The following is a 144,179-nucleotide window of genomic DNA, read 5'->3' on the forward strand; positions in this document are numbered from 1 at the left end:
GTGGGAATAAAGGGGACACGCTTTATTCATCATACAAGGAAACAGAACCATAATCTAGAACAAAAAGCATCTGGTGAGAAATAATAAACTCTACCTTCCAGCCAAATCCCACAGCAAGTCCTTTGATCCACATAAGAACTATGTTAAGCAGGAAAGCTTGATCCCCTTGAGCTAAATGCCTGCATCTCAAGTCCACAAACTGACCAGACTTACCTGTCATCACATGGATATGGCTCGGGGTCAACCAGTTAGCTACTATTCTGTTTTAAACTTCTGAGGGGTGAATGCTTACCATCTGTTTCTGCTGGACCTTATCTGCTACTGGTTCTTCTGGACCCGGGAAAGTAATAGGTAGACACCTAGGAAAGTCATGACCTCCTTGATGACAGTCCCTTTGTTCTTGCTAAGGTCCTCAAACCAACTAATGGGAAAGGCAGTAGTAATTCAGCTGGGAAAAGCTCTGGTCCATCTCACCTAGGAAAGAACTGAAAAGAAACTTACATGGGAAATCCTCTAAGTGACATCATTTTAGAGAAACATATAATGCATTACTGCAGTTGCAGTTTAAGCTACTGAACAGGGATTTCCAAGTCACTTTTTATTCCAAAACTTCTAGGATTACATTATTATAATTCCTACACAGAATAAGCTAAATTTATCACTGTTCCTTAATATTGTGTTGTCTTTCACAATGAAAATGGAACATTCATTTATTTTCCAGGCTTCTTCTCTAAAATATGCCATTTTCCCATAATTTTTTTTTTAAATCTTCATTTACAAGTCAATAATATCTTAATTTCCAAATTCAAAATTGCATTTTATTTTTCTGTTATATTATATCCCATGAGGAAAAAAATGCATTTAAGTTGGAGCGCAAGGTATCTTCATTTCTAATACTAGATGCACTTGTTACTACTTAAAAAGTAAAGAACAAGTGCAAACTCATAAATTAACCTAGCAAAATTATATATTCTCCTATATACTATAAGTGGCACATACTGTAACATGTAGCATAACTAACATATAGCAAAATATTCTGTACTAACCACCAAAGGCTTCATGCCCAGTACAACAGTGGAATATCCCACCTGAAAGGTAATGAAGACTGAGCAAATAACTGATACCCAAGGTCTGTCTGACATGACAAAGTGATGCCTCTCAGCCAAACATACAGTAAAAACCAATTTAATGCTTAGCCTTCAAATGGGTTTAAAAATTTTGAGTTCATATTACAGTCATGGCTGCAACCTCTGTGTGTATATTTATATATACACTTGTATTTACATACATATATGTAGCACTTTCTGTCCATCAGCCTCACTTCTCCCTGCATCAAGTTCAGTGCTGCTTATGGTGTTAGCAGAACTTGTACAAGATGAACAGTAGAGAGGGACGTGTACCTCTGCATAATGCTGACACTCAAAGTTCATACCAATTGACTGGTTCTGCTAGTGGCTACAAAGATCAAAGGAACAGGTCTTTTTGCAACTCTAAGAGACCTGTGGAAAGCACATGTTGCTTTGTTTTTAAATAATGACTTGACCACAGTCATACCTACCGCAAGCCTTGATCTGCAGGTAACCAATGAGTTAGATGTTCATCTGTTAATCTGTAGGTGAGCTCACTGACCCAGGAAAAGTCATCAGATTGGCTTTTAGATATTACCCTTGTCTCAGAGACAGTACACTACTGAACGGTGGTGATTAACTTCAGTTATGCCTCTCATGTTACCCTGAAATCTCTAAAGAACCCGTTGACTGTTTATTAAAAAAAAAAAAAAAAACAACCAAAACCCCACATACATTTAAAAAAAAAAAGCCCACACACAACAGGCAGACCCATCCTTTGCTATGGCAATCAAGATCATCTTTGTTTTTGTGGGAATAGCAGAAATCCCCCAATAGAATTCATCTGCACATTTAATCTTGACCTCTGAACAATTACTTAAAGGCTGAATTTCTTGTAGACATGAAATAGACTATTCTGCTTGAAGAAAGACTTTCAGAAAATGGATGGTTAATATTAATTGACTGGCTAGGAAGACTACACTGAATGAAGAAATTCTTGTCATATACATACTTCCTATTTGCAGCTCTTCTGTAAACAAATTCAACACTATACATGAGAACATCACATCCACGTCTCATTAATACGGTCATCACCCTTTAAAATTTATTAAAGATTACACCTGCTTTGGGGTCTTTACTATTTAGCCCATAGTATTATATGAAAAACAATCTAAATAAAATGAATACCATAGAGAGTTTTACAAAATATTTATTTTGAAAAAAATCACTCTGTGCAAATTTAACATTCTCAACACCGAAGTTTTATAAAAATGCTAAGACAACAGAAAGACAAGTGAAACATTAAACTGATCTTTTCTTAAATTACAAAGAAACAGATTCATTCTAAAGAAGCTATTGTAATTCTAAACATTAAAAAGAGAACTTTTTAAGATTTTACTTTTTTTATCTATTACAGCCAAATCCATGTATCAAAGGATGACTTTTTCCATCCTTTTTAAAAACTTCCCCCCAAACACTGTCCACAACTAAACCAAATACCCAAATGGTTTACACTTTTACTGTACATAGCCTGTGCTCCAAGAAAAGCTAGCACGATTTGATCATCATTTTCTCAGTGCCTAACAAAAAGTCACCTCTATACATTTGGTACAAAATTCTCTGTACAAACCAACTTCGCTCATGTAAATTTGAAGCAAACTTAAAGGAAGCGTATTTATTTGTGCCTTCAATTTGGTATAATGAAGGGACAGTGATTAAGCAAAATTTCACAAAGTAAAATTCAGTAACTGGGAATACTGTCCCTTTTTTTTTTTTTAATAATTACTATTGTATAAAAAAATTATATACTGCAGGTTATTAGGAATGGCAGACCCTAAATCTAACAGTGCTAGTTTTATAGTCCTCATCATAAAATAAGATTTTTCTGTACATTATTTAAGTTTCCTTTCTTCACTTTAAGCTATTTGTGAAAGCAGTTGTTGCATATTAAACAACCTTTTTTAAACAGGAGGAAACGTCCCATTATGAAATTAAAAACAGTAAAATTGTCATATTACTGTAAACACGATTAAAATGAAGACTGACAAAATGCAGTGTGACAGATAAGCCATGGTCTGGAAAGCTTTTTTCACATTTTCTTAACACAATATATGGCTCACACCACAAACAGCAGCAAAAAAAAAAAATTTAAAAAAAAGCTATTGAAAAATTTCAAGTTACAGCCAGGGGTGCCAGGCAGGATCCATACGACAGAGATTATCCAAGCTATTTGCAGCTGCTACCAGAGTGTTGACTTTGCTTTCTCCTCCTTCAAACTGAGCAAGATTATGAAGTCGAGTCATGATAGCAGTAACAGCTTTTTGAACTAGTGAAACCAGCTGCTGGCTGTCCATATTTTCAGGTTGCCCAGCTGCTGAGAGTGGAGAGGAAGTATCTTCTTGTGTTTTTTTGTGCCATGCAATTATTTCATCCCGTAGCACAGTTTTTAGGATGCCATCAACCTATATGAAGGAGAAAAATAAGACTATTATATTTAATCCAAAGAACCATCAGGGATTACAGATTTGCAACTAGATTTTAGTCAACAGTATTTTGACACTCTTGTTCCCACTTCACAATCTCAGCCTTTTCAAGATGAGTATGGCTTCCAACTGTCTTTACTTTCCTCTCAAGGTTTTTCTTTTCATAAAAAGCTTTCATTATGAAAACACAACACAATGACTCCTACAGAAATGACAAAAATCCCATAAACTGTAACATATATTAAGATCTTCATACACACATACAGTCATGTATATTCTATTTTTAAATGACTCCACTAAATTTATGACTTTTCCCACACACATGCACACATACACAAAAGTCCTATGCAAAGATAAAGAGTGCTTTGCAAAGCTGGGGGTTTTTTTTGCACAATGATTACGCTCTCAGAGAATACTGTTTTCTGCCAAACAGGGAAAGAACATACATACATATGTATATAATACATATTTGTACATACATACGTATATATAGGCCAGTTCTATCCTTGGATGAAAAAGAAATGCCTGCAACAAATATTTTCTTGTTTTTTCTCATCACCGAGTTGAGTTACTGACATTTATCCGTCAACTCCAACAGTCTTGAGCTTCTAAAACAAACTTTTAGGTATCTAGTCTAAGCCAAACTCACTGTTTGCACATAAATAATAAAACATTTTATAACACATAGGCCAACATATACAAACACATATTAAATATATTTTATGGACATTTGTAAAAAAGATAAATGCAAAAAATGTTAAAAGTATTCCTCTTAAATCCAAAAGATAAACAACCTAAAGCAATAATCACCACATGCCTGAACTGAGCTGGGCACCCTTCGCTCCAAAAAGAATAAATGGGCACCTGCGCTCTGATCTTCAAGGAATCATAGAATCACAGAATATCTCAAGTTGGAAGGGACCCATAAGGATCTTCGAGTCCAATTCCCTGCTCCTAGCAGGACTACATAAAACTAAGCCGTATGACTAAAAGCATCATCCAGATGCGTCTTGAACTCTTGACAGGCTTGGTGCCATGACCATTTCCCCAGGGAGCCTGTTCCAGTGACCGACCACCCTCTCAGTGAATAATTTTTTTCCTAATGTCCAGTCTGAACTTCCCCGACACAGCTTCATTCCCTTTCCTTGTGTCCTATTGCTTGTCACCAGAGAGAGGAGACCAGTGCCTCCCCCTCCACTGCCCTCCTTGAGGAAGTTGTAGACAGCGATGCGGGCACCCCTCAGCCTTCTCTTCTCCAAGCTGAACAAGCCAAGTGACCTCAGCCGCTCCTCATAAGTCTTGCCCTAGGGAACTTTCACCATCTTGGTCACCCTCCTCTGGAGACACTCTAATAGTTTGATGTCCTTCTTACATTGAGGTGCCCAAAACCGCACACAGTACTCGAGGTGGGGCCACACCAAATTGATGTGGCAAGTCTAAATGGGCATACATCATTCAGATGTTGAAATTAGAGGCTATGTCTGCAAATTCGTTTGCATGTATAGGCATAGCTTTGCAAAGATGAAGAATTATCAAAAATATTCTAACACAGCTTTCTGTACTATAAAGAAAAAAATCACTTTAGGATATTTTCCATTTTTTAAAATGTAACTAGCTCACACCATAGCTACAGCACGTTACATGCAATGTCTTTCTGGTGTAAATTGCTTGCCTAAGTGCAAGATGCCTCATTTTTGGAAAGCATTAGAATTTAAAAGGAAGTTAGACAATGTCTCTAGTAAACTACACCCTGCTAAGAGCTAGAATCCATCAAAGTAACAGTGTATCTTCATCATTCTACTCCACTAACAAAGGGCCAAGACAGATTTCTATTCACAGATTATTATGAAGATTCTAAATGATGTTGCATTTGTCATTTTACTATTTACCACTGCCAGAATTTGTAAGGATTGATGAGGCTAGAGCACTGAAACAATCAGCCTAAATTAATATGTGTGGACAAAAAAATTAAATTAAGGGTAGAATTACACCTATCTTCCTCATATTCTTTCCAAAAAGGTGAATTGCAAACCTTTCAGCTGGCTTTTATGATGACCTTAGGGTAAGGTTTAAAAACAAATACTGACTGTTCAGTTTCTACCTTAACCAAGAAAGTGCTGTTAATTTATAAACTGCCAAATATAACATGCCTGCAAACAACCTTTCAGAAGGTATACAAACCTTAAAGTTTGGCTGTGCAAAGCAGCGAGCTACTGCAATCATAGATGCAGTCAGTGGACCAGACACCCCAATGGTCGTAAGAAATTCAGAAATGTTTGGCGTAAGCCGGAATGGAACTGGACGATTGGCATCCAAATCTCCAGTAGCATCGTTAATGTCAAAGCGAAAGTAAGCTACATTTAGCTTGCCAGTATCCTGGATTTAAAAGCAAGATGCACAAAAGTAATTAAAGGAACAGATTTTCATTAATGAAACCAAAAGACATTGGATTTTTGTTTACTGTTAATACTCCGAGTACAAATAGTACTCCAATAGCTTTTTACTCTTTCAGTCAAACAGTCTTTGAGCAAAAAAGTTAAAATCAAAGGCATGCACAAAGTCAGGTATGTATTGCTCTCAAAACGTCCCCTTACTAAATACACGTTATTGTAACATCAAACTTGAGTAATAGGTTCTTCTGTAGTATGGTCTATAAGGAGTCATGCAGATAGACAGATCTCCATTCTCTATGCATCCCAGCTCTGGGTAAGCATTCTCTATGCATTGTTCACTCTGGGTAAGCATCTGAATGCTTCTCTAGAGGGATTAAAGAATCTTAATTGTTAGACAGAGTATAGCACTCTATGCATTAAAATGGCATTAAGGCTTTAATATATACCACCCTTGCCCTACTAAGGTTGCAAGCCTCATTTTCAATGTTGGGTTAAAACAGAAAAATCACTACTAATAGGAGCTGTAGCTTGACATGATGGCAATGCTTAAAAGAGAACAGTATTTGAGAAAGGGCATTCCCCTTTAAGAAAATTAAGCTCTAATTTTTTTATTTTTTTTTAAATCTGTTTGACACAAGAGATATATTCAAACCATTATATTTGAAGGAGGGCTAAAAAGAGACTTATCAGTTACTTACATGAACAGTTCCAATATCTAAGAACAATTTCACAGACAAAGTTCTAAATTCTTACCACAGAAAGTAGAGTTGATGTCCACAGGGACTGCAGTTTAAATTACTACCTACATGATGTGCAATCACATATAAATGAAAAGCCTACTGAAATGCACTGTTAATTATATATGTCAAATTACTGTTTTGACTCATTTCAAAAGTATAGTCCAAATTTCCATTTGATCAAAGATGACAGCATGCATCTAGAACAAACTAAAGCATACCTGGGCAATCTGCAGCATTTCAGGGTTGAGTCTATTTAAATGAAAGATGAATTCTGCAAAGCCAATTAGGGCTAACTGAATAGTGAACATCTTTCGAAAAGTCCAGTAATCCGTAGCATTGGGGAATGTATGTAAAGCCCACTCCTTAAGCATACTGCGTGGCACCATGTTACTCTGTACTTCTTTAAGTATATCTCTGAGAACCTACATAGGAAAAATATTAGTTGAAAGCTACCATTTTTAACACGCTTCTTAGCAACAGACAAACATGCCAAAAGCAACTACCAAACTTCTCTCAACTGCTGAACTTGAACTTGCTGAATCCTGAACTTGGACACTTTAAATCCAACACTGTTTCCTGACTTCTTTGTCAAAACACGCATAATACTTTGTTAGCCCATCCTCTGCACAGCTAGAAAATATTCTTTATCTGAAAAGACTAAATTTTTCAATAAAAATCAGATAAGCATAAGAACTGCAAACAGGCATGTCAGAAAACCTGAAACTGAAAAGTTATATGACCTGATTTGAAGTATCTTCTGTTCGAGACTTTCAACTCACGATGCTGCACTTCCTTATGGGAAACTAACGGAACATACTCACCATTTTCTAGGTTCAGTGCAAGCTAGATACGCATTTTGCAGCAATAAAATAAAATCCTGTATTTTAAGCATAATAGCAAAATTTGAAATTATACATGGGACCTACAAAGCATGCAACCTAAAGATGGCTCTCTGCATGGTTTCTTCATATGCAGGGTAAAAGGTAAAGGATTTTTATTACACAAAATAAGGAAAAACACTGGAAAAGTAATTTGTATCATGTATTATTACAACAAAATTACCTCAAAAATACAAAAAGATAAAAGCTGAGAGGTCTATTCACCTGGTTCTGTCAGTGAACATTGTGCAATAGTTTTTTCCCCTAGATGGAAACATTTGCAATCTACCAAAATATTTAATCACTGTAGCATATACTAGCCTAATTAATTAGAAAAAGAAATAAAGTTAGGATCTGTTCTATTACACCAAAAAGCATGATAGTCATACTGACTTCAATTAAATGGCTGTTAAAGAGTTTCATAACCTGAAGGAAAAATTCTCAAAATAGAAACAGATGTTACGTAACACTTCATTTTATTTTGTAACAAAGAAAGCCTGAAAAGATAGTTTCTCTAAATTATGTCTGTGATACATTTATATTATGTATTTTCTAATAGCTGTATTTGAAATGGGACTTGCATTTTATGTAAGAATTTGCATTAACCTTATGATAAAAAAAACATAAAATAACCTTATTTATCACAATTGGATGTTTGATGGAGGTTACAGAGAGACGGAGCTTTGTTCTTTCCAAGTACTAGCATTTATTAGGGTAAGATTACTCAACTGTTTATATTTGACTTAGATGAAATGAATCCACTGGTAATTTTAGAAGATACATTAGAATAACATAGGGAAGTCTGCATCGAATACCATGCTGCAACTGCTTATGTAAATTAGGAATGCTGTTTCCCATGTTATCAATTAATTATTTTCAAAGCACTATATGAAAGGGCCAAAAAGCAATCAACACCTTGTCTGTTTTCAGTTGCAGTTACCCAAAACAACCTAGAGTAAAACAAATACAGTTTTTTTGAAGCTTTCCAAGATAATCTAAAACACTAAAGAGTAACGTATTCTTGGGAATGCATATAACAAAAACAAAATAAACCCCCCCAAAATCAAAACACTACCTCTGCAAAATATATCTAATGAGAGGTGAATGGTCAGGGCAGGGGCGGATTGGACACAGTATCGTAGAGTCCTCAGGAAAAGCCCTTGATTAAAATTCATTATATATTCTAATACCTGATGGCTAGCTTGAGTCCCCCGTGCTTGGACCGTTGCCAGTCTGTCATAGTAACGAGAAATAGGGTTGTCGTGCTCAATGCCTTTCTTGGCACAGCGTTGCTTATAGATCTCCACCAAGGAAAGAGAAGAGGGATTGTCTTCAACCAAACGCATCTGTGGAGAAACTGCTACAACACGGGGGACTAGGAGTAATTTCAGAAAGGTGAGAGAGGATGGTGGTAGGGGAGTGGGCAGAGAGAGCAAAACAAAACAAAACAGTTAATCCATAACCCAAATACTAAGAGAAGAATTAGCATTCAAGTATCAGCCCTTAAAACACAACTGTGCTAATCAACTGAAGTATACCAAGAGAAAACTTTTATTACTACACTCATAACTAATTCACAAGCTCAGTTAAAAACAAAGCATGTATGATAGCAGATTTTTTTTTTTAATCTTAACAGAAACATCTCAACTATATTAGCAAAAAAAATTGAGCACTCATTATTCTTCCTACTTTTCTTTATCTGCAGAAAAGAGGGTAATATTTTGTTCAGATGCAAATGGGTTTGTAGTATCTGATTACATGACACTGGCATTATGTCAATAAAAATGACTCTGAACAACAAAACTACTAAACTCAATAGGGTATTTAAAGTGATTCAGAAGAACAGGAGGAAAAAAATCTGAACATAGTTGAGGAACAGATGTTTAAATGATACTATTTGAAAATAACATAGGGAAGACATAAGGAAATATTCAATAATAAGAAAACTTAAGCCACTGAGCTTTCCCTTGATGAGCAGTAAACTTGCAAAAACCCTATTTGCACTTTCATGGAGCTCAGCAGATGTATCATCCTTCTGAGTCTTATGTGCATCCCCACCTACATCAAGACAGACAAGGCCTCTTCCATAGATAGCTTTTCCAGTGAGACTGCTTGTACTGTTTGACAGCAACCTCCAGTTACCCCCAAAACTGTTCTCTCATCATTTGTCTCAGAAGCTGTAATAATTAACCTCAGAAATATAGGGAAAAGTTGTTTAAATGCATTTAAATTGTTTGATGTAATTTCTTCAATCTTAAAGAAGAAAATGCATTCTGCAGAAGGGAGGGGTGTTAATGAGCTATTTCTTCTGGCCTGCTTCCATTAACCTCTGGCAGCAGAGAAATGAATGTTCTTTAGGTTCTTTCAAATAGTATCAAACACAAGGTACAGAATTATTTCCAAAAACACTATAGTTTAAAAACAGCTCTTTGAAGGAAAACATGTTACTTCACTAATCATGTTATATAGGGGATATATTTCTGTATCAATGGCCTTGTTTACCGTATTTTTCAAGGCTTTATCTACTGCATTTCTGTTATTTTGGCCTCAGAGCGATGCAAAATTGTCCTCATATATGTAGAGGTACTATATTTACCTTTTGTTATAACAAATCCCTTGGCTTGTACATTTTGGTCTTTTTCAAGTTAGAACTCAAATACGCATTTCTAACTCTGTAAGTGCAACTTGCATTATCTAGCCACCCAAGCTCATGACAGCAACTACATGTCAATAGATACTATTAGCCCAAATAGGAGGACTGATAAAGCCATACCTTTTTTAAAATCAGATCTCAGCACTTTTTAATAGGACAACAGCAAAGGAGCAGCTTTGCCTTAGCGTCTTTGATAAAAGTTTCTCTTATCCATAATATATTTCCTCCTCACCAACCAAGGATTATTAGAACTGACTAATGCAAGGTACAGAACTCATTTATATGAATTTAATAAGTGATTCATTGGCCTTCTGAAATGAAAAGCATTTATATATTAATATGAAGTAACTACACAGCTGTAAGCTGGTACTTGCCAACAGCCTTAGTATCTGGAAAACACAAGAGCTTAACTATTTTAAAGCATTTACATTAGTATTTGAACCACAAGCAGATCAAGTATGTCGCCAGGTGAGACTTGGATATTCTCTGTTCCTCAATTCATGAATAAATTATTTATAATCAACACATGAAAAAGCCAAGATACACAAGGAAAGAGAAAGAATTAAGACTGTGTGTTCAACCTTCATTCACTGTTCCTGTTTTGAAATGCTTATCTATGTGACCTTTTTATTACATGAGCATTTTGGCCATTTATACACATAAATCATATTGCAACCCTCCTTAACTGTCCTCATTAAGGCCTCCTTACCATTATGTTTGTTAATTCTGTAATGTTTAAGCATTGCCAGGTGGTGCTGTTGGCAAAGTGCACTCTCCAAACCAAGTAACCTTTTACGGGATCATAGAAGTACGCCCAACAGAAGTCCTGCATCCAGTATCTAGATTATGAATGGATTTTATCTGGCAACAACTAACCAGTCAGTATATATTCCTGAAAGTAAACATCACCATGGATATACAAAGTTACTTCAAAAATTACAAAGATATGTTCTCATATCAGAGAATTCAGAAAGTATATATAAAATTCAAAGCTCTACAAAAAAATTGTTTCTTCTTCTGTGTTATGTGGAAGAGGTAAAAGAAATTCAATATTTATATATTGCAACTGGAGGAGAAAAAGTTTTGTCCTGTCCCTCCCCAGCTGTGTCTAAACACTTCTTCTGAAGTACATGTATCTATTTCCATAGCAACAAATGGGCATGACTCTGCCTTATATAAGTTACTCAAAACTGAACTTTATACCATAAATGATGCGTGTAAACTCTTCTAAAAACACCCTAGATTGCCTGCAATCAACTCTATTTCTTCAGAGGGGTGCTACAATGCCAGAAAAGACTAATCACCTAGACAGATGTGAATTTACCTTCTGAATATTCAAAAACTTCAGTATCAGTGATTAGTAGCTGTCAAAAACTTTAGCAATTATAATCTTTGCACATGACATATATTTAAAAATAATATAAAAATCCCTCTTTTCAGTACCTGTAAAAAACAAATGTCTTTTTGTGGTTTCCTTCCTTTTCTCTAAGCAAGGGTTCAAAAGGCGAAGAAGTTGTAATACCCGCTCTTCTCTACGAGACTCTGTCAGGCAAGCATCATTCATTACCAGATACGGGTAAATCTTTCCATTATGGCCTCGGATATAGAGTCTTCTAGCTGCAGTATTGTGTTTCTGAACTATCTCCACTCTGGGCATAAACCTATCAGGAAAAAAGGGATATTAAAGCATCTGAGCCAATCTCCTCTGATATTAAATCATGACATAAAAAAAACAAAAACCAAAAACAAACGCCCAAAACTCCCCAAAAACAACCAACCAAAAAAACCCAACAAACCACCGAAGAAATAAGGCAGTGCAACTATATTACAAGGTACAATTCTATTATCTAGCTAGCCCATGGTTTCTATTTTGTAGTCAGAAAGCTCTTCTGTTTGATTTTATTTGTTTTTACGAAAACACAGTTCTCGAGCAAAATTAATCATTAGATCAGACCTTTATCACTATTTTGAAGAGTAGTACCTCTATTGACATCAAATATTCTCAACTAAAATCAACATAAAAGAAAACCAAATATACTCTTCATATAACAGTACAGTTGCTTAGTGAGACAATGTTAAATTACCAATGGAGCATAAAATAAAAAAATAAAGGTGTTATACCAAAGTATGACTCTATATATGGAATTTAAATATATGAAATATACACAACATCTACTTTTACAAAGTGGACGGTTGGAGGAGGTTTCCATTTTCGTCTCTGTTTTCAGATTTACAAAAAGGGTAAATTTACCAAAGGGTATTTTTAGGTTACCTTGCTATCTTGATGTAGTAATGTGTTGGCTTTGGCATAAGGAATTCTCCAGGTATCTCTACTTCTGCAGTTTGAGCTGAAAAATTACTTAGAAAGCGGCACTTTTCCTCTATGAGGAAGAACTTTGGAAGCTGTTTAGTTTTTGCCTCCAGAATTTTGATCCATTTCTTCAGTTTAGAGATAAGATTGTGAAGTTTCATTGACCCTGGCACACTGAAGTCAAAGTCTGAAAGAAAAAAAAAAATATATATATACACGTCCCCGGTATTTCAAATTCTATATAGGGTATTTAACTATAAAGTGTCAAAAGTTTGCATTTGCAAAGAGGTTCTTTCACCACATGCCTTCAAGCAAAATACTTTAAGGAGTTCCACATACAGCACACACACTTGTTACATAGAAAGGCATCACACCAGTTTCGAATACTATAGTATAACAGAAAGGTACTACAATCAGCAACTCACACAAAATAAGGAAAGCATACTACCAAGCAAGTCCAGCAGAGAAACACGGCTACCTATGAACCCTAAAACGCAAAGAAAAACTAGCAGGTTCAGACAAACACAGAAGAGACATAAGAATCATTAAGGAAGTGTCAGAGTGTAATTGGTATAGGATCATACAACAGCAACAACACTACAACAGAAGATGCTAGAGGAGAACAAATCGTACAGTTCAATAGTGCAAATCTAACACACACATAGACCTGTACTGCCTTTAAAAGACAGGTTCTGTTGAATATTTCATCTCTATGGAAAATCTTTTAGTAAAGTCCTAAAATTATATATAACTTAAAATTGTCAGCATCTGCTGCCTCTCTTCGGTACACAGCTTGAAAATACTATTATTTAGTTAATAGTGATCTTCCCAAGATTTTCCTGTTTTACAGTCATGTAAACCTTAGAAAAATACACTGTGAAAATTTCAAATACTGCTACTGTATTTAACTGTCTATATACTGCAACCAGCCAGACTGCATAGAAAAAAAGGAGCAACAAACCAATAGACTAGATGAGATCAGATCATTTAGTGAAAGAGGAAAAGTAAGCTTATTTTATAGTCTAGCACTATAATTTTCTGCCTGTTTCATTAAAAGTGATTTATTTATTTAAAATCAATGGAGGCTTTTTACTTTCAAAAGGGATGAAAGAGCCTCAACTGCAGGACAAGTAGTAAAACTGCTATTACTATTATTCTCCTATACTGAGCTGCAAGAAAATTCTCTTTATTCTTTCCTGGCTTAGAGAACAACTGCATGCCACCACAGGAAGAACAGATATGACAGCCTAAGCAAAAATGACAATATTATGCAAACAGCCTGCTCTTTCCTTTGCAACACAACAGTACTGCAGTGTGGAACTATCTCCTCTAGCCCATGTGCAAGTGAAGTAAGAACTTTCTCAAGGTCAATATGTGGTCTTCAATACACTTTGCAAATAATTCTGTAACAGAAATCACTGCAATATCAACAATTTTCTGGGCCAACACCAATGCCATCTTCTCAACACTGCTTTCGCTACAGTTTCAGAACACATACACAAATTAAATTATGGTTCAGCACTTCAGTACCACAACAGTGAGAGATTAAAGACAATCGGATAAGAAAATAAACTGCTCTTTCTGTAACCTCATTAGTTATGGCATCCCAAATTGTGCAAGTTAACAAACAGTTGAATTTTTAAAAACCACTTCTCTACCAGAGTCTAAAAGATGCCACTTTAAGTTCAATATGTTACAAGTGAAAAAGCAACAGCACAAAAGAAACATGAGAATGTCGATTCAGTATTTCTGAGATTTACAGCTAAAGCAGAGCAAACAGAAACTTCATTATGGTTCAATACAACAGAAAATTAACACAGTCTCAAAAATTAGTTTGAATCCTATTGCAGAACCTACGTTTCAGTATGTTACACACACAATATCTTCCTAAGTTGACAAAAAAACCAACCAACCCAAAACAAAACAATCACGAGTGCTGCTCAGAGGGGAAATTAATTTGACCACACAAATATACTACAAGCATCTATCTATCTGCAAGTACGCTAATCGTGAATTAAGTACATGCGCGCAGTAATTACTGCATATAGAAGTTTTTTTCAACCACAATTAAAACCACTCAAAACTCTGATTATCCACAAGGCTTACTCCTAAAAACAAGCTTACTATATATGTTCTTTTAGCCAGATAATTCTATACATACGCTCTTCTTCAAGTTCTCTTCTTTACATGTACAGGAACTATTACCAAATAAAATAATGCAACCTAGGATTGCTTTAATTTTGCCATTCTGTTACTTAGAGTATCAGAGAACACATAGCTCAACATATTTCATTGTGTATCCACAACATACTGATATGCTAAAAGCTTTCAGTGAAAATCTTAAGTCCACTAGCCCAAAACAGAGCAAAAAACCAGCACACAAAAAATCCTTTCCATTTCTATAAGAAAACAAGTCTATAATGAAAAATACAGTTTCATATTTACAAATGTTAGAAATTAGTAAAAGTCTGTAATATTCCCTTTTCTTTTTCTACCTGGTATGGGCAAAGCATCTATTGCAATATCACTGTAAAACGCTCTTATTATAATCCCAAGCCTACCCTCTAGTGAGCAGTGAGAGTAAATCATTTCATGAAAGTGGCAAAATTATTGAATCATTTATCTCCTGAATCCCTGAAGTGCAGGAAAGTATCCCCAAATTGCAACTAGTTTTTGTGCTAATGTGAATCACCAAAGTAGTAAAAATATGCATCAATATATATTCCTTACAAAAAAAGTTAGTCAGTTTACCACAAGAATAGCTCTAGTTTATTGAAATGCCTATTTTAGGATTTTTCTGTTGTTCTGTTTCCCAGTGGCAGATGGGAAAAACAGAGAGTTCAATTAGTCTTTTTGCTCATGTCACAGAGAACCCATCTGAGAAGAAAAATCACTTCAGTTGGAAGAAAGGGAAATACAAGACCAGCCATTACTTGTGTACAAAGTCTCTTTGCTTTGCAGACATCTTAATCTATATAAATAGTATTTCTGTTTAAAACAAATCCACTTTTTCCAGTACTTACTACTGGAGAACATCTTCTCAAGCTAACACATGCTGGTCTAAAATACCTTATTGCTTATACCATCTTTTCCTAAACGGAATAGGAAGTTTACCTCCTCATCTTTAATGGAGATATTCACAGAAGACCATGATACTTTACAGACTGCATTTCAACTGAGGAAGCTTGCTCTCTGTTCTCAATGCTGCTAAAGATTTTACAGTGCAATATATGTATTTCAAACAAATACGGTCATTCAAAGTCCTGAACACCTCAAAAATTGTTACCTGAATCCATCCAATCCAGCATAATTGGCAAGTTCTTGCCACTCTCACTGAGAGGACAAACAGGGGGCACAATCTTCCTTGCCAGTGAGACAGATTTAAAAATTCCTGATGGTTCTTAACATTCGAACTAGATAAAGCTTAATACTTTCTGAATGAGAGCTATACCATCATTTCTCATGAAGCTACACAAAAATAGAATACACTTGAGTTAGCAAAACTAGAATGCCAAACCCTCTGTCCCCTCAAAGCCCTCGACCTACAGAACATTAACATACCATTAAAAAACAAAGAAAGAAAACACCTCCAAACAAAGCCTTAAAAAACTAAAACCAACCCTTTCTGCTAAATTGGTAGAAAACCGTTCTAATCAGTTCATGCTTTTCACACAAGAATAGCTCATTTGCAAGGTTTTAAAGATTATTCTGACCATAGACAAAGCTGCTTAAGAAAGTTCATGACCCAAGGATCTTCAACTAAAGAGCCAGGACACCCATCACGTAAGATGCCACTTTATGACTGAAATGTAAGCTTAGCTTTGCAGAGAAGTTCAAATCCTTTATAAATATGATACTGAAGAAGATCCAAGCATTCTCCAAGAGAGAGGAGATGTCTTGCTTTTGAAGTATTATTCAGACATTTACATACTCTGTACTTTCCCAAAAATTCTTTTTAATCTCACAAGAACTTTTGGAGAGCACCAACAAACATGAAAAATCTCAGTGACAGTTAAAGCAGAAATACAAAGCAGGACTTCTGGTTTATCAGTCACCTCCAGAAAACCAAGACTGCAAAGACCAGACCAAGGTCAAATACAATGCTAACTCCAATCTCTTCACATGGATTTTCTGGATAACGTCCTGTTATCTAAAAATTAGAAGGGAAGTAAAGAAAGAGTTACCCAAGTGATGCTATGCTCACTCTTGAGAAAAAAAAAAAAAAAATCCTTAAAAAAAGCTGAAAATTACTAGTAGAGCTCTTTCCCCTGACCTCTCCCCACACTTCAGAGACACACCAGGACTTCAAGCAGCTTCCTTCTGATTACAGAGTTTCCATTAGCAGTAAATAATTCATTGTGCTGGGTGCCAAAACTCTCAAGAAAATTATCATGCCCTTTAAGGGTATACTTTGGAATTTTCCATTCGTATTCAGCGTGAGTGGAGAGATGGTTGCAGAAAGAAGCCAATCCAAACGCTAAACTATCATCTGCCCACAAATGAACAATTGAGGCATTTTTTTCTCTTTTCTTTGCTGAGAGAGGTCTCAAAGGGAACATTTCTCAGCATTTGCCTGTTCTTTGATGTCAAAGGTTCAGCAGAAAAGGAGAGAAGGAACAAAGAACAGATGGTCAAAGAACTATGCATTTGAAGTTCCAGAAAAAAAATTTCAAAGTAAAATCTGGTTTTAAAATACATAACGTTCGGATGGAAAAAGATGACCTATCAAAGCTCCAACAGTCCAGACTACTGCAGACAAAGTATTTAGAATATAAGAAAAGGTGTGAGAGTCCCCAGTGGCTCCAAACAGAATCAAGATGCAACTCAGATGTTGATGGAAATGATTATGCAACCAAACATAGTTGACAGTGTCTATAAAACATAGCTGCCAACATTAATCTAGAAATAAATGAAGAAAAGAGTTTACTCCAAGACAGCTCCTCAGCTTGGATACTTTTGAAATGGAAGACAACCATTGTAATTATCTGTCCATCATCTAAATGCAATTGGTACTGAGAATCAGAAAAACAAACAAACAATAACATTCTAGTGAGACAAAAGGACACAGTAGGCATGATTTACAAATGATTTCTCATAATGTTAAGACAGCCTTTGTTATCTTCAGCACAGTAATTACAATCCTATTTGTTTATTTATGTGCATTTTACTGTTATTACAAAATTAATAAAAAACTTATTTTCATTTTCTGCATAATGAATTGAATTACAAAAATGCATAAGTATATCGATCAGTTTAATTTCTTCTGTTTTCCCACACTTCATTTGTGAATTAAAACACTGAATTTATTAGATTAAAATAAAATCAAACCTAGCACTAAGCAAAATAATTATTTTAATCCTGTAGACATTCACATTTAATCATACTTGAAAAATAAAACATGAACTCTTCAACACAAAAATATACAGAAAGTAATTACTTATTATTAAACTAAAGTTTACTGAGAAACACACCGCATTTGATGACTTTACACAATTTTTATGTCCAGGCCTATGTTGTTGTTCTTTGTTTTATATGTTGTTCCATATAAAACTTTATAAAAGCTGTGATTAGACAGCAAACCTGAAAACCTTAACTGCTGTTTATATATCATAAAGACATGCAAAAGATACACAACAGCATATAAAAACCGAAAATCCTTTCTATTTTTTGTTTTAACTAAAAATGGTAACTGAATTGTAACTAAACTTTCTTAATTGTTTCTGAAACGTTACTTTAGGTTTTGCAGACTTGAGCGTGGTGTTGCACTTAGTTTTCCTTTATACTTTCTGAAACCCCAGATCTCTCTAACACTCAAAGGAAAGAAACTAAGAGATACTATGACACACCAAAAATAACTCAAATCCAACAAAAACTGAGCATATCAACAACACTTAACAATCATAAAAAAGTAACTATACTGCTACTGCAATGGAAAGACATATAAACCATTATTAAAAATGAAAAGCGAGTCCAAACTTGTATTAAATGTAGAGTTTTTCAGTTGGAAGGGACCTACAACGATCATCTAGTCCAACTGCCAGACCAATTCAGGGCTGACCAAAAGTTAAAGCATGTTATTAAGGACATTGTCCAAATGTCTCTTAAACATTGACAGGCTTGGGGCATCGACCAACTCTCCAGGAAGCCTGTTCCAGTGTCTGACCATGCTCTCGGTAAAGAAATGCTTCCTCAGGTCCAGTCTAAACCTCCCCTGGTGCAGCTTTGAACCATTCCCACACATCCTATCACGGGTTACCAAGGAGAAGAGATCAGCACCTCCCTCTCTACGTCCCCTTCTCAGGAAGCTGCAGAGAGTGATGAGGTCACCCCTTGGCCTCCTTTTCTCCAAACTAGACAAGCCCAAAGTCCTTAGCCGCTCCTCACAGGACATTCCTTCCAGTCCTGTCACCAGCTCTGTTGCCCTCCTCTGGACACATTCAAGTACCTTCCTTCACATCCTTAAACCGTGGGGCCTAGAACTGCACACAGTACTCCAGGTGAGGCCACAACAATGCTGAATACAGGGGAATAATCCCCTCTTTTGACCGGCTGGTTATGCTGTGGTTGATGCCCCCCAGGATGCAGTTTGCCCTCTTGGCTGCCAGGGCACTCTGCTGACTCCTATTGAGTCTGCTGTCAACCTGCACCACCAGATCCCTTTCTGCAGGGCTGCTCTGCAGCCACTCCTCTCCCAATTTATACCTGTGCTCAGCGTTACTCCACCCTAGGCAGAGAATCCAGCATTTGGATTTGTTATATTCTATTCCATTAATCATTGCCCAATGATTCCACCCCCCCACCCTGTATGCTTCCATTAAAGACACATAAAATGTTTCTACTTCCACTTCCCTCCCTAGTACACTTCATCCATTAAAAATCTAATCATATGGTTCAGGACTTTCATTATCTGCTGTCATGCAACTGTTGTGCCTCAGAAAGGACATCATGCGACACATAGCGTGCACAAGATATGTAGGGCATATCTACAACTGGGTTACTTTCACAAGATTCCCATCAGTTCACTTATTTTCACAACATTATCAGTAAAATGCTTGAAAAAAACACCGCAAGTGTATTTGTCAAACTCTGTAAATGCTCATAGCTGTGTAGACCTCAAATAATTTTAAGTTAAGGCAACTTTATGCAACTTAGAATTCTATCAACAATAACTTCTCAATGCAAGATTCACTTTTGCGGAGGAACCAGCTTGATGTGGAAAGGCGATTTTTTCAAATCACTATAAAACTAACATGATAGAGTTTTAACTCATGCCAGAATCATCTAAGTCTGAGTCCCAGTAGGGTAAAGAGAAAAGTAGATTTAGAAAAAGATGAAAACCCAGATCTTCACAAAAATTCTAACTTTCCAGTTCTGAACAACTACTAAGTTTGAATTCTTCTGTTAAAAAAATAAACACCTATATTTAACTAATCATTTTCATCTAATTCTACAGTTACCTTTAAGGAAAACCTGATGTAGTTTAGATAGAGAGATGCAAAATTCAAAATCCTGGCAATCCAAAACACTGATGCCAATCAGTGTCACCTTCTGTCATATACAGCTGCATGGCCTTAACACTTTTCATCAAATATATCAAAGCCACACTCTACTGTCTATAAGCTTTGCTTAGAATTTTAAATCAGCATCAGGTACTCAAACATGTAACTCCACTGATAAAGAGAAAACGAATGAAACAAAAAAGCTACTTTCCTTAAGTATGTTTGTTATTAGATCTGATCAATTTACCTAACGATGTAAATTTGTTTAATAGGATTTTTATAATCTAGTTATCCAAAACACTAAAGTAATCTTACTCATCAGAAGCAGGCTGTTTTGAAAGACTTCACAAAATATTGTCAGTTTGGAGTTTTGGGGTGAAAAATTCATTAAATTCTGGCATCACCATAAAATAGAGATCATTACTGCCCCTGATCTATAGCAGGCAGTTCTAAGTGAGTTGCAAAAATATTGTAGTGAAGTAATCTAATTTATCTTTAAACACATATATGATTTGACCACAGTTTTAGATAATAAAAATACAACAGTATACTCATTCTCTATGTTGAGGTCTGTTTTTCACTTGAATTATCTTTATTACTCCACAGAAGACTGGAACAAACTATTTCAGGTTTGGTGAATGACAGAAAGGTGCTGTTTTCTATATTTTCTCTCAAGAAAAACATTGGAAGAAGAATAGAAAAGCAGAAGGCCTTCACAATTGAACTTTGGAGGGGAAATTTCTCTGGAGATTAAAAGTAACATTTAAAAAAACATTTTAAACATTTACCTGTTGTAAATTGCCCTTTTAACTTCTGGAACACAGGATCTTGAGCTGTTGCCTGTGCTCTCCTAGCTAGTGACTCTGAGGCTGCACTAGAAAACATGGTGGACACATTAGAGACATTCTCAAGACCTACTCCAAAAGTGCTGACTAACTTCTTGACAAAATTTAGTGTATGGGGAGTGATTTTGGCATCTGAAACGGCTCCACTTTTCTCAAAGGCAACTGAATAGCACTTTGCCAAGCCCTGCTGCAGTTGTCTAAGAACCTAAGGATTGGGAAAAAAAAAAAAAAAGACAAAATAGTCAGGAAGATTAGGCCTTCTGATTTGACACCAAGTATTTATTTCCACACTACATTTTATATAGTAAAGTTATCCTCTCAGAAACATTTATTTAAAACTGTATTTTTAAATTGCATCAGATGGTCAGTCAGAATGACACAGCACTGATTCTTATTAGCACTGCAATTGAACAAACTGAGCAGTGGAAATGCTGCATCACAAAGTATACCTTGCTCTTTCAACAGCAGCTAAGTTTTAGATTTCCTATGTTGTGATATATTAGAAAATGATGTGATATAAGGAATCCTTCAAACAAACACTGTGCTAGGTAGACAGAACAGAATAGCCTGACACTCTGAGAGGCAAATAATAGAAGTGGAGTGGCATGTCCATCTGCAATCTGTTGTAATTCAAACTTCGGACAATAATCATCACCTGTCACAGACAACCAGATCAAGAAGAAAACTGGTATCTGTGAAACTTAGTGCAAAAATATAAATTTTCAGTTAACACAAGCAACAGCTTAAGTCCTAGAAGCATTTATCAAATTAGATAGTTTGGGGAAACCTCTGTATTGCTTCCAGAAGTAACCAAGATCCTTAAAATTCCAAACAGAACAATCAGTTCTACAAATCCATCAGTTTACTAATCAAAACAAATAGTTATGTTTTAATGTTTAAAAATAACTCTAGATAAATATTTTGCAGTTAACTTTTCCTTAGAGGATACACATGTATGAAGGTGTATTAAAGCCAAATACCTCTTCATGCCAATTCTCTCTGAACCAGACCATCTGATCTACAATGCCTTCCAGAGAAGACAAAAGTGTTGGATGTAATTCTCGCTGCATATGCATAATTCTGCTGCATCGCCACATTGGTGCAGTGGCTCTGATTGGCCCAGGATCTGAAGCAGAGTGGGACTGATTTCCAACTGAACTTGGCTGTTGTTGCCCGGAATCTGGAAAGTGGAAAATGTAAAAAAAAAAAAAAAAAAAAAAAGTAAAAATTACCTTTCATAAACTTGACATAAGCCTGCATGACATAAAATAAAATGTTCCAAGAATTTGCTTTAGCTTTGCATTAAGTATTAGTGTATTACCTAGTGAATTTCAGAAAATCTGAGAAAAAAAGTGGTTTTTTTTTTTAGAAAGTAAATTTGGTTTTTAGAAAGAAAATTCTGCTCCAATGCCTGTTCAGTGGTACAGACTTCCTAAAGTTAAAGCAATATAAACACTCTTCAAAAACTCACAGGAGGTATAGCCTTAGCTTTCACACTACCTAACCATGCTCTTGAAGTAACTGACATTGTTTCACATAGGATCAAATTATTTAAATTATGGGGGGTTTGCTTCCTTCCCTTTTGGGGATATCTCTCACATGTAACTGAAGAATAAACATGCTGGTGCCAATAACACACAAATTGTTGTAGAGCATATCTTTTAGTACAATTGACCTCTTGCATTACAACTATATCAGTCAGTGATTAAGCACAGAGTCTTGCTTTATCAGATGACCCCCCACTACTTCACACAACCCACCAACAGAGCAGTAAGTTTGTGGCAGAACCTCTATGAAAATATTTTATTGGTTATCACTAATTGGGCACGTAGCAATACCAAGAATTTGGCAGAGAAACCTCTGTCGCTGGATATGAATGTAGTGAAGTATTAGGGTATGCAGGCATCTCCTCCTCCTCCAAAGGAGGACCCAAAGAAAAGTAAGACATTATTTAATTACTGCACTTCAAAATTTTATGCAGAAATTTAATGAATCAATTCCCAAGTGAAAAGGGCAATTAAATAAACAATGCACTTTGTAACAAAGAATACACAACAGAAAGGAGAGTTCTTCAAGTAGCTCTCCTGGGATTCCCAGGAGATTATATGGGACAAAAGAACAACTAAACTCTGTGGCATCATTTGACATAACAATTCTAAATAGGATTTGTTCTTGGAAAGAAAGGTGTTGTGCAAGTTGCCCCACCTCCCAAACATTTCTTCAAAGCCAAAACTAGTATTATTTTGTGTGAACTTAGATGCTTATTTTATTTGAAAATTCACCATAAGAAGTTATTATGGAGACGTTAAAGTACAGATTATTCAAAGCAGTTTACCTCACTTGAGTTACATAAACTCATCTTTTATAAAATTATTTTTAAAGGTTTGAGTCATTTGAAAAGAAAACGAATGTTGCATGGTTCATTCTTCCAACCAAAATTAGACTAGAACATCTTAGAAAACTATGATGCTCTTCTGTATTTGTAATCCAAGAATTTTCTATCTCTCCACCAATTCTTAAAGATAAAAAAACCAGTAAAGAACATGGGTTCTCAATAATTAAGGTGACATGAGAACAAAGGAGATGAAACTTACTCAAGAAAATTCAAGACAGCTCAAGCCATCCATAGATTTAACTTCACAGAAACAAATGAATGCAAGCAAAGTGTATCAAGAATTTTCTTCCTTAGCCTTGATAAGTTGGTATGTTTTCTAGAGAATCTATTTTCCCAGTAAAATCAGGTGAAACTCAAAATAATAACTAAGTTACAAAGAGCCCAAACAATTTGATCATTATCAAGCTCACCACTTTTGTAGCGCTCTCGTTGTTCTATCTTCAAGGTCAAATAGAGGGTCCTGATAGGGAAGTAGACAGCTTGAGGATAGACTCTTCCCACCTATTTGGAGATACACAATATTTCTCAGTTAAGGAAAACTGACTATAGTTCAGATCAACACGTACAGATTCTCTTTGTAAATGAGTGCAATTCGGTAATAATCAGCTCCTTGTTTTAAACAACCGTTTATGGAAAACTAGGAAATTAAAGATTCTTTCAGTAACAGAAACCCAAACAGGATGAAATGGTAACTCCACACACACTGACAAGGCATTACCTAATTAAGGCTTCCAGATCATATTGCCTAATAAACCTGAAAACAGCATAATGCCAGGGTACCAGCTGGGCCAGCTCAAAGATCTTACTCATGTACATAATGGAAGAAAAACAGACATAATGACAGCAGTTAGTCTTTAAATTAGGCCACAATTCCCAGCGAGCCCCATGATACTTGATAAGAAAACCCATTAGAGAGTAACTTTACTCCACCTAATTGTGGCACTTAATGTAAGGGGATACCAATTTCACCCAAAAATAAAAGAGACTTTATGGCCTCCATTAAAAAAAAAAAGCTAAGGAGATATTAACATTCAGCATCCACTTTAAAATTTGTAAATCTCAGTATCTATTAAAGGAAAGAAACAATGTGTCTAAGTACTACCCATGATAAAGCACATCTTAAGACATGATTAGAGGCTTCTCCAGCCACAATTTTATTAAATCATGGATTCTTTCTCCATCCAAATGGGTATGGTAAGGGGTAGAAATTTTGCAATGGCATTTAACTGTTCAGTAACATGGTATTTATGGTAGATTACTAACGTGACACACATATGCTTCATGCTGTAATCGAAGAGTAAATTATTTGAAGAGAATTGTAAGTTTAGGTTCTAGTACTTCTGCAAACTTAGAGTTTTAAACTAGTAACACAGAAAATTCGGTGTTTTTTTATTTTATATTCCTTCTATTGTCCTGAAGTTCAAAGGCAAGATAAACAAAAATATCTGTGATATTTATGAGCCTAAGCTCCGACTACAGTAAGACTTCCAAGTAGGCACTCATTTCTAAAAATTTTAGACATATCTCAACAAATAAAAAGTGTCTAGAACTCATTGAAATAATTTTTTCTGTCTGCTGTCAGAAGACAGCTGAGCACATTGGTATTGCAAGACAATACTAAGCCACATGTATCAGAACTTTTGCCTTAGTTACTTTGCTTTCTTAAGCTGTTTGGGTGCATGGTCTCTTCAGACTTTCATTTTAATTTTATGGAGAGAGAGAAGGAAACATATGTATACATATGCACGCACATACTTATCTAGATTTATGTACACAAGTATCAATGCACATGCAAACACACACGGACATATTCTCTCTGTACAAAAACATACATTCTCAGAGTTTTGAAAGAGCAAAGACAGGGGATAGTGTAAAAGCAGCTGGATATCATAGAACATCCCAAGTTGGAAGGGACCCATATGGATCATGAAGTCCGTATCTCAAAAATCAGGAGTGGAGGGAAGGAAAGAAAAACAATACGTGAGGAATTCAGCACAACAGCTGCCCTATGCCAGTTTTCAAGAAACAGCAGAGCACTGCAGACAGAAGTGGCCTGGGGTACAGGCTACCGTGAGAGCTTGTATGTTCACCTGTACAATAATAGGACTTCACAATTGTTTTACATTAACCTGAATGAACAAACATCAAAATGTTTCCAGCTTGTGCACATGCTAAAACAGAGCTGAAGTTAGACCATGAACAGTTAACATCTCTGAAAACGTTTGAACCCTGTTCGCACTGAACAGAAACAAAACTGTATCTAAAAACACATTAACAGAAAGATGTCACTTATTCTCCCTTAGCCTACAGACATGCTTAAACCAACTTTATACCGAGATACAGGTGTATGTTCTATTCTTAGATTCTGCTTCAGAGCAAACAATAGGCAGTAAAATCCCAAAGCACAATTAATCAAAACTCATATCTGTCACTTCAGAGGTACAAATCCAGGAAGTCAGTTTCTTCATCTAACTCCTTAAACCTTATCCTTATTTGTCTAATCATTTGTCATGCTAAACTTCAAGTGAAAATTTACAAAGCCCTGGTAAGATTTCTGATGGTGACAGACAGAGCCTTGTTTTTTAAAATCAAGTCTAATAAGAAACAAAGCACTAATGAAATAGTTTGCCCTTTAGTCACTAAAGCTAACAACTCTTCATCCCTGCTCCTAAGTTACAAGCCTTTAACTATTTCTAAATGCGTTCTATAATGTTCACAAAAATGTAATAAATAGAATTCCAGAGGGAAAGCTATAATGTCTCATGCACACATGGCATGCAATTTCACTGGATTTAATCTCATTAAGTAACACTCACTTTGAAATTTAAAATATTCTACTTATAGAGAGAAATTACCATTTTTTAACTCATCAACAGTTGCAAAAAATAGCATTTTTAAAGCTTGGCATTTTCTTAATTTGCTTTGAAAAATATTTGTATCTCATCTTGAAGACAAAGATTACAGACAATAATGTGATTATCTTCTGTACCTGACTAATAAGGTTCAGAAGGAGTTTGCCCTCTGAGCCAACCAGGCATGTCAACAGCTGTGGAATCCAGGCCAACCACTGAATGGGTGGGACACCAATACAGTACTTGTCTACCGCATCTGCTAAGGTGTTCTTATCATCATCAAAACTCAGTAGCCAAAGAACCTAAAAGAGAATTTCAAGAGGACATCTCAGCCCTTAAATTCAAGACACATCAATCATTATGATGCACAAAAACCCACCAGATATCTTATTAATATGATAACGGAGTCCTTCTAAGTGTTAAAGTTGCCTCAGACACAAGAGCTTACATTCATTATGCCTGACCAATGTCATTTTTTCCCTTAGAAATAATATTCAAAGGATGTAAAAAATAAACGTAAGTGTACTACTTGCTATGAAACAAGACAGAAAAAGCAAATGAACATGACTGCATTCCACAAATTCTTTGGGGTTTTTGTTGGGGGAAGGAGGGAGGGTGGAAAATGAGGCGTATTTGTACAACCTAAAATATGCTATTCAGATAATTAACTTTGATGCAAGAGCTTGAGAGTATTTCTTTGAGTGCTTTTAATTATTTTAACTGTCCACCCCTAATACTTTTTCTACAGTTTAATTTAAATGCAAATATATTAAGCACTGACTAAAAATCACTAACAGTTACGCAACCAGACAGGGAGAATAACAAACTTCAGAGTGCTATCGAGGCCACCTTTTAATCTAAAAAAATATTTTCTGTGTTTGTTTCATGTTTCAGATTGTCTTCCAGAGTCTGCTATAATTTTTTAAATTTTCTTCATGAGAGAGATTAAAGTAAATATGCCCAAACTAAGAAATACATACTACAAAGAGGTTTTTTTGGCTGAAATCTTGTTGAATTAGAGTAAAAATTTACAGAAAAGGCTTATTTGGAATAAAATGCAACACTGAGGTAAAAGTTAATATGAATTATCCATAGTAATGATAAACAGGCATCAAATTATGTTACTTTTTAAAGGACAAAAGGATGCCTTTCTGCAGCTATTTCACTGCATTATATAGTAGAAATGCTGGATGTGATTTTTACCCTTTCTCCCATAAAAAGGTTCCATACCTAAAGAAAACTCCAGATATCCCAATGAAGTAGAAAAACCCAAGTTGAGTTACATGCAGTGACTCAACAGCAATCACATGCAGACTTTCCACCTAAATTAAAGCTTTCCATCAGTAACTGATATTTCTCTAATTGCATGAATTTGGGCATTGAACATTATCCAGCCTTTTCTGAAGGGGTGGAGCTCCAATTCTTTTTTAAACATCTAGATCTTACCTTTGCCAAGTATTTTCTTGATTTGCTCTCATTCTGATGACGACATGCATGCAGGTAGCAAGTAATAGCAGACACACCCAGGTGAAGCTGACGTTCTTTCACAAAGATATTCTCCAGGTAATCACCCCACATCGCCCATGCTTTCACTAGTACATCATGCATTTGCACAGCTGCAGAAAAAGCTTTGTTTGCTTCTTCAGACCTGCATTGTGGCAAGTAAGAATATTAGTTTTATACTAACAAAAAGTTACTAAATTATCTAAGAGTCGGATTTCTGATATGGTACTCAATTACTTTCTTAATGAAATTTTTACATTAAGTTCTCTAGTAAGGTCCCTGATGACTGTTTTGTCTTAAAGTTCAGCACCTATGAAAGTAAATGCTTCATAATGGGAACAATTATGTAAGTGTCTAAGATCTCCAGATACTCCCTGAAAAAACAAACAACTTCAGTGCACTGCAGTTGCAACCCAAGCAATGCTACTGCAAGAAAGAAGAACAAAGGATAACACAAGAAGAACAGAAGCAAATGCATTAAAAAGTCCTTTTCTGCTAATCAAAAAAGGCAGTAAGAAAAAGCAACATTGGGAAGATGTCATATTAGCTATCTTTTGGAGGACTACACCTTACTTAACTGTTCTCCCACCAAAGTAATGAAAAAATTTACAATCAACATTATCTGGAAAAAGTCAGTTAGTCATCCCCACAGCTTTAAAAGGTTATTTTACAACTGGAAAAGTGAAGGAATATGAAGGTTAATCACACAGTTCTTGGTAACCACAAGATTATTTGTTTGATACTTCTGAAGTCTTCTCCAGGTTTCCTCAAGTATTCCTATTCCAAGATTTGGCATGATTCATCCCAATATATATACAGCCCCTGAATCTATGTAACTTTTCAGGCATAAAAATAAAGGAAGAGAAAACTCACATACACTTTACTGAACTAAAGACACTTAAAGCATTGCAAGATTCCTTATTAATAGAAAGTGCCTCACTTCTCCTTTACAGAATAAGCGTGGAAATAAACCATAAAAAAGTAACGTAATGCTTGTGTGACTAATTTTTTAAAATTAACTGTAAAGTATTTTTTATCTAAAAATATCAGCTTGGAGGATTACAGTGATAAATTAAAATGACAAGCTATTGAAGCAAAACTATAAAAAGGAAAGCAACTTTGTCCGTCAAAGTATATATTAGTTTCTATGTTACATTAATATGTTACTTGCTTTCAGAGGCTTTCTGCACCCTAGATTGAGGTTTTGAAGTGAACTACCACAGCAGCAGCCTGATAGATGGCTTTGTATCACTACCTCTCCTTTATAAAAAGAGGACTTTTCAGTCGGTTTTCTTTTCTCCTTCTCTACAATCCATCATTCTTGACACCTGAGATGACTTTTTAAAAATGGTTTCTATCACCTTGCTCAGCAAATGGGCAGCACAGGGAGATGCAAGAGCAGAGGTGACCTTTAACTTCCAGTTTAGTTGACACACAGGTAATCAGTAGTCACACATTCTCAGGTTCAACACTGCCATTGTTCCTAACTGTAACCTTCATAAATTCCTGACCTCAACTGCGGTGCTAAAATGCCTGTATGTTTTTTGGTAAGATTAAGAAACTGTAAGTACATCAGAACCAGGTTTTAAACTGAAACCTTTATCCATTCTACCCTGAAAGAACAAATAGAGACAGTTTAGCTGCCTTTTACTTTATCTGTGTGAATTTAAAAAAAATTAGAAAAGATGGGGGGAGGTACACTTTCTTCTCTTTACACCTCAGCTGAAACTAAGCTCGCTTACGGCCATAAAAAAAGCCCACTGCACCTTCCATCAAAGTAATTGCATTCTGCCTATTTAAAATTCTCTCTTGTATCTACACAAGAAGATATTCATCATTTTCTGACTTAAATTGCTATGTGAGGTTGCAGTGTACAGCTTAAAACCTGATGGATTTCATTCCATAAGTGTCCACAATGTAGTGGTAAAGGAATTATTCCACCCATATGTAACATGTAGCAATACTGCCATTAAATACCCTGCATTCTAAAAGCTGTTGAAATCTGAAGCAGTTTTTTGGCATCACCGAAGGAAGTTTGACTGCTAAGATATTTGTTTACTGAATTAAAGAAAGATCTCCCTCAAAATAGTAAGATGCCTGTCAGCATAAAGCAAAAATATTACAAAAGTAGTTGCATGAAAGCAAGGCTTGCACCTAGGTGTTTAATTACTGCGATACAAGATGTCTCCCATGCACACTACATTAGTCTTTTCAATTGAATTATCTGAAATGAGTGTTGCATTTCCATATTGCATCACGCAGATTTAACAAAGCACTCTGAACTATACCACCACACATTTTCTTGTGCCTTGACCAGTTGCAGCTATTAATGGGACATATACAATGTATGACAATGAAACAGAAATAAGAGAAACAAAGATGAAGACTAGTTTTGTTTAAGTAGCTGTAAGCTTATAGACTGAACTTTTTTTTTCCCTGGTTTTATGTGTGATATTTACATTAAGAACATAATTAAAGCAACCTCCTTTCATCAACTATACTAAGATGTCAGTTAGACATAAGTTTGTCTAAGTATTCACAGAACCGGGGAGGGGGGGGGGGGGGGGACCAAAAACTTAAGCTGCAAAGCTTTGGACAAACCTATTCTCCCTGCCTCTTCCCATTTCACCCCTTGAAATACAAAACTTTTTAAAAAAGAAATGGTGCAATGTTTGCTTTAACTAGTTCTTTCCTACAATACTTTGAAATCTGACCAACCATTACATCTTCAAACTTCAAAGGAACTCTCATGTATACTTTTACTTTCTTATACAGTTGTGACAAATTTTAGGCTGGTATACACATATGGAACAACTTTACTGCTCAAATACTGTGTTGAAATACTTCAGCTGCATTTTTCTCAGATATGTGCTAGTTCCTCTTCCAGCCAACATACTTACTTGTTAATCTGTGCCAAGAACATTCCCTTCAATGCATAAAATTCAGCAGTCATCTCCTTGGTGAAGTACTTCAGATTGGTTGATTCAATAACTTCGAGACCCTGTTAAATATGCCTTAGTGAGAAAAGCCTTCTAAAATTGAAGGTTTTATTAAGATGAAAGTGCCATAAACCAACAGCCAAAATATTCTCTTGAAATTTAAATAGCACGAGTTTCTAGTATTTAATTTTTATTTTAAAAATCTGGACTGACAACAATTTTAAGTTTCCACTGGCCTATGCAAAACTATTAGATAGTATAGACAGCATTCATCAGGTGATGGGTTACCTTGGGGTTTTTTATATTATTATTATTATTTATGTTATATTACATTATTTTTATAAAGTCCCAGTTTGCTGACCTTTTAATCATATGTCAGTGGGTTTTGCCTACAATCACATTTTTTCCTTTCCTTTTAACACATACAATTTTACTTCAGTTTGCCACCATCCATCACTCATGAGTCAGAAACTCAAAACTGACTTAGAGCTTCAGTTAGTCTTGCAATAGTGTTGTTTCTTCCTATTGCAAATACTATCACTTTCTAAGTCCCTCCCATTTTTCTATCTTGTAAGATTTAAAAAAACATACTTCCACTTTACTTTTTATTCAGATAATTTTTAATATATTCAAAGTATTCAGTTCAAAGAGGATAATAACTGCTTTTGACTAGCAGCATTACTTAAAGCAACACTCTATGCATGGAATAACACAGCCAACAAAATTCAGACCCTGTTCTGTATATAGGCAGTTTATTTAAATCAATGTATCTGATGGCCCTTGTAATCCCTCCAAGTTCCAGCAACAACTTCAGAGATAAAGCTACTGTACCTGCATACATTCATTTTTGCCCATGACTCCAGCCAGCTGAAGATAACATTTAACTTGCTGGCGAATCTTCTGAAAGCAGTCCACAATGGGCACAGTTGGAATTGTATGAATGCGACTCAGTATATCCAGAGCTACATTGACCAGCCCTTGTTTTCGAGCTATCTTTCCATACTGGATAATTGCCGATGCAGAAGCATGAACTCCCAACATAGCGTTATTGGAACTAGGATCATGCTGAGAACTATTTTCATATGCAGTTACAATGGCTAGAAATAAAACGTGAAATGTTTGTCATTATAAATAACATTATATATATACATCAGTACCTTACACAGCAATATATATGAAATAATGACTTAAGATAATGACACACTTAAATGGAAATTGAATAAAAAAACCACTTGTCAAAATCAACAACATTCCTGTATGTTTAAATAAAAAAAAAAATACAAAGAACTTATTTCAAACAATGTGTTGTCTGGAAAATTACATGATGAATGCATGCTGGACCAGGCAGTTTTACCCTGGTAATGATGTTGTCTCCACATGAAAATGCTGCTCCAGTGGGATAAATCATCTGACACAATAGGTAACCTGTTCCTCCAAGTCTTTACAACAGTCTTCATATCATGTAAGCTGTTGTTCCTCCCCAGATTAGTTGGTTGCAATCCTGCATTTATTTGGGCTGCTTCTTGAAGTTCAATTATTTGCTGTGCTGCCTAGAAAACATTAAACAATATAAATATGACAAAGGTTAGTACAATAAGCTGGCCAATTTCATTGTTAGAAAAAGGTGTCCATGAATGATGCCACCTTTAAATGATCAAGTAAAGATGAAACTATGCTGTTTTAGGGAGCTGACTCTTAGTTGCATAAATGACCTTTAACCAATCCAATCATTAACAAAATAGCAAAAAAAAAAAAAATCCGAGATTAATTCAACGCTTTAGTCACTGACCAAAACATTGAATTCATCCACTGAATTTATACCAATGCGTCGCTAGTCTTAAAATAATGTTTGTTTACTAAAAAATAAAGGTGCCATAAAGTACTGTCTTACATGCTTGCAAAACATCCCTGAATAAATTCACATTCCCCTCTTCTCCAGGGATGGAGTACAAGTATCAAGCAGTATATTTCATGCACACCTCATTCTGACAAAATCTGAATGCCCTAACATTATTTGGTTGCAAAAAGACATTACTGATCTATACTTACACTTAATGTGTTCTTCCTATAATACTATGGGTTTGCTTGCCAAGTTTGCTTGTCAGGTTTAACTTTGGGCAACTATGACATGTCCTTCCTTTAAACTATTAAGATAAAGGTACCCTCATCCTTTCTTTTATTTTAAATGCAAATGCTTGGCACAAATTATCCCTGAAATGGTAGTGTCTTGCTTTTAAGAAGCACTTTTTTCTTAAAAAAAAAACAAAAAAAAAAACCAAAAAACAACCCCACAAAAACCCCACACTTTCTTCACCCCCATCCTTTTTCCCACACACATCTAAATAAAACCACAGGTTAGAATTAAATTGTAGCACACAGGTTTGAACTTACTACATCGACCCTAATCATAGAAAAGCACAAGTAAATATATATACAGTGTGCTAAAAACAAGGATCAAGTAAAAATAGTGACCTTAAAAAAAACTTCTAACAGAACTTTCATAAATTAAAACCCAAAACTTTCAACAGAACTTACTAGCCTAAGTTCCCTGGTCATGATTGGACTTCTTGGTAGAAACTTGAATGTACAGAAATACTATCTACATGCTCCTGAAGGTGTTACTTTAAGATATTCTGCGAAGACCTTAGCTTTGAGAAGTTACTTAAGTTCAGAACAGTTTTTCACTGACATCTACTATCTTCAGATTAATGAGAGGAACAAACAGAAGATGGCAGTAGTCTCAAACCTAGCAAAGGCAGCGGACATTTTGTTGAAACTTCAACAACCTAAAGAAAAGGCCCACAAACTTTAATGGAATTTAATTACCTGTAGTACAATAAAACCAATGTAGTATTCTCCAAGCTACTACTTGGCAGATAACAGTTGTATTCATTGTTAATCAACCAAATAAGATAACTATTTGGAAAAAAAAAAAGCAGTCCAAATTTATAGAGTAAAATCTCTTGAAACAAAATAAATTAAACAAAGTAATATTTTCCTACAATCATCTCAGTATCAGCTCTCACAATAGCTTAACCTTCATCCTACAACCATTCATCACGTAAATTTAATTTTCTCACAGGTATTTAATCACATACTATCTGATATTAAGAAAAAGTAATTACTGCAGTGCAAATTCATGGCTGCATTTGTACCTCTGTCAGTCATTGACTGATTTATCATTTCTTCATGAAGGATATATACATATTAGATTACTTTAAAAGCTTGTTTTAATTGATATCTGAAAGCATTTAAATACTTTATTTAGCAATACTAATCATTTCATGCTGCAGATACTGCCATTCTTAGGGGAGGAAAAACTTGAATATCAGTGAAAACTTGGCAGGAAGGAATTAATTTCATCAAGCCTTCTAGTGGTATTGTATCAGCTCAAACAAATGAAGCATTGCATCTATTTACTTGACAACTTCCTCTCAATATGGAGAACACTTCCATACTGATTCACTTGATGCATCAACTTATACTATAAAAATTCAAAGGTATGGGCTGCTGTGTAAGCTCTACCCACAAGTACAGTCATTTTAGCAGAGGTACCTTACTTAGATCATGCAGATTTAGTTAGTTACAAATCACACCGGGCATGACACGCAGGGTGAAACTACTGATCTTAAACAGAATTACAGAAGCCGCTATATCAAACAGAACTCAGAAAACAAGGTCCTCTCTATTTCTACATGTAAGGTTCATTCATAGTTCTCTGAGCAATGGTCCATCAAGAAATGCATCCCTGTTATGAAATTTCAGATTGTGTTGCACTGAGATATTCCAGAATTTCTCCCCTGGAGACGAAAGGTTCCCTCAACAGTAACAACAGCTAATCTTTGTCAGGTACGTGTTTATCAGGACACCTAAACAGGGACACGCTGAGCCTATATGACAAATGAATGGCATGTTTTGTCCAGATCACATACTGCATGACAAACTGAACACAATCCTGCTCCAGCCCCACTTCCATACTCTGGCTGCAGCTGTACAATACAAATCAGAGGACACAAGGTTCATTTTCAAGAAGCTTCTGGAAGCACCTCAAGGACAAATCTGATTTTTTTTAAAGATGAGTTTTAGGCACCTACTTCCATTCAATTATACTGGGCAGCAACACCTACTCTCAAAAATTCTTCTCTTACAGTTGAAAAACTAATTATTTACACAATTAAATCCAAGAGAAAAACAAAAGGGTGTAGACATTTCATACATTTCAAAAGGAAACAGGAGTCCATTTTTGTTATGGTGAAATATGTGTAAAAGTTGCAAAGGACACAAGCCATGCATTTTTCACCATGTATAACATGTTATTTCAACTGACATAATAATTAAACTGCATATTCTATATTATACAAGTTGTGCCAACTGCTTCCCAAAAATATTTCTGGAGGTCTGAAAAAAGCAGTCTCAAGTTCTTACGATCTCTTCCTAACAGGACAAGAAACAAGTGCTTTTCCCTAATTTTCTAAGTGGACCATTTGCAAGTAACATGTATGCCAAAGAGAAAGACTAAACACACAGGGTTTAAACACCTCTTGTCTTGAAATTGAATTGTCAATGCTGTGTGAACAAAATAAAAGATTTCTCACAGCAAAAATAAAGATGTACCTGGTGTACAGCATCTTAAAACAAGTTTATGTTTAAATAAATGCTGGAAAACAGTACATTCTTTGTCTTGTAATATTTAATGATTTGAAGGCTAAAATATGGCACACTTAAATAAGCACTAAGAACCTGTTTAGCAAGGATGAAAGAAAAGGTAATCTTTTACTTTCCTTATTCCAAGTATACTCCTTTAGAGAAATAGAAAATAGTATGCTCCCTTTTGAGAGCAAAATGTTTTCAGGATTCAGAAGCAGCCAACAAGCTCTACCTTCTCCTAGAAATGGATGACAGAGTTAAGAAAAAAGTAAGTAGAAAAATAGCATAAAAAGTGTTAGCTTTGCCCATCCTCTAAGTAACTGGAAAGTTACTCATCCTTTATAAGTCAAGGATTCAAGCATGCAGGCAAGAGTTAATTTGAACATCAGTTCTGTTAAAAGTCACATGCAATATACTGCCGTAATTTTACGGGACAGTATGAAATTCAAGCTACAAACTTCCTCCCTGTTTTAAATTATTTTAACAAAGAATTAAGCCACTGAAGATTAGATAATACTCAACTTTTGGCAAGTTTGGGGTTGTTTTTTTTTTTGGGGGGGGGGGGGAGTCTTGGGAGTTGGTTGGTTTGTTTTTAAATTTCTTGTAACCCCAAATTCACTAGCTGTCCCTCATTTCATTCTGGATAGGACAGCTCACTGCTTTCATTGCCAGAATTCTGCCCCTACTTTAGGAGCAAGCTTGTCTCAAAACTTTATGCTTGCTTTGTCTATTTTTGTCCAGAAAGCATATAGATCTCTCTCAGATCACAAACTAGTAAGGCCACAGGGCTCCATCCAGTTCTGATTCAAGCAGTCCATTCCTTCTCAGTTCAGCAAAAGGCTCCTGACAGAGGTTACCACTGACTCAAATCTTCCAGCTGACCTACTCACATGAGTACTCCACAACAGACTGGAATTAAAATTAACCAATTAGTTGGAAGCAGTGACCTTTTCAATCAGCACAGCTAATTTGGACAATGCCCACCCACATGTAGACAAGGAGCATTACTGAATATGGCCTTCCACTCAGACCAAAGAAGTTTTCTTTCCTGTAGCTGGCATCAGATTAGATGAGGGGAGCAGAGATCACTCTTCACAACCCACATCATCTCTCAGTCTGTGAAGCAATGTGATTCAACATGGGAATTCTTTTTACAAATTACTACAAGATTTTAATGCAGTGTTGAACAGAACCTGCCAAATGAGCAAGCTGGACAACTAATAAAGCTTAAGACCAATGCATGAAGTTCTGAGGCACACACATTAACTAATAAAATGCACTCTACTTTTCAGCAGAACTTGTATACAACTAAATCCCTCTCCAATGAGTAATATCATATACTTAAAGACTAGATTCCTTCCTACTTCCTTCCTCTGATGCAAATCAGAACATTTAGCAATATAATGTAGAAATGATAAAGAAAAGGTAAGGCTCACATTGGCCAGAACCTTCAGTATTTTTCCTAAAGGTAGTAGTGCTCACCTGAAAAGTCCTTCACTAACAACAGACTTTTACAGTTTTTGGTTCTTTGACCTTAATGCTTGAGCCACAGGCATGTTCAGAACTTGCTCAGCCTGTTGAGAATGCTACTCCTCAAAGGAACACCAGCATTTCTAAACACACTTTTCCCTTACTAAGCTAAATGTTAATGCCCTGATTAAAAAAAAAATATTTAAAACCAAAAAATATAGGAGTACATTACAGTTGAGAAAATTCTACACCGCGTTTCACAAGTTAAACTGAAAAGAACACTTAGGAGGTTATTCCAACACTTCTGCAAATAATGTAATGCAATAACATACCCACCCAAAACGGACCTCACTTCAAAACCCACTGAACGTTCAAGAACTCCAAGTACTGCAGTGCATTATGCATTAGTCCACAAAGAAAGATGAACTGTCTGATCAATTTTTAAATAGCTACCTCTGTATGCCACAAACAGAACAGATTCAGGTAAACTGTAAAAACTTTAAATGGAATCCAAATTGAGATGCATATTCTTCAACTTTTAGCAAAAATACACCATTATGAAAAACCGATCAGTACTATATGGTAAAGTATTTTATGCTCACAGTTACTAAAAGTTCTGAAACCTGCTACTGGAAAATAACTGGCAATAAAAACTTTTCATTCTTACCTGGAGAAGGGGAGTATGAACATGCGAGACTACGTGAGGAAGTCTTCGCCATTCTCGAATAGCTAAACTACTCGCCATCTCTACCAGACGTTCAATGAAGTTAAGCTGTTGCTCTTCCGGATGGCAGATTGCCAAGTATCCTCTGTACATATTCACCTTCCATGCCATCTCTTTTGGACAACTCAACTCCACCTGGTAACGAAATGGAAAAAAGTCTAGTAAAGATCATTCATACTCAAATGCAGTCTTTTTAAAATTATTTTTATAAACACCTTCTTAAGCAAACACTCAGTTTTATTTTTTATAAAAATTAGCTCATTTTCTAAAAATATCAGACTAAAATACCAAAATTTTTGTCATTAGAGGAGTTTCAGCTCTCTTAAGGTTACTGGCAAGGACAAGCTAGCAAACAAATTGCAAATTCAGCACAAGAGTAGAAGTGCCTGCATACAACCTGCTGTTAGGGTATTTTTACACTGACAACTGTAGTGTAGCTCAGAGACAGCTGAGCAAGCTGAAAGCAGTCTTGCAACAGGAGTATGAAGCTCACTGCAAACCAATTCGCCCTGTATAAAGAAAAAAGATGCTTCTCAGCAGATAACACATACTACCTCTGAAATGCTTCAGGGGCTCCAGAACAAGTAATGTCAACTTCTCACTTAAAAGGATCCCGTCCCTATACGTCAGCACAATTTGCCAGCATTATACTTCCTAACTGCCTGCTCTAGGACGTTACTAAGTTTATGAGAATAAACAGTTAATAATTTTTTAACTAATCCACAACTTACCTTCCCATTTATGTCAAAGTAATTACTGAGTACAGGTGCGAAGTCAGGTCATAGTGCTAAATTAATTGAAAAATAATTTTAAACCATTTTCTTAAAATCCTGGAACAGTAGAAATATGGCAACTAAAAACAGAAAAATACTTGAATCGTGTAGCAGCTAAATTCTGTGAGTATTTTACAGTAAACTTGCACTTAACCAATGCTCACTAGCTGACACTGCAGGCCTTAAATCTAGAACTTTTTCACTTCTTTCTTCTGCTTTACATCAAACCCTTTATGGTTCGATATGCAACACAGAAATCCTTCTGCATTATCTTCTTGTTGATATACTGTACCTTAACCATTACAATTGTTATTTCTGTTATCCTCAACTGACTTTTATGCCTGAGCCAGCAAAGAGAAACTGCCAGGTAGCAACCTCACACTTACACAGTGAAAATAATCTCTTTCTTTATTACATTATCTACTGGATCATTAAACACAATGGCAATGTGAGCAAATGGAAATGAGTCTTGGGTCCTATCAAAGGCCACTTGCTGTTTTAATAGCTCAACTTTAATAGGTAGATTATTAAAAATGTTTCACAAAGATTTACAAAAATTGATACATATTTGCCATCCTTTCTGACCTCTCTTGTGAATCAACCATGGAACTTGATAAAAAACAGCCACATTAAAGAATATCAATAAAATTGGAGTAGCAACTATAGCAGCATAGAATCAATTATTCTTTCACATCCTAATATTTATGCAAACGTGTCTTGACACTTTTACAAGCATCTGAGTAGAGCCACAAAAGCTCCATTTATGGCTTCAGCAGCATCTTCTCCTTTGTCGTTTAGTAAATGTCTCATTACTGAAAATATCTCATTTAATATAACTGCAGCTAAAGCATATCAGCAGTTACTCGTGGTTGTCACTTCTACTCAACTTGCAAATCTCCACAACCAGAACCCGTCAGACATGATCTATCTCATTCTGTTCGAACTCAAGGTTTATAATATACTGTACAATAGAGTTCTTATTTTAGGCCTTAAAGGTTTCTCAGATAGTAGTATTTCTACAATTAGCCACTAAAGTTGCATACTTAAATAGGACACGAAATACCAGTTGTCATAAGAACAGAAGAAGTTCATTAAAATGTAAATATAACCTATAAGACAATTTTTTTGTAGCATACGCAGCTTGCTACTTACAGATTGGGTTTCACTTTGGCTGATAAATGATAAAATCCATCTTTAGAAACACCTATTCAATTTGAACCATCAGGACTACAAATATTGAAAAATTCCATTTCAAATGTTGCAATAGTTGGACACCCTTAATTTAGGTACCATCAAAGACAACACTACCTTTAATAAATTAAACAACTTTTGCTTTAAAGGCTGAACTATGAAACAGTAAAACATACTGATTGCATCCACCTATTTTCCCTTCTGACAAGAGAAAGTGTTACAGAAGAACATCATACTACATTTTAAAAATGTAATAGTCTGATTTTGAAGAAAGTAAGAGACACGCAACTCGACATATTTATCACGCGAGACTAAGTTGTCACAATGAAGCATGCTCTTAGGGTTTTTTGTATACAGGAACTTAATCCTGCAAGATATTGGAATTAAAGGATGCTCAGCATTTTTCATAATCAGGTTTTATCTTTTGCAAATATTATGCAACTAGACAGTCAACTGTCAATTTGACATGTAACACTATTAACTGGTAAGTATTGGCTCAAACTTAAACAGTACTGCTGAAACAATAAACCCCAATTAAGTGAGGGACTAATTCTTCCAGCTCTCTCTCTGCAATATGAAAAACCATTGCCTAAGGCTCTGCTCAGAGATTTGTCAGTAAAATTATATTTTAAATATGTAATTCACTCCCTTATTCCAAACTGTGGCATCCTTAGGAGAGTAATTTCAGTAATGTTACACTATATAGCAACAGTGCAATGAAGATCAGCAAGCTCCATTCCACTTGTGATTCAGTGCAGTAGTCTCACCTTTCAGATTTCAGTTCTACATCTAGTTTATATTTCTACATTAACTAATCACAGATTAACAACTACCTACTATGAAAAGAGGGCATATTTCCTAAAAAAAAAAAAAAAAAGAAAAAAAAAAAGAAAAAGGTTTCAATCTTCTACAGAAGAGTGATAGGTACCATAAAAGTTAAAAAAAAAAAAAAACAAAAACAAAAACAAAAACAAAAAAACAAACCACACAACCACAAAAAAGACAAAAATCTACTGGTGACTCCAATACAGAAGTCTGTCATTTGCCCCAAGAAGCCCAAGATGGCTGTACAGCCTGACATTTTATAGCAACCTCAAGAACAATAACCACCAGCTTATTCACATGGGATGATTCTTAAAGTAGTTGGAAAGAAGATGCCTAAGAGAGGATAAAAAGGAAGTAAGTTACCTAAATATGGCCAGCTTTTTGCATATGGAAGAACTCATAAAAATTTGCTCTCAGATAACAACGTCTACCTATGTATTTTCTGTTGCACCTTTTCAGAAAATGGGGGGTTCATTTACAGCATGTTTCCCTAACCATTTAAACTTTATTTACACACACACAAAAAGTGTTTATGAACACTTGGAAAGAAAAAAGATCTTCCAGATTTAAATCTTTCAAAGCATTATTTTCTGTACATAGTGCACCCCCTGCCTTCAAACTGTTCTCTAACAGCCAAAACTTTACGGAGCGTTCATTCATCAGGCACATGGATAGCACAGAATACACCGACTCATGAGTGAAACCCAGGAAAGGACAAAGAGAAGGTTAAATGTTTTACAAGTGCATGCTGTTCAGCAAAATGAATTACAAGCAGAACACAATAATGAACTCCATAATGAATCAGGAAGGTCAATAGCAGGAAAGTACAAACAATACATATTACCCGTTACCAAATGAAGATGGTAACTACCTCACTTGCCATACACAAGTTCCTTGGTTTCTAACAACAGAAGCTAAGTACTGCACTGGTTTCTAAAACAACACCTATGCTACTTCAGATGAAGAATATATCCAGAAAGGCTGTGGCATCTCAGTTTTTAGACATACTAAAACTCTACTAGACAAGGCAACCTGATCTACTTGGGCCCTGCTCTGAATGAAGCATTGGACCAGATGACCTCTGGAAGTCCCTTCCAACTCGAACTATTTTATGGTTCTGTAAACTTTACATTAAACTATAAAAGTATAATAATCAATGCATTAAGCTTCTGAGAAAACCTTGGCACATCAGAAAATTCCAAACTAAAGTTTCCTGATTCCACAGAACATCCAATAATGAACTTACAGGAAACAACAACTACTAAGAGTGCCTCAGCACTCTCCGTCATAAAAAAATATAATCTAGAAATCTGTACAATTATTATGATCTTTACTTCTAGCACAAAACTTACCACAAATCGTCACAATTTGAAAGCAGATAAAAGTACTTTTTAGCCTTATTTCTTTTTTTCAGTAAAGATTGTAGATTTAAACAAGTGTCACTTCACAATACCCTACTCTTTCTTTTAAGTGGTCTCAGTAATTTTACTTGTATACTTCCTAGTATAAAGATTATACACACAAAAAGTTGTTTGGGGAACACATTTGAAAGTCAATCACCTAAAAGTTAAGCGTGCCCTTGTGCTTATGCATTATGATTCTATTTACTTTATAAGCCTACTTTTGCAGAATGAAAGTATTTTTTCCCCCAGAAGTAACCTATCCCTTTCTGTAATCCCAGCGATCCTTGTTCAAGTCCAATCCCCATCTCTCTCCCTGTCAATTAACTCAAATCCTGTCTCCTGCACAGTCAGTCTCATTGATGCACCCTGCAACATTTAATTCAATGCCTCTCTCCTCTCTGCTAGTTTTACCAAGTCCTTTACACTTTCTCAAAAGAAATCACTTTCTTCAACTTCTTGCTTCAGACTATTTACCCAGTTATCCCTGCCACTCCTAGTCATATTTATACTCCTCCAGCCTCCTTCACCCTCACCTCATGTGCTTCTCATTGCTTCCCAATCTCAGGCTCACTGCCCGAGATTCATCATCTTGTCCCTCACCTCTCATTAGATCTCCACTTGGCAGTTTTGACCGCACTGGCTCCAACCTCTGGTGCTCCCAAGATATTTTAAAATTATATGTAATGGATACATTGCACAATCAAATGAGCCTTATTTTAAATGGAACTAAAGTAGACTCAAAATGCGAATAAAGTTAGAAATCCAGCAGTTAATTTGCAGTAATAAAGTATTTGAGTTAAAATTAAAAAGAAAGTAAAATAATACAGATACAGAAGGCAATTCCCAGACAGATAGTAGAGAAAAACATTGCTACTGAAAGAACAACAAACCTTCTATTATACCTCTGCTAAGCAAGGCTATAAAATCTAAGAAACAAAAAAACCAGCATGTGCCAATACATTTCCCACCACATATAAACAACTTCAAATTCGTCACCGTCTTCACTAAAACAGTAACTGCTGGTATAATCTGCTGTGTACACAAGCCTCACCAACCAATCAACACTGAAACTGAGATTTCATGTGTTGCTTTTTCAGGGATTTTTTTTTAACAAGGTTCCTGAAACACAGTCTTACAAATATTCCTCAGATACGCTAAGGTATTTAATGTAAATCACATTTAGCTGACAAGTCCCTGACCCTCATTTCACTAAGACATTTTCATACATGTTTTAATCCTCTTTCATGCACAGTGATGATGAACAGAATAAATTGTGTTTTGCAGTTTTAAGTTTGGGCAGTAGAAGTTGGGAACACTTTGGCTTTGCCTTTCAAGTGCCAAAACAAACAAAAACAACAGAGGCAACGGTCTTTTGCACTTTTACACCTGGAAGCATAGTTATGTTGCCCACAGACAGGAAGATAATAGGTGTATTTTCATTCCCTTTCACAAAAGCAACATTTGTTCCTGTAAAGGTGTAAAATACAAAAAATATTCCTCCCTAGTATTGTATTATTTAAATATCATATACTTGCAAGGGTCCCATTTTAAGTTTCTCCACATATCCCTGCTGGCACACACTCCTGTGCCAAGCATTTGTTGCTTTTTAATGACTCATTACCATGCACGCTGTCTTTCACCTGCCCTGGCTTAATTTCTTACATAGTACAGCTTTATAAACAGATAGAAAAGTGAACCACGTTTGTCTGTTGAAATGGCATGCTTCAATTGCCAAAATAACCAGCTGTGTGCTGGGACATCAAGAAAACTTCCAAAGAACAGTTCACTCTTTCTGTGAAATGAACTGTAATGCTGACTTGTTAGAAATGTAATCAGTAAAATGAAGAAAGAAACTAAACATTAGCACTAGAAGCCCTCACTCACCTGCACCAGAGCCTCCTTCATAGCAGTCCAGTTTGAGACCCTCCATGCACATTCTAGTACTAGGTAAGGATTTATATGGCCTTTTGACTGCCCATATTCTGTCAAAGGTTCCCATTGGTTCAATTCTTTTGAGCAACTAAGGAAATCAAAAGCATTGTCAGTCTGGTTATCAAAAAATAAAACTTCAGTAAAAGTGACTATAGATGTTGTGTATCAGAATATTATCTGCATATTTGTTTGTCTATGAACAGCTTTGCTATCGCTGCAAAAGTTTTATCCAGATGGGAAGATTATTATTTTTTTAATTTATTTATTACCAATTATAATATAGAAATCTGTGAATAGGGAAGAACTGCATTTTGTGTCTCCCAGAACAACCATTTTAAATAGGAAAAACAAATTTTAGCTCCAGTCTGTTTCCACCAATAGCAAATTACATTTTTACAACACTTCAGGCATATCACTTCTGAGGGTCTGTTAAGGGAGTAAAAAGTAGCTTTTTTAATTCCCTTAAGTTTCCCCTATATCTGAGCTAAGTCCCGAGCTAAGTTTATTCTCGTAACTAATGCTTTAAACCAGCAGGGTATTTTACTTCTATTGAAGGGTAAAAATACTTGTTCTATATCAGCTTTAAAGTCTCACCGAATCCAATGGTCTTCCCAGAGCTGATACTCAGGAAAGATTGAAGGGGAAGCATTGTTCCTTTCGTGCTCTTTTTTAGCCTTTTCCATTGCTTTTTCATAAGTTTCTTGTGCCTAAATAAAATTCAAACCATTTTATTTTTCCATCTGCTATATACACATTAACACAACATTCTTTTCTTTTTTAAAAAAGTGGTAAGAAAACTTCTATAAATTCTAAGTTAAAAAAAAAAAAAAAAGAAAAAGTGTGTGAACTCATTCCTGAATATAGTCATTACTTGGCAGCTTTACAAATCTCATTAAAAACTGATGGATGTGCTCAAAAATCTCACCTTATCTAGGTATTAAATGGCCTCAAACTCCTACTTTAGCCAGTAGAGAAGTTGTGGCACTTTCGATATTAGAAGACTGAAGTTGTTTATTAATATTCAGAATATATTCTTGCTGACCAGAATACTGATCCTGACAGTAGAACTACTCAAATTGTTTCTAATATCAGAGTGTACCTGTTCAAAAAAGCCATGTTGCTCATAGGCAATAGCTGTTGCTGTCTCTGGGAATTTACAGCGTTTCTGCCATAGTCCAGCCCACATATCCTCTTCTTGTAACAAAGAGTAGAGCTCAGCAAGGGAATCCAGTATTTCCTAGAATGTTAAACATATTTCTCCACAGTCAAGCTGTCCTTATAAAGCGTAGTAGATAGCAAAACAACATGTTCTCACTAAGGCAAATTGAGAAAGACATGGAAATAGAGAAGTGTTTATGTAAACTCTTTTTAAAAATCTAGAAGGCAAGCAATTAGTAACAACCAAGTACTGAGAACAGCAACGGTGCATTACATGACAAAAAAACCCTTCTTGCTTGCCTTCCCTAATATATCAGATCAAATCATAGAAAACAAAATTGTTTAATAAGCCAACAACTTGGTCTTTAACGTAAAAAGAATCTGTAATATTTAGCTTCCTCAACTGATCACAAACATGCCTAGGCAGATCATAACTACTTGACAGACTATTAAACACAACAGCACCTGTTTACAGGGAACTCAATTTTGTTTAGCTAATAATTCTTTAAGGTCATATACCAACAGACTTGATTAGGGAAAGCACACTCCCTTTGAATGAGACAGAGACAATACAGACTTCTACTCAAGATTTAAAATTAGGGGCAGAAATGGTTTCATCTAGTTCTACAGTGCTGCAGAGAATTAGCATCAAAAGCAGATGGAAAAGAGGGATCAAGTGAGAAAAATATAAAAACATCAATGACAGGTGAAAGAAAAGCATAAGAATTAGGTAAGACACAAAGTAGTCAATGTTGCAAGTGTCTGTATTCACACAGACACAAGGACAAGAATTTCTTCACTGAATTAAAAAATTGACACTACTTTAACAAGCTTCTAAATACAAAGATTTAGAAGTGATTGTCCCTTTGCACTCAGCGCTGGTGAGGCCGCACCTTGAACACTGTGTTCAGTTTTGGGCCCCTCACTACAAGACAGACATTGAGGGTCTGGAGTTTGTCCAAAGAAGACCAGTGAAGCTGGTGAAGGGTCTAGAGAACAAGTCATATGAGGAGCAGCTGAGGGAACTGGGGTGGTTTAGTCTGGAGAAAAGGAGACCGAGGGGAGACCTTGTCGCTCTCTACAACTACCTGAAAGGAGGTTGTAGCAAGGTGGGTGTCAGTCTCTTCTCCCAAGCAACAAGTGATAGGACAAGAGGAAATGGCCTCAAGTTGTGCCAGGGGAGGTTTAGATTGGTTATTAGGAAAAATTTCTTCACTAAAAGGTTTATCAAGCACTGGAACAGGATGCCCAGGGGAGTGCTTGAGTCACCATCCCTGGAAGTATTTAAAAGACATGTTGATGTGGCACTTCAGGAACATGGTTTAGTGGTGGACTTGGCAGTGTTAGGCTTACGGTTGAATTCGATGATCTTAAAGGTCCTTTCCAACCTAAATGATTCTGTGATTTTATGGTACTACCATACTATACTGTCACTGTGTTTTTCTCTTCACATTTCATAAGGCATTTCAATTAATATAACAATACCTGTTGAGGAGGAGTTATGCTTTCCTGCTCATAAAATTCTGTTGTCTGTTTAGGCTTAATTTGTAGACTTAGTCCTTTTTCAAAGGCTTGATGTTCCAGCATCAGTGTAGAACGAAACCAGAGATTGTGAGTTTTACCCAAGTATTTCAGGACACAAGGTCTGATGGGAATGGGAGGAACACACTGTGACATTGCTTCCACAAAGCAATTCAGTGCACTTGGCTGACAATCTCGCTGTACTTGATGGCTACCACTGCACAAGAAAGGGCTTATTTCACCTGCTAGAGCCTAGAAGAAAAAACATAACCATAGTTATCTGTTCATTCAGATTCTTCAATTAGAGAATTTAGATTTAAAATCTTGTTAATACAGGGAACAATCATTTGATAAGTATATTTCTCTTTGTAAACTGAAGGGCCCTATTTCTTTCAAAAAATGTATCAATAGAGGTATACAGCATTTACTAGTCACAAAGAATGGCAAACTTCTCAAAGCAAGTGAACAAGTCATTTATCACACAAATACACTTTCCTGAAACACCAGTCATTTACAAAGAGGAATCTGTGAGTAGAGAGAGATTCTCACATGTTGTTGTCTGTCAGACAAGATTTTCCAAAGTCGTGAAAAAAGCTGTATCCAAGTCTTCTCTGCTAATGGTGTAGAAATATGACATAACTGAACAAATGCGCTCAGCAACGCTCCAGTCTAGAAACAAAACAAAACAAAAAAAAAAGGGGGAGATATATATAAAAGGGAAAAATACAATTAATACTATGGAAAAACAGTTCACAATTATACAGTTTTTTAAGCATTAATGCAAATGCCTGTTCCAACCAACATATCAAAAATATGTTTCCTTTAGCAATACAGACTACTGTAACAACTTAATCCTATTTTCATGTTGATTGAGACTAATTCATTACTGTAACCATTTAAAAAAAAAAGGAAAAAGGAAAGAAGTTGATCACTTCAGTAATAGGAATGATCAAGTTAATTGGATAGAGCTGTTATTACTGTGAGAATTATTTCAACATAGCTTTCAGCTAAAATTACTTTCTTAGAAATTATTTAAAACATCAGAAGCCAATACACTCTTCTGATCCTATACCCTGTCTTTGCCATCACTATTTTCTTAACTGAACAGTTAAAATACATTTACAGGTAGAGGAGGATGAAATTTAACTTTGTAGGAAAGGGATACAGTAACAACTAGCAATTAAGTGAAGGCTTAAGAATTTTTTACCCTATGCAAATAAGAAATTACATCAGATTATAGTAGGTGTCTACATAAAAAAAAAATCAGCTAAAAAAAACACAGAAGTGTGAGATAAAAAAAAGAAAAAAAAAAGGCAGCATGTCACATGAGTTCAAAGAACTCAGTATTAAAGTGATTTGTCAGCAAACCAATGACCTGTACCAACCTTCACTTCTCGAAGAGAGTCAAGAAATTTGTCATGCCGGTTGGTCAACATGTGCAGCTGATTGCCAATGTCCTTCTCAGAAAGCTCCTTAGTTTTAGGTGTACTGGTCTGATCTCCTGGAGCCAATTCAATGTCTATTTCAACATCCTATACAGAAGTAAACAACTCAAAGCTTGCAGATATCTTCTACGTACTCTTGCTTTTTTCCCCCCATACAAACACAAAATACACTTCCAATCAACTTATTTCAGGTCTCACTATTTCTGCTAGTTCTTCAGGTTCAGATAAATAATTGCTAGAGTGCTATAGTAAAGAAAAGGCTAAATGAATGAATGCAAGTTCTAAAAAACCCATGCATGGTTAAAATACAATGTATTAAAAAGACAAGATATCCTGAACAATCTGTGCACATCATCTTCAAGACAGTCTCCAAACTTATTTGATGAGAAACTAGGAAGAGCTATATTCCATCAAAAAGATTTCTTTTTCTTATTTTCTGTAAGTTACCTCTTCTTTGGATTCACTGTTTTCCCTTTCACGAGGCTCTTGTTTGACATGGGTTACCATAGCAAATGCTGCTCTATCATGACTGTCAGCAAGGTTGATAACATTGGTGATAGAGGGCAGCATAGCACCCTGACAGCTTGTCCCAATTGTAGTATTTCTCTCGCACACTGCCAACAGGAGCTAAGACATTAAAAAGCAAGGAGAGTTTTTAAATATACATTTTACTGTAGTATTTCAAGGAAAACATCACTATGGCTTAGTACTTATCAACAAGATAGAAGTTGCAATAATATGCTTAAGGCCTATTTATCACCTTATTCAATAAATACACTAATACATTTTCATCTTAATCTGACCACTTTTTGTCACCATTTTGAAGTTCATTACTATACTTTCAAGATTGTTTTTCAAGCCTCTCCTGAAAATACTGAAGAAACAGGAATCTTCTATGCCTAAATTCTCTTTTGTACTTTTTAACACATATATTTAGTGCCCTCAATCAGTATACAGACTTTCACCATTACAATGAAAGTCATCCCCAAAAGGATGTGGAAATAAAAAAAAAAAATGCTGTTTTTAATCTCTGTGGAAGGAGTTCTAATACTTTTAAGAGCAGAAAGCTATCCTCACAGTCACTTTAAACTCATGTTTTGATATGCAAATTGTTAAAAAAAAAAGGGGGGGGGGGGTTGCGTCAGTCCTAACCAACCAAAAATGCAATTTCAATGCAAACCCACCTAACATTTGTCATATCACCAGAGCAGACACTCTAGCCTTAATGGTTTTCTTGAAATCATCTACTATGACAATTCTTGTATTTTTTATGATCACCATCATTTATAAGAAATGGGTTTTCTTCAGAAGTATTAACCTGGTCATTAAGCTTTTCACAGAGAAAATAGATTTTAAAGGTTGATATTAAAGCCACTTCCCAAGCATCAGCATTTCATGGTTTAGACACTGTATTTATTTTTAAGCACCACAAGAAGTATCTGAGGCAGCCGACTTGGTATTTTTAGCTTTGATACAGATAATACATACTACAAGACTACACACTGCATAATGCTTTTACACCCAGCCAAGAAAAATGGGGAATAAAACATGTTTTTCAAATTATAATTGTATTTCTGATACAAATAATTTCCCTACCTCAATGCACTGTTTTATCCAAAAGTGATTTCCCATTGCTTCCCAGTTTTGAGAACAGGTCACATAAAGCAGGCGCTCATAAACACGACGTTTCATAGAATTGTCAAAGACCTCAAAAAATTTGGCTCGTATGAGTGGCTGGGCACAACGCAAACCCGAAAGAAATGCTGGCTCAAGTTTAGCAGTAAGTTCACTACCAGAAAGATTCTCATCCCTAAAATGAATAAAGATGAAATGACAGAGACATTAGAAAAAGCAGCCTTCTAGGTTTTGTATATAAAATATTAAAAATCAAAAGAGGTGATATTCTGTAGAAGCCCATATGGTGTCGCATGCATCCAAGTGCAGAATTTTGAAAGAAACAGCAAAGAAAATATTGCTGCTTGTTAGAAAACCGCCCCAGAACTATCATAAAAACTTCAGGATAAAATCTTATCATAATTGTGAAACACTTTCAGCCACATCTGTATTCTGTTTGAAATTACAAGTGATATTCATTGATAAAAACTTCTGACCACCGTGTCTGCACCAGGGCTTTGCACAGTTAACCAGCAAGCAGAACAGCAACAAACAGTAACTCAAAATAATGTGAATCATGACCACAAAATTAAATAGCCTGCATTTGTTGATAAGGTAACCATTTTAATTATTTCATCATGTTACAAAACCTGCCAGTTTAGCTAGCAAAGTAACTCTCTGTCATGGTTTAACCCCAGCCAGCAACTAAGCACCACGCAGCCGCTCACTCACTCCCCCCACCACCCAGTGGGATGGGGGACAAAATCAGGAAAAAAGAAGTAAAACTTGTGGGTTGAGATAAGTACGGTTTAATAGAATATAAAAAGAAGAAACTAATAATGATAGTGATAAGACTAATAAAGTGACCGCAGTAATGATAAAAGGATTGGAATATACAAATGATGCGCAGTGCAATTGCTCACCACCCGCTGATCGACACCCAGTTAGTCCCTGAGCGGCAATTCCCTGCCCCCACTCCCCCCAATTCCTATACTAGATGTGACATCACATGGTATGGAATACCCCTTTGGCCAGTTTGGGTCAGCTGCCCTGGCTGTGTCCCCTCCCAACTTCTTGTGCCCCTCCAGCTTTCTCGCTGGCTGGGCATGAGAAGCTGAAAAATCCATGACTTTAGACTAAGCACTATTTAGCAACAACTGAAAACGTCAGTGTTATCAACATTCTTCTCATACTGAACTCAAAACATAGCACTGTACCAGCTACTAGGAAGACAGTTAACTCTACCCCAGCTGAAACTAGGACACTCTCCTGAAAGTATAATTTCCAATCAATTTCCAAGAAAAAAAGCCAACTTTATACCCTACGCATGTGAAAAGATAGACAGATTTCAGCTGTCACCACAGTGTTTAGAATACAATCAGCTACGAGGATGCCCTGGTATCTTGGGAAAGTAAGAGGTTGGGGTGTTGGAGATATTTTAGCAGAGCCAAAAAGAAAATCCTTTCTAAGGGACTTCTATTTTCAAATTGTCTTCTGTAAACACGTACTGTGGCCTCAGTGAAATGAATTGATTTTGCATTTTAGGAAAAAAAAAAAAAAAATAATCACTTAATTCAGACCTAAAAAGATTGATGGCATGTTAGAAAGGTCATATATGGTACAAATTATGAACCAATAAGCTGCAATAAATGATTAATTGCTATAATTACCTATAGACATAGTTAACAAGGTCTAAGAACTGGGCATTTAACTCAAGGTCTTCTGGAAAACGCTTTTCAATGTAAGTCATCATTTTCACTAGTAAAATGGACTTCTCCCGGAGAGTAGGTGTCTGTGTTAGAAGAGGACATGATTAATTTTGTCAATTCATCTTAAAACAAGCAGAGAACTGGCACATCCAAAGTACACCTCAGCCATCCTTTATATCACTCTTTCACTTCTAAAGTACTGAAGAACAGCTTGGTAGAAGGTCATAGTTCTTAAAAAGAAAAATAACTCAAGCATTTATCCTTCTAATATATGATAGAAAAATTTAAAATCATGACTAAAAACAGGTTTAAGTTGTTCAATGATTACAAAAATCTAACATATATTTTTAGAAGTCCTAGTTATATATAAGGTTATATAAGAGGTCCTCTTATATAACATTGGACTGTGAAGTACTCAAGTCTAACAGAAAATACAGCAAATTGAGGAGGCCACAAAATGTTACAGGAATAACACAATTTAAACCACCATTAGTCGTTCTCCTCCTGAAGAATCTCTCTATCCAAGTTAATGTGAAACATATTTTAAAACTTTTACTTTAAAACAAGTTGTCAGCAAAACAGCATTTGAGATCAAACACCTAATATAAACCTATAAAATGCTAAGCATCTTTAACTCCAGTTACTTTCACAGGGGATGCAAAATATTCCAAACCTCATCAAGGGCATGTAAACATATATAACAGATCCTTAAAAACCTGTCAAAAACTGATGAATTATAACAGTGGCTTATATTTATTTAGTATTTGAGAGCAATAATAATTTTATCTTCTCAATTTACCTGATTAGCTGCCATCGGGGAATTGTTTTTCACCCACTCTTCCACTATTTTTACTACTGCACGAAGAATTTTGGCATCAGTAGATTTTTCAATGAGAGACGTTAGAATAGCTTGTATAAAATTTTTCCTCATTTCCATGCTCATCACAGCCAGGCGAGTTTTCACAAGATCCAGGCTTAGCATTACCAGTTCACTTGTACCTGCTATGGATGCAAAGAAAGGATTAGAATTGTGTATACACCTATAAAACACCTAGTAAAAAATTTTTCAAGATAAGCTACTGTAATTTTAAAAATAGCAACAACAATATCTGTTACTTGGAAATATATCCCTGGAAATAACATTTTCAGAATTACTACTTTCCATTCCTAAACAATACAGAGACAGACTCCTTCCAAAAAAACCCAAATCCATTCAAAATCCTAAAGGCAAGCCTGTATGGTTTCATTTCAGTAAATCTTTGGTGTACAAGTACAAGCCCAGTACTGAAAAACTGCAATTAAACTTGTGAAAGAAATACTGTATGATGCAGCACAGCTATTCTGTTCCATTAATTTCCTGACTTGCTTATCTGTCAAGTTTAATAATTTTCCATTTGTTTCTCAGTATTAATAAAATTTGCAAGGTTCTCATTTACCTAATTAAAATATGGCCTGGGAATCTAACAGCAGCAATTCTTTCAAAGTATTTTCTTCAGTAGCTTATTCATTAATAAATTACAGTGCTCTTCACTAGCACTGAATTTTCTTTAACAAGAACATCTAATTTTTTTCAATGACTCATGACCTAATTCCTTTGATGAGAGACAGAATTGTACAGACTGAAAAAGATGCTATTTTAAGATTAAAACTAAAGCATCAGCTCCAACAAGTTAATTTCACAAACAGTTGTTCCAATATTATCAAATAGGAAGGATTAAAAGAAAAAAAAAGTGAAAGCACAGAACAATCAAAAGAATTCAGCCCCTCTCCTCTCAACCCTATAAACTCTTGAAGAACTTCAGTATTTCCATATATATGCTATAACTCAACAAATATTCACTAACCATTCACTGAAATGTTTGGGTTAATACTGAAATTCACATATTAAGCAGGTAACAGGAAGTCAAAGTGCATTTTTATCCTTCTATACTTCTGTAATATTTCTCACTACCACTGAAGTATTTTTCAACATGTAATAATGCACACAAAACACTACAAAATCATTTTAGGATTAAGAGATTTTAATACTTTAAATACACTTCTAATCATTAACATCCTCAGACTATATAATGTAATACCTGTATTTGCTTCTGCCGTTCCTGCTGTAGTCTGTGGGTTTAAGTGTTCCCTGACCATCTTCTGCAGAGATCGCATAAAAACTGAAATCAGTCTGTCAATATAGCTGGGATTGTTACTGCATGCAGACTTCAGAATCATTAAAGTACCTATAGATAAAAACAATACTTAAGCAACTAAGATATAGGTTTTCAATGTGGATGTTCTATGAGAGAACACAGGAAAACATTCTAGCTGTATTCTGTCCTGCCATGAAGGAAGCATGGGACTACCCAAGTTGCAAACACTACAAATTTGCATAGATTTGAAGAAAAATTTCTGTCTCAACCTTAGTTTTTAGTCTAAGACTAGAAAGTTATTTTTGCATTAACCAAAACATTTGAAAGTTCTGTATATAAGCGTGTGATGGAGGGCAAGGGCCAGAAAGGGAGGACAGAAAGAGAGGGATTGAGAGCAGATACTTCTCCAAGACCTTAAAAAAATTTTTTAAAAAAAATATATATATGTAGTTAACGAGACAAAAATGAAACTACTGCTAATGTTGCACATTTGTTTTAGTAGCAAAAAGTAGCAAAACTTTTACATGAATAGGCCTGGGTTTGGTAATTAAAAATAAAATAAATTTTAAAATTACACAATCTTAGTTTTTCTTTATAAAGTTTCATAAATCAGTTACTTTAGATTAAAAAAGTTAACTACTGAAACAGCTAATTTCAGCACAGTTTATGAATACACTATGCCTACAAGATCACACGCCCTTCAAATTACACAGTTGTTAACAATGCCTGTCCTAATATAAGCTTATCCATATTCATGCAAACCAATCAGTTTTAGCAACATCTATGCTTTAAAATACTTAACTCTTTTAAAAAAGTACAGACAACCTGTCAAACTATACCCTCTGTAAAACCTACAGCTATCCCTTTCCTTACTGCAACTTCATAATTCAACAAAAGCCTACAACAGTATTTATAGAAGCATGTGTTGTTCATTGAATGGTTGCTTCAAAAGTTTTGATTTCTTTTTGTGCTCAGATGTGCACAAAATTTGGCACACAATGTACAGCCTCTTAAACACAGAATTAATAAGATATGCACCACCTGACAGTTAGATTGTAGTGCTGCTTTTAAGTGAGGTCTGGACAAAATATAAGAAACATCTTTCTTGGTTAGTTAGTTGTAAAGCACATCCTAACGTCTGACAAATAGGCAAGTCCCAAAGCGAAACTACAACTATGTACACAGATCACAGGGTAGAATAGTGAAGGACATTTACCATTTAAATCAGTAAGTTTTCCAAAATTGTGCAATTTCAGGTCTGTGTTACCAACACAATCAGTTCTGGGCCAAACTGTATTATTCCAATATATCTTTGTCATTGTATTATGTAGCTGCACTGTCTACTAGTTAAGTAAGTACGAAGAACAAGAAAAGAAGAACATTTCAGCTCTTCAGAATGGTATATGCTAAAAATTCAGATTTGGTCACTCCAGAAAAAATAGTATTTTTGTATTTTCTTACTTACTGAGAATCCAAGATCTATAAATACATAAATCTTCCTACACAATTTAACTGACAAATGGCAAAACTGACTATATAGCTGACAAATGAGGCTCTTAAAAATAACTGAAAAAGAAAGTATAAGGCAATAACATGTAAGAATGTTTACACAGTTTCCTTGAAATATTCTATTGCATCTCACAGTACTACCTGCAGGAGTTCGGTTTTTCCATGTAAAAAGTTTCCAGTAACTTTTACTTTATATTTTGGTTAATCTGAATGCCGCATCTTTTTCCTATGCACTTTTAATACAGAAGACTTCAATCTAGCACAGCTGCAACACCCTACTTCCAATAACTGGTCCCAAGTCAGCTACAGGGAGAAGACAGAATGCCATGAACCCCCCAGTCCCTTCCTTCACAGATGACAGACCTCCTAAGCTCGTCTCTCAAGTTAGCTTGAAACACTTCCCACAGCTTCCTCTGCATGGTATCAGTTTTCAATTTCCTTATGGGAAATAAAAGCTCATGACAAAGATCATACTCATTAACAGGCACTCTACATACATCTACTAGAGATGTGGGAAACTTACCGAAGAGCTGAGAAGGGTTAGCATTAGTGGCTTTTTCATAATTAGTAAGTCCTTCATAAATAACCTTTCCGACTGCAGCATAAAGGCACTCCAGCTCTTCATACTTTGAAGCTACACTTGAGGTACCTGCAGATTGCAGAGTTGTGTTCACTTCTGGTAACATTAGCCACAGCACAGGCAAGGAACAGTTACACTGTGAACATACAGTCATCTATACCATCACCAGAACTTTATCTTGCTAATAAACCAAGGTAACACAAGCAGATCCCTCATTTATATAAACGTCTTTATTATCCAACCAATATGTCATCTTTAACAGTGCACCACTACTTCTAAATAACTCATTTTGATGAGAAGTCTTAGATTACTGATTGATTTTTTTTAAGATAATCTTATCTAAATCAGTTTATATCAAGACACAGCATATTACCTATTGTCTGTCTTTTTGACACTCTATCTCCCTTCCTTGTTTTAGCAAAACAGCAAAGCTTAACAACTAAAAAATTGCACTTCTGAAGCTGAAAAATTATAATTGCAAAAATACATTAAATTTATAGCATGCATTTCTTGAACCAAAGTTATGACAGCCACAGGTTATTAAGTTTTTATGTCAATGGATAATGATGTATTCCACATGATTACTTATTTCAGCTTTTCTTTTTTTAAACAGAGGTTGAAAGTGCAAGCTAAAATGGACCATTAAATGCAGGAATCATAAAACAGAACATTAGCACATTCTAAAGAGTGTCTTCACCCCGCCCTTAATCACTTAAGTTATGCAGCAATAAAGGATAAAAGGAGGAAGAAAATACCACATACTTGGTTCTGTAGGGAAAATACCCATCAAGCGAGAAAGCAAACTGTGGACTGCTCTCAAAACCTTGGTGTTTCCACAAGTCATACAAGCTGCTACGCCTCGTTGCAGGGGTTTGAAGCTGCTAAGGATAGCAGGGGGCTGCAGTACAGTTAACAGGAAACTTAAGACCTCTAAGCCAGTGCAAATGTTGGCAAAGTTGGCCTGATTGGGTTGTTCCTAAAGAGAACACATACAAAAAGGCAGTGAGTGGGGGAAATCACACAAGTATTACACGGATTAGTAAGTCCAGATCAAATCTGTTGAAAACCTGTAATAAGGTTGAGGTTTCTACACTAGTGATATTTCGCATCAATCATTTGGGTAAGTCATGCAATATAAAACTGTAAAATACAAGGCGCTATAAAATCTTTAACCATAAAAATGTTACTTAAGCATTTACAGGTATGTTCCTTCTGGTGTTTCTTGTGATCCCCAGTTTTGAAATTTGCCTGCAACCTCACTGGTTAGAAATGCTTTCAAACAGAGAATCATGTTTTATCTCCCTGTCAACATCTTTCACAGACAGGTCTTCAGTGAAGAGCTACAACAGCATATTCAATGGTAAGTTATAGCTTAAAGGTTAGAAAAGGAGATATTTGGAACTAAAGAAAAAAAAAATGAAAATAAAATATCCCTGGACATATATTTGTAAACCTACAAAATTATCATTAAAATAGTAAATTAGGTTGTTTGCTAAAGAAGCCTTAATTCTTTTTTCTGATCCTCTTGTATAACTGATGCCACATAGCACAAAATTAAGATATAAAATTCCTGTTCCAGGGGGTTCATATCCTTGTATTAAGTAAACATCAACAACATCCACTTTCCTTGGGTCTGAGGGGTGGTATGGTGCATTTGTTCTGAGGTGGGGGAAGGAGAAGTGGAGTGGGCTACGTTTTGATTTTGGCTCAACCTTAGATGCAGAGCACTTTGTCCACCTTCCCCAAATTCATGAAAGATGATAAACTGGAAGATTTGTCTGAAAAATGTCGAGGAAAAAGATAGCAGTTCACATTCCAGAAACATATGAACTCTCTGAATTGCACTCTCTAATGTCATTTTTACACCTCCACCATCTTCCCCCTGTTCCAGAAAGCGAGGGCAACGCTCCTCTATACATGACATGCAGCTATTCTTCAGCAGCCAGCCCATAGATACTCACAACTTCTCTGTCTTCAGTGCAGAGGAATCACTCAAAGTCATGACTTTCCTGAAGTCATACTGCTGTTACTGCACAGCCTCCATCACTAAATAGCTTTGCAACTGTGTAAGTGAGGAAGATGAGCAGGAGGTAATCCTTGTGCAAAAATCATCAGAATTGACTGCAGTACTTCCTATTGTAGGCTATCAAATGCCATCAACAGGAAAAAAAATCTGAATTTTAATGGCAATTTTCACTCAAGTTGCACACTACTTGGGAAAAGATGAGTAAAGCAACAAATATGAGCTCCCTGGAGAGCTATCAACGCTTGTAAATCCAAAACAAAGAGAGTCACATCAAAAACTCTTCCAACAGAAGGAGAACAGGATGAAAGTACATACTTGCCCTCTCAAGGACTATCTCCATAAAGACAACAGCATTATCAAAAGTATAGCACATGTAGATCAACATTTGGAAAAAATGGGCCACAGTGAGTTTTCATGTAAGCTTAGACATTTCAAAGTTTACCAAAGTAGGATATATTAATCCTGTATTCAAAGAAAAAGAAAAGTGACATCAAGAAAGCTCCTAAAAATTTAACAAAGTAATTTTTTTAACAAAAAAAAAATTAACAAAATTTAACAAAGTCTATTAAATAGTATGATACAAATAAAATAGGTGTAGAAAAAGTTATTATATGGCAAAAAGCACATAAACAGCATACAGATGATAAACAAAGTAAGTTGTATTATCAAATACAGAAAGTTAGCCTTTCAGTGAACTTCATATTGCCATAATGTAGTCTGAAAACTAGAAACCAATGAAACCAGATCTCAATTTGTAAAACTTCCTACTAACAAAAAAGAACCCAACACAAAAACCACCACACAAAAACCAACAAAACAAAACAAGCCCACAAAAACTGCCAACCAGTAGGCTATCCAAACAAGCAAACTACAACCTATTTCAAAATCAAACTAATACAGGAAGTTAATCCACCTGCTCCTAAGTTTATTTTAATATTTGTAAGTACTGCAGCTATACAAATTATAACCAGTGATGCAATTCACATACTTAACAATTTATGTATTTCATTACAAAAAAGAAAAGATTAAGGCTGTAAAAATCAGTATCCAGATATCATTAGTACTCAATCAACATATGTGCTAGTGAAACCTAAAGACCTACAAGGACGAGAACGTTACCTACCACAGTCATTAGCAGCTTATCAAACCACTGCAACTTCAGTTCTGATTTTGGCCACATGTCTGGTCGTAAAGCTGTTTTCAGAAGGTTGACACAGCGGCGAGACAGCAATTCCCCAGGAGACCCAGCAGTATTTGAGTTGTCATTTACCTAGCAATTAATCAGAGTTAACAAATTGACACTGTTTTGTAACCAACTCATTAATTTATTATGCATTCCAAGGAAGCATATAATTTCTTATTTCTGCAATGGATGAGCTTAAGTAGTTTTATCAGTACAGTCACAGAGTATTTAACTGCATAAAAAGCTGACAACTAATAGTAAACAACGGAACTGGTGTCTAAATTACTAGCTAATTATCCCAAATCACCCATCAGAGGTATATTTAAAAAAAGTTTAATCCCATACTTTATTAATACAACTCTGAACATGCTCAAGATGGTTAATCTTTTCTGTTTGCAAGGTATCCATAAATATAGGTAGCTCTTTACTTGATTCATCTCTATACTTCAAGAGCACATCTATTCTGCGCAAAGGACTGTGGTGTACAAAATCCCACATTACTTACCAGCTGAGCCTGCTACAGAAGCAGAAGCCATAAAATTTGTCAGCTTTGAGCTACACCCAGCTAATTTTCCCCACTCTAGAAAATTTAATTCTTAAAAAAAATTTGGTGAAAAGCTGTAATTCTACATGCTGTATGAAAAGAAGTAATTCCATGTATACGATCATGAAAATACAATTACAATAGTTATCCTTAGATACGTAATTGACATAGTCTTTCCCTATTAAACTCTCTAAATATTCTTCAGGTTTGGGGTAAAATATTCTTGCCATTAAATCTAGGCAACAGAACAAGCATACTTTGCAGCATCAGGCAAATACATAAATGAATTAAAAAAAACGCTTATGGGAACTTTAAGTCTTTGCCTGGCTTCAGCCAAATTCTAGTCATGTTTATTTCAATCATGTCACTCCTGATATAGTACTTTGTGGAAAAGAGAAAGTAAAGAACAAACAAAATGCTAGAAGTGATAGAGAGCACAGTAAAATGGAGACTCTTTCAATTTCAAAATCTGGATTGCAACCGTTCACATTTAAAGTTTTAATTTCTAAGTGCACGCTTCCTGCATCAAGCTATAAATGTACAATGCCAAGAATAAGAAGCTAAAGCATACCTCCCATGAATAACATCCATCATTTGTGAAATTAAATACATGCAGAAGCTGGTTATCAAATTCAATTTCTTTCCTCCTTAAAATAAAAACATTTTACTTTTTGTACAATTTCATATTAAAGTTTGTAACCTTTCAGCAACAGAAAGTATATAAACACTAAAATAATCCAAGCATAAAAGGACTCTTATGAAAAGAGGAGTCTATTGTTTTGGCTACTCATGCTGCATTGGTATTTGCATACCAGAATAAACACACTACCTGGCAAGCAATTCTAATCAAGAAATTCACAACTGTATCTGTATGCTGCTTGTCAATTGGCTTGGAAAGTAGTGCATCAGCTCCTGGCAAGGACTGGCTACGTCCAAATACCTGCATGTATACAAAACACAAAAACCATAAGCAATGTTGAATAAGGATAACAACAGCAGAACAGATTTAAAATAGTTTCTAAAACTATAACCTTCAATTCAGGGAGTTTCGAGTTATATGGAAAATTATGCTAAATTGCTTAGTCAGTACAGGTTATAATTTCATTGTCTCTGAAAAAATCTGATTTTTTCTTACAGCACTTATCGCTCCTGTAGCTGTCCTGAATCGTTTCACTTCTTGGCCAGAATCCACAGACAATCCTCTTTTAACAGCAGATGAGGCAGAACTTGCTCCTTCTCCACTCACACTTGAATCCATATCTGAATCTGGCTGAAATATCAGCAATGTGCACATTAAAAAAAAAGCATTTAACTGGGTAACAGTTCAATCTTTACCAGTTTGTTTAGACTTCCTACCTGCTGGTCTTTAATTCTTTGCAATTCCCATTTAATAACTACTTCAGCAAGATCCACAGCTAATTTTCTTTGCTCTATCGTAACACTGGGAGTGAAGCCCAGTCTCTGCATGGCACTAACCATATGCTGAACCAAGTGATGTCTCACTGGATAATAAACCTGAAAAGATGGTTTCACAGTCATGTTAGCCATTAATCAATAAAATTCTATGCAAAAACTACAGAGTCAAAATAAAGCAAAATGGTAAAATAGTCTTTAATCCCAAAGTTTGCTAAATCTGTACCATGTTCAAATTCTGCAATCCAGAAAAGTAACTGGTGCTTTGAAAATGAAATTTTGGTTACAATCTTCAGTAGGGACTACTGATTTCATGTACCCAAATGAAGATGTTCTTTTCAAGATACATGGTTTTTCTCAAGGACCAATCATTCCAATTTTTTGCTGATCATTTTAGATAGCTACAACTCACAGTTGAACACACTTGGATATTTTTTTAAAAAGCACTGAGGCATCGATTCCTGAAAAGTGACTGAAATGCATATTAGCTAGCTGTCACTTTGGATCATATTTTAATATGCATTTTCAAAAATGCTCCTATATTGACATTCTGCAGCATTCCCCCATTTGTTTAATGTTTCCCAACATACATTAGCTGGAGATAAAAGTTACCTAGTTGACCTGACATAATATATAAAGTCAAACAAACAAGGATTACTGGAGGATGGAAAAAGAATATGGTTCTGCGCTTTTTTTAAACAACCTTAAAGAGTCTTCACAGCTCTGTTAAACAGCACTGCTAACGCACATGCAACAAATTAACCTTGCAGACTTTCACCTAACATTTTGAGTTCTAACTTCAATAAAGGTAAAGCTTAATAAGTGGTCTGCTATTTAATTTTAGTGGGTTTTTTTCAGTTTTAAATACCTTTGCAGACAGCTGATGCCTTTTGAAGCTAAACCATATAAATCAGATTATGTTATTTTCTAATCAAACTGTAGTTTACCTCCTTGATAGCTGAGATACAGTGACTACCAGAATAACTGGTACAAGTACCTTGAAATGTTGTACTATCAAGTGCAAAATATGTACTAGCTGTGGAACTGTGTGACCCTCTTCCACAATGATTTTTCGTGTCCAGTGAGTCAGCATCTGATGTCCATCCTCCATTCGAGCAGGCACAGCTGGAGTCAGAATAGCCATCGCCTGCCTGACAATAGCTCGGGCCTCCATTGCATGAGCTTTTAGAAGACTGTGAAACACCTAAACAGCAAAGTTTCTGACCAATGTTAATATTATACATATTTACAAAAAATACAGCATTTATAAAGAAACTACAATATACATTTTCTAAACAACACTATTTTTTTTCTAAAGACCCATAATTTGTTAAACACACAATGTTACTTCACCGTCAGAAGTATACTGTGTATACTTCTGTCTCCCTTGTGTTCCCTTTTTCTTCCTCCGTCTCCACTGTCCAATTTGAACTTTTCCTTTGGTACCCACATGCTGTCACAACCAAAACGTCTGTCTCTTAAATGAAGAAACATTACCAATTTTGTTAACTCAGCCAAAAGGACTTTTCATTGTCCCATTTAACTTCTCTGTTTTCACTTATCTTCAAACTTCTTTCTATACTCTCCTATTCCCAAATAAATTTGTATTAATATTTGGATTGCTGCTTTTGTATTTGTTTGCTGCATATGAATTTAACTGTTACTTGTATACTAAGTATCCAAAACTACTGTGCACCCTCTACTCTGCATTTTAAAATAAAAGCGCACCACAGAATTTATCAACATCCCTTAAATGTACGAATACAAGCCCATAGTCAATACCTGCAGAACTATCTTCTTATGTATGGCAAATTTTGCAATGATGTGTGCCAAAAGCAAATGTCCACTGTATTTGCACGCTGGGTCCACACATGCCTTGGACAGGAGGCAAGGCCAAGCAAACGTCATTAGGCGTCGTAGTTTGCTGTTCCGGTTTTTGTTGTTGTCATGAATGTGATGTGGAGCATGCTCAACCAGAAGTGTGGCAAACTGCAAAAGATATATCCTGAGAGAATCCAGCATATCAGCCTGTTTTTCTGGATCAAGTACCTAGTCCCAGGGATGATCAAAGAGGAGAGGAGGAAGGTGAAGAGAAAAAAAAAAAAAAAAGAAAAAAAAGAAAAAGAAAAAAAGAGAGAGAGAAAACCAACTTTATTATCCACAAAAGCAAAGTCCTAGGGTTTTGCTTTTTGAGTGGTTTTTAAGACGACTAATAAATACAACCACTTTTTTGATTCAGTTTAATACCCATAAAACAGCATCCTGAGGTGAGAACTTTTAAATAATGAGCACATCTAGGAACTTCCAAAGTGCTAACCTATTAAAAAAAAAACAAAAACCCAAACCCTAACCCTCACCTTCAATAACAGCTATTTTATATCTGCTAACTGGTTCAATGAAATCGAAGTGAATACAAAGATACTGATGTTCAGCCACAGAAAGCTTTGCTTATGAAAAAGACTAGGATTACAGCCATATAAGGCCCATTTCTAGAGACAGACATTCAAGTCCTAAAGATATCATAAACTGAAAATTGTAGTCCAATCCTACTGATGACTGATGGATCTCGCAACAGTTCAGTTATATATGTGATTTGATATAACTGATCATAATATTTAGAAATACTGCAACTAATACAAATCAGGATTGAAAAACAAAATGAGAGGAACAACTTTTTATTTTCAAACACTTGAATGTAAACAAGGATTGTTACCTTTGTTATAAAAACACTAGTGATGCTTTCTGGATTATCTCCTTCTGGGTTTGGGGGTCCCAACAGCTGTTCACCTTCTCCCTTTTCAAAACTGTACAAGAAAGCAGGATTCAGGATATGTTGCAGCACCTACAGAATATAAACAAAAAAAGTTACACTCAACTAATGGATTCTTCTAATGGCAGTCAACATTCAAGTAACTTCATATGCAAACCTGCACGTTAGACACATCACTGCATTACTAAAGGAAGCTATAAATAAAACCTTAAGAAACAGACACACACAATTTTTCTCCCCTCTTTCCCCCTTTCCAAGGGCAAAGATTCTTAGAAAGTGTAAACTAGTCAGCACTGAAAGCAAGATGAATTGCTGTCTCTGCTTATTATCCCTGTTCTTCAGGTATGATATTTTCACCTAAATGGCTCTGCCAATTATCAAACTCGTTGACATTTAAGTAAGCGAGTTTTGTTGCCCTTGTTCCCAAGAAGAAAATTAAATCTAAATACCAGGCTTCTTGGATTTAATTGCTTTAGTTACCTTGGCTTTGAGTTCGTCTCCAAAGTTTGGGTCATTAAAGTCTACAAACCGGAAGAACAAAGCCCGTTTTTGGGGAATACTGTAGTTTTTGGGGATCTCTTCTTCCATGTATTCCTTTAAGAAAGTCATATTGCAAAGAAATCGACCCGTAAAAGCTCGAAGCAACTGGAAGAGCAACTCTATATCACCATAATTCCTTCTGTAAAAACACATAAAATAAAAAGCTTCTGTGAAAAAATACCCAACCAAACTACTATGCTGATGACTTTGTGAAGAAACTAATCTGGGTTTTAAATGAGCAGAGAGGCAAGAGCAGGCAGTACCAGAGGCATGGTTTTAGAGCTAATATCAGTATTATGAAATATATTAAACTTTCTCTCTAATAACTGCAGACCATTTTTACTAGACCTGTATACCTTTACAGTATTTTTTTTTAATTTTGAAAAGTACACAAGCTACAGGAAATAAATGTTTTTACGTACTTGCAGTAATTCAGTAAGCAGTATGCTAATAGCTTAGGTTCTTTCCAATTTGTGGCAGCCATATTCTCCTTACGATGTCTCTCCTGAAAAGCTTCACTCACCCATACACGTTTCAGTTGATTCACCAAGGAATGTTGATTTGCTAACCAACATTCATCATTCTTAACAATAATACTTATGATCTGTCAAAAGCAAAACAAGACAAACACACAGTCAACATACAGCAGATCTGTCAGTAGAAACAATGACATAAAAGCACTTCTTTAAGGTCAATTAAGGGTTCTAAAATACTCAAAAAAGAAGTCAAATAAAAACTAGTTTAGAACAATTTTTAAATGAATTTCCTTTTTAAAAAAAAGTTTCTGTTGCCATGCTTACCTCTTTTATCTTACTTGATTAAAAAAAAAAAAAGTATGGTTCATTTGAGTCTCTTTTCCCTTCCTAGAGTGACTCTGACTACAAACACTTTACATTTTTACAAGCGGTTCTCTATGAGCTATAATACATATGCATACACTTGAAAGCCTGTATGTAACAGGCTTGTAGCTAAAGAGGTTTTGACTATCTAGTGCAGAGACAAACAAGAATAAATGGATACCTTGATAGCCTGAAACTGTAGATCGAGACGCATTGTGGTAGTGCTTGGAGAACCAGGTCTAACAGCTGCTTGGGTACCAACAGGTAACAGTAGAGTGATAAATCGGTTAGGATTAGCTGCCAGTACATCTCGTAGAGGTTTGGCATCTTTATGTTTTAAGAAACTCTGAAGAAGGGGAAGAAATAATTTTGGTAACAACCTTTAAAAGCAAAAATACCAAAAGGCTATATCATCCTGTAGCTTTTATATTCCACACTAAAGTTGCAGAGGTTATATTTCACATATATAAAAAATAACATCTACAACTTCAGTAATAATCCTACATGATCTGGAAAGGCATAAAATCAACATCTCAGGACAAACAAATACAAAACGGAGAACAGGCATCCTACAGTCAGAGTAAGACCGTGATTAAGTACTACAAGGTCATACAGGGGGAAAAAAAAAAAAAAAAAAAAGAGATGAAAACTATGAGAAACTTTTCATTCATCGGATTTGTGAAGATGAGGGCTTTTTCCTACCGCCCTCCCCACACAGCTTACCATAAACATTCTGCTCCACTGTGGATCATTTAAAGTGGCTTCCATCATGAACAGCTCCACAGTCTGGGATGGATGACGCGTCAAAAATTTTATCAGTGGCTCCCTGAATGGACTGCCAGCCTGAAAGATTCATAAAGCTTAACTTTAAAAAGCAGAGTACAGAGTATTTTCTACTAATTTACTAGGACTCAGAAAAAATACATTTGACTTGGCATTTATGCAGATACAAAATGTTCAGAACTTCCATGATGAGAATTTATTGATAATTTCAAAACTTCACTTTTAAGAGTCTAAGACAAATGTTAACACCACCTAAAAGGCTTGAAGAGCATATTTATTTATTACATCAACTGTTCCCACACCATGTTCAAAATGTTATAATTAATATATGCTAATGTTTAAAAATACTATAAAGCAGAAATATCCGCAATGTTAGCTTCCACTTTTACCTCAATTAACATTGCTCGTTCTGTTTTCATAACAACTTCCAGCAGAGGTTTAACCAAAGTCTGAGGGGCGGCTGGGATCAGATGGAATAAATTTATAATTGCTGAACAAATCTTCATTTCCTACAGGTAAAAAGAAACACAATTAAATTAATATTACCAAATAAATGTATAAAAACAGTATCACACATCCTACCTTTTTTTTCCTCTCTATATTAGCATAGCCAGCAACCAAATGTGAAGAGTTAACACATATACAGCATCTACTTACCATGACGTATGGACAAAATTGCTCTTGTGGAAGTCTGCCCTTCTTCCCTTGTAATATCATGGTTTAATTTTATTTTCTTTGTCAGTATAGTGGTGTTTTACAGGTAAGAGCTAAACACTGTGTAATGATAGCGGTGATGGGGGAGTTACAGAGTGCTCACTGCACTACACCAAGCGGCCCATGCATCAAAAAGCCAGACCTTCCTTTCTAAACAATTTCTCATATATACCCCACAGCCCTAGACTAGACATGAAGAAAAAGACAGCTTTCTCACAGCCCTGTTCAGTATATCTTGCAAACAGCTGGTTACTTCAAAGAAAAGTCAGCTCTGTTCTCCTACTAGACATTAAATTCTTCTTCAGTCCAAAATAATTTTGTGTTTTTCTTTCGCTGTGTAATTTAAATAGGGACTATATTTCAGTTAAATGGAGTGTGGATTTCCTTCAGTATGAAAAGGGAAAGGAAAAAACAAAACAAAACATCCACCCTCACCATCCCTCTAAAGCCAATTTCTAGTATGCAGCATACAAAAGAATATTACCAAGTGCATTGTATTTCTTCAACTGAATTTAAACACAAAGTATTAGGCCCCACTCCTTTAACATGATTTGCCTAGACAGACCCCCACAAGACTTCTCTCATGGATTGAAGTGCAGGACTGAGAACACGTATAAAATCTTTTGAAAGCACTTATGCCTTCACAGAAACTAAAAATCCTGCTCTTCCTAGTACAAACATGCTTAACATCCTTAACAGCAATGTTATCAAAACAACTCTGCCACAGACAAACAGAAGACAATTCACAGCACTGCACTCAAAGGCACAATGCACTCTGCCCAAAACACAACAAAAAAACTAACAGACCACAATTTAAGATAAAGAAAAAAAAATGAAAAACAAACAAAAAAAAAACACAACAACAAAGAACTTCCTGGTGCCTCCACTGAGTTTCTCACCTCTACCCCTTCCGCAGCAGGCTGAACCAAAACAGAAGTCACAGCATGAAAAGAAAAAGCCCACAAAAATATCAAATAAATGAACAAATCAGTATATGCTATTCTTCAGGTTGCAGTTAGAAACTGACTTCAGCAGGGTTATTTTCTCATCTCAAACTGAAAGAATAGAGATGAGTATCCCCCATGCTCTGAATCGCTCTCCTAAGAATTAGGATGAAAAACATCCTTTTTTCTACTTGTACATTGTTTAGACATAGCTTCTCAAATATTTGTACTGAATAAAAAGATATTAGAGATTATTAAGTCAGGGGAGACATTATTTTAGCATCTTCAAAGACAAATTTGTCCAGCATCAATTATGGAACCACTTTCAATACTTGAACTACCAAGCTATAAAGTCCTTCTAATGGGCTGTAATGCAGAATTTCCACCGTGGTGCCATGGTTGACTAGAGGGACAGTCAGAGGCAACCACCTATTCAAAACTTGTTTCTTCAATTACCAGACATGACCTAAAAAACCATGCCTTTCCTTGGGGAGGCAGGGAAGAGAGGAAGAAGGGATTTAAATCAAAGACTTCACTCATTGGGCCAATGAATTAGATCTTAATCGCTACTTAATATGTTATTTTTTAATTTGTTCATTTATCTAAAGTAGCCAAGTCACAGTTCAGGAACATGGTAGGACTGTCAAAATTATTTAGGTGAACAAGGAGCTTAGTTATGCTGGCATCAATGTAGATCTTTACAATAGTTAAAAATGCTACATAATAATTAACAACTGAGATGTCTGAAGTTTTTAGTTTGTCTAAAAATGCCATTTACATACGAAAACTCATTCCATAGACTTTTGGACTGTTTCATTAAGAAGCCTTGCTGACTAGCCACTATCTGCACTATGCTGGAGAACTGCATGACACCAGCATCACCATCAAATGGCACCGTCATAAAGTGCTTCTGGAAAAAGATGAAAACTCTTCAGGTCAAAAAAGTTATTGTAACAGTGCTCTGTACCATTTCAGCTAGCAAACATAAGGCTTTCCTGACTAATTCCATTCTCTACTGCGTGTTTACCATCTCCGAGATCTAACCACTCAGTCCGAATGATGCAACCTGCTCCAGTAATACTTCCCAACATTGCTTTTAAGTGAATATCTCAAATTTTGGAATCTCACTATGGACAAGAAGAAATCAGAGCAAGCAAAAGGCCAGCTACAGTAACTCTGACCACTAGTTTCACCATCCTAGTTTTTTCCACATTTATAAGATACAATTACAGCAACAGCACACTGTACATATGGACATACAAACACAGACTGCCACAGCAATTGTATAAAGAGCACACTGGCCGTGCCCTCCTTTACTTTCCTAGAATTTTTATTTTTAAGGAAACTTTAGAGCAACAACTGAGAGCAAAAAAGTAATATTTCCTCAGCTTTGCAGTCACACAATTCTATTTGACAATATTTCCATAGACTTCTCCCTCAAGATGTGACAGTAGATTCCTTCTCAAGTGTCTGGTGTCTCCCCCTCAACATATGTAGGTTTTAAACCAACACTAAAAAAAAATTACAAGTTTAGGAGACTAAACACACAACTACATAGAAAACATCAACAGAAAACATTAAAAGCAAAAGAACTCACAGCTAAATGTGATTTAGGGACAACTAAAAACTGTTCTAGAGGTGCCACATTATGGTTTAAAAGACTATTGCTATAAAAATATCTGCAAGGTATCTGTCATCACAATGGCTGAGGAAAAGTGAATCCCAAAAGAAGAATATGAAGGCCTTAGAACTACTCTGACCTGAATAAAATGTGTTTAACTGAAAAATGCATAGTTTTTAAGTTTAAACATTAGAAACAAATTCTACTCCATTAGAGAATGGGTCAAAAACAAAGCAATGACTAAATTCAGATTTAAAAGCTCTCTTTGCAGTGACAGGGAAAAGTAATGAAAAGCCATTAAGCCATTTCCATGTTTTGAGGGAAATAAAAAGCCAATCTAATTTCATTCTAATTTGAAAAAAGAAGAAATTAATAAATAAAATTTCCTCCAATTTTTTCCTAGTTGCAATAATAAATTTCAACATTTAATATAAGTTATTAATAAAATCTTAATAGAATTATGAGACTTCTGGTAATCTACACGAAACAACACTGAAGCTGGAATTCCCTTCAGTGCCATATTGCTAGGAGCACACAGTGTTGTCATTACGCTGTGCAATTTTCCATTTATAAGAAAATTGATCAGCTTTCTATAGTTCAACATTAAGGCCATTCATTTGGATGGGAAAGAGATTTTAATGTGATCTCAATTGGTAAATATTGAACTTGTTTTTCATAAATCATATTTAAAATTAACCAGGATGATATTATTATACTGTATAATTTTCAAAAGACTACGTTATGAACATCACATGTATTAGTGAAAAAAGAGGGATTATGTTGCTGAGCTCATCAGCCATTCCAGTGAAGAACAGATTTCTAAGCAGAAAATCCTGAGGGGAAAAAAAATAAAAATCAATGAGCTGTTCCCACACCAACCTCTACAGAGTAGGCTTTAAAGTAACCATTGTCAGCAGATAAGCTCCTCTTACTAAGATTTGTAACAAATATTCAATATACATATAGGTTCATTAGCTTATAACAAAACATCAGTGTGTAATCGGTTATGGCAACATTTACAACTGAATGAATTCTGCAATTCCAAAACATTAATACTCTTTATTTCTTGCCTTCCCACTTAAAAGCATTCATTAACTTACATTTCCATCACTCCGTTGTCCACCTTTGTGTGTAATAACCACAACTTCCATCCATTTACGCAGGTGTTGCTATAAAGAAAGGATAATTAGTATTATTCTTCTAATTCTACTGTTCCATTTCAGCAAGTGACAGCATATGCTACAAGAAAAGAGGAAGTAGAGGCAGAAATTATTGTTTTAAGGAAACAAAGGGAAAAATTATTAGTTATTTTCATTCGCTTAGACTGCAGAGTCTACTGTTGCTAAAAGTCCTCTCCATATTCAAGAAAGCAGGAGTTATACAGGTACATACATTAAAAGGCACAAAAATCTGAAGTGTGGTAGGCTTACACTTGTTTAATGATTTGCTTGATATGTATGCATTTAAATATCCATGGCAAAAGGATAATGAGTTCACATATACAGTTTAAAAACTGCAAATAAGAAGGGTAATACCTTCCACCATTTTATAAATCAAGAACACAACCAAAACAGATTTAGCTCTCTAGGAAGTAAAACATGTTTTCAAGAGTTTCCTTAGTACATTATGCTGCTGGCATCTTGCTTAAAGATAAATTTGTCCAAGCAGACCTTAGTATAACTAGGTATGTCTTCACTAGAAAAGAACATCTGTGAACTTTCTCATTTGTAGCTCTTTAGAAATTATCTCAAAATGTTTAAATTTTTTTTTCCATTAATTTTGAAATAAAAATCTTTTACTTCCAATATATACATTGAGTCAGTTCTGAATTGTTCTTTGACTTTTCAACAATATCAATATTAGCTAAAAGAAAATTTCTTATGGAAGTGCTAAAGAAAACTTGAAAGGGCTTACCATCATCTGATCACAGAATTTATCATTAAAAGAGTTTGGAAAAAGTCTAGTGACAGATGTCAGACGATTCACAACATTCAGTGTTAGACTTCGATAGTCTCCCAACATCATAAGCAATGGTCTCATGTGTGTATGAATTTGATCAACTTCTATGGTAGCTCCTTCCAAGAACTGCAAGAGAGTACAGGATTAAGATACAGATGGAGAGCAGAGCAACTTCTGTGCAAGCATCTTTCTTAAAATAAACCCTGCTGACTTGATTTTTCTTCTTTTATTTTGTACTTTCAGAAAGCAATAGCTTAAACAATATTTATTACTGGAAATATATATGGTGACAAGATGGATTTGGGAAGCATTGAAGTATTTCTGACACACAGTAGGGTATTTCATAAAATAATGAAGTAGAAGGTCTTAATTACAGATAGATGGAAAAACTGTCACAGCTACAAATTAAATATACACCTATGGACAAACTACTTAGACACTGCTTTATTAAGAACTGCCTGTGAACCTGGCCAAAAGGCAACAGAGCAAATTTCTGTGTTACAATCTGCATGCATCCTGAGTAACATAAGAGGTCAAGAGAACCTAGCTGAAAGCAGCCATAGAAAGTATTTCCTACCATCATAACCAAACATCTTGTGGGCATGGATTTATCACAGGAAAAAACAATCGGAAAAAATCTTATACTAAATGCATAGGGCAAACTCTCAACCCAACTGTATTGTCAGCAAGACATAAATAATAACTACATTCCCTGTTATGACCAGAGTGACATGAAAAGACAATGTCTGACCTCTAATCAGTCAATGGCCTAAACAAACGTAAACCACCAGTATTACTATAGTTATATTCCTTGTTACATGCCAGCGAATCTACACATCATTACAAAGGGACTATAAATATTTTTATTATCATTTGCTATATTTAGAATGGTATTAAAATCTTGCTGAATTAGAATTAGGCATATCTACTAGGCAACATATCATGATGAGAGAATATCCTTTTCTCTTTCTTTCCAGCTTTTTTACACTATAATCTAGCATTCACAGAACAGACAGTGTAGCATAGCACTATGTAAGGATACTAATTCTGACCTTAAACAGTACAGCCATAGTCCTGTTCCTTAAGGCAACTGCCATACTGTGATGCAGAGCCTAACTCTGCTATATCGCTTACTTTTCCAAAACCAACCATGGGGTCCCTGCCACTGCTTTTAGGAAAGAAGAAACACAAGGAAAGCTTTTACAATAAAGCCAGGCATGCACATTCACAAAACTGCTGGGAAGGACTGTTTATTTAGAAAAGAAGATACTTTTACAAAGACCAGACAAGCAGAAAGACCGGACAGACAGACAGACTGAAAGACTTACCACGGTCCTTGTCCACAAGCTTAACTTCAACCAGAAGAAATTTTTATGGCTAAGTTCAAAACCCCAAAAAACCACATCTGACAGAAACTTAATTATATTGGTGTCATTAACAAAAACTTAACAGAGCAGCCATTATTTTCTGTAAAGAACTTTCCCAAGAAGCTTTATAACAAGGAAGTAAAGCAGAGAGAACAATGGCCTCAAAAGCAACATTGTTTTAATACACTAACCTTTCTCATGCACGCTTCTCCTGCCTCCTGCAGTTCATTATTTGTTGAATTAAGTGCCTTGAAAAGTGCAGCAATGATTTTCTCTCTCGACTGAGGCAAGTAATTGCAGGCAGCTAGAGCATCTGCAAATATCAAAGTAAATTTGTTAACTCAATTTCAAAAGAGAGGGGAAAAAAAACCCCAAATTCTACATTTCTTCAAGTTTCTTTTATTTCACCTTCAATTACAGACAGCTAAAGCATAGCATGCTTTGCCAAAAGCAACAGGCATCATAAAATAGTAAAAGAATGGAAATTCTATTAACAGCATTCTAAAGTTTTCCTAATGCTATATAACATAATTAGTCTAAAAATATTTTAGGTTCATTTCAGAAACTAAATCCTAGTCATTAAGAAAGCAGCGATACTTTCCCATTATTCTCTCCATTAAACTGTGACCTCTAGAGAGCAGTCATCAGTCTTCAAGCGCTCAAGTTTTCTGTTGATCTTGGGAAGAAGACTGCCCATTGCTCACAAGGACACTTATATACATCAAATTTTGTTTAGGAAGTTCTACTTACTTAAGGCTGCAATACGAAGAGGTACAAGTGATGGAAGACTTTTGTAACAAGGTAGTTTCATTAAGGCAGCATCTTCAGCCTCACACAAATTCAGTAACTAGGGAAAAAAAATAAACAATCATTTTAGCATAGCATTGTGAATCATGTTTGAAATGGCATTATCAGTTACCTTTTGAGTCTTGTTTCCTCAAAGAGCCAAGTTTATGCAAACATACTAACCAGCATCCAAATTTTACCAGCAGGCAAAAATTCTACTCAAAATTAGGGTATAAGTTGCCATGAAGACTGGTGGCTAGCCAGAGGCAAGAGAGCCCATTAGCACTGCCAACAAAGCCAGGGAAAATTAGCCATTTTGCATTTTGTTGGCCAATACCTAGCTGGTTTATTTCCAAACAAGCTGCTCATATGATAAAAGAATAGGTCTACAGAAAAGCTTGCCCCCTGAATGGCAGTAACAGTACTGAAAATACTGAGGTAAGGGGTAAGAGAACAGAAGGCGATCAATAGGGAAAAAAGGCAGTGAAAATGTCTTCAGCAATTCTAATGGTCATGGGTCACTGCCCAGAGGGACAATTCTTTCCTACAGAGCTCTCCTCTTTGCAGGCGAGTACTTTCAATATACGTATATGGGTTTTGTTAGAAAAGACTGAACAGGTTGAAACAGTTATGCAAGTTAACAAGGTGCAGGTTGCACCTATATCCAAGAACACTACTAAGATTCAGACCTTCACAATACCAGTATATCACACTCACCTTCACAGACATTTTTTGATCTACAGCACTTCATTTTTGTCTTAGGTAAAAAATAGAGGATCCTCTGCATTGACAACTATACCCCATACCTGCCTTGCTAGTTGCAAGTACTGTTGGTATCAAAGACCTTCTGAACTTGTGTTTGGACAAGACAGCTAGGAAGAAGGGACTAGACAGTTTCTCCAAGTTAAATCTGCACACTAGTTTTGTATCTGATTTTACTCAAACTGTTAGGGACCCAAAAACCTTAACAAACAATATCTATGTTTTGGTGGTACAACAATTTATTTAATAGATATACTGTGCATAAAATAAGACCTAAATATGAAAGTTAGAGCTACTAGACTAGGAGTATAACACCAGAGTTCATTTAATATTTTTCACACACATTAGAATATGCTGCTTAGCTTAGAGCTATCATGTTGTAGGTAAAGGCAGACCTCAGTTCACATTTCAAAAGATAAAAATTCTTACATTTTGGTGCAATTTTAAAATGCACACAGAAAATATGTATTTTTAACAATGAAAGTTCTAACACCATCACTACTTAAGTATCTACATAAAAAAAACATAAAAAGAAAGTACCTCTGTGTAGAAAACCTTGTGCTCCACAACATTTAGATCCATTGTAAACAATCGGGGCTGCAGGGTTGTGCAAAATGTATTTCCCTCCATCAGGCCAATCTGGGCATTTGCAGGTTGATGCCTAAGTAAATGCTTTTTAGGAGGAACCATGTCTTGGAGAACCTACACAATGTAATTTAGATTACTGAATTAGCAGCCTATTGAAATGACGCCACAGACCTAGCCCCTAAGAAGACATCATTAGTCATGGCTGCATGCTTCTATCCTCTTGCTATTGCAGCTCCAGATATACCTCTTTAGAAATCACTAAGCAAGAAGAGAAGTATTTCTCTGAACTAATTTAATTCACAGTCAGTTAGCGAAACAACTCAGTATCTATAATTATTACATATTCTCTGTGAACAGATCTATGATATTTAATAACTTCACATAACATTACAAACAACAAAGAAATTCATAGGCTTAAGCATTTCAAATGTTCAAGTCAAGAAACAAGAATATTTTAAGCTCCTAAAACATCAGAAAACCAAAAAACAATTCATTTAAGTTTTTTCCATTACACCAACTTCTCACTCTCCTCCATAAACACCTTTAGCAAAATAAGGTATCAGTTAGGGCACTTCTCTGTATGTTCCCAAACTACAGTAACGACATCTATAAATTCAAATGTTGTGGTGGTCCTTAGGGCTTAGGTACATTTACTCATCTTTCAAGAGAATAAACACTATTAGCTTTAAGGACTATCTAGCAAAAAGTTATTTCAGCCAGCTTTGATCTTTAAAGTCTCTTTCTGAATAGAGAGAGCCATAGCAATATGCCCCATATTTAGAGAATAACACAAAGTTGAGTTCAAAATGCAGTATCTACCCGGCCTAGCCTATGTCTGATTGGTGGTAGGACAAGCAGTCCATAATTTCAGGAAGTAAATCAACCTGAACACACTATAACTACTGGTTTGACTAAGTAGTCAGGCACAGCTTGTATCAATTTCTGTAGTACTCCAACTGCAGTGTATTTTAGAACAATGAAACCTAGCAAATGACAAACATATGCTATCAAAGCACTAAGAACTTAATTCACTAATGTGGGAAAATGTACTTAGAAAAGCATTTTGCAAATCCAGACCGGTAAACAACTTCAAACTCACTTGCAATATGTATTTCTGCTTACCTCTTTATGTGGCTCCATAATCACCGTGACACTTTTTCCAGTGACCTGTGCAAGTACCTGCAATGAATGCATGGCCTGTTTTCGCACAGTAGAGTTTGGAGAGGTTACTTCTCGAACAAGGTCATGTGTTACATGATGGAAAGACTTTTCCTGTGCTGCTAGGATTTCTTCTGTTTTTTCTTCATCTTTTAAAGGAGTTGCACATCTAATCAAAAGCTGTTCTAATGTGGTCTTTGCCATAGCAACTGCTCCATTGGAAACCTGAAGTATCATAGATTATTTTTGCTAAATAAGTACAGAACAAAGATCACAAAATCTACACACTACTCATCAACGAACTTAGCATTTGATTTTGATGAATCCTCTGCAAACAGCTAAAAACATATAAAGCTTAAAGGGAACGCATATTCAACTAGCCTTCCCACCAATCATTCCAAAACTGTGAGTTGCAATGCAACACAATTTTATAAACAAACTCAGGTGCTGGAACCCTGAGCAATGTTGTCACCATAGGATTCACAACTGAGAAAAGGTCAAGCAGCTGATTCTCTAGGTATCTGTAACTACACACAGCTTTTTGATAAGATGAACACCCTTCAAACTAAACACAGAAAGAACAGTGTTTTTCATGCAAGTGACAGTGAATCTAGTGTTCTTTCACTGATCTGAAAGCAACCTGTACATTTCTACTCTGAAAGAAGCAAGTGTAATTTCAACAACTTTGCCAAAGTTATGGGGGAAAAAAAGACTTCATTCCTAACTTCAGGTCTTGGTTTAAGTTAAAATGACTAAAATTCACTTGTAACTATCGCAGATAAGATACATTCTAAAGTTAAGTAAAATCAAGATTAGCAAGTGTTCAATCTGTGTGAATTTAAGAACAAAAGTTTGTTTCCCCCATACTATTTGATAGAATTAATTCATTAAATACCTCTCCAGTTAAATCCATCATAACAAAGAGAAGTGCTTTCAGGAAAGTCTGCTGGTTCTGGAGGACCCAAATTAGTGGCAGTCGTTCCATAAGAAATTTAATTGACACAACACCTCCTAGTTTAGCATACCAAGCTTGTTCATAACAGCAAGCACATAAACGTTCCACAATGTACGAAAACAAGGGAAGCTGACAAGCCTGGAAACAAAGAAATGTATCAGTTTGCTTTTTCAGCTCACCGGTAGCCTACAAAATTTTAGAAGCAAAATTGCATTGGCTGAAACTACATTATTTAAATACATTTAAAAAAAAAATATATATGTATATCTACATTACCCTTTCCTTTGAACCCAAGATAATGCTCGCAACATCAAATATCACTGCTAGAGCCACCTCTCCTATTTTGCAGAGTTCCTTCTCCTCATATGCCATGCAGATTGCTATGGCATCAATAAGCACCAAGGGATCCATGCCTTTTGACCCATTTTCTTCACTATGAAACATGGCTGTGCTAGGCTGGCTTCCAACCTGATAGCACTGCAGCAAAAAAGGACCTGTGATTTGTATTGGGGAAGAAAAGAGAGAGAGGAAAAAAAAAAGATAAAACAATGGATCTTTCAATATGAATAGTCTTTCAATTAGATTTTACTACTCCTCTGACTAGCTGATGGCAAAACCAGTAAGCACTGTGTCTATTTGCATATAAATGGATTGTAAGGCATTCTTCATTTTTAGAAAAAAAGATTACATCTACTTGAATATTTTCTTCTATGCACTAGACTATGCACTGCAAGAAGATTTAATTAAAATGAAGAATCATAAAAATTCAAGTTACATTAATGTGACAATGAAGAGTGATATGCTTAAGAGTATGTCTTTTCCCAAATTACTTGTCATACAGTCCAACTCCAAACAAAAAGTTTTCTTCATAGATACAAGACAATGTAGTGCTCTAACATTTACTTAGTTCCTCTGATGGTCCTTCAAAACCTCAAGTGAAAACAGCCCAATTAAAGGCCATCTGCAAAAATAACTGTGTATATCAAGTTACACAAATGCTCTGGAAATATAAACTGTTCCAAGCTGTAATTATTTCATTGGCTGTAGCATTTTAGAAATATTATTAGGCAATTGATTGTTCTTTAAAACTTAGTTAATAATTTTTCACTGTTCAAAAGAATTAAAACATAATTCAGTCATCAAGCAAAAAATGACATATCTACCCAGAAGCAACTGCAATATCATGACTTTCTTAAAACAAATTACTATTAGAAAAAGTATAAACTTCTCCACCCCTCTCATGTCAGTCCACACAATCTCTATTCCACCTTACTTACCACACTGCTGAGCGACTGCTACCATTGTGTAATGGCGGATTAAGCTGGCTACAAAAGGCAGAGCACTAGGCCTCAGATCTTTGATGACTGCTGACATGAATGCCCCTGTCAATGCCTGTTCAAATGTTTTACGAGCTGGAGTATCCTGAGCTTTGTATCGATGCGAAATAATCACACTAGGTATGGACTTCTCAGTAAAGCTGAAAGACAAAATTAAATTCATTATAATCCTAAACTGCAGTACTGGCAGCTCAATCATGAGCACTGTTAAGTACTTGATTTAAAGTTTGCTCTTGATATCTAACTCCTTCCCCACCTCCCATTTTCCCTTCATTTTGATAGAGCTAGTCCAGTTCACTCAGTCCGTATTAATTTTGTCAACCACTGGTCTCAAACATGATGGATAGCTCAATTTCATCAGTAACATTTAAAGCCAGTGGTTCAGAAGAAGCCACGTATATTACAAATAATAGGTATACAAGCATCCACTGCAACTCAATTACAGAATGTCATTTTCAATTTTTGACATTTTTCCCTTTTTTAAAATGACATTTGATTTTAATCTTGAAAGACTGAAACATTATTTATCAAATCACTCCCCAACAAAACCTATTCATTGCAAAGCTATATTTGTGTCAAGTCTAACAAGTTCAAATTATAAAAGCTACTATACTCTTTAGCTACATTTACTACACTGCAAGAGTCAAAGTCAGCACACACTTTGTGGGCAAAGATGTCAAAGTTGTCTAAAAGCAATAAACTCATTAAGTATCAATGACTAAAATGGTAAAAGATGTTAAAAAAACCCAAAACAATGAAAAGGCCCTATACTAAGACAAACATAGGTTACATGTGTGACTACGTTATAGTTTGGTCACTAAATAAAACTGAATTATGTATCTGTTACTTTAGTAAAAAGTTAGATTTACATACAAAACATCACAATCTGAATTAATCGTTAAAACACAATTAAGCACCAGAATATTCCAACTATTTAAATATATTAAATTAAAATTAATTTTAAAAAAGTCTGTTCATATATAACAGATTATGAATTGTACTGTGATTAGGGGAAGAAAATTAAAGTATGAAACATTAACACATGTCATTGGCGTTAAATAACATGCTGACAAAATTCCTCTTACTGGAAAGTCCTGCACTGATTTAAAAGAAAGCAGGATAAACCAGTAGGTAAAAATCCCACGAAGAATACATTGCCTAGACTAACCATTGTCTCTAAATTAGGTTGTTCTAAAGACACCATAAATCTTACATACACATTTACGTTTAAAGAATTGTCATACTTGGGATGTGCAAGAAGTTGGTATAATGCATGTTTATTATCATCCAGGCTCATCATAGCTACTAAAAAACACTTGATTACTTCCCACGCTTGCCTCCGATAATATGGTTCTGTGTTGGCACTCTTCAAACAGTCCAGAGCTGTCTCAATTGCCTATAATGAAAAAAAGATAGATAGTAACAAAACACTTCTTGTTCTTAATATTTACAATAAAGTGATTGATCAAGGGAATAGTATCTTTAATACATATTAAAAGTAACTTTAAAAGTATGTACAATTTGGATTGCCTAAGTTAAGAAATGCAGCGAATGCCCAAGAGAGTGGACTTGAAACCATTATGGTATTTGCTGTGCTTTTATAAATGCAAAGTTTCATGGCAGATACATTTATTTCCATGGTCAGAAAGCATTTAAAGTCACGAGTGAGGCACACCTTCATTCTCTCTCTCCCTCCTCAAGAAAATTTTCCTCACCTTCCCTCCAGCAGTAATTGCTTTTCCTAATCCCTATATACTGTAGGTATACAATGCATTTACACACATATATAAATGGTACCAAAAAATGTTCTATCTTACAAATTACTGTGTCATATTTTCCATGCAAATCAAGAGCTACATCATACATGATGAAATGTCCCTGTAAGCAACTTCTAAACACTGCTTACTTAATGGAAATAGTACTCTTCTCTTCATTTGCAAGAAGATTTATTTAATACATTTGAGAATAGTTCAAATAATCTCTTACGATATGAAAGCAATGAAAAGGAGGGGTACATCTTTTTTGGAAAATTTCTATTTTGCATATATATATAACACAGCTAGATACTTTCTATCCTTCCCCAAGAAAAGAAAGGAAGGAATTAAATACAAATGAGACAGGTGCCAAGTAAAAAAAAAAAAAAAACCAACAAAAAAACACACATAAAAATTGTTTTGGAGTGCACAAAATAAGGAATTTCAATACCTGATCAATTGTAAGTAAAATCTAACCATCCATGCTTAAACAGGATTATGCAGAAAAAGGCTCTGCTACAAAGAAGTGGGCATTTTCCTTCTTTGAAAGGAAAACCATCTTTCCACTTAGTGACTTAACTAGCTGCCATCCCATCAGTGTTTGAATAACCTATCAGCACCTCAATGAAAAGAGCAATGAGTTTTTACACAGACTGCAGAAGACTACCAAAGCACTAAAAGAAAACATGGACTTCTCATTTCCAATTTATTCCACTTCTTTTTCCTTTTAATTTGACATGCCCTTTTTACAGATACAAAGCATTCAGCAGATAACATTGTTTCTTGGTCAACACAGAGAAGCTGAAGATCACTCCGTATCATTAAGCAACATGTTAGATGCATAAATACTTTGGAAAACTTGGTTTGAATTAAACCTAGCAGGCTAGGAAAATGTCAGCAATTACAGTATTTATGTGTATTCAACTCATCAGTTTCAGTACAGAGGAGAAATCAGTGAAGCTATCTGCATTTTAAGAGTCATTTTTCCAAGCTATTTTTAAGACTGTTGGCTATATGGAGCCAAAGACAGACAGCTGCCTGTAAAGAAAATTGTTTACTACATTCCAATCATACCTACCTATGAAATTGTAATTGAAAAGCTAAGTATTAAAACTCTACAGGCCAAATTAACTCAGAATCCAGCTTCACTCTCAGATCCCAAGACATAGACACAGATTAGTTTGCTGTAATTAGTGAGAACTAAGCATTTGTGATACATGGAGATTGTCAGATGAAAGCCAACACAAGTACAAAGTGGTTTTGCAGCTATAAGAAGTACTATCCCCAACCTCGAGACAACAAACAAAACCAAATCATTGGTGTCATTAGAATAATCGCCACTGAAGAATTTCTACAGTAAGTTTTTGGTACACTTCAAAAAGAAAATAGGGAGGTTTTAGAGTAGATTCCCACTCCTAATCTAAGCAGTACACCAAAAATTAGGAAGGGGAAATAAATGCACAAAAAGCATTTACTTGTGCCAGTTTAGCTCCCTATCCTATCACTTTGTAAAAGCAGAACAGCATGTTTAAATCTATTATTTTGGGGGTGACATATAAAACAGTTTAAAGGGAAAATAAAGAAAGAACACCTTGGCAAGCTTCTGCTAATTTTGCATGTCAAAACGAAGCAAGTAGTTAGTGTAGGTCTACCTCCCTTATACAGAGACTGTCAACTGATCACTACATCATGAAAAAGCTCTTACCTGCCAAGTCTGGCAACTCAAAAATTCCTTGAAACACAAACAAACAAACCAACCAACCCAAACGTATAAAAACTGTAAGTGGGTTTACATTCTGTTTCTTCATTACAACATAAATTAATTAGAAATCTCTTTGTCTAACTGAAGGGATATTAAAAAAAAAAACAAACAGGTATGCAAGAGATTCTAAAACCTACTTTTAATTATGTAAATTCTATAATGTTAGATATTCATTAACTCATATCTGGAACTGGCACACATACCACATTTTATCAAGGTTTTACAAGCAAAATCAAAAAAAATCTGTAATAAAGGAAAACTGAGTAAGATGGTTTCTCAGCACAGAAAGTAACTTAAGCCTTTACCTTTTCCATTGGGAGCTGAATGGATGCTTTACAGTCTGAAAATTCAATTGTAATACTGGGTCCTTGAATTTCTGTGAGTACATATTGTAGTTTCTGTGATTCCTTTAACATCTTTCTATTACTTCCACCAAATTTACCAAGTACACGATAAGCCACATGAGAAATGCTGTCTGCAGGATTGCGCAGTGTACGCCACAAAGCCTGTAAGTATTTTTAAAGTTACATGGTCAGACCAGTCTCACTTCAAAAATTTTCAAGTTGTAATGTAAAAAAAATGTCAAGGAAAACACTTATTCTTATATCTGGGTAATTGATCCTGCATAACTTCCAGAATATACTTATCTAGATTGAATAAAAGCAGTCTCAGTTCACAACAGTTCAAGCACTTTGTAACAAGGTTGTCCTAAATGCAGTTTTAGATTAGATTACTGTGATCAGCTACAAAATCTTTGCGACACCAAAATGTAATTTCATGTTTATGAATAATATCAGATAAACAACATGATGAATTTACAAAACAAAAAAAAAAAGGCAGGCCAGTTAAGGCTGAAGTGAATTAACCTCAAAGAGCTAGTTTTGAAATATAAAAAGCAAATAAAGTAAATATTATGTTTAAAGGATAAAGTATATGAAAGCACTTTATTAGGGGAAGTAGCCACATTTAAAACACTGTTCCGAATTTCAGCCTCATCATCTTCATTGCATATCTAAGACTTCATATAGCTCTCAATCATGATATGCTGATGGTAATTAGCTTCTCTTGTTTGTTTTTTAAAAGAATAACAAGTTTTAATTATTTTCTGTACCAGCTCATCTTAAACATAGTAATATTCTTCTACTGAGTCCCAAGTCTTAACTTTAACCCCTTAATGGGGGTATAGAAGAAATGATTAACGTACTTTTAAATTTTTCAGAGTTTTCAGTTTAACAGCACACCACCAACTAGCCTTTTACATACAAATCAGACTGGTATGGTTCTCATGACAGATTTTTCAAGTTTTATACTCAAAGGTTCCTGGAAATTTCTAATACTATTTAGCGAATCAATGACCTCTTGTGGTTTAACAGGAAACAACATGTTTACCTGCATTAGCTCAGCTCGAACTGGCTGAATGTGATCATACAGAAAGTCTGGCTGCAAGTTATCCACGCACAGTTCAAGAGTTCTTAAGCCTTGGCTAACCAGGGTCTGAGATCCATTGAGAGCCGACACCAAGGGATCCATCAACATTGGCAGATAAGGCAATAATGAGCTCAGACGAACTGGCACAGTCAGGCAGAGCTCTACGAACAAGTCTTTCATGTGTTGTTTATGAAGGCCACTTTGCAACATATTAAGTCCTGAAAATCATTGATAAGTTATACACTCAAAGGAAAAGACAGTCCACAGTTTATTGCTAAAAATTGCTATTTCCTAAATTCAGAATAACCTGACATTTTTAAATTCTGTAAAGCTTATAGCTCTGTAAATAATGTATTTACAAAATGTAATACAATTCACAGTTTTAACTTATATTTAAGGACTTTATGCAGTGAATGCTTTTGTAGGTACATGCATATACCAAAAAAAAGAGTATCTATGCATATTCTAAAATTTAATATTAGACTCAATAAAGTAGCATTTGAATACAGCGGATGAAAACCACAAAAAGATAACTTGACTCAAACCTTAGCCTTGTATCAATAAAAAAAATCCACACAGAACAAATTGCTTTTAAAATATCTGGAATCCTGAAAAGAAACATTAAATGAGTTCAAGTACATTCACTGTCCCATACAAACTAAACACATCCCCCAACTTATTTTTCTTCCCATCAAGATTTCATATATTCCATAAAACTAGCTAGCACCTCTATGCTGACATGTATTTTACATAATGGTTTATAGATAACGGACATATTTGCTAACTACAATAAAAACTGCCCCTACAGCTGTAAATGGGAACCACAGGATTTCACATTCCTGCAATTGTTCTGATTCACTTGTCCTTAGATTTAAGCAGTTCTCCACATCTGCTTGCTCATCCTCAGTATCTCTGGAACACAGTCCTTGCAAGCACAAATGCTCAATTAATCAAACTGATTGTTATTTCCATTTCTTTTTGCAAATTGACACTACTTGCGTTTAAATTTATCATGCACTTGCAGGTGCGCACACATGCCCTCAACTGCAGAACAACCAGAGCTTCTCTGTAATGTTCTTCCCACAAAACCAGTGATTGCCTGGCAATACTGCTTCTCCTGTTACTCTTATCCCTCGATGCTTTATGCTAACAAGGTTATCCATAGCAAAAAAAAACAAATAAAAGAAACAAACAAAAAAACGCAACAGCCCCACAATGAAAAGCAGAAAAACAAGCAGCAGAAATTGTGAAGCAGCCAAAACTATGGAGCCTGAAGCAGCTGAGAGTAAATGAACATAAGCCACATTCAAGATATTTAATCAACTGCAAAGCTCAAACTCAGAAGCTACTTATCAGGGTTAGGGCTTTAGTTTTGTTTTTTTAATTACATAACATAACTGTATTACTACTATTTACATAAAAAGATCAGAAACTGGGGTGGGGAAAGAAGGTATTGTTCTACCTTGCAGTAAGTTTGGTAACAGCGGCAAGAATTCTTGATATAACAGATCATGACTGCCTCCTCCAATAGATCTGAACAGTGCTCTGAGCAGCAGGAAATAGTTATAGGGCTCTTTGGCAGTCTGTGCAAGTTCCATAGAGCTGTTCACAATCTTGTGCAAATGTGGCTATAAAAAAATAAAGCTTGAAGATTAATAAATTATCAATTTTATCGTCATTGTACTGTTGTATAAGAATTTAGCATGAGACAACTTTTTCAGATCAAAAACCTTCATCTATTCCAAGTAACTCTGATGCCATGCTAATTTTATACCGCTGTTGAAGAAGTTAAAAAGTAAATCTGTATTTGAAGAGTATCAAGAACCCAGAGCGTTCTTTAATTAATTAAACCCTGCTTTCATATTAGCCAAACAATCAAGTCTGCTTGTTACTCCAAGCAGTAACTTACTAAAACAGAAAACCTTCTGCAAATCTGACACAATGAAAAATATTTGCGCCACAAAACCTAAGGATGTGTAGCAGAAATCAGAAATGTCAGAATGACAAGAGAAGACATTTCACAATATTCATTTACTCCTGACCTAACTTCATCATGAATTCTTCATTTTTGTGAAAGTTAAAATTTCACTTTGAAAGGAAACTTTTACAAGTAAAAAAATCATTACACAACTGGTGGCCTTTCTAGAGCAGAGGACATTAGCAGTTTGCAGGAATCATTGAAGACAGTTGATAAATACAAGGATTCTCACAGATCAGGGACAAACATTGACACAATTCTGGATTTTATTAACATCTAAGAGCTTTCTACATTGCTATGCAAATGCTGCAAATAGCCTTCATCATTCAATTAAACTGTCTACCCAAGGCCCATATCATCAATCCTGCGGAAACAAAAAAAAACATAACAGAAGCATGAAACTGTGAAGGTAGTAAATCACAGTCTTTAAATTGCATCTCCAGCTTATAAAATCCAAATGACCTTGATTCTGATGACAAACTAGAAGAATTTAAGCAAGATTATATGAATAATGCTCCATATTACTTTTATCTTTCAAAGAATCTGGAAAATTAGTAGTCCCCACTCTGTTCTACCCAGAAAACTGAACTAATCCTGCTGTAATAAATCATTAAGCACAGAAACAATTATCACACAGTTACCTGTATCAGAAATTTTGTTTATTCTAAGATAGAAGGAAGAGAAATGGAGAGAAATGATGAGAGATGGAGCAGCATTCAATTAATACCTTAACCTTTTTTCTCGATATAGGCAGCTGTTACTTTTATGAGAAAAGCACACTCTTGCTTCAAGCTCAGTATTTCTAAATTCATTGAATAATGAGATGATCTCATCAACATAAATAGATCTTTGGAATACACTGACAATATGTAGTCAATAGAAAAAATTGCATTCCTTAATCTAGAGTTTTCAAGAGCACAGAAATATCTAACTCAAGACATACATGTCATTGAATATGACGTGAATGAACAAGATTCACCAACACACAAAAAAGTGATTCCAGTCTAAGCAAAAGCCTTAAATTAATATGGAAACAAAGGGGAAAAATATGCAAGAAGATATGCATATCCTGACCATGAAGTTACATGAGTTTATGGCTATCCTAATCAGATCACAAGCACGTATCAGTCATTTATACTCAGAATTAGCACATCACTTTAGTTTCAAATATGAAGCAAACATTTACAGAAACCATCTCTCATAAATAAGGCAATGTACTTGGCATTTGGAAAAAATGCAGTTGTATCACTAATAGTGGTTCAAACACAAAAAGACTATCAAATGTTAGACAGCGTAAAACTTTAAGTTTCTTCAGACATCTGAAGAACGTATTGAGTCAAAACAGATTTTTTTGGTCTTAACAGAAATGACCTTTACCTTCAACATTTGTTCATTTTCAGCTGCAAATAGTGAAACTGAGCCAAAGACTAACTTGAACAGCTTGAGATACAGATTGGAGAGTTCCACATTAGAGCCCATTTCTGGCAGCCGATCCAGAAGATACTCTACCAAAATCGTTGCAAAGAGGGCAGAGGTAGTAGGGTTTGCCAAGAAGGAATTGGCAACAATCTAGAAGAGGAAACCACAAAGGAGTTATTGTTGTTGTAATGAAAAGAACAGAGGGATAAATGCACTAGCCATTTAAAACAAAAAACTAAGACAAATTTCTTTCCCCATATCCACTGCTACCCAAGTGATTCAGGTTATCCTCAGGAGAAAACAACCATGCATATAACTTAAGTATTCAAGTTTAAACTGTAATTTTAAATGTATATTATAGGACTTGTGTTCTGCAAAACAGTAAAACATTAACACAACAACCTGAACAAAACAAGAACTCCACAATATTCAATACTTTCCTAGAATAAAGTGCATTCATATCTTCTAAACTGAAGGGCTCGTATTTGTATTGCACCACTCTGGAAAGTTTTTGAAAAATCACCTTTACAAAGTATTTTTATAGACTGCTTCAAATCTTGCATGCTAATTTCAATATTATTATTTATAATTCCACTTCAGCCTTACATACTGCAAGGCATAAGCTATTTTCTACATGCTGTTTATTACCAATTGAAAAAAGTAAACAAAAACGTAATACCTGAAGAGCATAGTTTTTTGAGATTCTCTCCACCATATAAGGAACAGTAGTTTGAAAGATTTCTTTAAAAGTTAAAGGGTTCATCATTGTGAACACACCAGCAAAATGCTCCAGAACTTCCTTTTCCTCTTTCATTCTCACTGTCTGACAGTTTGCTACTCGAACATATGTCTGTCCATTTCCTGCTATTTGGACCTACAGCAGTTGAGAAAACACATATATTGGTTACAGAATTTCAATAACTTTTTCCCCACTAGTCTTAAAATACCTGTTGAAAAAAACCTGAGATTTTACAGGTTTCACACGCAAGCCCCATACAATTAGAAGTTGGGCACAAGAGCCAACAGTGACAATAAAAATATTAAAATAGAATGTTTTCAACACAGATTTTAAAACCATTAAGTGAGGAGTGGAAAAAGACAAGAGCAGGAGATACCACAGTGTATTTGTAAACTTACTTAATTCCAAACCATGTACATTTACATTTCATCAGTACTTTGTGTAACTACAGAAGATAAATATAGCCATGTGAATGCTTCAACTGATAGCTAAACTATCTCTTTGAAGAAAAGATTTAATCCACTACATGAAAGACAAATTATTTTTAGTCTGACCTGCCTGCATAAACACAGACAATAACAGCTGTTAAGAAAATAATCTGTTCCAAGTGATAAGTACTTTGAGATTCATAAAATTTCCCAATAGCTGTGGTCCTGAAATTAAAGGCTTAATGAAAATATACTACACGTGAAATTTGCCTTTTAGCTGACAAATAAATCCTTATTAAAAGATCTAACACACAGTAACTGTATAAATAGAAGTGCTACGTGGCCAGGCTACATACCTGATAAATATCTAAAGCTTGCATTGCGTATTTTACCAGTTTTATATAGATTTGAGTCTCCTTAGGTTGCAACTGCTTATTGGGAATGAATTGTGCTTCTGCAATAAGATAAAGAAAGAATAAGACAATAGTTAACCATTAAAAATATTATTTGCTTTCATGCTAGAGAGATTTAATTGTAGAATTACAAAAGATAAATGTAATTAAATATTATGCAGTTTTACCACCAGGAGCTTTGCATGATGTTATGCCCCATGTGATTGTCTTGACACCACAGACCAAAGTTTTTACTAAGCTTCGGCAATCTGTGACCTGAAATGTCTGTTTATCTTCTTTTTCTTTCTCCCCCTGTTTTTCAAATACAGGTACTGGTGCAGGGGCCACAGGAGTGGCTGGGGCAGGAGATGGAACAGGAACAGGTGCTGCATTTGCTGCTGTCGGTACTCCAGGTAACGCGGCTTCAGCAGCCCCAAGTTCAGACTGTGGCTTGCATTTTTTAAAAATAACAGAAAGCTGGTATCGTGCTATAGTGTGAAATTTCAGAACAAAAACCTAAAGCACAAAGAGGAAAGGCAAATGAAAGAGCAGGGAGGGGAAAGAAAAAAGAAAATAAGTTTCTTCTTCAAAAATCATTCTAAATTTAATAATACTAATACTTCAAGTCAACATACTGAGATCAATAAAATTTACAGCTATTTCTGAAGTCATTCAAATGACAGCAAACATTTTTAAGTGTATCAACAAAGTAGTTTGCTTACTTTTAACAAGTTCCAAAAGTAAAAATATTTGCTGAAAACTAGTAAAACCATAAACTACAAATTGATCTCTCTACAGTTCTACTTAATTTAAAATGAAAAGATACCTGAATTCATTTCTTAAAATAAGACTTAATATTTCATTCTATAAATATTTACTATTAAGATAAAAACCTTGAATTTTTCAGATGTATATGTAATGTATGTCAGATATATTAAAAGATGTATACGTCATAGGATTTAGTTTTATGCAGCCTATCAGATTTAGCAAGAAATAAGCAATCCTGCAGAACAGTGGTCCCCAATATTTCTGCCTCTTGGCTGTCAAGGGACATGTTGCACAAGGCTTCAGTTTAAATTTTTCTGTACTTCCCAGATTTTGAAGTCTAGATCTACTTGGCTTGCTCAGATATTTCCCCACTAGCACCACAGCTCTGTATGCTCCCTTCTTCCCTAGATGCATCTTCTCTGAATTCACATAGTATGACAAATTTTAATTTGATAAATAAATGACCAAACAACTGTACTACACTATGATTTTTTTTAAAAAGTAGAAAAAACATAGAAGTTTTTTTGGAAGACAAATCCTACTAGAAAGCTACTTCAGTTTGAGAAACCTGGAATAAAGGACCCATTACAATGCATAACATCAAGATTTTTCACTTGCACTGTCACCTGTATTTTGTATTTAGGATGAAAGCCATTCCCTAAACTACTGCTACCTTAATATAGGTTCAGGGGTAATACCAAATAACCCAGAGATGACTAAAATGACTAAATCTCTCATGTTTCTGAATGCATCAGGGAAGAGTCTGTCAATGACAGAGTCAACGATGGAGGGGATCCACTACATTCAGAATTCCTAGATCTCCCTTTCTGAAACAAGCAGCCATACAGCTTCCTCGGTGATGTTAAAGTGTTAACACCAGTTTGATTTAGATTTCAAGACATGCTCTCACATCCCAAAATTAGATTATTAAACCAGTATTTACCCTAGAAGTGTTTTACTCTACAATTGAGTGCATCTTCATGTTGTGGCAGGAGAAACACTAGGCAACCTTTTTCCATTAACAACTTGGCTACAGCAAGCAGGTAGTTACAGTTGTACTATACCATGCATAACAGCTTTTTGGGTGCATCCCTGATGTTTAAAAATAACACATAAAAAAAGCCACCCCAAAATCCTCCATATAAAGATGATCCTTAAAAAGGATCAGTAGGTCCTGAAAGTGAGGATATTTCACGTTTTACAGATTGTACTGTGCTATGCCAAGGACCTGCACAATAACCCTCTTTCAGGGTTAAAAAAAAAAAAAACAAACAAAAATAAAACAAAAAAAAAAACAACCATAACCAGAGGCATTAAAAAATACCATTCTTACATAAAGTGGGGAAAAAAGCAGATTACAATTAAAATTTAAAAGAAAATTTAAAAAATAATAACAATTAAGCTACTCGCAGCATCATAGACATTCAGTTTCCTGCTTTGAAATAAGTCACTGAACGAATAAGCTGAGTTGGCAAGGAATCTCTGCTATACTTGAGATATTATCCCAGTTGCATAGCATTTTAAAAAAGCCCTTCTCTGAAGTATTAAAATGAAATACGGTATGGAGACTGTTTCTACATATTCTCATTTCTGAAAAAAGGTGAAAGTAAAATGAGATCCACAACATACTATGAAATAGGATATTCAACTTATTATCACATGTTTTAAACAAAGCAGTACCTCCAGCATTCTCATAAGAATATCTCTACCATTTCCATTTTCCTGTTCACTTTTAGACCGGATACAGTCTACCAAATTTAGCAGAAGCTTGCAAGACATTGTCTGGATACTGCTAGGCAATGACTCATCATCAATGTTCTTGGCAAATAACTGGACAGCAAGGGAGAGATCATTGAGTGGTAAATGCTGACGGACATGATGCACCAGGTCTGCCAGTGTACTATATGCAAGTGGTCTATCAGTAAAAACAAGAAATGAAGAAAACACATTTGAGGACAATTATAATTGTTGTTAATTGGACTTAACCAATAATTACTGCCTGGAGCTATTTCCAAGATTCTAAATCCAAATTTTCTAATCAAATCCAGAGTTCACAAGGCTTTTTCAATTACACAAGAGAATTATAATCTGTACAATCTAACCAAAGATGCATTAATCTGTCCCATAACACTAATATTACCTCTCTGATCTTTCTTCCCCCACTGCTGAACATCCCCAGCACATATTTTCATCTACATACAGTTACGAGCAAATTAGCATGTTTTAAGCCACCTATTAAGCTGTGTTGGTAAACTGTTTCACAATTCATCATTGATGATTCATGATTTCAAAAGTAGTTATGAAAACTGATAAATTTTAAAAACCATTTCTTTTCAAATACCAGGTTTAAGCATCTAGTAGACCAAATACTTCTAAATTCAATACATGTTGTCAATAAGGTACACTTGATACTTAAGCAAGAAGACATAATTCTCCTAGTTCACATATTTTAATTTGGTCAGCAAAAGCACCCAAAAACTAGTAGACTATTGAAGACACAGAAAGTACGTATTCTCTCCATTTATTTTTTTCAATTGCAAATGAATAAGTTTTAAGGTACTTATTGAAGAACAGTTTAAATCTCATTCAGATTTTACAGTGGACACAAGATTTTGGCTGTTTCGTGAAATATTGGGGAGATGTAAGTTGATTTCACTGTGACAACTATTTTTGTTCTGCTCTGCAATTCAAAAAAATGAAATAATTTTCATTCTCCCTTTTATCTCATTTTGCCCTACACTCACTCTACCATGCTACACTATCAAAGTGTTAAAACAACCACTACTCCTTACAGCAGCAGAAGCCCTTCCAATATTAGAATCTAATTAAATTAGTTATTTAAAGCAAAGATTTAGGAACCTATGCAGGCATTGTTGTAAATATTAATAAACCTTGAAAGAAACCAGCCCTGGCAGGCACTCAGATAGCTATTCCAAACTTTCTGTCATACCTCAGTGTCTCTCGGGCAGTGTATCCAGAGCCAATTAGTATGGATTCATCAAATAGCTTGTCCATACATGGAATAAATTCTATAATTAAAATTAAAAAAAAAAAAAGAGAGAGAGAAAAGAAAAAGCTATACATAACAATTAGCAAAGGAAATAATCAAAATAAGGTAGATGAGCATTAAACCACTTAACTTAGGTATTTAAACCTAAGTCAGAAAGTGGTTTGATTATAAAATTCATTCCTGAAGCTTATAAAGGACAGTGTCATTTACCAGGAAACTTTCAGTTAACCCCTTGTGACTATGAACTCCACTGACACTTGCCCCTTGAGTAACATTACTGTACACAGTGAAAAGCCACAGCATTGACACAACAAAAACAGTTACATCGGGAAAGAGAAAAAATGCTTATATTATTTTCAACTTTGCGGAACTTTTTGAATATAACTAATGAGTTACTGGAAAGCACAAGTTTGGGCAACGTCGTACAACACAACTCTATTTTGTCTCGCATCTTATTGCGCAAGTTCTGTCCCAAAATATAAGTGGGAATACATGCAACTTGGGGTCCAGGGAAAAAAAGGAAGAATTCAGTAACAAAAGTCAAGTGACAAAGGAAGACCAAAGAAGCATTTTCTTTTTAAATATAGAAATCAACAAGTTTACGGAATTGATTAGGTCACTCCACCCACCCTAAAGGCAGATGATGGAAATGGCAGGAAAGATTAACTGCTCTCACCTCCAAATAATGCAACAAGCTGAAACTTACTAAACAAATAAGCAAAATGTCAAATAAAGAGAAAGAGGAACATCCAGCAACCTTCATTCTCCACAGATTTCCAAATAGTATTAAAGATAAAAATCCAGCATTTTCTGAATGAAATCTGAAATGGACAATGAATCAGTGAGGTCCACTTAAATGAAAGGGACAACGTGGTAGCTGTCTTTGCTTTAAGAGAATGTCACATTCTACAAAAACACAGAGGAAGAGAAAAGGAGAGCATCGGCATTGTTTTTTGAGGGGGGTAGAGATCTGGAAGACTTGCAGTGAAAAAAAGCAAATAAAGAATGGGAATAAAGATTTTAGATGCAAACACAATCCATTAATTTACAAGCCAACCACCACAGCAGTCATGACATGAGAATAAATTCAGTCATAACCAAAAAATAATACTGTGGAGAAAAAAGCTCAGTCAAAAAGATGGTTGGAAAGGAACCACCTTTGACCGTCAATCCACTCTGTTTGAAAAAAGGAATTAGTCTTAGATGCACTAGTGTTAGCAGAGCAAAGAGATTAAGGCACAAATCCTGACAATCAAAAAAAGCAAAGGAAATGCAAATTGAAAAACAGTAGTGAGTTTTTGTGTATTGAACACATTTAACATTAATATTCCTGGGTCGTGCTATTACTCTTAATGTGAACTACTAAGAGAAATTAAAGCAAAGCAAGCAATAACAAATTGTTTACACCGGACCACTGACTGAACTCTCTCATTAAACTTTATAATGTAAGAATATTTTACACCGAAATTAAGAAATGTTCACAATCATCAGTCATTAGAATTTCAGAAATGCCACACAAAACATTCTAGCCTTTTGAAATGGACAACTCAGTCAAAATTCTCAAAAGAAATGGCTTAACAGCAATGAAAATAGGCAAGTTTCTAAATTCTATCTTAGATAGATTTGAATTCTATCTTCTAAGCCAGGTTTGAAAACTTCCACATAATATTTATGTGCATACCACATTTTGCTGTTATGAAGTATTCTTAGACAGGGGCAGCCTTTATAGTGATAACAGTGGAGAGAGGAAGTAGAGTTTCACCTCCACCCTCTCTTTTAGGAATCAGAAACAAAGTTCCACACAGACAAAATGCATGACAATAAGATATGCGGCGTTATTCATCAACCCTCAATCAATGCAGAAGACTCAGTTTGCAAGGTTATTTCACTGAGAAAAATAATGCCGCTGGCAAGACCCACAAAGATGAAACACTTCCCTGAACACTCATTTTTCCAAATAAGTTGAACTGCGCCAGCAGAATGACCAAAGCCTTATCTTCTACAGATCTCCACATACTTTATATCCCACTTCTCCTCTTCCTCATTCTCCTTATTCCTCCTGCAATACCATGTTCCCTCTTTTCCTTAATGCTTCTAAGCATTTCCTCCTATACATCCACTCTGGGGCTGCCAGGTAGCCAAGAGCAGGGCTGGAGGGATGCATTATCAACACTTATGCCAAAATGCCAGCCAGCTGACCAAGGGCAATGAATTGCTAAGCTCCCACTGCTGTTTATTCCTCCAACAGAGACACTAACTTGGGTTTTGTCCACTACTCAAACATTAAAGTTCACAAAGTATGCAGAACGCTGTAGCTTTAAGACCACACTCCTCTGTTGAATTCTACTGAAACTGGTCGAGTTCAGAAGTTAAGGAGAGGCTGGAAAACGTAGAACAATTAAGCTAATTTCTTTTGAAAAATAGCCAAAAGAAACAGCTTTCCACGTGACCACAAAACTAAATTCCAGAACTAGGAAACATGCTATTTTTTTGGCAACCTAACAATACCTGTAAGACATCACACTGCCCCATAACTGCTGTTAGCAGAAGGAAAAGAAAGGGGACCACACAGTAAAGATGAAAAGATAGAAGTGAATATTTTACAAAGTACACTTATCTCCAGTTTTGCAATTCTGCCAAAACAGAACATATCCACCAAACCTTGTTAATTCAGGCTGACCAAAAATGGCTTTCCTCTGCTAGAGGCAAATACTATGAGCTGAATCAAACATATGGTATCAGGTTTTGACAAAACTACTTCCACTCAGGTTAAGAGATTAATATTTTAAGTTATCTATACAATTGTAGGCACGGTTACAAGCCAACACAAATCTTTATCATCAAATGGTAATTACTTGGAACAAGGATACTTAGAAAGCTAGAAAAGCCACTTGTTCAGTATGCCATCTTATTCAGATGATTTTTTTTTTAAAGGAAAAAGAAAAAAGGCAAAACAAAAATCACACCCACTCCCAAAATAATTATAAGTATGTAATAGTCCAAAACAAATAATAAGCAATATGCCTCTTAAATACGCAGTCTTTTCAGTTTATAGGTACATTTCTAAAAAGTACTACATACGGCTCCTCAAGTCTGTTGTCAAGATGTGCTTAGCAGCAATCAGAAGCTCCTTCCGGAGGTGCGCCGTTTCAGCTGGACAATTGGAGAGCAACTGCAACATTCCTTTTACCATTTGCTGAGAATATTTAGCCACTAATTCCTATAACAAAAAATTACATGAATACAATTATTATGACATTCTATTTTAAAGGCTTGCTTTACCTTCGCAAGATAACATTTAATTTAAATTCATTTGTTTCTCTTTAAGTCGTCTATTTGTAAAACTAAAATACAATAGCCATTCCATAAATGCCTGGGGCAGGGGGAATAGCACATTTTCACTTTGCATTCACATAAGAATACTTCTGAAAGGACAACCAAGTATAGCCCTATCTTCAGATTCGCTGCACAAATGCTTTTCTCTCCAATCCCTGATGCACTGCAGTTATGCTGGTGGTCACTTGCCTGCCATAAAGTAACTAGAGATCTGTTGCACTAAGAGTAACAATGTAACAAAAATGCAACCTACCTGGTAAATTCTTATGATGTAAGCCAAAAAAGACAATGTTTTAATTTGAGCAGCGATAAAATCAGCATACAATTCCTTGTTATAAAGTTTATGTTGCCTGAAATTAAATTGAACAATGGTTACAATTTGTGCCTCCTCTTTAATACCTTCATTCAGAAAATTCACAGAAGTTTCAAATTACATCATCTTGTAGTGAGGTTCTTGCTTCATAAAGGAGTAAAATCATCATGGGAGAGTCGATTTTTAACAAGCTCTCTGCCATTCAAATTCCCAGCATCTTATGCTCTAAGCAGAAATGCACAACCTTGAGGCAGTCATACAATTTTCAACTTGCTACAGAAAGCCAAGCCAATACATTAGCATCAAACGTTTGGCTCCATTCCCCTAACCAGGGCAATTTTTTTTTCTCCAAACAATATTCCCTCCCACAGACTTGTCGGTCTCTCTCAAGATTCAACCACTTATTTCAGATCATCTGGGCAGATAGGAAAAGACAGAGATCTTACTCCTGCTGCCCTGCTCAGCACCACTTGCTGCTCCTTAGAAACATCTCTCTCTGAAGCAGGAAAAGCAGCACCCATATCTGCAACATCACAAGACTTCACCTAAGCTATACCTTGGAAGAGCAAAAATGTATCACTGGTGGTATGGTAAAGATTAAACAACAGCAAGTCCTAGCTAACATGGTCTCCATCACATACTACCTGTGGTAATACAGATTTCTGTCGGAACTCTATTTAAAAAAAAATACATTATCAAATAACAAATTGGGATCTACTGCACAACTATGGATTTTACCAGTGACATATAATAGAAATACTCAGATTTGCCAATTACTTCACCTACAAAACTTTGACAATTTTAAGTCAAATAATCATTGCTACTTTGAAGATTAAAAGCAGTAAGACTAGAAGCAAAAAAAAAAGTCACAGGATATAAGACAAAAGTATTTTGGGCGATACTGAATGGCAGGTTTAAGTAGTTTATCCCAAATATCATCAAAATACTGTTAAAATGCTCTTACCTTGCTTGAGCAGAAACCTGTATTATAATAGTGTTCATAATCAAGGGCACAAATTCAGCTACTACATTATGAATGTTCAGTTTGTAGAGCTTAAAAAAAAAAATAAAGTATTATTAGAGAATTTACAAGTCACACTCACAGTCAACTTGAGAGCTAATCAGAAAGAGTTAAGAAATCTCAGCAGCTTATTTTTAGACCATATTTTAATCTCAAAAATACCTACATTCATTTTTACTAATATGTTTGCCAGCAGAACTTACACAAGCCATTCAGCAATAAAAGGTATTTACATGCAAAATACCGGAATATACTAACCTGATACATAAGAACAACAATAATAGGTAGCTCAGCCAAGACCTTCAGAGATAAAGATCCTCTGGGAATTATAGAATGCTGAAAGAACGAACACATGTTTTATAAACAGTTTAATTATTAATTCAAAAAAGTATGAAATACATTTTTAAAGAAACTGCTCATTTTAATAGCACTATATTTAATGATAATAACCTTTCAAAAGCACAAAACCATTTGGTATTATACTCAGTAAAAATCCTGTAACTACAGCTGCATAGAAAATACCTGAAAAGTTTCCATCAGCTTCTACAAATAAATCTTGATAAGAAAAACAAGCAAAAAGAAAGCCTATTACCTGCCCTTACGATTTGGGGTATTGTGATACAGACAGTCTCATAAAGAGCAGTTAGAATACTCACTGTTCTCGTTTCACTATCTTCTCGCTCAGGGTTTACTTTCACCACAATTGTTGTAATCATGCCAACCATTTCAGGAGTAGGAACGGTGTTCTCTGGAATCACCTGAGGATTCTCAAAATACCGATTCTAAAAGCAAAGAGCAGTAGAAAAATATAATAATGCTAGTAATAGTCAAAAGGCCATTTATCTCATTAGAATTCTTCCATATAATTTTTCCCCACAACTTATTGCAGACAGTTTTTTCTTCTCTGCACATGACATTTACACTGCAGCATCTACTAGGACTATACACATATCCTGCAATCTTTCACTCCCCCTACCGCAAGAAGCAGAAAAGCGTCCCCAACCAAGGTGGTTCTTTTGCTAACCATCCAAACACATACTCTGTATCAGTGAGGAAGAGCAGGCAATGGCCTCCGCACTGCTCAAGCACACTGAAGAGCTCTAACTGCTGGACAGTACATCATCTCAACCTTCCCTCAAAAAAAACAAAACAACAACAACAAAAAAAAAAAAAAAATCAAAAAAAAACAACCAAAAACTACCACACAAAACATTTGGCTACATGGACACCACTGCAATCAACTGACTAGTACTTTATTATATAAGTTTACCTCAGTTTTCTCATACTAGTAATACCGTGCTAGAAAGAGAAGGTTTTCCAATTCAAAATCTAAATTTCTCCATTTTTAAACATATTTTTGTTAAATATTTTTATTAAAGCTATATTTACTTTGTATCAGTAGATACAAAAGTAATTATGTTAATATCTTTTAGAGTTAAAATTAAGAAATAAAAACTGGTTTTCTGACTGTAGCAAGTGCAATTTAAGAAATAAAAAGCTTACCACTACTTTTGGAAGTTCCTTGTAAATCTGTTTCACAAAGTCCAAAAAATGATGGATCTAGGAAGAAGTCGGTTTACGATAAAGAAAAAAAAAAATCACAATTTTAGAATCTTTGTATTAACTATACAGTTACATAAAATCTTTAGTCACCACTAGAGTATATTTTTCATGATATTTAAAAAGAATCTGAAAGCGTTTTCCTGCTTCCTTCTGTTCTGCCAATATTAATTCAAATTGCACTTGGAAAGAATCTGATTTACCTATCATCTCAACATAGTTCCAATACTGTATCATTAGAAATAATTACTGTATACCAACTATGTCTTCCCAGGCAAAAACCAAGGAAAGAAAGCAACAGAATAAAAATGCAAACTTTCAAATACTCCTTCATGAGTCACAGGAGAGAAGCGGGAGGGGAGGGGGGTGTTGGGCAGAGGGGAGACAATCATATTCCTTTTCCAGGACTTTCCCTTCACAAACTAAAAAAGCACCAGTTCTCTTCCCTTCTGTGGAAATTACATTCCTTAGTCTAATCATACTGCCCATTAACACTTAAAACAAAGACAACTAGGCTTTAACAGTTTGTTTTTCCCAGGGGTGCTAGCACTATGCAATCCTCTTCTAAAAATTACTTTAAGGTAAAAAAAAATAAAAAAATAATTAAATACATGGTCACCACAACAGGTCAGCCAACATAAAAGGACAGCAGGAAAATACAAACCAACCAACTCACTTAAACAAAATAACAATTCTGAAGAGTATGACAGTAAGTTCTATGCCATATAACAAGATTTATGACCTACTTCTTGAGTGATTGCTGGTCGGAACTGTTTGTGCAATTCAATAATTATTCTTAAGCAAATCAGTACATTTTCTTCATTCTCCGTCTGAAAAAAAGGGAATCTTTAGTGAGCCTACTGCTGCATTCTTCAACTACTCTGTAAGTACTTCAAAACCCTATAAAATTATACTCATCTCAGCAACCTACGAGTACACCATTAACATGAATTTGCATGAGCAAGATGCCCTTCCTTTGATATAACTTTACCTCGCAGCCTTACAGCATGGCTAAAATGAAATTCACCCCTACTGGAACAAAAACCAGAAGTTTCAACCACTCTATACCATCAGACCTGTTTCTAATGCCCCACAGACAGAAACATACAAGTGTGGTTATTACACACCATGACACCTCCACATAGAGCAGGTTATTTTCTGTGAGTTTCAAATGACAATGTTTTCAATTCCACGTAAGAAACAAAATGAAGTGTCTAGAATAAGCTATCTGCACTTATATAAGCCAGAAAAGTGTTCATGAATGAAATCTTGCCTAGCATGAGAACAGTTCCTTGCATCTGTAAAATCCAGGTTTCTAAAGGGCAGAAAAGAACATGCCGAAAACCTGTACACAGTAAGATATCACACTGGTGAAGCCTAAATAGAATGCCCTTCCACTCTAGCTCCAGAAGCACAGCTATTTAAAATTCTACCCTCAGCAATTCTTTGAGATGAAGAAAGAAGAGGAAAATCTTTCTGAAAATTTGCAACAGTTTTAAGAGAAAAAAATTAAAAAATACCTCTAGAAATCTAAACATCACAGACAGGATATTTTTGGTATGAAGACGAAGATGTTCATTTGTTGGTATTCTGTGAATTATTTCAAGCACTAGCTTTCGGAGTTGCTGTAAAAAAAAAAAAAACCAAAAAAAAACGACAGAACTTTCCAAAAGCCCACAAAAAACAACAACTGGTTGCAACATCTTTTCAGCTTAATACTTCTGCATGCTTAGAAAGAAAAAAAGCCATTTTACTTTGTGTAGACATACACTTATATACAAACACATAATGCTTCCTCCTACCCACATATGCGAATAAGGTAAATTTAACAAATTTACAGTTGAAAAATGCAAGTTATCAGATTTTTTTTAAAGAACTCAATTTTAAGTATTTAATGACTTTTGCCTTTCATTCCAAGGTAAAGTCAGTAAGTTGTAACAATGTGTCATATTTCAGCAAGAAAGCCAATTGTACTGCACCTAGTTTTTCTTCATTTTTCATAGAAGCCCAGATTTGCAAAACTTCTAAGTAACTTATTTAGAAACTGGACTTTTTCAATATTATTCTAAATGGCAGACCTATTTTGAACAACAAAGTCTATACATTAATCAGTTCATTAGGTTAATCAAGTACTTCACTGAATGAACAGTCTGCTGCACACATTGCAAAAAGGTAAGAGATGCTCCGCACAGTTTACCTGTGCTGGCTTCTCCTGCAGAAACTGAACTTCTCCATCCTGTAGAAAGGTGAGAAACCTAGGGATGATGTGTTCCAGGAATGTAGAATATTGAGGGGATGATGTCACATTCTAATTAAGAACAAAAAACAAAACAAAACAAACAAAAAAAATGGGGAGACAGATATAATAGACATTACACATATGATATTAAGTTACATGCAAAGCCACTATTAAACATTTTCAGTGACTTTTTAATAGATGCAGTGATTATGCATCTGCTGACACACTACAGAGCACTATTAGTGAAACAAACAAAAATGAATACAAATTAATCTCTTTCCTCCAATCCCAATGGACTGTAATATGATTTTTTTTTCCCTATTTTAACACTGTCACCTCACATAGAAAATAAAGTTGGCATAACATACAGCTATTTTAAATGGAGGAAAAAAAAAACAACAGCAAAATGCTGTAGACATTCTTGAACAAGAAAGATTGACAAGCACACTCACATTTCATTGCTCGAGGATTCCCAAAACTTTTCAGCCACTGTTAAATTGAGATTTTAGTTTTTTCTGCAAATATGTGTACATGCATACATCACCCAAACCGAGCATTATTTTCCACTGTTGTGCTGGTTTTAGCTAGGCTAGAGTTAGTTTTCTTTATAGCTCGTATGGTGCTATGCTTTGGATTTGTGACCAAAACAGCATTGCTAACACATTGATTTTTAGCTATTACTGAGCAGCACTTACACAGCTTCAAGGCCTTCTCTGTTTCTCATGCTGTCCCACCAGTGAGTTGGCTGGGGGTGCACAAGAAGTTGGGAGGGGACACAGCTGGGACAGCTGACCCCACCTGACCCAAGGGATATTCCAGACCACATGACATCCTGCTCAGCCTATAAAGCTGGGGGAAGAAGAAGGAAAGGGGGGACATTCGGAGCGATGGCATTTGTCTTCCCAAGTAAGCATTAAGCGTGATGAAGTCCTGCTTTCCTGGAGATGGCTGAACACCTGCTTGCCGATGGGAAGTGGTAAATGAATTCCTTGTGTTGCTTTGCTTGTGTGCATGGCTTTTGCTTTACCTATTAAACTACCTTTATCCCAACCCACAAGTTTTCTGACTTTTACCCTTCTGATTCTCTCTCCCATCCCACCAGGGTGGAGTGAGTGAGCGGCTGTGATGCTTAGTTGTCGGCTGGGATTAAACCACAACAATGCAAGACTGGATATTATCAACAGCAGATTAGCCCACGTATTCTCTTCACCTCAAAGGTCTTCCAAAAAAAGTCTGTATCTTCTCCTCCTCCACCTCCCCCTTTCCAATTTTGAAAGGCTCCTAACCTCCCAAACCTTATGTCAGGAGAACAGTCCTACTTTGGAGGAAGAAAAGAAGGAAAGTTTCCAACCAGAAATTAAACAGGTATTGCTGCATTCTTGGAAACTGGCTCACAAATCCATTCAAGGAAAAGTATACCTTCATAAACCCAGCTTAAATTCCTGAAAGCACCTTCCCAATACCTTTGCTGAACAGCAAAGAGCAGCAAATTTGCGGCACTTCTGCTATCTATGAATTGCTGTTCTGAACCATACAAGAAACTAAAACCCCCACTACTCTAAACAAGTTCAGAATTATGCTGCTGGCACAAAACATCAGAAGCAGCAACAGAGGTTGATTCTGGAAGCTTTTTCTCCTCCAAAACAGAGATTGGAAAGACAACAAATACACTCCTCTCTTCCCATTTGGAATCCAGAATCTCTAGGAAGAAATAGAGAAGGAAAAAATTCCCCCGCAAGCAAATAATTTCTGAGAAAACAAGATTCAAAACTATCAAATGTTCCCATCCAGAAACTGGTTTAGAAGAGCAATATCCTCTGCTAGCCCAGAACAACACCCTAACAACTAGTCCAACAACTGGCACTGTCAAATGGATAACATTATGGTGAAGCACCTCAGTTTTAAACTTCAAGTCATCCTCCAGAATCATCAATGCATGTTCAGTTTTACCCCTAACTAGAGAGATATCCAGATCAATAATGCAGCCAACAGAACATGAATGCTGTAACTTACAAACAAACAGCTAATTTTTGGAAAAAAAATACTTTTTCACTTGAAGTGAAAAATAAAACTTGCTGAACTTTATAGCTACGGGAAGCTGAAGTAGGCGATAGAGTAGATTTAATAAGGAGACTATGGAAACAGAAGACAAAAAGAAACCATCTAGCCTAACAACAGGCAACAATACCGTCCGCAACCTCCAAAGGAAAAAAAGGAAAATAAAACCATATTAGTGGTTCCTCTTGCTCCCTCAAGTATTTTCCAACAAATAGAACTGTACTCTACATAAGTCAATTCATCATCTCTTCATGTAGGATCACACTACAGAACCAAGTGAGGTCCAAGAGAACACTGTTAGAACAAATATCGAACAAGTTCTTCCCTACTGAAGACAAGAGCAAAGAGAATCAACCAAGCTTCAAATTCTAAACAGATCACTAGATTAACCTGTTAAAGCTACTCTTTTAGTCAGATAATAAATTGTTTCAGAGATGGCAGGTCAGCTTAAACAGATACAAAATGCCACAAGGATACTTTTTGATAGTCACTTATGGTAATATGAAGCTCTGCTCACCCCACGTGCATACAGATGCAGAACTGTTACAGACATCTACTTATCTGCTTATATACACTAAGCAAGAATTAAGCCTTTTAACTTTTTTTTTTACACTACAGTTACACCAGCTCTAAATTTATTATTCCACTATGTTAGCCTGAACTAAACAAAAAAATTCACTGGACAGGAAATTTTCCACCATAACTCAGAAACAACTAAAACTGGCACAGCTTTCAACATCCAGCACCTGTTGGACGTAACTTTGCATAAAGCTTACTTAAAAATAGCCAAAGACATTAAAGAGGACTAGAATGTATATTTATGTTTCCGTACCACAGAGCAAGCAAGATCACTTCAAATAAAGTAGATAAGGACAGAATATGTTATAGCGGCAGCACTTTTTTTTAAATTACAACACAACTAAAAAAATTAGATACAGAGAGAATTAGTGATTCTAAGATCTTGAACTTATTCTGCAAAATAACAAGTTCTATATAATTTCAGAACAGACACATAATAACTAAGTATTCAACTAAAGTATAATTTCTGCTAACACAGGGTTGGTTAAACTTGTGTCTCACTTTTTTTTCTGCTGCTCATCTAAGGTTGATGGTACATCACTACGCAAAAGATGTCACTGACATCTGACAACTCCTCCCTCACTTCTATACTACGGAACTACTCAGAGGAATCAGAGGGGCCTCTGCTTCATGAGGGCACACACATATTTGAACTAAATAAAAGAAAGTTTCAAATACAGAGATTTCATATCATTCAACAACACGAAAGAAAAATCTATTACTTCACCTTTACTTAAATGCTTACTGAATAAAGATTAGAGAATGAAAGAGCTCTCTAAGTCCAAATGTTGTAATTCTTCAGTAACCTGGCTAATTCCTAAATACAAACCTAAAATCAATGACTTATAACAATATAAATAATAAGTCACAAGATACTAATATTAATATTTTAACCACATAACATCTGAAATCAAATCAACATACATTAAGCACAAGGAAGACAGCCATTTCAGAAGGGGTTTTGTTGTGGGCTTTTGTTGTTTGGGTTTGGGTTTTTTTATTATTTATTTACCTCAAAATTCTCACTGACTTCTTGCATCATTTTCAATTTGGTTTCGTCAGCTGAAAATGGAAATTCAAGCAAAAAAATTGAATGTAAAACTACATCATGAAGGAAAATACCAGGCTCATTGATCAAAGAAGCAATCAGATCTTATCAGTTTAGCTATCACAGCCCAATTATAAGGCACACAATTCTCACAAACAACCGTCACACAACCGCACACGCACACAGCTCACTCACTTCGGCTCATGCAAGTATTACTCATCACTTTGCTTCTTCAAAAATCAAAACTCAAGGTGAATTCAACACACGTTTATCAACAGTCTAAACAATACTGCAGTATTTGTGAAACACTGTTGAAGAACTGTAACTTTCAGCAGAAAAAAAAGTATCTCACGTGTATTGACATCTGTAAGAGCAGCCACAAACTGAAGGTATTTTTTCATCAAAGTGGTTTGGTCCACCACTGTAGGCCCTTGTGCTGAAACAAATGCCATCTTGGAGGAGGAAGGATCAGCTTTCAGTACACAAAATCAAGACCAACACACCTACAAAAAAATAAAAAATTATTTTTTAGCTTATATGGGTAGTTAAGAACACCTACCGCACCACCTACATCCATTCTTCTGCTGTACTGAAGAGGACACATCTTTCCCAAAAACCACAACTGTCACAGTTAGTTAGGGTTACAAATACAACGCCTAGCAGCACTCAGTATCACAGGAATACGCTTCCAGATACAAGTGGTTCCTGGGCTCTTCACAGCGTAGACACTCACGCGTTTTGTTTGGTGTCGTTTCTCCCTGAAGCAGCAGCAGGCTCAGGAATGCTCCCGGCACCGCACACCTGCTGTCTTGTCTTCCGACCCGGCCGGATCCCAAACTTACAGCCACCCTTGGACGCACCCCAGCGGGACTCACTCCCAGAGGTGCCAGAAGTTGTCCCGCCGCCACGAGCTGCCTTTCTCGCTTATAAAGAAACCTGAAATCAAACACAGCTTCAAAAACCGGCGACCTCTCGCCTCACCTCGGCGCTTTTCTGTCAGCTCTCCTACACACCCCGCTTCAGCCGAGCCGCCCCCAACACCTGGGGGTGCCCTGCAGACACCCCTACCCGGCCTCCCCCAGGCCCGGGGCGCTGCCCCCAGGCCCCCGCGTCCCCTTACCTTCCCCGCCGCAGGGCTGGTCGCCACCGGGTCGCTCCCCGCTGCCAGGGCGCCATCACGCCGACCCCATCCCAGCCGAGGCGCCCGCCCTGCGAACACGGGCACCCGTGAGCGGCCGCGACAACGCCTGCCCCCGTCCCCCCGTCCCTCAGCCCTCCCGGTCCCCGGCCTCGGCCCAAGGCCTCCCAGCGCCGTGCTGACGGGGCTCCGGCCCCTTCCTCCTCCCCGCGGCGCGCCGGTTCCGCCCCGCAGACTGCGCCGCGCTGGGCCTCGCCTCCCGCCGCTTCGCTTCACCCCGCGCCCGCGCCCAGGCCCGGGCCCCACCGAGGCGCAGCCGCCGCCGCCGCCGCCGCTCCTCACACCGCGGCTGCCCGGGCTCGGCCGGCCTTAGCCCCCCAGCTCCCTCCTTTGTTGCTCCCGGAGGCCGGCGGCAGCGCATGGGCGCAACGGAAGCGCCCGAGCCCAGTTCCGGCCGCCTCCTCACGCTCCCCGCCTCCCGCGCCTTCTCCACGGGCGGAGGCGGGCGCTGAGGCCCACGGCGCCGCCCGGTCCCCTCACCGCGTCCGGGCGCGGGGGGACCCGCAACCCTCGGCCACCCCCTGCCCTGCCCCGTCCTGTCCGGTCCTGCCCCGCCGGGGCGGTTTCGCCCCGGTTGGGAAGGGCGTCTGCCAGCTCCCGCCGCCGCCGGGCCGCGCTGCCTGAGGCGAGGCCGGCCGGCCCCGTCCCTCCCCTCAGCCCCGGGGTCTCCGCTAACGCAGCGGCCGCCGGGCGCGACGCCGGTAACAGCGGTCGAGGAGTTACCCCGGGCAGACGCGGCCGCTGTCGGTCCGCCCGGCAGGCCCGGGCCCCTCCCGCCGAGGACCCGCCCCGCCGCTGCAGCGGTGCCCGGGGGAGCGGCGGCAGAAGCGGCTCCGCCGCACCGGGGAACCGGGAGCCAAGGCGGTAGAAGGGGGCTGAACCGTACAAGAACAACAAAATAATTGCAGCCAGGAGTAAGAAAGGGCTTCGAATAAGTACCAAAACAAACAAACAACAACAAAACCCTGCACTGCGTGTGAGGCGCTCTCCAGAAGCTCCCATTGCACGCTTCGCCTTAGAGACTCCTCACGACGAGCTGAGCGACCGCAGCCAAACTGCCCGTGGCTGGGGCGTCCTCACACCACCAGAGCCTGAAAAACGCTTTTACGTTCGCCGTGTCAGCCACCAAACCAAAATACAGACTCTTTCCCCAACGCTCACCCACCCACAGCTGTGCCCAGTCTCTCCGCAGATGAGCAGCATTTGTGCTTTTTTTTTTTTTTTTTTTTTTTTTTTAAAATCTCCGGCGGTTTCGCAGCAGCCCGTTACGTTAGCAACACAACCCCGCAGGAACTTCCCCCTGGAGAGGCTGGTTGGGCGCTGCGGCGGGGGGGGAGCGTCCCGGGGGCGCGGACAGAGGTGCCGCAGTACCGCGGGCTGCCTCGGGGGCAGCGCCCGGCCTCAGCGCGGCGATTCCCCGGCCCCGGTTTCGGTCCCCGTCCCGTCCCGGCGGTGCCTACCCATGGCCCCCGCCGCCCCGAGCGTGCTGCTGCTGACCTGCCTGGTGCTGCTGCTCGGCCGCTCCTCCCCGGCGGCAGGTAAGGGGCCGCCGGTCTGCGCTGTCATCGCCGCCGGGGAGCGGCTCCCGGGATGCGGGCGAGGGGGGGGGGCAGACCTCAGGCGTGAGCTGCTTTACTTGTGGGGTGGTGGTGGTTCTCTTCCCGGGGTTGCTAGCCGTGACAGGGGATGGAGGCAGCTCCGGGCACCCTCTCCCCTCCCCAGACTTTATTCTCAGGCGCTCCGACCTCGGTGCGCGCAGTGAAGCTGGGGCATCCCGGGGAGCCGGGGTTCTGCTTTGCACGTCCTAACCCAAAAGCTGCACTTTTGCTTCCTCCGCTGACCCAGCGCCGTGGGTCACAAGGCACCCGGGCAGCCTCTGTCTCTTGCTCTGGCAGCCTCGCTGGGCTGCATTCTGCAGAGGTCGGAAAGGTAGAAGAAATCCTTGAATTGGATGAAATATCTTGCTCCGCCGGTGACTCACTGGGTGACCTTGGGTTAGCCGCTTAATCTCCAACTGCTGCAGCTATTGGGCTTCAGTATAGCCCTGGTTTGTAAAGCACCGTGATAACCTCCAAGGAGAAGTGCTAGATAAGCATGAGGTAGCTGGCTATATTTTTCCTAAGTTCTGCTGAAACAAAGCAGAGGGTAGCCTGAATCTTCTAGAGACCTGAAACCTCTCTGTGCCAGATTTCATCACATCATAAGCATTTCTCTATTAACTCAAACATATGAACTTGGGGGCATTCCTTGTGTTGTGAATGGGAAGAGTCGAGTTCTTGCTCAGGCAGTAATCTTACAGTTATTTCTCACAATCCTTTTGCATCCAGATTTGCTCAGCACCCACAATGTGTGAAATAAAAAGCAGGCACTAAGTAGATACTTTGGGTTCTCCTTCCACCCCATCCCAAGCTGATAGGTGCGGGAAAGGCAGCACAGCGGTTAGCTGACCCCAGTGCTGCCTCTGCGTTACAGGTCATGGATGAGTGAGAAATGCAACTTCTGAAGCTCAAAGATTCAGGTCCCTGTTAGCGATCTGGTGGCTGCTGAAATAGAGGAGAAGCAAAGTCGTCAGCATGAGAACCCCCACAGCTCTGCTGCTCTGCCTAGCATTGCCCCCCTGCTCGCTGTTGAGAGGATAGCCAGGCAGAGCACTGATGCAGGGAGGAAACATGCTCCATGTTGGAGGCAAACAACCAGATCCTGTTCCCAGCTCTACCCCAGTTCAAAACTTTCAGTGGCTGTTGCCTTTCCTTTTGTTTTGGGGTTGTTTTGTTTGTTTTTAAGACATGCAGGTTATTTAATCTTGTTGCACTGCTATTTTTTGGAAAAATTGAATGTATCCTTTCCATAAAACCCAACCTCACTCATGCTCTGCCCATTGCAGTAGTTTTAAGAGCTGAAGTAGCTTGTGTAAATATGGCAGAGAAGGCAATGGTGAGTGTTCCACAGCAGCAGGGATGGTTCAGTATCACAGGTCCTGCACTTCTCATGCCTTGCCGTTTCATAGAATCATAGAATGGTTTGGGTTGGAAGGGACCTTTAAAGGTCATCTCATCCACCCCCCCTGCAATAAGCAGGGGCATCTTTAACTCAATCAAGTTGCTCAGAGCCCCATCCAACCTGACCTTGAATGTTTCCAGGGATGGGGCATCTACCATTTCTCTGGGCAACCTGTCCCAGTGTTTCACCATCCTCATCATAAAAAAATCACCTTCCTCTGCCTGCTGGCCACACTTGTTTTGATGCAGCCCAGATTACAGTTGGCTTCCTGGGCTGCGAGCACACATTGTCGGCTCATGTCCAGCTTTTCATCCACCAGTACCCCCAAGTCTTTCTCTGCAGGGCTGCTCTCAATCCCTTCATCCCCCAGTCAGTATTGATACCAGAGGTTGCCCCGACCCAGGTGCAGGACCTTGCACTTGGCCTTGTTGAACCTTATGAGGTTCACATGGGCCCAGTTCTCAAGCTTGTCCAGGTTCTTCTGGATGGCAGCTGATCTGTCACTAGGCTATGGTACAAGTTACATTTACATGGGGAATTTTGGTCCTTTCCTAGAAAAGGAAGTCAGTGGTGGACCATAGAGAAGAAGAAGCTGGTGCTGATGGGCTTTTGTTCAGTTAGAGGAAGGTAGGGGAGACTTTTGGGTGAACAGAGCTGACAAGGAGTCTATTGGATGAAATCCTACCTGAGTTTGAAAGTTCAATTTTTTAGGAGAGAGATTTGAGCTGAGCTTGACTTTCTTCCAGTAGGTGGAAGTTTAGTGACCATGTTAGATCATTAGTGACACTGAACCTACAGCCAGTGCCCACCTCTGCCTATAAAACCTCATCAAATTTTTTGTGATGTTCTAGTCTGAAGCTCCCTTCTACTATTAACATTTCTAGGACCCAATCTAACATGTTGTTTAATGCTACTTGTTTGAACTCATATATACATGCAACAGTTTCTATTCAAGGTTTTTAAATGGTTAAAAATAAGGTGGTAAAGAGTTTGCTGGGATGAGTGTCATTGTGGGTCACATAACTACAGCTGACTAGTTAAAATATGTAAATAAACAAAAATGTAATACAACAAGGTTTGGGTTGGTTTTTTTTTCTTCTGATTTCCACAGAAGAGTATGGTCTGGAAATAACCAACAATGGTCCCATCACAACGGGAGCTCAAGCTACTATTCATGCCAGTCTAAGTATGAAGAATGACAGTGTCGCATCAAACTTGTATCACTTTAACTGGATTTATGCTCCTCTGATTCTGATAGAGAAATCCGAGCAGCGGTTTAACTCCGTAATTAATGTGACCGGTGAATTCCCTGGGACTTTTCCTGTATCTGTCTGGGTGACCCATAGAAACTGTTGGTTATGTCGGCCAGTTGCTAGAAATGTCACCGTGCTTCAGATTACAGGTAAAATGGCTTTACAACTTCCATGCCTTCAGGAATTCAGTATACATCAGGATGCTTGCTGCCTCTGCTAGCATCAGAAAAATGAAAGCCGGGCGTAAACACGGCTTCTGCCATCAAAGTTTGATTGGTGTAGCCCTTTGATTGAAGGTGGGTTTGGACGGCATTCTACTAACTGGGCCATGCCATAATCTACCTACATCCAGGAAGCGAGTGTGATCCTGCCTCTATCACTTAGAGAAACTGAACTAGAAACCAGATGCTTCACTAGCTGCAGTTCACATGTCAGCATTGTTCAGTGATGTCCAGACTCCTGAAACATTGCTTCCCGTACTGCTTCCCAGCATTTCCAGTCCTAAAGTTAGGATAACCAGCAGCAGTGACAATCTACTGATTTTCCCTGTTGCATGACACAGCAAAAACTTAGGCCATCAGCACAACAGAGCCATTACATTTTCTTTTAAAGTTATGACCGAGTTAACTGAAATTAAATGCGAAGTCATGGCTGCATTTCCAAATATTGCTAAGTGCAATTTCAGCTTACTGGGAATATTCATAACCATAAATATGCATTCTTTGACAAATTGACCAATGGTGTGGTATGGTTAACCTAACCTCTGATACAGGGATTGACGTGAAATACCACTTGACAGCTTCCCACAATCCCTTATTTCAGAGACTAGTAATCACATCCTTCCAACCCCATGTCCCAGTGCTCTACTTATACACTCCAAAATAGACCCAGCTCCCAGCCGAAGTTAAGGATATGCATGAGGACAAAAGAGCTAACCATAGGGCATAGCTGACATTTTGAGGAACAGCTATTGAGATTTTTCTTTGAGAAACACCAAGCTTATTGGATAAGTCTTTATAAAAGTATACGTGAGATCTTTTCTCTGCTGCCTTGCTGAATATATATTTATTCCTTTTTCACTTTGCACTGTCTTATGTTCTCACGCCACAAGCAATAGGGATAGAAGCTTTCTATAGCTGTAAAAGGTAAGATCCCACTGTAACTTTGTGCCTTCCCCAAGCAAGAGCACCCACCAGGGCTTCAGAGGGGCCCAAAGGTAGTTGCCAATAACTCATATAAACTACAACTCCAGTTAGTTCTACATTACCAGCCCCATTCTGAAGCAGTAACAGGGTAAGAGTCTGTTACTGGTAATTAATAAGCCATTAATTTTATAATGCACTGATAAGTGTATCATCATAATACCTCTTCATTCATAGGTTAGAGAGGGTTTTTTTATATCAGTCTTTGCTAGTCCTTGTAAATAAACTCAAGCATAGGATCTCTCGCAGACATCAAAATCAAAATTTCACCCTTTATGTATTCACAATGTATAGCATATCTGTTATTCACAGTAGTCAAATTTTAATTACTGTGGAAGTAGCTAAAACTAAAAAAATAAAAATAAAACCCAGAAACATAAAAAACCCATAAAACAAACAAACAAAACCCACCACCCCAAACATTAAGGGCGTGTATACTGGTTTGATTCTCAATCCTTTGATCTAGATACTTGATGTTAATCCCAGTTCTTCTTAAATCAATACTAAAAATTGATACTGACTTCAATCAGTCCAGGATTATTTTTCTTAGTTCTATTAGAAGCTTTATCATGACCCATTGTATAGCACTAAATAAGTAGTTTAATCTCTCTGCCTCACTAACACATGTAACAACACTGAGTAATAGATATAAAATACACTTAACCGCTTGGACTAGGACACAGAAAGACTTATGCAGTACATTTTAAATAATGTTTTGATACTCACACAGAGCATGCTATGAAAGTGATATATGCTGTCATTCTTTTTCCACCTTATTATTCTGCAGAATTTATCACAGGGAATCTTACCATTGCCCAGATAGAAGACAATAGACTTATCACTCATGGTTCTAGTTCCTCCATGGGTGCTGTGACCCGGATTTCTTTCTGCCTTCATGACCCAAGTCATTACTTCAAGTCAGCATCATTTGTCTACAACTGGGATTTTGGAGATGGGTAGGTGTGGTTACTTCATTTGCTTCAATGAGTATTCAAGATGGCTCTGATTCAGATGCTTATCTAGAGAAAAATCCTGATTAAATCATAGGACAAAGCATGCACCTTTGTCAGTTGGTACATTCTTAGCATATAAACCAGGTGAATTACAAAAACTTTGGCACAGAAATCACTGCATACTCACAAAAAGGTGATGTTTTAAAGACCTGAGTTTCTTGTTCAAATATATGCTTAGGTGTATTACTATGTGTGCAATGAGCTGAACTGAACGAACTGGAAAAAGTAACTTATTATAAATTGTTCTTTTAAAACATCATTACCCCTGCCAATCTCCATTAGCAGTTTGTTATTGTTGAATATGTGAATAATTTGTGCTCTTAAGGAGAATGGAAGCAGTATACTTGTGGTTGGGCAGTAAGTAGCTATTACTATGACCAGCTACCCATAAATATACCACAGCTTGGGTGAGGAGCTTTTGAAAGTGGATAGGTCTCTCAAATAATGTGGAGGTGCATATTAACACACACCTAATGCTTACCTAATAGCAAAAAGCAGGAGGGGAACATAGCTCATAACCGTCAAAAATAAAACCATGGGTAGTATCTAGCCCTTAAGCCACTCTGCAGTGGGGAGGAAAAAAGGCATTCACTTATTTTCCTTCTCTGAGGACAAATATATGTCCAATACAAATAAGCATATGCAATAGAAATTTAAGTTTTAGTCTTTGAATACTATATTTTTTCTTTCTTTTTTTCTCTTTCTTTCTTTCTTCTCCTCCTCTGGACCTTAGTGCTTCAGTTAACTTATAGTCCATCTGCTATAAAGGTAGTTTTCATAATTTACTGACTATTCCTGTTCCATTTTGTGAGTTCTTTTAGCATTATCTTTAGTTTCTTTGATTAAAAATGCATAAATATACTCTGGGTCTTATACTGATTGTAGTTTATTGGTAATGCCACAGACATTAATCCTTATTGATATGGACATAAAGTAGAATCACAGCCAACTGTAGCATTGTCTATAAAGAAAATATCCAACTTAAATCAGAAATATGCAAGGACTTGGTAAAAGGCAATTTTGATTCTAACTCTTTTCATGTTACACACAGAGTTTATCAGATTACCAAGGAACCCTTTGTCTACTATAACTGCTCTACCATGGGGAATCGCACAGTGCATCTGAAAGTCATAGCTGAATGGGAGCAAATTGGAAGCATCATACATGAAAGAGAAATGGTGCAGAAAACTGGTGATTTTACCACTGCTCTGGAGCTGTTAGGTAATTATAAGACACTTTGCATACTCGAAACAGAACTTGCTATATAGATGTACAGATACAATCTAGCTTTAATGTGATAATACAACTTCAGCATTGTTTCACATGCAAGAACTGGTCAACATTATTCAAGGAAGAGTTTCCATTGCGCTGTTCTACTGCAGAAAAAATAGGGGGAAATATATAACATTTTCTGTTTCTTTTTAATTTATCAAAAGTTTTTCTGTCTTTTGTCAAAGTCTCACATACACTTAAAACCTACAGTAAAATGTTTACCATAACTTATAGAGGATTTGTTTGAGTTACGTCAGCTATCCCTAAAAAATAAATTAGTTAAAATAAGCATTAGGAAAGTCTCATTGATTTGATCAGCTTCAGGAGTAAACAAACACAGAAGTAAAAGTGTGAAGGATTCACAAAGTAGTTGATTACATATTAAAAAGAAATCACAAAATATTCAGAAAATTTACAACTCTATTGGTAGGTTTCCTTTTTGAGTATGAGGCAAATATTATTATTTGTGTGACTGGTGGAGCTAAAAATCTGTGAAGTCTATGAAAACAAACCTTCACTGGAAAAGCAGTGAATTTCAAGTTTACACGTGGGATATGATATGCTTTTTTTTTTCTTCCTCTCAGATGCTGTTAAAAGCATTCATGTAGTGGGCTCCAGAGAGACTCACGTAATGGAAAACTTGAATTTATCTCTTCATATCAATGGCACGTAAGTAGCAAACACAACTTTTTTTCCCCAAAATGCATTGTCTATTTAAGTGGTTTTCCCCTGTTTCCTTAAAATAGTCAGTTGCAGCTCACAGAACTGTTTGTTAAAGCAAAAAAGAAATTTCCTTTGAACAAAATGCTGTTGACTATTGCATTTTCCTGACTTGAAATACCATGAACTCTAAGACCCTGAAAGAGCCTGCATCTTTACAGAAAAGTAGAATCCTCCTATATAAAGCAAATGTAATTTTTATATCTTTGTGAAGATAATGTTAAAAGAGAACTAGCCAGAGAAAGATAGTGGGAAAAATTACATTTAAAAAATTCCTTTTGAATTTTTCTCCTTGACCAATTTCCCCACCATTAAATTAAACTGTATTCAGAGTCCCGTTGCATAGCAGTGATCCTCGACTGGCGCATGGGACTAGTGGGTTTGGGGAATAATTTTGGCAAAGTTAAGATTGCCATAAGATGAATAAAACAGAGAGGCTCCATGCAGTGAGGATTTTACAGGAATATAGGAGAGTCACAAGCACCTCGATCCTAGCACAAACTACAGTATTTAGAACACATCAGAGTTTTTTTGTATGGCAGAAGCATTTTAAATACCATTGAAACACTCAGGAAAGCTCCTTCACCATAAAAACTCCATGACCACAGAAGTCATTTATTCTCCAGAAGAGTGATGTTTTCACGTTCTGCTACTGGGAGCTGTTTAGGCTAACACTGGATTTTATTTTTTTTTTTTAAAAAAAGAGGAAAAAAAGAGTAGGGCTGTTAATAGGGGTGTAGGATGGAGTGAGCAGCACCCAGCACAGTTGTTTGCCAAAAGCATAAATAGTCCCAATAGACAAAGCAGCATAGTTTGCATTCAGAAATTGAATGGCGCATTGGCAGGAGTGGAAACTGGAGATGGCGCACCAGTAAATATGAACAGCCAAAACCCATTACAGGCAAACCTGAGATCCCTAAAAGCAGGCTTGATTTTAGAATGGACAGTGTTTGCCAGACCTAACCTCCTAGCCACAGGGCTGGGACTGATGCAATCAGAGTTTGTGATAGAGAAGCAATGACAAAGGCTTGAGAGATGGCTTATCAAAAACAAAGCTGGAAAATGAGCTAAACATATAAACATGATGCTTTCTTTAGCAGAGAATGTCCTAGAGAGATAAGGAACAAAATACTAATAAGATGGGGTAAAGAAAAGCTCTTTCTGTTATCAGAATCAAAGTCCGTAGTGCCTAAGGTGAGTCCAAGCAGAATTAGTTGGGACAACGGTCTGAAAATGTAAATAAAAGGCATCAGCTAGACATAGTGAGAAGACATATGGCCATAAAGTGGATTGCACCTAGATTGCTTGATAGCAAATGAAAACCTTTTTGTTATTGTAAGGGAGTATTGTGATCCTTGCAATTTATTTACCTTTTCTAGCTATTAGTCCATTGTACAGAGCTCATCTTACATGCTTTCCATTTGGTTGTGGGGTTTTTTTAATCAGAAAAGTCTTGGGTGTGCCACAGTAGCACAGACAGTGATTTCTTCTGTGTGAGAAGAACAAAGAAAAAACAACCTATACTCTCTTGGAAGTGCAGGAAAAAAAGATTCCTTTTATCTTTATTGGAGAAGGACTATGGGGTTTCCTACACACAATGGCCTGCCTATGACCCATGCAGGTGTTTAGCTCTCAGCTGAAAGACTTGCTTTTATAGAAGCATCACAAAGAACTTTTTCATTTGACAAATGCTATAAACCAAACAATTGTGCAGTTAATTACTTCTCTATTTGTATTTAGATTAACTTCATTATTTTCAAAACTATTATATTATTTTAACCAAGTGATTCATCAGCTCTTAGCTGAAATTTTTGCAAAGTTTTCATCTTTTTTGTTTTTTTCTTTTTGCTCTTGTCATTTCAGCCCACCACTAGCATTATGCTGGCTTATAAAGTCCGAGTGCATTCCACTTGAAGGTGAAAAGTGCCATCTGGTGGTGATTAATGGCTCCTGCTACAATCTCAGCCATACCTTCAGTGATGCTGGACAGTATTGCCTCAGTGTCAGAGTGGAGAACGGTGTGACGATGCTGCAGACGTACCATGAAATAAAAGTGTGGCCAACAGGTGAGGAGCAGCTAGTCTGAGCAGCACGGAGATTCCCACCTGTCAGGGAACCGACAGTCTCAAACATGTCAGGGACAATTATGAATTAACCAGCCTGTAGGTGAGGTTTCTGGAAACTGGTATAGATCCCTAAAAGCATAGGAACGAGGAAGAGAAAGGAGAGCCTATAATGCGCCTACTCTAATTGCTCTGAGCTTCTTGCATCCTGCTGAACCCTTAGGTCTCAAGAGTGTCTTGAAGTTAATGAGTTTCCTGGGAAGGCTGAGTTACTTAAGTTACATATTTTTTCAGTTTAAATAGTCTGGCTCTTGTAGTTAGAGAGGATAACTAGGAAAACATATATGTCTGAAACATTCCCTTAATTAAGCAGTCTCAATTCTTCTTTTTGTTTAATTATAGGGTTTTTTTAAGGGAAGATTTTTCTAGGCCTCCATTTCATTACAGGTTTCTGTCCCTCAGCCAGCAATCCCTGCTGGCTCCCCCGTGCTTGCTCACACATACCCCTTTTGGGTCCCTGAATCATCTGAGAAAGTGGTTAGGTGGCCAAGTGAAGAGGACCTGACCAGAGGACAGCCTGGCTGTGATACAGAATGGTTGTACCAGTTGTACCATCTCACTGTGGGCCAGCATTTGTATACAGACAGGGCAACTCACTCCAGAAGGCAGTGTGAGTGGTGTGCACTCAGGGCTAAGTGTGCAAATCCTCTTTGCTGGAGACTGCTAGCTGTTGTGAAGATGAGGTTCCTTCCTATCCTCTTGGGGTACCACAGAGGTACAAACACTCTGGTGAGTTAGGGCTAACATGTGTAACCAGGTGGGGTTTTTTAGGCTGTTCAAGGGAAAAGAGGGGTAAAAAGGGAAAGACCCTTACAATCTCACAACCCCACATTCCCACTTCTGAGATTTCAGAAAGACCTGAAGTGATCTGGGCTGAAAAATGTATCCCTTGTTACACACATGTCCTTTGTTCTAAAAATACAAAAACTTCTCCTAAAACATGATTTCCTTCTCACTGTTGCACCTTCTCAGTGTATTGTATCACTCCGGGAATGTGCCCTTGTGCTCTTTCCTAGGGATCCACCCGGGTTTCTTTGTCCTGCTCTGCATCGCTCTGGTTTCAATGATGCTAGGACTGGTGCTGTACACGACCTTTCGAAGTAACACACAACAAAAAGATCTCGTGGAGGTATTCAGTTGTTCTTACTTTGAGATGAGATAGCAATGAGATACCTTTCAGCCATCTCCCTTCTTTAATCCCCAGAAAAACAGGGCAGGGGGGAGTATTTCCCTGGTATGTTTGATCTGTTCCATGAAAAAATCTGAACAGTGTAGGCAAACAACACTTTAAGCAACAGGCATGCTTCTGGCTTGTTGTGGAGAACTATAACTAATTCAAGTTTCCAGGGCTATCATGGGCAGTTTGTTAATATTCCCAAGCAGGTGCTTGCATTGAAATATCCCTTCCAGACGAACTACCTCACATTGGTTACATGAAAGAAAGCAGTGGGGTAGCGAGAGAGGATATAGGATAGTAAAAAAGGGTTGGTATGTTACCTAAAGCTGCACTAAATTGTCACCTGACTCTAGTATGTGACCTTTATCTCCCCAGCTCCCTTCCACCTCTGGTGTAGCTTTCACTTGCTATGTTACTGTATTTGTAATAAGCATGAGCTCCTAAATCAAAAGTAGCTTTCACGGCCCTTTGGAAAGTACCTAATACGCTTTACATCATGCCATAATATGAATAATGTACCTCTGGAGAGACTGCTTATGAGCTATGAGCCAGGAGGACCCGAATTAAAAATTATCTCTTTGATGTTCCTTTTCCAGGTAGCTGACTTCGACTTTTCTCCACTGTCTGATAAGAAACTGGCTTCTCATTCGGAGTCAGGCTGTGGCCAAATATGTTGCAGATCATGTTTTCTTCGGTCATCTCAAGAAGCTGCCAGGGAGAGTCATGAACTTCTACGTTCTTTTTACAAGCCAGTCAAAATGTACACAGTGTGAAGAACACAATTGCACTTCGGTTACACTAACTGCTGAGTTTTAACTTTCTCACTTAAGATGAGTTAAAAGCCCAGTGCTGCATGAATGGTTTGGTTTTGCCAATGCAATGAGATTAACCACTTTAAGTCCAGCACTTGATCGTTTCATTCTCTGAACTAAAAAAGAGCAAGCCCTGAAACACAGTAAAAGTAGCTTTGTATTTTTAAATTATACGGGTGTATACACTTACAGTTATAAATGCAGCATTTTATTCTTATGAAAGGTTGTTTTATGTGCAGGTTTGCTAAACTCACTACCTCTTGTAATTTCTCCGTTCCTTCTGCTGTTTCAAAGAAGAAAATGCTTAAGACAAACATACCTCTCTTTCCTATGTTACAACAATATTACTGGAAATGGAAGTCACCCAAAATGCTGTTGAATGTGTATTTGTTCTAAAAAGGAACTGACTTGTCCAGGTTGAGAATGGCCTAGGTGCTTCCAATGAACCAGACTACCTAATTATGTTGTCTTTTTCACTCCTGTCTTAAAAGACCCCCTTTTTAAGCTAATGGGCTTCTGTGGGACTGTAGTGGCTGGTGACCTGCTCGTGGAGAGCGAGCTGCTAGCAGTATTTTGGCAGGATTGCAGCACATGCTGTAGATGACTACACATTTCCAACACTTTGTGAAGTCGTACAGCACTCTAATCTGTATAAGTATGTGGGTTTTTTTTTTTCAGCCTGTTCATTCTTATCTTTCTCATATTATTACCCAGCTAGTCACCAAAGCTCCTCTTCCAAAAAATGCAACAACCAGTAGCTCAAAGCTGCTCAGCAAAACATATTCAATTCAAATTCACAGTCAACGTTCAAGGCTGTATAAACTCCATGCCTGTTGCAGACTATCTTCCACTGTCAGCTTCCTGCTCAGTCAGGCTTTGCCCCCTGCTACGAGGCATTTCAGAGTACCCCGGAGGCTTTTAAACAAAAGTGCCTTTGTGGCCATTTCTTTTTTAAAATGTGACATGCTTTCCCCACCTCTGATTTAAAGCCTATGGGTATCGTGGGCTTTGGGTTTTTCAGGTATGTCATAATTTCTCAAATGCGCTGATTGGGAGATAATTGTCCGAATGTGAGGGGATTTGCCACGAGGTTTTCGGGGTGCTCATCTCACACATTGAACTTCTACATTTCCTCAGAGAAGCCCAGAGCTTCAGGTCCTCTGTGAACAAAATTACATGACCTCAGAAGCGCTTTTTTAATTAACTTGATACATTCAAAATAGAATAGGATCATCTAAGATAACAAAGGATCCAGTAAAACCAAGTTTTTGTCAAAAAGTACTTTCCAAGGCAGAACTTCTTTTGGCTTTTTTTCTAAAGAGAAATTGTATTTATAAGCAAGCTTGTTGATTAGGAGTGGTGTCATTTGTATTCCTTCTTAGTGCTCTGGTGTCAAACTCTTATCTTCAGTCATATTCAGTCACATTAAAAATGTGCCTCTCCTTAGCAAAGAAGCTATTGCTCTCGAGAACTTCAGTTTTATTGCTTATTCCCGAGATCCCAGACATCTGAGCCACTGCCAACGGTAACGTGACTTGTTCTGGGATGTCAGTGTGTTCTGTAAGTGGCTACATGGTGCTTGGGCACTGGAAATAACAGGTTTCTGATGTGAAAAATGCAACTCAGAGTGACGGTGGCCCTAGACAGAGTGCACAGTGGCTCCCTGCAGCCAGAAGTTTAGTTTAGGCTTCTTCTTTTATTATGTTTGTGATAGATATGTGGCCCTTGCTGCTATAATACACCTAAAGAGAACCCCTTGGCACACCAATCAACGTGTAAAAAGCCCTCTCTTCTCCATATTGCACTCCTAGCAAAGACAATAACTATGAGAGCAGACTCAGTTATAGGTACCTGAAACAGGGGTCATTTGGGTTGGAGGAAGATCATATCAAAGGAGTAAGACCTATGCTCTGCCCCATTTTCCATTAATACCCAGCTGATTCAAAGGGTATCATGGGGTGTTAGGCAACGAACATTGCTTCTTCGGTTTTGTGCCTCCTTGCTCTCCCCAGTACATCCAAGCTGAGATGCAACTGATCATGCCAAACCTGGCTAAAGTGGGTATCAACCTCCAGCCAAAAAAAAGAGGGACACGGAGTTAGTGATATGAAAGACAGGCCTAAGAAAATCCCCAGTTTCTTATTGAGGAAAACTGAGCAAACGTCCTTCAGAATAATATTGGCTCTTATTCTCTGCCTAAAATAAACAAAGGATGGCAAAGGAGTCAAATGATTCAGAAGGGTGGAAAAGATAAAGTGCTGCAAAGTGGAAAGTCAAGAGTATCAAATAGTAAAAGATATTATTCAAGAGCAGATGGAAAAGAATAGAGGTTAGAAAGAAAGACATCTCTTGCAAAAAAATAAGTAGTGGAGAAAGTACACTTAAAAGGACATGTCAAGAAGCAAATTAACCAAGAAAATTTAAACAACCTTAACAAATTGAGGTATAAGTATGAGAAATATTCACACGAGCATGTTCCTGAATCCAATATGAAACTGCTTCCTGCACAAAAGACTGATCTGTGGGTTCAATGAATGCCTCTGAAATTGAAGACAAAAGGTAATTGAGCGGTTCAGGATATAGCAAGGAGATTAGTGGGACGTAACAAGGATCAGCAGGAGGATTCATTTTGTTAACCTTAGAAATCAATGACCTGGAAAAAGGAATGTTCAGCAAAACAATGAAACTCACTGATTCAAAACAAGAGTCTGGTCAGTGCAAAGCCAAAGTGCAATTAAATTCACGTGATAAGCAAGAGTGTGAGCAGATAAGAAGTTCGTGCAATGAGAATTATTTACAAGGAAATGCATTTGAAGACAAAAATGTTCTGGAAAGGCATAGTATAAAAAAACACAGTAAAGCAAAAGAACTTCTGTTATTCTGTAATTACTCATATAAACAATGGTACCAGTTTATGCAGTAGATGTGGGGACAAATTAGCCCTTTATCTTAACAGCAGAGCATAAGGCTCAGTGGCTGAACAGGTCAAGGCTGAATTCTGTCTTTCATCTTTGAAAAGTAGATGACACAGCCCAAGCTGTGACAAGAGTCTGAGTTCGCAGGACCTCTACTGCGTTTCCTGGATGCGGTAGGAATGGAAATTGTTTCAGCAAGAGGAAGGTGAAGAACTTCATATTTAAATGCTCAGCGTTATTATTAGATAATCAGCCAACACTTCACCTTGATTTTGGAGAGCCAGTGCCAGTTTCCATGGAAACTGAAGTGCTATCCTGCAGCTGTCACAAAATTGTTTAAATCCTGCAGATCTCAGCTTTGACAGCATACCGAGCACTACAAATGTGGATTTTTAAATTGCAGCCACCGACGTGGGGAATGCAGAAGTTCCAGAAACTTCTTTCAGAGATGGGTACGTGCATCACCAGCGTACGTAATTCCTACAGCAGCATGCAGAAAGACAGCAGTCGCAGCATATAGTGGGTTTTGTACAAAATACCATAGTTGTACAACAACTGACACAACTGCAAAAGCAAATTATACTAGAGCACTAGTGAAAGACTACCCCAGCCAAATAAATTTTTAATGCATTTACTCACAGCAGTCCTGGGAGGCAGGGGAGTGATATTATCACCATTCACAGGAGGCAAAAGGGAGCCACATAGAGATACGGAGCTTGCTCGTGCAGAGGCAGGTATAGATGCCTGCATAAAATTCAAGATTAAAAAGATTAAGGAACCGTGCGGACCGTCTACCTAATCTTGGTTCTTTTCACAGTCGGAGGAGTGAGGTAAGCACTACATTGAGGTTGCCTTTTACAGACACCAACTTAGATATTACGCCTGCTTGCCCTAGCTGTAACGAGGAGCCTGGGCACAGCAGCAGCAGCGTGGAGTTGCGATTTGTAGACTGCACAGCAGGTGTCTCCCACTGCACAAGAATATTGCCACAATTTTCACACTCCCACAACAGCAGGCGTGAGCCACTGGTTAAGACTTTCAGTGAACATTTTTACGCACGCCTCGCTGTGGTATGTAAGCTAAACGCACAACCAGATTCGATAAAAGATGGATATTATTCGCAAGACGAGTACCGTAGTTTTGGGTGCTGCCCCAAGCAACTATGAGAAATGACTCAGTGTTGGTCACTACGCACAGAAACACTTGCCCCGCCATGGGGTGAGCCCTGCATCTCTCGCTGGAAGGTGATGGATGGATGGACAGACAGACCGAGCAAGTTGCGCAGGCAGTAACACTCCTGGGAGAGAACTTTCTGTACATTATTCAATGCACTTGACGCGACAACACCCCGTTCCACAGTCCCTCACGTCAATGGGACACATGCTGCGTGGTTAGAAACTGGTGGGACTTGGAGCATTCCTGTGAATGAAAGCAGTATCTTCTTCCATAAAGGAGAGTAACTGTGAGGTTTCAATCTACAATGACTTATCTTAAATTAAGACAAATGAAGAAGAAAGCAGCCCACAGTATAAAACACAGCTTCGTGTAAACATTTCTTGAAATCACCTGGAGGTCCCCATTGCTTCAGTGGAAGGTCTGAGAAACAGGGAAGCAGAAGAAGCAACAAACAGGCACATTATGGTTTAATAGTTCTGTAAGCTCAGTCCTTCCTGGTAATATAAATTAGGAGTCTATCATTTAAAGCATCTTTTCAGCTACAATTTAGATACAAAATGAGAACAGGCCACAGCAATAAAAGCTCTCTTATCTGATCAACAGCATGTACTTAATAGCGAAAAAAATAAATATTACGCCATAAGTTTTTAATATCTTTTCAGTTTCCTGTCCTTAATCTAATCTTCTTTCATTATATGCAAAGTACTTATAATATTTTAATTAAATTAAAAAGGAAAAAATAATCTAAAAAAATCCAAATACACTTGCTAGTTAAATAGCAATGCCATTATTTCATTCAGGCAATCTAGATAAATTACAGTCTTCCCATACTAATTAACTTCAAGTTTAATGGATTTCTCTCACCACCCCAAGCTATGTAACAAAACACAACATGCTCAATTTAACAAAACCAAGCCAATATTGAAACCGGCCACTTTGATTTTGCTTCAGCAAAGCACTAAGCGTGTGATTAAGTACAAATGCAGGAGCAGACTTGGAGGATCAGCTCCTTGAGGTGGTGGAAAGGGTCCAAAGGAAAGATAAGCAGCCACGCTTCCGTGGGAGAGCCCAGTTCTCAGGACCTCATCAGCGGCCTACAGTAAGCACCTGCATCTGGAGAGCTGGTGCCAAATGCAAAAATAATTTCTTAGACCACTACCGGATTTTTTCCACATGCCATCAGTTTGCTTGCCATTCACCCTTGCAATGAATCCAGAGCATTTTCATGGGTCACAGGGGACAAACAGGACTGGTTTATGACAGGGAGCGCAGCGTGTTCTCTGCCAACCCAGGCAAGTGCCCTACGCAGGAATGCTGCAGCTGTAAAGGCAGATAGAGCTGTGTTTCTGAACTGCACCCCAACAACACAGAGCAGCTCCTGGGAGGCTCTATATTTGCATGTTAAAATGTTTTATTGTATTTAATTAGACCAATTAAAAAAATGTATTTCTGTTACTAAATAATCTATATATTGTGGAGTTGATCAAGGTTTAACTCAACGTTTGAGTTAAAACATTGTGAGAATATAGGAGAGCAGTCAACCAAGACAGTATGAGAAAATGAATGGCAGTCCCTGATCCTAGGGGAGAGAGATGAGTCAATATATTCCCCCTGAGCCACCAGTGAAAGACTTGGATTTTTGTTACAGCTTGAGTTTTGAATCTGAAATTATTCCAGGTAGTTCTACTTCTGGTATTTTGAGTTCTTGCAATTTTTTTCTCCCTCTAACAGCAGTAGGATAGTAATGCTTTACCCTGTCAAACAACTGCAAGATTTCACTTATGGATAAAGTTATTCATACTCAGTAAGATGAGTGTTTCATATCACAGGTCCACCTCTGCAGGAGTGAGGCATCCATCTCCCATAGATACCTCACCACAGATAGGAGCTGCATTCTGAAGTAGCCTTAAAACCAATCCAGGCCACGCAGCTTAGATGGGGAGGGGGAAAGTTCCAGAGGCAAGCGGATTTGCAAATAGCCAATATTTTATTCTGGTTTTATTCTCTTTTCTCTGTTTTCTTCTTTCCTTTCCTTCAGCTTCGTAGTAAGTAGTGGGGAAAACCTGCTTGCAGACAGGAAGACACCGTGTAATTAAAGGTCAAGTATTCTATTTAGTTCTTTAGCAATGACATCCTTTTTTATAATACAGTATGTGAAAAAATCAGGTAAGCAATGCATACATTTTTTATGAACAGGAGGACCCTCAGCTATTACTAATGAAGTACAGAAAGAAAAGACAGGACTCTCAGTAGGGAAATATCATCCATTAAATGCCTCCCTGGGGATCAAATGACACTTACAATTGAGAGACACTAACTGCCTCCTACATTTCAATTGGGACCAGCAGGATGCCTGTTTGTAAAGATTTGTGCTGCCTGTACTCTGTTAGTGTAAGATGCCACATAAATATTTTCTGACCTTTGCAGTAGATATTACCCTTCTTTTTTTCCACAGACCACTAGCCTGGTTTTGCCTTTTAAAACTGTTGATCCTGCTGAAGAATGAGCACAAGAGCAGCCTTCTGAGTGTGCATAGGCCCACTGAAGTCAATGGACCTGCTGAACGTGTTCTGAATGTTTTCTGATCAGAGCTTTATATACGTCACCCTTTACAACAAGGCTTCTATGGTTCTTTCTGTTAAAGTGTACCTGCCTTTTACTAAATACCTATCACCAAAGATCAAAAGGCTTTTGAAATACGTCCTCTAAGAAAAGCAAAAAATGAGAACTTGGAAATTCATTCATTTCAAAACTGATTAATCAAAGGCAGCTCTTTGATCAGTAAAGAATGTCTTCAATTCCAAAACAATGAGCACTTTAATAGGGAATGATTACATCTCTCCAGGTATATTGTCCTTGAGGCCTATATTGGGCTCTCATGGGTGTCACCATCAGGGCTGACCAGGACTCCGAGGCATGTCTGCGTTTCATTACTGTACTGCTTGAAAACTCAACAGCTCCATCACATGTACTAACTGCTGCCCTGTTTGGCTTTCCAGAGTATGTGGCAACGTTTGCACTAGAGCTTCCCTGTTTTTATTTTTATATACATATATATGTGTGTGTGTGTACACACACACACACAGACATACGCGTGTATTTGTGCAATATCCACTGCCATTCAAATGAGAAATGCACAGTGGATTTTATATGACTTCTATAAAAAAAAAAACCTGTAGTCACAAATAGCAGAGATTAAACAGCAATGTCAAGGTCTAAGAGGGGAGATTACAGATCCCATATCCACAGATGTTTGCAGCCGCTGACAGTCCTGTGATTTAAAGAGCTGTTCTCCCACATCATCACAGGACAGGCAAACGTCTGCCACAAATAATCATCAACAGATCCTACCCTTCCCCAGAGAGCTTAGCTTGGATCAGATTGAGCCTGTTCAAAACTTGCCATGCCCGTTGCAGAGGTGGCTGCAGTTCAGTGACAGATGAACTGATACTGTCCTCCAGTGTCAAGAAGTGATCAGGGTGTAAGACACAATGAGGACACTTAATAGTCATGCTAAACCAGCAGGAATTCACCCCTTGAACACTGCTTATTTTGAGTTGCTACAAGAAGATGAATTGTCAATGACTTTGGGAGAGTCACAGTGGCAATAGGAAAGCAATGGATATAGGATTGTTATTATTAACAGCCGGCATTCTGCTGGTTTTCACACCACAGACAGAACACAGACGTGCAAATTATGTACAAACAAAATAATTCCTGGGGACTGACTGTCACGGAAGGAGAAACAACTCCAAAGCAAGCTTTTAAATTAAAAAAAGAAAAAAACATCAGCTGTATCAGGACATTACAAAGGGACTACCTGTCCAGAAAGAGATGGAAGAAGGCATAGCATCCTTTGGGGAAATATCAAGGTGAAGCAAAAAGCATAAAAAGTATGAGGCAATTCTATGGTTTTGGAATTTTCTGGGTAACATCTGTGCTTCTGTAAAACATACTCCTGAGAGCCAAGGAGACAGACAATGGTAATCAAGGCCTGTGCACAACGTTACAGGGAGTTTTCAGAAAAGGTGGATATCGTCGTTCACTGACAGTGACATACAGCAGTCTAATCCACCTCTTAAAGTGAGAAAGTTAATGCACAGCGAGAGGGGTGTGAATTCACAGCTCCTTACTTCCTCTGCATTCATTTTTCAGGTAGATGCTCTTCCACACAAGGTGCTGTTAGCCCCAGAGGGCTGCCCTCCTCCTCCTCCTCCCTGTGCCATGGGAGCACTCACCAGCCCTTCTCCCTGTCCCTGCACTGGATCTGCCACACTGAGCAAACCATAAGAGCATTCCCTAATTCACAGCAGCCAAATCCCTGGGGCCAGCTCACACCAACCGCACGGCCAGATTGCACCAGCCCTGCTGACGCTGCCTGAACCGAAGGCGTACATACATGCTCATGCAAACCCCTTCTGCCAGCAAATAGGAAAGGGCAGCAACCTCTGGCAGAGAAGCACTGAGGAGCATCTGGATCAATAGCATCTTCTGTTGGCTCAGCTGGACCTGCAAAAGAGCATCTGTCCAGGGCCTCACTGCGCTTTCTGGGTAAAGCAAGCTGCTTCACACAAAGGAATTCAGGGCGTCAGCTGATGTGCTGTCAGTTCACACCCTGGTTTACTTGCTACTAATTGTATGCACGAGCTTTAAGCCAACCTTTAGAAACTTGAAGGAAAACAGAGCTGAGCAGCCCTGTTAGACTCAGTCAACAAACGTACAGCAGGTTTGTCATTTTATAGAGCTGCATCTCTCTTCTGTTATATCCCAGACTCTTTGGGAGACTTGAAATACCAAATCCTGTGCTAGTATATGTTGGTCTGACTCCGCTGTGGTCAGCTCTGGTTTACAACACCCATGAGTCTAAAAAACGTTCAACCCCACAACACTAAAGTCTCAGAGGATCACAGAGTCACAGGATAATGCAGGCTGGAGGGGGGCCCAGGAAGCCTCTGTGTCCAACCTGCTGCTCAAAGCAGCGCCAGCCTGAGGTCAAACCAGGTGGCTCAGAACTTTGTTCAGTCAGGTCCTAAAAAACTCCACGGAGAGAAAATTCACAGCCTTTCTGGGCAGCCTGCTCCACCGCTTGAGAGTCATCATGGGGAAAATGGCTTTCCTTATACTCCATCTGAACCTCTCCTGTAGCAATTTACATGTGCTGTGTCTTATTCTCCCACAGCACACCCCGGTGAAGAGTCTGGCTCTGTCCTCTGGAGCCTTTATTGTCACAGGACTTTTTCTTCCCAGGTGCAAGACTTTGTATTTGTCCTTACTGGACTTCATATGGTTCCTGCTGGCCTTCCAGCCTATCAAGGTTCCTGCAAATGGCAGGTCTGCTCTTAAGCTACAGACAGGTAGCACCTGAAATTTGGTGTCACCCGAAAACTTGACAAAAGTGTGCTCCATCACCTCCTCCAGGTCACTGGTAAAGGTCATAAACAGGACAGGCCCCAGGACAGACCTCAGAGTAGTGCACTTGTCACACGCCTTTAAGTGTGACCAGGATTGATAAGCCCAATCACCCAACCATTTCTTTGAGTTGTCTGTCCACCCAGAATGTCATGTCCCACACTAGATAGAGGAGTATCTAGGAGACTGTTGAAAGCCTTGCTGAAGTCAAGGTAAAAGACAGGAAGGTTCTTCCCTCATCCCCAAACCCTGCTGTTTTATCATTGAAGGCAGTCGGGTTGGTCAGGCATGTTTATTTTGGTCAACCTGTGCTGACTGCTCCTGATGACCTTCTCCTCCTTGTGCTCACAAGTCCATCTCATAAGGAACAGTTACTTGATGCAAAGGCTATGGAAAATTCAGATATCATTGGATATTCCCATTCAGCAGCACCAACCACAACCAAGTTTAGACGTATCTACAGTCAAAGCATCTTTGTTTCAAAGACGGCTATTAGGCAGAGGGTGGGCCATGGGTTGGCCGGTGCCAGTGAGCCCTGTCCTAGCTAAGCAGGACCTACTAACTAATACATTTCAGTCATAAGATGTGATGAAACACCTCCATCAACAAATCAAACTTGAAAATAGTTCATAATTAGCACTAAAAACTTATAGTTTTTTAGGCAATGAATGCATTTAGCTAACTGCTTCAAGAAGAGACATACAAAATCAATTTTTTGAAATCTTCCTGCTACCCTAGAAATTACTGTTTCTTATACAACATCCCAGATTTTGATGTATACTGGGGCACGTTCTTAGTGCTGTATAATTTTTAAAACAGATGGGGCTTGTTTAGTTCCAAAGCTCTTGAGTATGCCATTTTTAAATACAAATCTGGAAAATTTCCACCTAATTTATGCCACAAAGTTAGCATGACTTCACAGCAGCTGGATATGTTTCCCTAACTCATATAGTCTGCGAACAGAGCCTGTACCTATATACACACATCTATCTTCAAGACAGATACATAACCATGAAAGGCAAATATTTCATCGATGTGCATATGGGACAGCATTACTGCTTGCATGAAATTTTACTTGGGGTTTTAAGGCAGGCTATGGCATTCAGGATTCACGTTCGCTTCTTTACCTATGCTGCTCATGCCCCACTTTTGAAACTGTTGTAGAATTTTTTGAGAATTTACTTTCTTATTTTAAGCAAGACAATTTTTTATATTCTTTTAGCATTATAACCAAGTGCCTTAGTACCATCTGTTGAATTACTCACATGGAGCTATAAAAGCATTCTAAAATAATCTAATACGCCTTTTATTTGCTGGTGAGTGCCACAATTTAAAATATTTCTAATTCAGATTTGACATGGCTATTAATCAGTGCTCAGTATCAGAGGACAAATAAATATTTTCTCTTTCTAATGGTATGCAGCACTGTAACTTCAAAAAATTCAATGTATATGTTACCAGCTTAGCGCTGAATCTCACAATTCATGAAGTTTTGGAGCATGACATTGCATTGTTTGGACATGGAAGAGCCTGCAGAGCCACAGCCACAACATTTTAAATGTGATATATTTTTTAGCCTAGAAATGCTGGAGATATATGTGGCTATATATTTTTTAAAATTGCTTCCTTTCTCCTGAAAGGGAAGAAAGATTATTAAGTGGTTTTATTGTGGCACGGAGGGAATCACATTGGCTCTGAAAGGAAATAACACTGCAATCAAAAAGCCTTCAAGAGTGCATCAAGGATCCAGTAAGCTGCACTGAAACTAGTCCTTGGCTTCCCTCCACGGATTCAAGGTGGATGAGTTTTGGTGCTCTGGAGGAGTCAGAGACACCATGAGGGGAGGGAAGAAAACAAGGGTCCTCGCGTTTCATCACCTTATATTCAGTTTGCCCCCAAACCTGCAAAATATTCTGAAGGCTAAAGCACTGATAACTACAGTTTACATTATTCTCCTCTCTCTAATACCTTAATACAGCATTTAACGCTAGGTTCACTATCACAGCCAAAAAGACAACTGCCACACAGACAATCTGACAAGGAAACAAATAAGTGGCTTTATTTTAGGTGGCTTAAGAGGAAGATGCACATAATATAGCGCTTCTAACTTTTCTCGCAAAACTGTGCCAACAGTGCCTGGAAATTTTCAGAAGCCCAGAGAGCAAGCAAGGCCATGAATGCTACTGAAAGCCAATGAAGCAGGAGGGGTCCTGCCAGGAACAATCCTACCTCTGCTTTTGAAAGTTGTCCTTCAAGGGTGCCGCTTATCAAGATGGCTTTTATGAAGTGAGTAACCCAGGACTGCATCACTGCCAGAATTTCATTTATCTTCAACGCACCTTCGCAGTTTTTGCCCTTGTTGGGACTTTTATAACAACTCTCTTATTAAAAAAGGTTGCCAGAATACCACACTAGCTGTATCTTTTCAGGCATTTGGAAGCACCGCAGGCCTGCCAGTAACTCAGGGCAAGTAGCGCAGGTGCTCTTAGATCACAAAGCTCTACAGACATACAGTAAACATATATGTGCATCCAAACAATAGACACATGATAAAGTGCATGTTGCACCTATCTTTGACTACTCCATAAGCACTGCGGATGAACTGTACCAGTCTATGTTCTAATGTGCAAAGGAACACAGAGATTTTTCTGCAATAGCACAAATTATATGGACCTCTAAGCAAGAATATGAATTTCCAGCTTTCTATACACTCTGTGCAAAGTCTCCATTAAAAGTAGCCACCTTAGGTCTCTCTGTCTCTTGTCCCTGGCTAACTCGGCTGTGCTACTGCCTCAGAAAACTGTAGGAGGGATATGACGGATCCAGACACTGCAGATGGAAATGGCAGCTAAGTATAAAGCACTTCACTTCAAAACCTACCTCACCACACAGGAAACTCCTGTGTAGACAATCCTTAGTCATCATTGTCTAAACCCAAGTCAGGGATTTTCATACACTTCCTCCTCACTCCTTCATATGTACTTTCCTTTAAAGCCCAAAACAGACAACGTTTACAGATTTGACACATCATTGTAGTCACACAAAGTCTAGTCCTAGGTGGTTCAGACAAAATTAGATTTTCAGACCTCACACTGATGTCAAAGGACTCAAAAGACAGGACACTGGTGGTCAGCAAGGTAAACCAGGGGTGGCAAAGAGGATGAAGCTGGTATTTTGAACAGCAAGCTTCCAGGCTGGTGCTGGGCCCCAGCGAGGAGTCACATCACCTTGAGGCACATGTGTCAACAAGAAGTAGTGGTCCCTAACCCCCGGTTCCCTTATCTGTTGTCTCATGTGAGCCAGGAACTGCAACCTGCTGCCTCCCCAGGGGCAAGACACTATGATGAGCTAGATCAGCAGCACGTTGACTTTTGATTGGAAACATCTCCCATTTAGACCAAGTTTTCGCTAACATGCTTAGTGTCCAATTTGCAAAAATATATATGCATTTCGAAAGGCTGTCCTTGACAGGCTGCCAGCTCTTGTGCTGAGGGATGCAATCCAGAAATCCAGAGTTGCTAGGCTCTGTATGGCTTGCTCGCTTTCTCACAAAAAAAAGAGTATTTCTCTTAAGCATAGAAGGTTCCTACTGAAACTGTATCTGTTATGGAAACCTGCCGTCCCTCCTGAGGGTGCTGCCTTATGGAAAGCCACAGCTTAGATCTGTGTGTGACCAGGTCACGTCATGCAGGGATACATGTGCCACATCCAAGTGGTGCTGGTGGGAGCTGGCTAGAGATTGCTGCCCTAGAAGAGGGACCTGCCTGTTTCCCAGTCCATGTAAAAGGGCTGAGCCCTGAGGCTCTATGTGTAAAAGGATCTGCCTGTGTTATTTGAGCTACAGGAGGAATCCCAGCAGCTCAAACATGGGAGTGTGTTTTACCTTTGCGTTAAGACGATGACAGTGAGCTGGGCTATGTTAACCTGTCTTACACTAGACAGGATATTTCATAAGCAAGATGAACATTGTGTAAATAGGGACAGGTTGCAAAGCCCTCCCCCATTTGTTATCTAGAGGCTTCCCACTCTCCATATGTTAAACAAAGATGAGATTTTCCATTGTTTGAAACCAGTCACAAAGATGCTCCTTCACCCTAGATCTCTGCCTATTTCCAGTACACCACCAACTTTTGTTTTCAAGCTTGAAATGGCATGAGTTTTGTGTGCCTTTGCAGTTCTGTTCTCCAGGGGGAACCTGAGAAATTGAAATACTGCTGAGAAGCGTGTCCTTGCAGGGGTTTCAGCCCAGGTTTGAAGACTCGTGACATTCAAATGGATGACAGAAGCTTTAGAGAAGTGTCTGAACTTCGGGCTACTCTTCTGAACTGCACTCAGATGCCAGCCCCTAAGGAGTTCACCCATCGTTTTTAGAACCTTATTAACCAGAGCTTAAGGGAAATAGCTATAGATTTTATTCAGCAGGGACATTCTGCTGCGTGGAGCAACGCTCTCTGCATTCATTTCCTTTCCTGCAGTGTTTCAGTATTGCACATTATTTAGGCATCAGATCTGAACACAAATAATTGTACAATAAAAAACAGTGACTCAACAGGTTATTGCCACAATAACTCTTACATCTCCACTGCATACAGTTAGCTTGGTTGCTTACCCCACTTAGGAAGCAGATGTAGGTAGTACCATTCCTAGTTACTGCTAGTCACTGTGTGCCACTTATCATCCACTACGCAGAAGCACATGTCACTCAGTCCGTACGTTATTGACACCACAGGGCATACTCCAAACTGAAGGAGGGGAGAAGGAAAGCAGCATTGTCTAATATTGCTTCTCCCATTCTTAATTTACAATTAAATGCAGAGCTTATGCAGAGAAGGTAGAGCAGGTGAAAGCCCTTCCACCCCATCACACTCTTCACTGTTGTGTTTTCTTCTTCAACGCCCTGTTCCATTTGACTTTGTGTCCCACAGCCAGAGGGATGGGGGCATAATTTCCTAGTCTTCCTTACTAATTTCTGGAAGATTCATGAAAGTAAACAAGAGAAAAGGGAGAAGAAAACCATGGATTCATTGATATAAACACTCACATTACACCTACAAGTTTGTCACAATACACATGGGAGAATGCAGACCCCAAACTCCACAAAGAGATCATGCCTTTAAAAGCTGGCATAATTACAGAGCCTGACAACCCCCCCCCCCCAAATTCATATGCAACATGATGGAAAATCCCATATCTCTGCATCACAGCTTCACCTATAGCTACAGCAGACTGGAAAAGACTGCTGTAAGACTAGGCAATAACCTAACAGCTTTTCAGTAGAGTACAGTCACCTAACTCTCCTCTTCTGTTATAGTATCAAAACCTCTACAGTTTACATTTCAAAGACAAAGAAAGAAAAAACAAACAGCGATCTAGGGAGGTGGCCAGCATGCAGAGCAAACCTATGTGGTGCAGCAATTATTATCTTTCCAGACACCTCAGAGGTCCCCTCAAGGCCCCAGGGAATTACACAGCCATGAAAAGGACCAGGACTGAATGCACCATGTGTACAGGCAGCACAGGCAATGCTGAAATCACCCTGCATGCAGCCATTTCTGTTCATTTGACTTCTTAGCGCTTGTGACTCCCCTTATAGGAACTCATTACAGCTCACTGCAACAGCAGCCCGTCACCCTGTCACATCTCATTGCACGCCAGAGGAGGCTGCCCTTTCATCTCTGTGTTTTTTAAGCTAAGCTTTAGCACATCAGGGGGAACATCTTTGAAATCCTCACTGATTCCCACTGGAAAGAGTGCCAAGTGAAAGAATCATTTCCCACGGACATTTTCTTTCCCCAGGGCCACAGGCAGGCTCAGCTCAGCCCTGCTCACAATGCCATCTAGAAACAAAACAAGCCCCAACCCCAGCTCTCCTGTTCCAGTAATATTTTCTGGGTCTGCCCAGAGCCAGAAAATTCTCTCATCCCAGCCCCAGCAGAAGGCACGGTGGTGGCAGAGGGCAGCAGCAGAGCTACCAAGGCAGCTCTGACAGCTTTTTGAAGCTCATTTAGCCTCAGCTTGGAGATTTTAGCCCAAATTCTGTGCCAGAGCTGGGCAGAAGAGGTGTATGGTTTGGTGCTTTGGGCTGGAGCATCCCTGGAGTAGGACGGCGAATGCTGCCCCCAGACACAGGCACTGCTCTGTGCACAGATGTCCTGGGACACACCGGGCCCCGGTGCTGGAGTAAGTCTTCCCTTTGCCCATCATCTCAGTACTTTTTGTTTTGAAGCAGCATTGGGAAGAAAAATTTAGCTACAGCAAGGAGCCTTGTCTCATTATCTGTGTGGCCTTTTTGATGAATTATAAAGAGCTCATGCTGCTTGCTAAGCATGTTACAAATGCCAAGCCACAGGCAGAATTTTTTTGTATTTTTAAGTGAAAGAAATATTTTCCAGGGGTTTGCTGTAAATTATAGAATGATCTTTGTGCAACGTGAAGACTGGGTGCTTTTGCCAGCTTGGAAACACTTGTACAACACTCATGCCAAGCATGTACTCTGGATTTTGTTTTAGGGAATGCATGACCATTCTCTCTACCATGTCTACATAGCCTCATAGGCAAACCTTTTATTTTTTTCACAATCTTTAATTTCTCCTCAAAGCATCTCTTTGAGACAAGACATTTTATGATCCCCTTTTTTCAAAGATAAACTTTAAGATTTGCATGGATCACAAAGAGATTTAGGTACTTAAGTAAAAAGTGGAAGTCTAAATCCCACTGAAATGAACCAGAGATAAGCCCTCAATAAGACTGAAATGCTTTAATACTTCACTAAATTTCTGCCCAAGTGACTTACCCAAGGTCATGCAGGACATTTGGAAAAACAGCTCCAAACTCCACAGCTTGCTCAATAATTACTCTTCCTGTAAAGGATGGAAATCTAGTAATTCTGAAAGGTCATTTGGGAAAACAAGACACACTTATTGTGTTAGCTAACCCCAATGGGCAGCAGGTATCTTTGCCTGGACATAACATATCAATGCAACTATTCTGCTTCCCAGCTTGGTTGGAGGTAGCCTGGAAATCTCATCACAGGGCTACATTGTACCCGGCCAACATCACCTAGAGCAGGGCAGAGACTTGAGCCAAAATCCCATGAGTTCCACCCAGTTCCTTAACCACAAGGGCAGTCCTCCCCACGTCATCCCTCTTCCCTCTGGCGGGGGTCAGGATGAATGAACGGTGCCTTTTCAAATGCCACAGAGAGTGTTTGATGTAGTGGGGCCTGAATTGACTCTTTCAGAGTCCCTGAACCTCTTCCATCCTCATAGAAAAATAAAAATCTTCAGATTTTTTGTTTTAAATTCAGATCAAGTTACTGCTGAGCTCTAGAAGCAGCATGTACACACAGGAAGCTTTATGCCTCCCCTGACTGGTGTCAGGCAGAAAGTAAATTATTTATGAAAGCGCTCCATGTGATATTTTATTTTGGATTTAAAGAGGCAGGAGTGATGGGAAGGGTAGTTTAAAAAAAAAAAAAGATAAAAATGCATTAAAACCTGAGTCTTTTAAGTTTTGCTCAGGATCCACTCCCTGCTAAGACTGGTTGCACAGAAGCATAAATATGATCTCATCTATATTTACATGGATAATCCCACTCACTTCAGTGGAGCTCCTCCTAATTGCCACTGATTTATACAGGATAAGAATCAGGATTTGTCAAAAAAATCTCTGGTGCCAGTGCTTCGGGGCTGAGTGGGTGTTTTCAATCGCAAACCCACTTTTTCTCCCACCATCTGATCCACTTGTAGCTTTTCATTTTCCATGCACAAAATTCCTCAATCCATTTCTTAAATTAGCAGTAGCCAGACAGCGCCAACCAGCCATTGCTACACAAAATAAAATTACCTGAAATACTGTGCTGCTACAGAAGGACTAAGATCCCAAACACTGGAATAAAACTGACAGTAATATCCCCAAGTTTGCTAAGTGTGATTTCAGATCAAATATTTCTAAGTGCTTGTGGTTTAGAACAAAGCCCATCACCTTAACCATCACCAAAGGTTTAACCTTTAAAAGCACACTAAAGGCAGGTGTTTGAAAAGGACAGAACAGAAGTCATTCCCCGAGATCAAGCCCTCTACCTGTTGAGTATTTGGATAAATAGTAAGTCTGGCCGGAATTGCACAGAGGAGTTAAATGATAAAACACCTCAATAGCTTTTTAGCATATCAGGGTCAGGCCACTGAAGCCAAGGCATGAACATGAGCCTCATGTGATACATGATACGAAGTTGTGCAATAACTTGCCCACAATTTCAGGAGACCACTCCAGGAAGCAGACTCCAGTTTGCCTCTCTCCCTATTGACATGACAAATCGCTATTTCAAACCTGGGTTTAGATCCTTGAACCATATGCTTTTGCAGGATTCTGCCCCAAGTCCATGGTTTTAAGCAGTAGGATGTGCTCACACTGACTACAGTTACACCTGCCCTCAGTTCTCATGAGATTATTGTGTCTTCAGTAACATTGTCCTCTCTTTCATCGTCCTAATCCAAAAATATTATTAAAATGTAAGGAAAGACAAGAAGTTGAACCGTGTGTCTTTATACATCCAGCTACACATGGCAGGCTTTACACACACACAGCAGCAGTGCAAGTAATACACAGCCTGGAGACACACTTCAAGTGTTTCATTTGGTCCCAAACTCTGGACTAATCCAAGATTGGTAACACCTGAAAAAAGACTCCTGGGTTGGTATCACATGCAAATTTTGGACTGGCTGTACCTTTGGGTTTTAAACCTCAGAGTCTGTGACATTTCACCTTGTTCAGACACATGGGTTTGTTTCAAGGCTTCTCCGCAACACAATATAATTATTCAAGCGCCCTGGGAAAAACGTAAGAGACTGGCATCTTCTTTTGGTCATAAGCACCAGCATCAGCAATCACTGTGCCAAAAAGAGCTCCTACCCTTGACTTGGATTCAACTTTCATTTCAGAATGACTGGCACAAACCACTGTGCAGAGCTTGCAATGTACCCAGCAAAGTTATTTCTTTTCTTACAAAGCCTCTCCAATCTCACACGGAAAAAAAGCTCTATACTTCTCAAGCTGCTTTGGTAACCAAGCTGGTGCTGAATTTTTTTCCGAGTCCAGAAGATGTACACAAGTGCAGACTCCACTTCACAGCAGATAAATGGACTACTGGCCTGACAAGGGCTCTTCCAACTCTACAATAAGATGAGCTGCCAGGGCTGGAGTATCTATGCGTGATGGACAATCCAGCTGGATTCTGAGGACATTGACAAAAAAAGCCGTATTTCCTGCCCACATGCTTCTTTGTGTCCACCTATACTGTCAACCACTAGTGACTCTTCAGTGTCCTGATCATTTATACCCTAGAACTGGACAAGAAATCTCTTTTCCTCGCCTTAAGAAAGGCTGCAATAAACTTTTACTAACTTTCATTTTGAATTTCCGCACTTTCACATCCTTTAGTGTCCACTGTGATAACTGAACTGAGACTTCTACACTCGGAGGCCCAGAGCTTAGTCTCCTGCTGTGTTTTGTGTAGTCAAGCAGCCATTTACACTTCTGATAACTTAGGGCCATTTTTTCCATTGCAGTGGATATGACACTTTGTGCCTAATCAACCCCAGGGCGGGCAGGCAGAGCGTTCAGCTCTTCCTTCAGTACAACTTATCCAACTACCATAAGGCAGATTTGGGCATGCTGGCAGAAATATGAAATTTCTACTGTAAAGGCAATTTTTTTGTAACTCAATAGCAGCTTATAGCTGTAGAACTGTGATATAAATCCAGTAAGAAATAATATTTTAATTTAAAAAATCACTAGCATTTAAAATAAGATTCCTCCAGTTGAAGTGTATAGATTTTTCTTCCCAGGTTCTTAATTTATTTCAATGAGATGGTGGTTATTTCCACTGCTGTGCTCAGATCCTGAATATGAAGGTTTTGACATGCTTGCTCCTTTCTCTTTTTTTTAAGCTGCATAACAAATATTACTGACATGTTCATGCCACTATCTCAGCAATAAGGCCACATGATTTCATGTCAGCATAGAAACAAAAAATGGAAAAGTAGAGATAAACTTTTCTGTAACATTTCAGCAGCTGTTACCATAGTAATGATTTGTTTCACCAAGCCACCAAACATCAATTCAAGGATTTTTCCAAATGCCCGCAGAAGAAGTAGCAGCCATCAATAACCTTTTTCTATAAAGACTCCAAAAATTGTCACAGACCTTTCTCTTATGTTATTTGCTGAAAGCAGAAACAAAACAATGAGGGCTAGAAATAACATCTCTATTAAGATGGATGGATGTGAGGAGAGGTAGACATGAAAAAAAAGTGCTGCATCTTTGTGTGCCCAGGGCCTAAGCTTCCCAAACAGTCAATGACGCCGATTGTCAACTTGAGATATGTCAGTGCTGAGGCATCCAGGATCCTAAACAGGAAAAGCTTTATAGATCAAAGCCAGCTCTTTTAATTGTCTGAAGGGTGTCACCTGCGGGGCAGTGTTTTGTAAAATCAAGCAATATAATAAAATAATAGCATTTTTCACTGCTGGAAGTTTCTGGGCAGGTTTTGGGGCACGTTGCTAAGCGGAGCGCAGGGTAGAGATCTGCCACTCACCTTGTTTTCTAGTGCTGCAGAGACTCAGATGTCATTGCAAATAGAAACATAGTCCTGGTGACAGAAGGGCTGAGATCCAGTTATGCCATTTACCCACAGCCACAGAAAACTGAACCATCTACCCGATGTTTTTTTTCCTAAGTTCACTGGGATTGCAGCGTTAGAGAAACAGTGGGGTGGGCTGCAGGAGGATCCACAGCACCTAACAATACTTGGGGAATACATCGGAAAAATTCCTTCCCAACTCTGAAAGTGGTGATTTCTTTAACTTTGTATGTCTGCAAGAATGACCATACTTTACCGATCTGTCTCTCCAGCACACCAAGAACCATCACTGAAGTCCCAGCATCTAAGTCTGGGTTTCTTGAACCCCTGTAATTCAGTTTCTGTAAGCTCCTCCTGGGACAAAGAATTACAAAGGGGAGTTGCACCTCCTCAGTTTAAAATGCCATACATGCGCACTCATTCTCAAATATTGGTTTTGTAATGTTCAGAAAAGTTGTTTTCCCGTAGAAGTTTACTTCACACAAGTTCCAGTGCAGAGATATGTAGCGGTAAGTACACTCCTAATGCATTCCTCAAATACAAAGCACTCTCATTTTTCTATGTTCAAAGAGGAGTACCTAGCAACTAGCAAGATACAAATAATAAAGAGAAATATTCAGCAAAGCTCTGACCTTAGCAAGAACTTAAACACGCTTAAGGAAAAACACTGCTGAATCCAAGCCACGCTCAGAACCACTATCCTTCTGACCTGTTGTCAGAAAGTTGTTCTGGTTTTTTTTGAGCACTCCTGATATTGCAGGGGTTTGTATTCTGGATCTTGCAGCATTAGCCATTTGTCTACATCATTTGAGGCACAGCTTACAGCAAGCTGTCTCAGTGATCTTCATCCGACTGCCCAAGTCTCCTTTTTCGTCACTTCAGACTCACCCTTCTGAAAGTGTGGGAGTGCAGCGGCTCGCAGTCGCCGAGAGCGTGCACGCGGAGAAGGTCAGCAGTGCGAGCAAATGGCTAATTCCACCATATGCGCCTGGAGTTACCTGCTGGGAATGAGCAATCCCGGAAACCGAATGCACAATTAGACCTCCTGTTGCATGTCAGCCTCTGCTGAAAATCTATAATTAAACCGATACAATGATAATGAATAGGAGATTTAAAAAGCAGATTCAGGAACTGCAGAGACATAGAGACGTGCTTAATTATATGAGTTCGCCCTCTGAGTATTACAAAGCAGCCTCTGCTGGCTTTGTCTAAAATGACAGAGCTGAGAAGGCTTCCAAATCTGCACGGTGGGGAGCTCGTCCTGGCCACAACCCAGCCTCATAGTATGGGACCAGGCTCTGCTGCCTTCCTACCCTCTGCCTTGCTCTGTAAAGAAAGGAAAAGCAGGCTCCTGTGGGCTGCACGGGAGCCAGTGCAGCCATTATGAACCCCAAGTTTGTGCATAACTTTCTGCAGGATCAGGATTTTACTGTTTTCTGTATCCTCGCAGTGGGGCTGCTTGCACGGTCAAAAACTGAGCAGTGAAAGGGGTCATGAAAACGGTCAACGAAACAGAAAAATAGACTTTTGGTTTAGTTAGACTGAGTATTGGTGCAACTGATAGCAGAATATTCTTTTTGCATCTGGGCAGGTTCTACATTTTCGCAAGAGTGCAATTGACCTAACTTTCTAAGCAGGAAACAAATGTTTCACATAAAAACACATCAAAATAATTCAGTTCTCAAGCGGCAGGTAGAAGGCTGATTTTGTTTCAGACAAGTTTTCAGTCAAACCAAAACTTCATTTTTCTGTCAAGCAAATTATTAGCAAAAATAATTATTGCCCAGATAATTAAACTCCAGCAAGAGTCTCTAAAACTACAAGCATAAGAAGCAACAGCCATGCTGTGCCGCTGCAGGCTGGAACAGACTCATGATCTCTGCAGAAAAATGCAGATAGGAAACCTAAAATCCATTTCAACCAGTGGGTCACACACATACATCCAGCACTAAATCAAGTGCAGATTAATTATTCACAAGCACTTCAGTGTCCATGTAACATTAATACTGTGAGATACCACTGATTCTGTGTTACTTTAAAGATATCTCATTAGACAGCAAGAAATAGTATTTGTAAACTTCAAGGCAGCTTGTATGCAATACTATTCTGTCAAAAGATCTTTTTCCATGTCAATCATACAGCTTCAGGATAAGGGATAAGAAAGTTTTTTACCTATTCATTAATTAGTGCTTAGCTTTATTTGAAAAATGCATCCTTCATGATGTGTCATGTTAATATGCCATAGCATTTTGAACATTATTGTTTTTATGCTTATTAGGCATATCCTGCTAGAAGAAAGCATTTTAAATTAGATTAAATCTTATACATGTTTAATGCAGTGTTCTCACAATTTAAAATGCTACTCTATTAAAATAGCAGAGAGAGAAATTGACTTACAGAATAAAAATGTGAAAAGAATAGATCATGAGTGAAATGAATAATAGATTAACTGAATAATCATATTACTACCTATATGAAGAGTATAAATCACAGCAATCTAATGCTGTCATGGCAGAAAAAGGGAGAGGAGGCTTTCCAGTACATAATCATGTTCATTATCTAATATGAAAAGTAAGAGGTAAGCGTGATTAGCATTAATGAGAGGCCATTTCATTGCAGCTGATGCCAGGTATCAATCCCAAAGCATATTGGACAAGAATGCTCTTCTGGAGATCCTCTTTCCAATCCATGGAAAGTCATTCCACCCTCATTCATCCTTAAACAGCCCTGACTCTGCCCCTCAGCAAGACTAAAAGAACAATGTCATGCACGTTACTGCATCACTAACAGATATTAACTTTCAGTACCATCATTCAGACAGAGTATCCACCAGGATCTGACAGCCCTGAACCGTTCATAGGAAGATGTACTCTGAAACTTTCAGTAATGAAGACAAATCATTAAGAAGCCAAACCAAAGGCTACCAGCCGCAGTGGAAAGATTCCCAGTGATTCAAAAGGAATTTGATTCAAACTGTGAGTCTCCATAGACATCTTCACAATACAATTTTAAATCACCATATTTATATATCTTATCTACATATATTTGATTCATTCACTTATATAATTGCTGTAAGTGCATATCTGAATCCATGCCTGCAGCACTAGGTTAGAGATTACAGTGATTATTAGATGAGAAGAGCCTCATTCAAGTCACAATAAAGCAGGGCTCTTACTTCAGCCTATTATCCAAGACCAATACACCAGGGAGTTCATTTTCCTTACTGTGCAGGATACACAACTTTAAGACGCTTAGCTGAGTTAGAGTCCCTAGCAAACTTCAGTGGCCTTTAGCCAATGGACGATTAGTGGAGGATGCTGAAGGTACAGTATAGGAAAACTGGAATTATGGGATCTGGAACCAGGACTCCTCCACAGAGAAGAAGTTTCCACTTAAGAGCACAGCTCTGTGGACCAGCTACCACCTGTTCATGATGCTCTCCATCCATCCATCCATCCATCCATCCATCCATCCATCCCCTGATGTCCCCTGCTCTGCTACTTCCTCCTCAAAGAGCAGACAACAGTCAGGTTCACTTGGAAAATGGGATTCAAATACCAATTGCTATAAAAAATATGAAGAGTTAAGCATGTGCAGAGAGACCTGCTGGGTCATTCACCACTCTGGCACTACCAATTATTCAAATGTGAAGCTTACAGAAGAGAGCTGATTAAAGTGGCAACTGGCATGTACGAAACAGGAGTTGCCACCCAACAGGCTGTCTGTTAATAAGAAAGTAACATTTGTTAGAAGTTTCTAAACTTGACCTTGTCGACATCAGATTGAAGGAAGAGGATACAAAACAGGAATAGCTGCTGGCATTAGAGGCTGATTGTCAGCTGAATTCAGCATCAGAAGGGCTCGCAGTCAATCTGCTCCATGCTCACCGAGCACTCTTGGTAGGATGTGTTTAGGTATCTAGGGACACGCGTTTTGAGAGAGGGAAGAATGCAGGGAGACATATAGCACAAATGCCAAGTAGAAGACAATATCAGCACAGATAAGTAGGGTCAGATTCTGCCTTTCCAGCTATGGCTACATGGTAGCAAGGAGGGAGAAAAGCAGCTCAGTGGCAGCAGACCTTAGTCAGGGACACTCATCAAGTCTGGGGCTCCAAGAAATTTTCTGTGGAAGTAAGAGCTCTCCCAGGCATTGAAAACCACTCTGTAAGCCTGAGCTGGCTGTTGTCAGCCTCACGGATACAGACTGTTTGTGCTTCAGGATCCCCTGTGGGTAGGTTTATACCTCATGCGACATAGCACGATGAACTCGCTCACATCTTGGGTGCTACCAGATGTTCTGTCATATGAAAAATCATGGTGGCCTCTCAAATCCCAGAGAAGATGCTCAAGAAAGATACTTCAGGGGGGCTGCTGCAGGAATTATGATCATGGTGTTCAATCTGACCACGCTCAGCCACTAAAGCATCCTTCATGGTGCATGGCCAGGTGCAGTATGGAGGAAATAAGGTTGTCTCTGTGAAGATCAGTTTGACTTGAAGAACCTTCACAGTCAGTCACCTGGAGCCCAGGAACACTCACCAGGCCTGACATCTGTTGCACAAAAAAAAAAAAAAAGGTGTCCATCAATTAAGTGTCAGTGATTCAGAGCCATGACAAGGCAAAGTGACTCAGCAAGGGACTGATTAGGAATGCAAACTCAAACTCCCATATTCTTGCAAAACAGTGAATTTTTAGCTTTGCAGCTTGCTGCATAGCTCACTGGACACCCATACAATAGAATAAGATCATTCTGGCAGCTTGAGCTGCCAAATACTACCCAAAATTGCTGCCACAGCAAGAGCAAATTATTTCATAGCAATTGGTGCAGCAGTGGCTTTGGATGCAGATCTAGGAGCATATGCTGGTTTTATGCCAGCTCTCAGCATCTCACAGCAACAGGTCTCATAACTCAGCACCCCAAACAAAAAGTTTAATTCCTGTGATAGTCTCTTTCATCTATAAAATTACCATCACAGAAGTATATTCCTACTGTCAGGAGACCTTTAGTGTAGTCTCCTAAAAATGATTATAACCAAATCCTATTTTCGAGCCGTGTAGCTGTAGAAATCTAAGGATGCAAGCAAGGTTTGTAGAAGAAAGAATATCCCTTATTATGCCACTATTAACGTATGTAGAAAAAACCGACAGATATAGCCTGAAGAACATAGGTACTTCTTCAGGGTTCAAATGGAAGCAACAAATTGAGAACAAATTGCTTAGAGTTCAACTTCATTGTTTTGAGAAAAGGATAGAACAGAAAACAGTCTCTGTAAAGACTCTGAACCACAAAGATATAGGACATGATTTTCCATGCGCTATTCAAACATATTGGTAAGACTGTTGCTGATCCAGATATTGCAGTTTAATATCATACTATGCAAAACATAATAAAGAAGATATTAAAAAATGAGGATAGAACAGAAAGGAGAAGAGTAAATGTGACATATGTAATTTTATAGCTGAGGCTTCAAAAGGACTGTTGCCCAAAAACTCAAGAACATAAAATGCCCAAAAACTGATTGAAAAGAAAAAGTAGACAGGATGAGAATTGGGAGTTCTTTGGGAGAAATTCATGAAATGGCCAAGAGCCACAATACCACAATTGAAAAAAAGAACAAGTTTGGCTAAAAGCACATTCTCATTTGGTGTAAAGTGAAGGAGGCAATTAGGAACAAAAAGCCAATATAAAATGAGTGAAAAGGAGGAAATCAATAGGAATTACTGTAAACAAAATTAGAAAAGATGAAATATTTATTAGGAAAGCTAAAAAGCACAGAGAAAAAGCCATCGCAGGCCTGGCTGAGGACAAAGAGTTTAAACAGAGCAAAAGAACCTCAGCAGCACAGCAGCTATAGAGCTGGCAAAGTTTTCAATAATAATGCAGAAGAGGTAAAATTGTTCAATACATATTTCTATTCCATATATGAAAAGGGCAGTAGGAAAGTTAAATGTCTTCCAATCCTTGAGTAACTAAAGAGGATGTTAAATATCCAGGAATAAACATTTTAAGGCAGTTAAGGAAAGCCTGCACAGAGGAACTGGAGCAGAGTTAGATGAGATCTTTTTAATTTTTAATAAACTTTGATATCTCAGGGAAATCCATTCATTTTCACCAGGTTCATTTAAAGCTAAATTTGTGGTTATATATCTAGAGAAAAGACATGTACCTAGGCACAGCTACAGAATAAGGGACTATAACCTAGAAAATGATTCTTAGATGTATAAACAAGTAAACAACAAATAGGGAGGTAAATTTACTTCCATTTGCAGCACTTGTGAGACTGATGATGAAATATTCTGTAATCCTCTGGTACTCCAATTTTAAAAAATAACATTGAAAACCAGGAAAGGTGCAAAACCACAGAATTTCTTAAGAGGATCAGAGAACATGCCTGGTTTTGTAAGACAAACAGCTCAAAACAGAGACCAAGAGCTGCCTGGTTTACAACGTATGGAGACCTTGGAGAAGGAGAGAGAAAGGCACAAGGGGAATAGTTGTTAATAAAACATCCCTCAATCTGGATGAAACTAGGCAAATTCAAAACAGTGACCTGCAAGACATGTAATATAGAGAATGATTAAAGGTTTGAGCAAACACCAGGGAAGCAGTAGATTGTCTCAGGGTGATACAACCCCCCTCCTTCACATGATGGAGGGTCACTGAAGGCACCCAATGTCAATCAGAGAGCAGCACAAATCCTGCAGCTGGCCACACCGCCTGGGACAGCTGCTCCCTGAGCCGTGGGTGAGTGGAGAAGACCACCAGCCCTGCGGGGCTAAAATGAAACAGGCTCCTATCTACTGCCAGAAAGGTTGCCTGAGTGTGGCAAAGCCTTTGGCAGCCCTTTTCTGATTCAACAGGGCCTCATTTTAATAGTTAAGAAGATTTTGCCAAGGGCAGTACCGAAGTATGATTTCCATCAATACCTTTGTACTTGCAATCAGCAATGTGT

General features: G+C 37.6%; 2 protein-coding genes and 1 non-coding gene across 7 annotated transcripts; 1 reads left to right on the forward strand and 2 right to left on the reverse strand.

Moving 5' to 3' along the window:
- Window positions 1-2,259: 2,259 nt before the first annotated feature.
- TRRAP (transformation/transcription domain associated protein) lies at window positions 2,260-105,075 on the reverse strand. Of its 5 annotated transcripts, none has more exons than XM_075058757.1 (73): window positions 104,760-105,075; window positions 104,436-104,524; window positions 104,049-104,251; window positions 103,668-103,818; window positions 103,280-103,329; window positions 99,589-99,699; window positions 98,912-99,016; window positions 98,138-98,221; window positions 97,335-97,391; window positions 96,488-96,613; window positions 96,090-96,167; window positions 95,775-95,863; window positions 94,751-94,847; window positions 94,243-94,381; window positions 91,102-91,180; window positions 89,832-90,066; window positions 87,572-87,899; window positions 87,348-87,445; window positions 86,504-86,698; window positions 85,783-85,974; window positions 83,890-84,055; window positions 82,389-82,645; window positions 81,305-81,505; window positions 78,728-78,879; window positions 77,424-77,623; window positions 76,423-76,640; window positions 76,087-76,284; window positions 75,156-75,416; window positions 73,986-74,147; window positions 72,648-72,744; window positions 72,089-72,210; window positions 70,486-70,656; window positions 69,672-69,740; window positions 65,682-65,801; window positions 65,233-65,352; window positions 64,691-64,855; window positions 64,093-64,274; window positions 63,611-63,809; window positions 63,074-63,202; window positions 62,143-62,409; window positions 61,358-61,564; window positions 60,304-60,462; window positions 60,083-60,217; window positions 59,777-59,887; window positions 58,344-58,490; window positions 55,957-56,170; window positions 55,138-55,263; window positions 53,049-53,195; window positions 51,770-51,972; window positions 50,932-51,053; window positions 49,244-49,457; window positions 48,095-48,274; window positions 47,588-47,734; window positions 46,752-46,871; window positions 46,167-46,454; window positions 44,623-44,760; window positions 44,118-44,230; window positions 43,476-43,611; window positions 37,343-37,534; window positions 31,880-32,108; window positions 31,390-31,655; window positions 30,520-30,620; window positions 27,563-27,764; window positions 26,254-26,418; window positions 23,675-23,765; window positions 21,850-22,049; window positions 20,813-21,074; window positions 12,487-12,712; window positions 11,658-11,875; window positions 8,752-8,936; window positions 6,902-7,105; window positions 5,732-5,926; window positions 2,260-3,529 (listed from the first exon to the last, which is right to left on the reverse strand). In XM_075058757.1, the coding sequence occupies exons 4-73, from the start codon at window positions 103,765-103,767 to the stop codon at window positions 3,245-3,247; spliced, it is 11,547 nt and encodes a 3,848-aa protein (XP_074914858.1). In that variant the 5' UTR covers window positions 103,768-103,818; window positions 104,049-104,251; window positions 104,436-104,524; window positions 104,760-105,075; the 3' UTR covers window positions 2,260-3,244. The 5 variants fall into 5 exon arrangements, with proteins under 5 accessions (XP_074914858.1, XP_074914859.1, XP_074914860.1 ...); XM_075058758.1 differs by having other exon boundaries at window positions 31,913-32,108; window positions 78,701-78,879; XM_075058759.1 differs by having other exon boundaries at window positions 31,913-32,108; window positions 104,760-105,074.
- Window positions 103,407-103,549, reverse strand: LOC142045466 (small nucleolar RNA ZL1). The gene has a single exon (XR_012654610.1). It is a non-coding gene; the product is annotated as a small nucleolar RNA ZL1 (small nucleolar RNA).
- Window positions 105,076-105,960: 885 nt separating the features above from the next.
- Window positions 105,961-117,046, forward strand: TMEM130 (transmembrane protein 130). The gene is made up of 8 exons (XM_075058613.1): window positions 105,961-106,051; window positions 108,625-108,915; window positions 110,756-110,924; window positions 112,033-112,202; window positions 112,838-112,922; window positions 114,837-115,039; window positions 116,113-116,225; window positions 116,870-117,046. The coding sequence occupies exons 1-8, from the start codon at window positions 105,976-105,978 to the stop codon at window positions 117,044-117,046; spliced, it is 1,284 nt and encodes a 427-aa protein (XP_074914714.1). The 5' UTR covers window positions 105,961-105,975.
- The last annotated feature ends 27,133 nt before the right edge of the window (window positions 117,047-144,179 follow it).

This window comes from Buteo buteo, chromosome 27 (genome assembly GCF_964188355.1).
Source record: "Buteo buteo chromosome 27, bButBut1.hap1.1, whole genome shotgun sequence".
Lineage (NCBI taxonomy): Eukaryota > Metazoa > Chordata > Aves > Accipitriformes > Accipitridae > Buteo > Buteo buteo.

Coding starts and splice junctions, on each gene's coding strand:
- TRRAP (XM_075058757.1), bottom strand. CDS start 103,767: ATGGCATTTGTTTCAGCACAAGGGCCTACAGTGGTGGACCAAACCACT. Junction 74,148..75,155: donor TTATGGAGCCACATAAAGAG/GTAAGCAGAAAT, acceptor TACATTGTGTAG/GTTCTCCAAGACATGGTTCC. Junction 69,741..70,485: donor AATTCTGTGATCAGATGATG/GTAAGCCCTTTC, acceptor CTTTCTTTATAG/CAACACCTGCGTAAATGGAT.
- TMEM130 (XM_075058613.1), top strand. CDS start 105,976: ATGGCCCCCGCCGCCCCGAGCGTGCTGCTGCTGACCTGCCTGGTGCTG. Junction 112,923..114,836: donor TCTCTTCATATCAATGGCAC/GTAAGTAGCAAA, acceptor TTGTCATTTCAG/CCCACCACTAGCATTATGCT. Junction 115,040..116,112: donor AATAAAAGTGTGGCCAACAG/GTGAGGAGCAGC, acceptor GCTCTTTCCTAG/GGATCCACCCGGGTTTCTTT.